Source organism: Zalophus californianus, chromosome 8, assembly GCF_009762305.2.
Source record: "Zalophus californianus isolate mZalCal1 chromosome 8, mZalCal1.pri.v2, whole genome shotgun sequence".
Taxonomy (NCBI): Eukaryota; Metazoa; Chordata; class Mammalia; order Carnivora; family Otariidae; genus Zalophus; species Zalophus californianus.
The window spans coordinates 15,922,647-16,066,825 of NC_045602.1; the positions used below are offsets into that span (position 1 = coordinate 15,922,647).

A 144,179-nucleotide genomic window follows, 5' to 3' on the forward strand; every position below is an offset into this window, starting at 1 on the left:
GTGCCTGTGCACAATGCAAGTACTGAGCTGAGCTGCTGCTGCGTCTGGAAGGGAGAGGCTTTCCACACCCGCTCATGTACAAGGACTGAACTCACAGTCCATGTGTCAAAGCAATGACCACTGAGTCGCTGAGTGGGAGGACACAGGGCTGGTGAGAAGCAGCCTGGTGACTTCCAAGTTTCTCCTTCTTCCTCCTTCCCAGAGCAGTCTGCTGCAGAGGAAGGGACTCAAGGTTCAATCCCTTCTGAACTGTCTGAATTTCCAACTGTGCTCCTGGACAGTTTGTGATTAGCAGGGAGAGGGGTCTCAGACAGAGCTTGAACCCTTTCCTTATCTATCCCAGCCAGCCAGATGGGCCAGGCCACTGGCTCCAAAGGATAGGCATGTATCTGATTAAAGTGGGAAGTGGTCCGGGAAGGAACCACAGTGTATCAATCAACCACATCCAGAGCACATCTGCCAGAGGCCACAGTGGATTCTTGCCATTAGGTGTCCTCTCCAGTTCTGAAGAGTTAAGTTCCCAGTGTCGGTTCCACCCCTCACAGGGATTCAAGGGGAGCAATGGTGAGTGGGGACAGCTGCAAGCATTGATAGAAAGCCATCTTCCAGAACAACGGGCTCCATCCTCCCCAAAAGGTGCCCTGCACACCTCGGAGACACAGTGAGGCTCCACTAAGGGCAGCAGACTAGGAGGTCTGTTAAGTGGAAGTAAAAACTAAATCAAAACGACCCAAATTACGATCTTCAGTGCTTCAGCTAGCTTCTGCCATTTGAAAACCTTCTTCTAGAGTCCGAAAAAGGGCAGGAGTGGGGAGTTGGGGAACCTGGCAGAGGCAGATGCACTGGGGGCTCTGCACCTGGGGAGGGGCCCTGGCCAGGTGCCCCCAGCCCCCACTGCCACCTGTCCAGAGCACACCTTCCAGCAGAGCACCCCGATCCCTGCCACAGTCTCCAGAAGAAGGCTGGCACCTGCCTCACATTGCAGAGGCCCGGATTTCCTGAGAAGCAGTTGTCGGAGCTGTTTGTAGAAATAACTGCAGGTTTCTGTCCTCGCAAAGGGCATCCAGCAAAGGCTGAGCGCTTTACTAAAACGAACGGATCCAACGCCTATTGTTCACTTGGGGGCACCGTGCTAAAGGCTGGGAGGAAATGGATGTGCTGCTCAAAAGCCACGGTATAAAAGCTGCCCTGCGCAGTGAGTCTCACGCCGGGAGCAGAAGTCATGGCAGCATTCCTCCCACCTGCCTGGCGGCTGTGCACAAAGAGCAGCGTCCTGAAAACCCGGGTGATGGAAAAGAGGGAGCTAAGGGGCCCCTAGTGCCTCGGCAACCCCAGAGTTCATAGTGTCATTTGAAAGGCCCAGGGACCCCCGCCCCCACCCAGTGCCTAACACCCCTCAGCTCCGAGGAAGCACTTTCGGAAGCACTCCAGGAGCCCTCCTCCAGCACTCTTTACACACACATATATCACAAAACCCCTAGGTGAACTCGGAGGTCAGCGTTACACACCCACGTTCCAGATGGGGAGACTGAGGCGAGGGCTCGCGCTCCCAGGCATCTTCTCTGTCACGCCGACCACGTGCGCAGGCACGCACACGCATGCGCACATGCTCACGCACGCAGCGCAGGCGCGGCTCTGCGCAAGGGACAGACCCTGGCGGTTACCGGCAGCCTCGACTTCCAGGAGAAGCACCACTCTCTCCTTTTCTCTTGGGGGGCCCGGGGGGGAGGGGGGTGTGAGGTTAAGGGCAGAATTTGCGGTCTAAATATTATAAACAACGGGTCACCACACTCAGATCGTCTTGTTCCAGTGTGACCGCAATCCCGTGACCCCTCGTTACTCCCCAAACCAGTCCTGTCATATAATATGCGAACTATGCATAAACAATCTGGGCTATGGTGGATTTCCTAAAACTAGGAGAATTGCAGCCATAACACTCACGTTTTGTTTCTGGAAATTAAAGCCTGGGAACAGGGAAAATAAAGTCCATCGATTTAGTATTTCTGCACATATTTCAATTCCCAAGGCTTGTGGGGAAACAGAAACGTGATCTTGTTCCCGATGGTGTTGCCCCCAAGAGCAGAGGGCCTGATGCTCCTCGGCTTCCCACTTCATACCAGGAAGCCAGGCTCTCCAAATATGGTTCCTGCTAAAACCTGAGTGACCTAATACCTCAGGGAACAACAAGAACACACCCAAGCAAGAGGGACTTGCTAATTGGGGCATCCCCTGCCCAATGGCTTCCAGATCCCAAAAGGGTGGCCAAAGCTTCAGCAAAGACCCAGTCTCTCAGGTGGCCAGGTCTACATACCTCAACAATGCTGCATGGGGACTGGTTTGTGTGTCTTCCTGTCCCCCAACTGCGACCTTCTGCAGGCTGGGGGCATGGAGCCCTAACACCCAGCGAGCTGGAGACTCAACCAGTGTTTGCTGAATGGTGACTGAGGGAAGTCACGGGGGCCAAGAAGTGATCTCCAGTGCAGAGGCTCTGGGCTGAGGGAAATCGGGGAAAGTTTCACCAACTGGCTAGGAGTGGAGCTGGACATGATAGCAGGATTTCAGCAAGGGCAGGAGAGCACAACGTGGAGGGATCCCATGGCAAAGCTAAGCGGGCAGGGGCTGGAGTGTGCAGAGGGAAGAGCAGGGGATCAATATGATGAGCACATTGGAGATAAGAAGGGAATCCAGAGGTGGGTGCAGCAGTTAGGATAAATAGACCCATGATGATGTTGCCCATGCTGAAAGGGCTCCAGAAGGGCCTGGAGGGGCAGGCCCACACTCGAGGGCTTCCTCATCAGCATGGCCTCTCTGCCTCTTCCGCCAGAACAAACCCCTCTATCCTTCAAGGCCCTGCTTAAACCCCACCTCCTCCAGGAAGCTTTCCCTGAATTCTCCCAGAGTGCACTCTGTTCTACCCAGCCCAGCCACCTGTTGAGGGCCATGACAAGGTGGGGCAAGCATCACATGGGTTCACAGCATCACCACAGTGGGCCACTTCTTACGCCATGAGCTTCCCCCACAGTGTGGCTTACGCCAGGGCAGGCGCACCAGCACTGCAGAAAGAGACTGCCAATCCTGAGGGGGAATGGCATGAGAGGGGACCATTCAGCCAGCCCGGCCCCTACCCATTTCTCTACCTACTGGGGACTCTGCTCACCTTCCCAGTCCTTGGCCCAGGGACCAGAGTTTCTAGTTCCTTCTTCACGGCTCCTGGAAAAAGAGGCTCCTGCACCCAGTTCAGAAGGCAGCCCCACCTACCTCCTCCTCCCTTCACTCCCTGCCCCTTGCCAGTCCTCTCCAGCTGAAGACCATAGGTCACCCCTCATTAAAGCCAGGCCTGCTGGTGCTATCATCGTGCCCAATTAGTCCCATGCCCAGGAGGCCAGCTAGGCCTGGCTGCCCACACCATCCATCCCCAGGAGCAACCTGTCTGGTCAGAGCAGCCAAAATAGCCCTGGCCCTGTGAGCAAACCCACTTTTACAAGAACAGAGCAGAGCTGTGGGAAGTGGGGAGAAGAGGTATTGAGGGCTGGGCAGAGCTCAGGTCTTGGTCCTTCCCACTGCAGAAGGAGGTAGGAAGACTGGCTCTTGCCTCTATGGCTGGGCTTAGGGGTGGATCTGCACAGAGAGCCTCCACCTACGAAGAAGCCAAAATAGTCCTGGGCCTCCAAGACAGCAGCACATACACAGGCCCCAGGGTTCTGCCCTCGTCATGAGGAAAACATAATGATATGTTTAATAGATCACTTAGAGGCAAACACTTACACGACAAAAGTATTCTTCACTCAACAAGTGTCCTCCACAGTAATTAGTAAACTCTCAAACACGTAATTGCCTGTGGGAGAGCTAAAAGAGGCTTCTCCCTAGAATCACATTATATAGGTATTAGTCACTCACCCTTTAGTATGAATCAGCTTAATCAGATTGCTTTCCTGCTGCCTTCTGGTAGAATTCAACTTCCTAAAAGAATGGGTTCTGTAGGGGACTGACACAGGGTGGGTCATTTTGGAGCAAGGGGCATAATATGAAGCTGGGAAGAATGGGGAAGAGAAAGAGGACTTACTCAGTCAGAAGGCCAAATAAAGAGACAAAGGAGAGGAGCCTGTGATCACATCAGAGGCCCAGAAGGGAAGAACTGAGGGTCCAAAACAGCCTCTCAGGCTTGGGCACCAAAGAGGTGTGCTAGGACTGCCCTAACGAAGTACCACGGACTGGCGGCTTGAAGAACAGAAGTTTATTGTCTCACAGACCTGGAGGCCAGAAGGCCGAGATCAAGGTGTCGGCAGGGCTGCTTCCTTCTGGGGACCGCGGGGGCCCATCTGTCCCAGGCGCCTCCCCGAGCTTCTGCCGGTGTGTTGGCAACTTGGGGCGCCATTGAGAAAATGGCGGTGTAGAAGCATCACCCTGACCTCTGCCTTCACCTTGACGTAGGATTCTCTCTGTACGCTTGTCCGCATCCGAAATGTCCCTCTTTTTGTGAGGACCCATCATATTGGATTAGGGCCCACCCTAGTCCGGTATGACCTCGTCTTAATCGATTACACCTGCAATAGCCGTATTTCCAAATAAGGTCCCTTTTGAGGTACTGGGAGTTAGGACTTCGACACATGAATGGGGGCGGGGGGGGGGTAGGGGCGACAGATTCAACCCATAACAGGCACCTTTTCTGGGAAAGAACGGGGACAGAAGAGAGCTGAGTGACCCTGAGCAAGGCATTCCCCAGGCTGACCCTCATTTATTCATCTGTGGCCCGTGGAACGTGGGTGACGGTCTCTTTCCACCTGATCCCTGCACGCAGAGAGGGCCCGTGAGGACAGGCCTGCCTTCTGCGGGCGCCCCCGGGGCAGGGCAGTGTCTCCGCAGGGCCTCCCCTCACTAAATCCTACAGGACCTTCCATCCCTGCTCAAATAAGGACATGAGCCAAGTCACCAACACGCCCAAGCTCTAGGGACAGGGAGCTGGGACGCTGCAGGGTGCAAGAGTTCCCTGCCGCCCACGGGTAAGCCTCCGACACCAGGGGGTTGAGACCTGCACAGAGAGCGAGCAGTCTGCTGAACGAGACTAATAAATTCCTGATGCTGCCTACAAACAACTTGTGCTTTCAGGAAGCAACAGTGCTGTCAAAGTGTGATCACGGAAGATCAAAGTCGGGCCCACTGCCTTGAGCTCAGCGCCAGGGGAGGGACACAACTCCCCAGCGCCTACCCGGGGGCCAGCACAGAGTAAGCCCTCAAGGAGCCCTAGACTGAGGGAAGGCAGGCCCACTTGTGGGGCGAGGGCGACACCCAGTGGCCAAATAGGATATGGCATGCTCAGGCCCCGGGGAGGGGGGAGGCCGGAGGAAAAAATGCCTGATGGCCTCAGGCCATGTGTACCTAAGTGGCTGTGTCAGATTTAAGTCCCATACCCTCTGGGCTCCAAGTTGAGACTCCAGGTCCTAGGAGGGACAGCAAAGATTCCTCTACCTTCACAGGACCTTATAATCGCTTGCACAGCTATTTTTAAAAGAACAAAACCATGCACAAAAGTGGGGCAGCTGAGCCCGGACACTCAGACCAGTCACGCTGATGGTGGACAGTGGGGAACACACACGGCAGGACTCCTGGCATCTCCCAGCAGGCCCAGCGTCAGGTGGCTGCTGGAACTCAGTCGCGACCTGGGTTCTAGGCCAGGTTCTGCACCAGGACCTGTACAAACCCCTGCCCCTACCTCAATTGAGGCACCCCATCCTTGGAGAGGGGGAGACTACGGAGTTATAGTAAACCACTTCTGGGGGCATTTGCAGCTCAGATACTGTCTGAGTCATTGTGAGCAGCCTGCCTTCAAGACCCCGAAGCTTCGTGTCAGAGCTGACAGAAGCAGATGCAACTAAATGTAATATTATTTAATTTTGACCCAATATATTCAAATGTTATCATTTTGACACATAGTCAAATAAAAATTACTCATGAGATTGTTTTACATTCTTTTATTGGTACTAAGTCTTCAAAATCTGATGTATGTGTGAATATATATAAAACACAACATAGCTCGATGTAAACACTAAAGTTTCCACAAAAATACTGGATCTGTATTTAGATTTCATAAACCTTGCAGCTGGAAAAGTAGATTCACACACTTTAAATGTGAATTTGTTGTTCCAAACATCCTTTAAATTTTTTCAACAACCGAACTGTTGTTTTTTAAAGTTAATTCAAATAAAATTCAAAATTCCATCCCTGGGACGCCTGGGTGGCTCAGTCAGTTAAGCATCTGCCTTTGGCTCAGGTCATGATCTCGGGGTCCTGGGATAGAGCCTCAAAGCTCTCTGCTCAGCGGGGAATCTGTTTCTCCCTCTCCTTCTGTCCCCCGCCCCCCTCCTCCCACCTCTCTCAAATAAATAAATAAAATCTTTTTTAAAAAATTCAATCCGTCAGCAGCAGTATTAGACACCAACTGCCCCGGAATCGGGAACTCCCACCTGGGGCAGAGCCTCTGAAGGGCTCCCAGACCTGTTCCAGGATTCACTGCAGCGATTTCTTCCCCAGACTTCCATGAAGCCCATGGCCCCTGACCCACATAGTCCTGAAGAGGATGAATGGAAGGAAGTCCCTAGGTCTTAGGTCCCTATGTAAAAATGGCCTGACCGCCCTGTCTCTGTCTTCGGCTCCCATAGGCACCCCCTGTGCAAAGCCAAACGCGGGGAGCCAGGGGTTGCCCCGCAGAGCAGCCTCACCCCCAGGTCTGTCCTGCACCTCAGAGGGTCATGAGATGTGGGGTCGCAAGCAGAGTGGTAGTCAACACGCGGCCCATACCTGCCCTCAGACCACACAGCTGACCATCCCCCCACCCCTGCAGGTGGCCCAGCCTCTCACCTGGATGGCCTGGCCGGCCCCACCCAAGTCACCATGCTCCCAGGACAAGTGTTCCCCCCTCCCCTGCTCCCCTGCCCCAGGCTTACCTTGCCACTCCTGTTCTCACCAGGGTTCTGGATGGGGGGCACCCAAGACAGCCTCTTACTGCCCCCAGGCCCATCAAGGATCGGATGGAAGTGCCCACGTGGAGTTCCCACAAGGGTAGCAGGGAGGGGACCCTCTCCCAGGGTCTTCCTAGGTTTCCTGGAGAGCACCTGCGCAGCCGGGATCTTCCGTTTGCATCTACCCCGAGCTTTCTGAAAAGCAAAACCTTCCACCTGGAGAGACTCCCGTTTAGGCAAGAAGGCTGAGCGCTGGGAGCGCCACGTGCGGGCCTCTTCGGCCAGTCCTCTCCTCTGAGCTCTGCTCGAGCTGGGGGTAGGGAGAGCTGCCTCGTCTGGTGTGCACCTCACACAGCCTGCAGGACCCCAAGTGTGGCCCCGAGCCCAGTATTCCCCAGGGGCGTTCCGGTCGGACACGCTCTTCAGGCTGTATACTGCTCTACTTCACTGACTTAGTAAAATGTCCAGTAGTCGCCTCGAGTTTGAAAGGAGGACCCCAGCTCTATAGGAAGAACCCATACGGGCCTCTTGATGGGAGTATCCAGTGCCCATTTCCTGCCTTGCCTTCAGCTTTTAGCTCTGAAATGCAATGACACAGTCAACACCACTCCTGTTCGCCAGGCTCTGGAGGCTGCTCACAAGCCACGGTAGATGGGGTACGAGACCCCCACAGGGAGGAAGGCGGTGCCCGGGAGCAGTGCAGCCAAGCTGGGCCACAGCTCCAAGGCCACTCAGGCCAGGGTGTTCCCACGGCGCCCCACTCCAGGAATGAGCCGAGAGTAACCTGGGTGAGCTTCCACTGACACTCGCAGAGCAAGGGAGGGAACGGTTCTTGAAAAGGCTCTGTAGGTGGCTCTTGAGAGCTCTGAGTGCAGGGAACGCAGGGACCTAGCCTCTCCCAAGCCCCATTTCTCTACTACCAGCTACCCTGAGGGGCTTTAGGAAAAAGCAAAAGTATGTTGAGCACAAAGATGCTCACTGGAAATTGACTCTTTCTTCCCTGACCCCACGGTTCTGCAAGACAAGCAGAAGTTGTGGTGGCGCTGGACGAAGAGGGGCTTCAGCACACAGCTGGCGTGGGGTGCAGCTGGGGCCAAAGCCCCCTCCGCCCTGCCCCATGCTGGCATTTCAGAGCCCAGGGCTGGGGGTGGCCCTCTCCCAGCTGTGACTTGAGAGGCCCTGCCACCTCACCACCTCCAGCTCTCCTACAGATTCCCCACAAGATAAATCCTTTTGCTTAAGACCAAACCCTATCACTTAAGGGCCTTCTCACGAGCATTCATGGGAGAAGAAAAAAGACCAAAGATCATGATGACAAATGAATGCTTAGCACTTACGCCTCGGGGGCCAGGGATAGATAATGAACAAGGAGAATCTAACCCCAACCGGAGTCCAATGTACCCATTCTGCACATTCCACAGAACTACCTGGCACCTGCCACCTGAGAATCTGTGCATGGCCATCCCAGTGACTGGCTTGTTCTGCTATCGGGAGCTCTACGTGGGACTCCGGGGCCTGAGCCCTGGGCCAGGACCCCCTGGTGAAGTCCTTCTGAGAAATAAGTCCACCCATCAGCTGTTGACAGTACAACTCTTTTCCCCAGGGGCGCTATGAAGTGAGTCCTGAAAGCAATTGAGCTGGTGGGCCAAGGAGGGCAAGGAGAAGGTGTGGCAGGGTCTGGGGCCATCAGTCAAAAATGGATGTGCTGGCATGTCAGACACAAGGCAGGGCCAGAATCTGAAGCTTGCCTCCGAGCAGCGAGGTGCAGGCTTGAGCCATCTCTATCTGGGTGCTCTTGTGGAGGGAATGTCCTGTGTATCTAACACAAGCCTAGGACAGGGTTCATGAGAAGTGGCCTGTGTTTTGGTGCGTGGCATGCCATTCTAACCCCTAGAACTAGATGAAGTGGCTTCCAGATCCTGGGCCCCCTCAGGCAAGCAGGCAACTCTTGGAGGTCCTGGGCCCAATGAGCGTAAGTTGCCCAATCTGTCTCTTGCTGTGAGGACTGCTGGGCTTCACCTTCTGGTGAGGAAGCTGAACCCCGCTGTGGGAAGGGTCCCAGGATCTTTTCCTCCAGAGGATGCAGGCCAAATGTGAGGTGACTCTGAAGAGAGTGTATACACTGGAGATCAGAGAAGGCTTCTCCGTGAAGTGTGTCGATCCCTCTTCAGACCTCATCAGCAAGTAGATATACCTCTGGCTCCCCACTCATGTGGACTCCTGCTTGGAGTTTCAGGAGGCCTCCTGGGCCCCTGACACCCTTACGTCCTATTAGACCTGTCATCTCCGTGCTGCCTCGTTCCGTCTTCCAGCTCTGTCTTCAGGCCCACAGCCGGCCCTCCTTCAAAGCTGCCGCATCTGCTTGCACCCCGAATGAGGAAGGCCTTGAGCGTCTGCCTTGGTGGCATCCAGTTCCAGACCCACTGATCTCTCTACCCCACTGGGGGAGATGAACTAGACTGTCACAGCTCCAACTCACTTCATATCACTTCTGTACCTTCTTCGTGAAACTTGCCCCCATCACTTCCTGGATGAAGTCTTCCAGGCTTCAGAGCCCATTTCAAATTCTGCCACTTCTACAAAATGTTTCTCTTCCTTCTCTCACCCCCAGCTCCTTTTCCTTTCGACTCTCGTAATCACAGTCACAACCATATTCAACCTTGGTTGGTTATTTGTCCTTAATGGTTTGTCCTTATTTTCCCTTCCTTATGGATTTCCTTGGAGGTAGGGCCATGATCTTTGCCTCTGGTCACATTCAGCCTTGGCATTCAACTCCTAAAATGTATGTGAAAATGAGTCAAGCGCCATATTTGTCACCACCTACTTGAGGGCCTTAGGATACAACCTAAATCAGTATGCCTGAGGTCACCTGGGATGGACCTCAGGTAGGGAGCCAAGCCTATCATAGAGCAGCACAGAGGCTCAGTCCAGATCCAGTCCACAAAGCCCCAGATAAAGTGGGGGACAGGCCTTGGTCAGAGTGTTTGGGGAGCTGGAGTGGCTGTGGGAACCGTGATGGTATTCTAGTGTGCTTCCCCAACAGGAGTTTGGCCATCTCCACCATGGTGGCCACTGACACCTCCACTGGCATGAGCAAGGCCACACTGAAGGACCGCACCTGCAAACCAAGAGAGTCTAGCAGAAACCAAGCATTCTTCCAGTTTAATATCACTGCTGTGGTACCTCTGTGAGGCTAAGGCAAGGGGCACCGGCTCTTGCCAGTTCTTAAAACAGCTTCGATGGCATTCTTTCTCAGTCTCATGTTCTCAACATACTCTAAAATCTTGGGTTATTTACTTTGAAGGTGACTGTTGTAAATGAAAATGAAGTCGTCTATGAGAAGGAAGCCCTTGCTATGAAGGGATGGCCCATAATCACGAGAGACCCTGACTGACTAGAGGTAACTCTCTGAAAGAAGGTTAGTTGTGTCCCTGAGCTTAGCCCTACTGCCCCCCCCAATCTAAAGGGAATCTCACCTGATTAGGGAAGGGAACCCTGAAGAAGAGTCTGTGGAAGAAACTCAACATGTTAGAATCCTTTAGATTCCATGGTTGATTTTCTTTTTCTTTTGGAGCTATTGTTCTATCTTATTTCCTCCTCAGATACTTGTTCGTATTGGAGGTATAAACTGGAATAATATCGAGTGACCCTCTCCTTTAGAAGATTAAGTGATGTTGCTAAAAACAAATTATCACATGACTAGATCATGATCCATCAAGAATATAGCCCACAAACCAATGGAAAAGACCAGAAGAATAAATCTCTGCAGTAGACTGTCTGTGCTGGGCTCAAACCCCAACTCTGCCAGCTTTGTCATTCATAAGTTGAGACCTTGAAGTCTCTAACCCTATCTGGTCCTCAGGTCGCTTGTCCATGAAGCAGAGTTACCTTGAGTCCTCTTTTGTTCTGTGATTCCACAAACCAAAGAACCTGCTCTTGATTCCAATCTTATCCTAGACTAATGCTATTCTGCTGCTACTCAGTTAAAGAAACACTAACCCGAGTGGGCAGGCATGAGGACAGGCCAAGGAAGAAAGCTGTTCTGCCACCAGGAGATGGCTCAGTGGTGTTGCAGTCCCAGATCAGAGGTCAATAAGCAGCTAGAGGAGTTAGGGAGAACTTTCCTTGAGCATTTCCACCCGGTTGCCCTAGGCTTCATTCAGCAGAGCCCAGGAGAAGCCAACCAGCACCAGAGATGCAGACAAGAGTAGCCAAAGGTAAGGTATTCTGAAGGCAAGAAGGCAGAAAAAGAAAGTTCTCCATGAATATACCAAATGCTTCCCTTCCTACGAGGAGTACTTTGCCAAGTTCCATGTTTGGGAGACGACACCGTGAGTCAGCCATTGGAACAGGTATTCTTTGAGGAGGAGCTGATGAGCTTTGTGGACGCCATGGCAGAATTACTCCTGGTCAAGGGTTGAGTGTCAGCATCACCAGAATTTGACAGCAACCCCCAGTGGAACATCATTGTAAAGGGCAAGCACACTCAGCTAAAAGCTGAAGGGGCAGAACCAGAAACCCAATCCTACTGGATATAAAAGCCCAAGATTCTGTAAGGACATCTCATGTGTCAGAGCAAGACCCCTCAAGTGGGGATCCAAACTCCCAGGGGATCTCAGTGTCGCCTGAGCCTGCCAAAAGACTAATCCGTTCCTTCTGTACAGTTTCTCAATCAGGATCTTCTCCTGACTTCCGAGCAGTTGACTCCAGCCCTGTGCAGGCCTCCTCGAGTGTAAGAAGGGGCCAGGATAGACTGAAGGCAGATGCTGATGGATGCAAGGCGTCCTCAGAGTACCTCCCACCTTGTTTGTTTCCAAATTCTTCCTGGCAGCTGCAGAGTAACCGGTTGGAGGTAGACTTTGACCCTGTCTCCCAGAGTGAGAGAGTCCTGTACCCCTCATTAGTCAGGAGGCTGGTGGTGAAAGTGTGGCATCTGGACCCAAAGAGGGGCACTCTGGGAAAACCACAAAGGTCCAAGCTAGAATCTGGACTCCCAGTTATATGGACAGTTTGGTAACACTGAAGAAACGTCCCTGGGGAGTCCCAGGCCCTGAGTACTTTCTAGGTTTTTTGGAAGAGACTGGTTCACACGTACTGCTTAGTGATTTGGCATCAACATCCAGAGGTCAAGTTCAATAGGAGGTAGGTAACTGGTAACTGGGATTAAGCGTGGTGGGAGGCAGCTTGGCATAATTTGGACCTCTAGGAGATCGCTGGCTTAGCCAGTTACTACGTGTGTGAACTGGACCAGTTATTTCCCCTTTTTTTAACCTCATCACCTCCTTTTGCAAAATGGGGACTTGAACCTCATTAAGGTTACAGAAGACTTTAGAACTGTTGGTAAAGCCTCCAATACGTGGACTTCTCGTTCGGGAGTCTCCACTGCTCCCTACTTCTGTTCTCCCATGTGTCTACACTGCCTGGCCCGAGTCTGGCTACACCTGAATCTTGTGGGGCATTGTCCCAGCCAGTGCTCTCCTGAGGGGAGAAGAAGAGGTGAAAGCAAAGCCCTCCTCTGTTGTACAGTGGTGACACTGGGAAGCTCTGCCCCCAGCTCTGCCCACGAACATCTCCACCTCTCCCCTCCGGCCTCCCAGATGAGTCCAGCCTTCTGAGAGCTGCCTCGAGTCCTGACCAAACTCTGTCCTACCCTTTCTGCAGAGCTTTCTGAATAGCACACTGAATCTGGGCAAACCCATTTTGTTCTGTCAGCTTGAAGGGGCCTTGCATGCAGATCTGGGTGAGTTCTAAAGGCTCTTTGGCCAAAACCACCTGGCTCTCACCCATCAAGCTTGTCTAGCGTCTGGCTATGCTAATTTGCAGGCTTTTTATGGGATGTTTAACAAGTCTGGTTATCCTTCTAGAAGAAGGAAGTCCTGGAAGGGAGTCCATAGGAGCCTGCAATCTCAGCCTTCCTGCCTCATTGACACCCCCACCCCACATCCACCTTGAACTTGGGCCAGGGAAATGGACTTGACCATCCAGCCTGGCTTCAGTGACTATGGGGGCCATGTGCCTGCTAGCCAGATGGTCAGGCTCTGAGATGGGGACTTTGGACAGCATGTCATTTGAGACCCCTGCCAACCCCGAGACCCTGCCTTTTTCCTCTTCGCTGAGGAGCACCCAAAGGTCCTGGCCGTGGTCCTGGCTGGCTCTCTGCCAGCTCGTCACAGCAGTGGCCACGCACTACAGCCATCCACCATAGGCTGTAAATCATTGCACGAACGACAACCGATTCCAAGTATGCTAAGACATTTAACCAAGCACACGGGCCCCCACTGCCCCGAGGGTGAAGTGCTATCTCCAGGATCTTGCCCCCCTCCAGAAACAAAGGAGCGATCCCTAGCAGAGGCCCTCCAAGCTTGCTGCCTTAGCATTTGTTTTATAAAAATGAGATGAAGGACCAGAGCCAAATCATCTGCTTTCCTCCGAGCAAGGAAGAAACATGGGGACAAGGTGAGGTACCCACCACAGCCTAGAGTTCATTAGTGGGAGAGGGATCCACCCAGGAAACAGCGCTCCCCCTGCCTGCCCCCACTTTCTCGTGAGTCTGCCCACCTGTGAGGCACTACCTGTGAGCCCAGGGGTCCCACTGCTCACCTTGAGGGTTTGCCAGGGCTGCCCGCATGACCACCACCACCACGCCAGCCCCCCAGGGTCACTATTTAACTCAGTTCTGGGAGGTCACAGCCTGCGGTCTGGCTCTGCAGAGTACCCTCGGCACAGCCCTTGCTTCCTGCACACATGATCTGACGCCTGACATGCGGGCCTGTTGTTGCTGGGGCCCTTCCTGGCCAGGCCCCGAAGCCGTCTCTGAGGAGAGTGGTAAGAACGTCTCCCTGGGGCCCAGTTCTGGAGCTTGTCTCGCTTCCAGAGGATGCTGTCATGGACTGAGCCCTCAACTGGGCCCCCACTCTGCTTCCTGGCCCACGTAACTGTCTCAGGAGGGCAATGTTTCTCACTATAAAAATGGGTGGTCCATCTTGTTAACCCAGCTGAACGTCATGGGTTGGTTAGTGGTAAGGGCCAAGGTCTTGGCCTGGGCAGTAAAGAGCCCTGGCCACAGAAGTCCGGCGGCGGGGAGGGGGAGCTGTGACCCCTGCTGGGCCAGAAGGGCTTTAAGATGCCTTCTTCTTCCCATTGAGGACCTTAGGCCCCCAGGTCATTATCAAGAGCATTGAAAAGGAAGAACACAGTTTAAGTGCAAGCATTGGTTTACATAAACGAGATTCTTAAAGGGGCCCTAAGAAGACAGGATTTGCATGTAATCACTAACTCTGGAAGTGCTTTAAAAACGGAAAGGCCCTCAGTAGTGGGTCTAAACAGACTGGCAGAAGAACTCAGAGAAGGGGGAGTAGCTCTGAGGAGCGTGAGAAAGGCTTCAGCCAGGAAGTAGCAATCCAGAGCTTTCTTGAAAGGGGAAGGGGTCTCTACCCCCAAGGAGCTCAAGGCCTAGCCCGCCCTGCCGGTGGTGTGGATCCTGGCCATGACCCAAGGCAGCTGCAGCCACACTGTCGGGAGGGAGAGGAGAGGAGTGGCTTGCTCCCTGGCTCCTGAAACCTCCTCCCATGGGGGTGGGCGGGGCCCTACTAGCAGGGTCTTCCTTCTACCCTTCCACCTCCTGACCTCACGCAGTGCCCCCCCACCCCCAGCACCTCGCAGCCACTTCCCTGGGCAGTGGGGTTGCAGAACCCAGATGCATAGCTGCGTCACCTCTTCTCTTCCCTCACTCTCCCGGGGGGGAGCCCATTTGCAGCGTCTGCTTCACTGGTCCCCTCCCCACTATGCATCTCACCTGAGACCACAGTACGGCAGGGCCAGGCCGTGCGGGCAGGTGACGCGTCCTGGTTCTAAGGCTCTGTTGTTGGAAGAGCATTCGTGCTCTCGCTAAGCTAAATTCTCCAACTTAGTCCTTCTTCCAAAGAAGCCCAACATCCCCTTTAAATGTGCCCGTCTGGTTCAAACCCCAGTGCTGTTTACTGGGCCCCTCAAGACACCGGGGATGCTGGGCTGGGCAGATTGGCAGGTGGGCAACCCACTCCCACACCTTCCCCCTCCCCAAGCCCGCTCAGGCAGCTTGTTCGAGGACCCCATGAAACTTGTATCCTTTTTTTTTTTAAGATTTTATTTATTTATTTGACAGAGAAAGACACAGCGAGAGAGGGAACACAAGCAGGGGGAGTGGCAGAGGGAGAAGCAGGCTTCCCGCGGAGCAGGGAGCCAGATGTGGGGCTCGATCCCAGGACCCTGGGACCATGACCTGAGCCAAAGGCTGACGCTTAACGACTGAGCCACCCAGGCGCCCCGCTTGTATCCTTTTTTTAAAATTAATTAATTTATTTTTATTTAAATTCCATTTAATTAACGTATAGTGTATTATCAGTTTCAGAGGTAGAGTTCAGTGATTCATCCATTGCCTATAACACTCAGCGCTCATTCCATCACGTGCCCTGCTTCATGCCCATCACCCAGTGGCTCCATCCCCCTCACCCACTTCCCCCTCCAGCAACCTCTGTTTGTGAAACTTGTATTCTTAAAGTTTTGCCTTGAGCTGAATCTGAGTAAGTTTTGACCCTTGCACCCAAATTTGTCCCAAGGTGGAAACAGCAGGTGTTGGTTTGCCCAATGACTGAGTCGCTTCTCTTCCTGTTTGTCAACCTCTTAGTCTGGGCTAAGGTAGAACAGGCAGACAGCACTCTCCTGTGGGGGACCAGCATGCCCAGCAAAATGCAGTGGGATGGGAGCGGCATGCGGCCTGGGGCTGGGGACTCTGGGCCGCCTGCCCCGGCTCCGGCACCAGTCAGCTGAGCAAAGAAGGCCTGACCCAGGCCCTGTGGGAGCCAGGGGGGCTCCCGTCAAGATGGCCAGTCCCCTAGGAGGCAAAAAGAGGGAGGAGCTAGTGTTGCCCCAGACTGAGGGGGCTCCAAGGATGCTGGACTTCCAGGCTCAAAACCAAGGAAGTCCTGGGCAAACCAAGACAAGCTGGTCACCCCAGAGGCAGCTTAGGGACAAGGAAAAGAAGAATCTGGAACTTTCTCCGAACTTTGTCTCCAGCCTAATTAAAGGCTAATTGAAAACTAAGTTAAGTCAGGACTCTTCCCTTCTGGTAAAATAGAAATTCTGTCAATGTGGAAGGGATATCATGAGACCTACGTGAGAACACATGGAAGATGACGGGCATTTGTCTTACTGGAAGTTTCCCTAACTAGTCCTTGACCCTCATCCCAGTAGACCTCCTCCTCTTGTACCTCTAGTTTCATGTGAATTTATGGATCCCCTTCCCGCGCTCACAGGTAAAATTATCCCCCGCATTTACACAGGTGGAAACACCACTGGGTCTACGTTCCCCCTTGTCCTCTACCCTCCCAAAGGTCTTTATGCCAGCTTCCTTTCCTGCAGCCCCACAAACTGCCTGTGCCTTGGGGTGCCCTCTCTACCCAGGGGTGCGACCTGGGTGCCTGGGCACCTAACGCTTCTCTGCGTCAGGTTCCCGGACCCTCGCACAGTTCAGCACAGGGCTGGGGCTGTGGGGTTCCCATTCTGGAGGATGGTCCCAGGCAAAGAATGGGGTCTGGAGGCAGCTCAAGATTTGGCATCAAGATGAGAGAAAACAAGTGTAAACCAAGGTGCTTCACTAACTAGAAGCCACTGTTATTCTTAAACTGAGGGTTCAGAAGGACTCACGTCCTGTTGTTAACCATCTGCACAAACTTTGCATGTGTTTGTCTATCTATAAAATAAAGGGGTACTGGGAGGGGGCAGGGGAAGGAAAAGGCAACATGCAGAGGATTTTTAGGACATATGTCCTCAGGCATTGGTCCAAATGCCCAGAATGTGCACTATGAAGGGTGAACCCTAAGGTAAGCTATGAACTTTGGGTGACGAGGATGTATGTGTCCATTGGGTTCATCCTTGGTTAAAGAAAAAAAGAAAAGGCACCATCTGGGGAGTGATGTCAGTCATGAGGGAAGCTACGCATACATGGGGGGTAGAAGGTCTATGTTCATCTCTGTACCTTCCTCTGAATTTCGTCGTAAACCTAGAACTCTACAAAATAAAGTCTTTTAAATAAGCAAAAGATACATAAAAATCAAGGAGATGATTTCTCAAGTTCCCTCCAGCACAAGTGTCATATGACTCTGACTAAAATTATATGCCCATTAAGCAATTCAAAAGGAATTATGTCTAGAAATGTGAGCGCTAGCAGACCAAGGAGGAAGAGCACTTGAGGCGAGGGCAGGCTGCTCCCCAGCCCGGGGCGGCTGGCTGCGGTGTAAGTGATGGGGCTGGAGCATGGCAGTGTTTTAGGAGAGCCCGTGAGCAGGAAGCCTGAGGAGGCTATACATTAGTCATGTCTGAAAACCCTTCTCACGGATACTGTAAGCCAGCAGGGCTAGCGACAGCTACTCGCCCAGACGAAGGACATATTGATCCAGAAAAAAGGAACAGTGAGCCAGCATTGCTTGATTTGCTCAACAGCAGTGACTTTTTCCAGGGAGGAAATCCCACATAAAACTATTGCAGACAGAATCCTGGATCAAGGCAGGCCCCGGTGTGATAACTCAGTATTAACCATCATGCCAAATTCCATGGTACCGATGTGATCTCCAGTTTGAGAGAGGAAACATACCGCCCACCCTCCCAGAGAAACTCAAGTCCTTGAGAGGTCAGGAGAGCCAAGGGAAGTCTCCGGGCATCTGTCCTTCCCTCCTCTCCCCTCTTCCACTGCACGAATAGAACGGATGGGGCAGAGACAGTGATCAGACACCCATGGCCGTCAGGCACCTGGGCTTACACCTGGGCCAAGCGCCAGAGAGACACATACAAATGTGGTTCCGGTCCTCAGGGTCCCCAGTTCGGGGTGGGGGGTGACAAACGCCCAGGAAATGGAAGAGCATAATCAGATGCTGAGCCGAATGATATAGACAAGTGGTTCTCAAGCCTCAGTGTGCACCAGCATCTTCTGGGGGGCCGGTGAAACACACTCTGAGAACACACTCTGAGATACAGACCCGGTTGATGCCAACACTCCTGGTCTGCGGACCACCTTCAGTGGCAAAGGTGCTCTGTCTAGATCGTAATGACACCCTGGAGAATAAGGTTTATAACAGGACTCTGGGCTGGTATCAGCAGGGAAGGGTTCATGGTAGTTGTTGAAGCTTTGAGAATGGGCAGGACTTGAGTAAATGAGGGAAAGAGGGTGTTGTGGGAGAGAACACTGGAAGCAGAGAAAGGAGGGTGGGGGGGGAGGTTAACAAGGGTAGAGAAGACACTGGCCATTGTCACACCCTGGCAATCAGTGACAGATGCGGGCATGGGCTCCCCGCCGCAGGCGCCTCACTCCATTCGCCCGCTTCCTCTCCACCCCATTCAAAAGGCCGCTCCAGTTCCAATAAGTCTACCAGCAGCCGGTCTTCATAATGCAAATGATGATTGTTTCTCGAGCCCCACTGGCAGCTCCCAATCCTGCCGCTCAGCCAACTTGGATGGTGTCTCACCTGGCTTGTTGTAATGGCTTGTTGCCTGGCAGCCTCAAAGGACTCCCACTTGTCTTCTTGGTCTCAAGCCAGAAGAGCCTCTGTCCTCCAAGAGTTGAGTGTCTTGAAGGCACACAGGGTGGTTGTGAACTTCTCAGCGGACAGCCAGGACAAACCAGCATGTTTTGTAGGGTCCTTGGTCATGAGCCCCTCTCCTGATTGAGTAAGGAGAAAGGGAAATAAGGCCCCTTCCTTCACTCCCCTTCCTTGGAAATCTTTAGTTGATAGGCTCGTTCTCACCAGATGTTTGCTCCTCCTTGCACAGAGTGGCATTTGTGGGTGCAAGCACACCAAGGCATACGTGTAAGATGCCTGTCATTTGGAAACTGAACTAATATTTATGAGATGCTGGCTCAGTTTCCCAGGGCCACCATAACAAAGCACCACAAACTGGGGAGCGATAACAACAGAAATGCATTCGCTCCCAGTTCTGGAGACTCGAAGTCTGACCTCGAGGTGACAATGGAGCCATGCTCCCTCTGGAGACTCTACAAGAGGGTCTTTCCTTGCCCTTCTCCAGCTTCTGGTGGCCCCAGGTGGCCCTTGGCTTATGGCTGCTTCCATATCCACATGGCCTTCTCCCCTGTGTCTGAGTCCAAATTCCCTTCTTAGAAGGACATCAGTCATACTTGATTAAGGGCCCATCCCACCCCAATATGACCTCACCTTTATTAGTTAACATCACAAAAGCCCCCTTCCCCAACAGCGGCCCATTCGGAGGTACTGATGTTTAAGACTTCCAACATATCTTTTTGGGGGACACAATTCAACCCGTAACAGGTACCTGTTATAAAGCCCTATTAAAACATAAAGTCCTTGCTGAATCAACCTTGTCTTTTAGAGGACTTTCTTCCTCCAAACTAAAACAGTGAGCTATTTAAAATAACAACTACACCTTTTGGCTCCCTGAGCAGCGCCACAGCAGTCGGCAAGAACAAGCACCTTACGAAAGGCAGCAAAAAGGGAGCCAAGAAGAAAGTGGTCGATCCATTTTCTAAGAAAGATTGGTATGATGTGAAAGCACCAGCTATGTTCAATATAAGAAATATTGGAAAAACATTAGTCACAAGAACTCAAGGAACCAAAATCGCATCTGATGGCCTCAAGGGTTGGGTTTTTGAAGTGAGCCTTGCTGATTTGCAGAATGATGAAGTTGCATTTAGAAAATTCAAGCTAATTACTGAGGATGTTCAGGGCAAAAACTGCCTGACTAATTTCCATGGCATGGATCTTACCCATGACAAAATGTGCTCCATGGTCAAAAAATGGCAGACCATGACCGAAGCTCATGTTGATGTCAAGACTACCGATGGTTATTTGCTTCGTCTATTTTGTGTTGGTTTTACTAAAAAACGCAATAATCAGATTCGGAAGACCTCTTATGCTCAGCACCAACAGGTCCATCAAATTCAGAAAAAGATGATGGAAATCATGACCTGAGAGGTGCAAATAAATGACTTGAAAGAAGTGGTCAATAAATTGATTCCAGACAGCATCGGAAAAGATATAGAAAAGGCTTATCAGTCTATTTATCCACTTCATGATGTCTTCGTTAGAAAAGTAAAAATGCTGAAGAAGCCCAAGTTTGAATTGGGAAAGCTCATGGAGCTTCATGGTGAAGGTAGTAGTTCTGGAAAAGCTACTGGGGATGAGACCGGTGCTAAAGTTGAATGAGCTGGATATGAGCCACCAGTCCAAGAATCTGTTCAAAAGTCAGACATTTAATGGTGACAAATAAAAAAATCATATTTGTGATGTTTAAAAAAAAAAATAACAACTACAAATCAGGCCCCTTTTCAAGATCAACTGAGAAATAAGGGATCAAACACTTGTCCGCCCCATACCTAATAACCAGCAATGAATCTGAAGATCTACAGTTAATGAGCAGATTTGATTACTTAATCCACTCAACATACCTGAGGCCCCTCTGTGTCCCAGGCTCCGTGCGAGGTGCTGATGATGGCGCATGAGCAAAGCAGACAAAAATCCCTACCCTGGAGTAGCCCAGCTTCCGGTAGGAGAAGACAGGGAGACAACAGGAATAAACACATGGTATGGGTAGACAGAGAAAAAGTGAGGTGAGGAGCACGATGGGGATTTGCGTGTCTCAACTGGGCGGTCAGAAGAGGGCCCCACCAGTTGGGTGACAGAGGATCAAAGGCCTGGAGGAGGAGAGGAGAGGGCCGGTGGTGGCATGAGAGGCAGGGGGGCCACAACCAGCACAAAGGCCTTTGGGGAAACTCTGCTGCTTACTCTGACAGACAAGCCACTCGGGTGAGAGCCAAGGCAGACCAGTTGGGAGACCTGCAAAAAGAAAAGGCGGGGGTGGGGAGGGCGCGTGTGGGCCTGGGGTGGTAGCAGGGGAGGCGGCGAGTGTCGCTGGGCTCCGGGTCTGTGCTGCCACTGCTGCTGGACATCGGGGGCAGGGGTCTGGCCCCGGCAGCAGTGGGGAGCGGAGTTGCCACGGTGCAACCTGAGCTTGTCCCAGACGGGGCTCTTGAGAGGTCGCACCACGGCAACTCCAATCTTAGAGCACTCTAAAAAAGTGCACATAGGTTCCGGTAGATGTGGTGCCAAGAGGATAGACTCAGAGGTATTCTTGGTACAAACTGGCCAGAATTGCCTAGAGGGCACAGATCCACAGAGGTGGTGAAAAGAACTCAAACTAATGTTTTAAAGATGTGAGTGGTGGGAACAGGAAAGCGAGCAGTTTGATGCTGTTTCCAGTTGTTCTCGTTAAAGCGGTCACCTCTGGAGGGGAGTGGGGAGGTGGGGGGCCTTAGTCTCCATTTAGCCCTCCTGTACGGTTTTAATTTGTATTACTATATTCATTATTAATTTTATAACAGAAAATTGGCAAGCATTCTTAATGTGGTTTTGTTTTTTTTTAAATCATGGCTCCAAGCAGAATGAGGCCAATATCTATGTTCTTACATAGAAGAATGTCCAAGATCATCGAGAATTTATGATTGATGTGTATGCCATGATGAATGGTATGTATGCCATTAATCTGTGCATGTCCATGCATACGTGTGTCTGTGTATTGGTCCATCAAGAAAGGTCTGGAAGGGTAGATACAACTTCACAGTGGTTCTTTTTGCAGCGTGAGAACGGGAAAGGGCCTGGGGGTGGAGAGACCTTTGTTTTCCACATTCTCTGTGCTCTTGCCTACTTTTCAAAGGAGTACTTACATGTGCTGTGATTTACGGTTAAGGCCTTCCCTATACTCTGCTTCAGTCAGAGCTCAATTAAACTTCTCATAATCCAAATAAGAATGATTGAAATTTCAAATAAATAGGCAGTAGAAACTTCTAGTCCCTCTTTTCTCTTAGTTGTGTGAGAAATAAGAGACTATATAATGGCAAGCTAAGAAAACAGAATGAACATATGACAGATGTCTACTTGACTCATGAATGAGAGAACAAACAGATGATAAAAGAGCATTTGAGGAACTGAGTATTTACAGTCAATGACGAATTGGGGAATTAAGTCACTAGGTTAACCTAGAACCAAAAATAGTTAATGTCCTCCAGGGTGATAAAACCATGATATCATGATTTTTAGGTCATCATTTCTACCAGAAAGAAATCAGTTGCATCTTCTCTGGACAAAAGTCTGTAAATTACATGTAATTTCAGAGAATTAAACAGTCCCTGGGTGGGTCTGTTAGGCTGTGCTCAGGATAAATATTGAAAGGATATGCAATCTTCTTTTTGCCTTGTTTATAGATGTTGGATACTTTTTCTTAAAATAAGAAACAAATTTACATATTGGCAGCTGAGTCTTTCCATTTTCCAAATGGAGTTTGCTCTTAATATTAATCTGCTTTTCACCATCTTCTGTGTCTGTTTTCAATCAGGAAGGAAAATTACCAACAAGTAAGTCTAGAATTGCAATAATGTTCCATGCTAAAAACTAATTTTAATACTGTTTTGCTACTCACCTTGATGGATGCTAAAAATAACTTACAAGCAATTGAAATTTTGTATCAGGATCAAAGAAAAAAAGAGTTCTCATATCTGCTTTGAGTTGATGCCAACAACAAAAATCAATTGATACTAACTGCAGTTTCGAATGTTTTCATGGATTTTGGAACATGACTTTGGGCAAGTTACTGAATTTCTTAGCCTCAGCTTCATCCTCCATGAAAAATAAGACTTTTTCCCTGCATTATTGCACGTGAGATGAGATGCTGACAGACACAAGCCTGGGAGCGCCCTGCCGAGTTCTTCCCTCACTGCGTTAATGTACACTCACAGCTCATAATTTCTGCTTTGGGGGCTTCCCTTGTGGGTTTTTCTCATTTGTCTTTTGCTACTTGGATGTGTCCTTTTATCTCCTTGTGATTTTAAGAGATATAAACTACGTTTTTAAACCTTACCAATTGCTTCTCAAAAAAAAAAAGTGTATTTCTCACCTCCTTTCCTTTTTTGGAAAGAATGGAAGTGTTTTTTTTTTTTAAGTCCCCTACCATTAGATGTGAAATTTAACAAATCTCTCTCTGACCAAATGCCATGTAAATTGGAATCACTTTCCCAGATTTTGTCCCATTTCTGAGAAATATAGAAAACACCAAAACATGAATTTATCTAGAAGCTGTCACAATAACACACCTAGCTCATGTAGTGATCGTTCAGTTCACTATTCACTAGGATCTTGAGAAGTTGAACCATGTGTTTGTCAATAATTTTTGTAAATAGCAATCTGTTCACTCAAATACAGTAATTAAATACGCTAGAAGAGTGAAATTTCGGTGCCTCAGCTTCAGGCAGATGCATACCCTCCCATTTCCCCAGCACCCGTTGGCGTTGTGCTACTTAGCTGGATGAGACGATCCTTCGGGACTCTCCATCTGTTCTGTCTGTAAGCTCTTCGGTATCGTGAAGGACTCTATTAATATGTAGCCCTTAATTTGCCCCAAAGTGTTTTTCTCTTTTAACTTCAGTAAGTGCAGTTGGCAAGAGGACAATGAGACCCAAAAACCTTGAAAAATTGGTTTTAAAAGCAGTACAGAAATGGAATATACTTAAAAACCACTGAATTGTACACTTTAAGTGTGAACTGTATGCTGTGCAAATTATATCTCAATAAAGCGTTTTAAAAATAGTACGGAAAGAAAAAAATGAGTGCAGTGAGCATTCATGCCATCATACCGGATGTAACTGTTGTAAATATGTTATTCCAAACTGCTATTACTTATATACACTGTCTTCATTACTCAATGTACTTTTCTAGCTGTGAAAAGTATTTGGGTATCTTGGGCTAAAATGGAATTCATAATTTTTTTCAATTAAAATTAATGGATTTTGAGGCACCTGGGTGGCTCAGTCAGTTAAACGTCTGCCTTTGGCTCAGGTCATAATCCCAGGGTCCTGGGATGGAGCCCCGCATGGCCTGCTTCTCCCTCTGCCTGCCACTCCCCCTGCTTGTGCACTCTCCCTCTCTCTCTTCCTTTCTCTCTGTCAAATAAATATAATCTTTTTTAAAATTTAAATTAAATTAAATTAATGGCTTTTTTTTTTTTCCACGTAATAGCTTTTCACTTAGAAACATTTTCAGGGACAAATTAAGGTTGTCAGGCAAGAAAGAGGTTTAGAAACTCTGAGTTAAAGTTTTAAGGGGGATTAGGCTTGGCAGAGAGGATACTAAAATCCACGTAAATGCCAAATTGATTTGCCCTGAAGGTAGGTTGGCATCTACCATGCCCACTGAGAAAGACTTCAGACCTGCAAAATGGGTGGGCGGGGGGGGAGGGGAGACTATGTGGTGAGTGAGGGGAAGTTAAAGAAGCCAGTGAAAGACAGAAAAACCAGAGAAGATCCAAGAGATGACAAATAGGTAATGACTAAAAGCTGACTGGAAAACCGAGTTTGCCGTTCCACCAGCAGACTGTACTTGGCTATCAGAAAGTCCGTTGGCTTCATTCAGTTCTAGGTTTCAGAAAAAAACATAAATAGCTCCAGGCTTTTAATTAGTGTAAAAGCAATTCTCTAAGCTCAAAAGTAACTTCCATCCACTTACTCTATCTTACCTTACTTTGTAACAAACCACAATTTTCTGCCTTGTTTTCGCAGAGAGAAAAGCTGAAGATGACCCAGTTTGGGTACGTTTTCAGTAGAAATACTAAAATAGGAGAAATCTAAGCAATAGCACACATAAAAGAATACCTTGAAGGCACATAACAAAGGTATTATTTAGTAAATCAGAAATTTAGAATCTGTGTAATGCCTAAAGTTTTGACCAGTTATTTCCAGTAATAAGAAAGGGGAAAAATAAGTATCTGGGTTCTAACCACCAAGTGCTGATTCTGACCTTCAGTGATTTTATTTTTTTCCAATAAAGGATGAAGAATCATTGAATCCAAGAAACCAAATAAATTCTTTTACAGAGTTGGCCTTTTTCTGTTTTGTTTTTTGCTTTTTTCATATTCCATCTGACCCCAGTCAAGAGTAAGGAAAAGAGAAGAGAAGCCAAGAGAAGGGGCACGTGGGTGGCTCAGTCCAGATGTCAAGTTTTTTAAATAAAAAGTTGGGAATGAAAATAACAAAAAATATAGTTTTACGGAAGAAAATGCCACACATTTCTTTAAATATTTTACTGCAATAACATACAACTATGCATTGCTATTATTTATTTACACTTTATGAAAAGCACACTTATTCAACATAGTTACTCAATCTGAAATTAACTATTTTAAATAGATTATCTAACTTTCAGTGCTAATGCATGAATCTCTTTATCTTAAATATAAATCAAAATAGCTCAATACCTACTTTACATTATAAGGAATGAGATGCCAGGCATTATAAGGATTATGAGTCAATATTTTAATTAGGTTAAAACTTGCAATAATTTTTTTTCAATAATTTCTTCTTTGTTTTTCTTCTTTGTCTAGAATAGTCTGTTTTAAGCTCAAAGTAGCATCTTTAAATCCAGGATTTAAGTCTAATACCTTCTTGAAATCTTCCAAAGCATCATCAAAGTATCCTGTACCAGAACCCAAAAAATGAAAAAGAATAATAAAACTGAATATTTCTATACATTATTCATAACAAAGTTCAGATACACATGCTTTTATATTTATGAGCTTTCAACCACACCTAGTAAAGGATTTTTTCCTCTTAATAACGACATATGGATGTGTATATCAAAGTAACTTTCCATGCCCGTGTAGAATAATTAAAATTAAAATTTTAAATTAGCTTTAAATGAACACTTAAAATTAGCTCTGGGTTTATTTCTTGAGATTTAACAGGGAAATAGCATAAATCATCATAAAATCTCAACAAAATCCTATCACCTATTTTACATGATTACAGTAAAATTAAGAAACAGGAAATTAGTATTCTTTTTAACACTTTAAAAAAGAAACAATACCTACAGTCCCTTTAATCCAAAGATCTAAAACCCCTTCACTTCATATTGTCTTGTGTGCCTTTAAAAATTTTAACTCAGAAAAGTTTCACAGGTGGTCATCCGCACTGTCCTCAAAGTAATGGGGTCACCCTCATCCGGCGCCAGGTCCAATCCCCACCCCAGTGCTCCACTGTGGTCTGTAAAGCCTACCAGAAGCCTAAAATAAATGCTTCCTTTGTTCTGGGCTCTACACCCAAATTTTACATGACTTTAAGACTTGATGATTACTACATTAGTTTCACATTTGAGAGCTCTGAATTCATAAAATATAGTCCAGGGCAAAAGGGAAAAAAAATTCTTACCCAGCCTATACAATATCAACCCTCTGTTGTAATAGGGAACTTCAAAAGTGGGTTGGACTTGTATGGCCGATGTGTAGTCATCCATGGCTTCATAAAAATCAACCCTGCAGTACTTGATTTGCCCCCGGTTATTAAATGCAGTAGCCAAATCCTCAGGGCTGTATTTGCTTTAAACAAAAAGTTCACATAAAAACGTGTGTTAGCAAATTCCTCTCGTTTCCACCTTCATTCTCTTTTGGCTTTTGTCAACCTTCGTGGCCTATAACATGCAGTATCTACGCTGAAAAACCAAGCTGAAGAAACGAAGTGTAAAGAAATAAGGCAATGGAATGAATTTTTGTTTAATCCCATGATCTACTTTGTAGCATGGCAGTGCTACCCGTCAGTCCGAAAACCACATTAATTCTATAATGTGCTCAGAGCCCTTGTGCATTGTCAACTTGTTTTGCAGAATTCAATATTCAAAAGACTGTTCATTTTCTAAGCACGCACCAGCAGGGCAAAGATCAGATTCACGCTGAGCAAGGAGGAAAAGCCAGCCCCGAGCTCCAGTTTGCAATGGACATACCACAAAGTGAATCATCAATGTTATTCTCAAAGTTCTAAGTGATCCCGCCAAAAATGAGAGTTTAAATCACTTTTCACCAATAAAGAAATACAAGTTGACCATAAGTGAAGGTTCAACTTGCTGTCGCCCAAGGAAGGGATAGAGCTGCCTTCCCTCCCGTCTCAGCTGGGATCGCCCCCAAGGCTACACTGGCCTCCTACGAGGAGGACATCGGGGCTCAGGTTCATTCTGGGGGTCCTGTGTGCCCAATGGGCTCTGCTTCTGAAGGCTCCAGAGGCTGCCCCGGGAGCTCTGGGTGGGGAGGGTCTCCAGTAAGGGCAGCTCTGACCAGCCACCAGCTCAGCAGGTCAACCCTCCCCTGCCAGGCGATTCGTTTGCACTGAGAATACGAACGGATTCTGCTCTGTGTCAGACACAATTCTATTTTCCTTTCTTTTTTTCCAAAGGGATTCTCACATTTGAACCAAAGAGAAAAGGCACAGGCTACCACTCATCTGTCATTTCTTCATTATGCCCCCTAGTGCAAAGTACAGTCCTCAGAAAAGATCGAGGCTGCAGTCCATGCTAGTAAAAAGAGACTTCTGTTAGTATCTAGACCCTTGAGATCTGACAGGCACGGCAACCACTGCTACCACAAGAGGTACTCACAGGGGTCTCCTTCAAGTCTAAGTTCCCTAACGATGGACAGGACTACTGCAACACGAGAAAACTTGTTTCTGGGAGCTATGACAGAGACTGGGTGCAAGCATGCTTCTGGACGTCACTAGCACTATCGTTGTAACCCCCGTAAAGGGTTTTAAGAAAACTGCAGCCTCAGGACTCCACAAAGGTTTCAGACATTCAATTTTTAAGCTTCGAAACTTTGTTATGAGTTTCTTATATTCAGAGGATCATAGAAAGTTCGGTTTAGAATTAGATCTCATTACAACAAATTCTAAAAGCCTACTTTTCATGTGGAAACTGCTTCATATTTTAAAAGATGTGGGTTAATCATTGAAGCCGAAATGTTTTTGACAATATTAAGATTTTTGTAATGATAGTATTTATCATACTAGTATTTAACTTCCTAATACAAATGTGGATTTTTTTCCATTTGCAAACTTTAGCAAAAAAAAAAAAAACTTGGAAGGTTTATGACTAAGGCTGCACTTTGGGATATGAAAAGAAAATGTTATAAACCATTCAGTGGCAGGCATGCAAAAATTGTAAATGCTTCTTCAAAATGGTTCAGTGACCCATTATTTTAAAAAATAAATTTAAGCTAAAAGATATTTTTAAGGAAAAAATCTGAAATGACAGAATCCATTTTAAATTCATGAGTTCCTAGAAGAATTTCAGAACTATAAGGAAATCATTCAGGCATGCTGAGCAACCTTCTAGCAAACCATGGCGGTTTTCTTCCCTGCGTTGGGAAGAGGCAGATATTATATCTACTATAAACACATATTGGTGCTCTTAGGCTGAAGGTGCAAAGGAAACTAGATGGTGTCAGTCTATCTGTTGCTGATGAATACTTTTTGAAACCTATTAGCTAGAAATGATAGAAAACTACATTTTCTATGTTTACTAATCTTTTTTTGGGGGGTGGGGGCTGTGGTGGGGAGGCTCAGGGGATGGTCTTATTGCCTGTTCAGAAATTTCTATTAACTGTTACCTTGGTGTATTATCAAAACATGAAAGCAATTTTATTTTTCTGGTTTAATTCCACATGAGTTTAACAAACAGGAGAAGTACTGCAAGCCTCATACAAAAGACAAGCTGACATCCTGTCAAGAGAAACCAAATCCTTGAAGGGAGAGAAGAGTGATGGTGCAGATGATTCAAAACCCTCGAAAAGCTGTTCATTCCACTCCTCTCTGTTCTTTCTCATCCCAGTCCACATCACTGCATCAAGAAGAACAAAGGCAAAATTTGGAGGACCAACAAATGCTACACATCCAGGCATAAATCCAAGGCACTTTGAGCAAGCAGGTATTAGGTGAAGTCGCTAATATCACAAAAAGAAAGACAGTAGTATATGCTAACAAAAGTACACAGCACCACCTAACATCTGCTCGCCGTAATACTGGATCTGAATTGATCAAACCTCGGGATTTAACTACCAACTCACAAGCAGTGTAGGAGATAGGAGACCGTATTAGATGACATCAGGGGGATGAATTCAGCAAATCCAAAATATGGGGAACTCTCAAGACACACGACTGGCTTCCTCAACAAACTTCAAGGGGAAAAAAGGGGGAGCCTTACAGATTGAGAGACCTGGTGTGCATCCTGACCTAAACAAACTGCTAAAAAAAAAAAAAAAATCAGGCAAACAAAAACGTTATTAATCAGTCAGGAACCAACACTGCATATTTCATATTAAGGAATCACGTAATAATAATGATACTGTGGTTGTTTCCGTAAGAATCCTTAATATTTAGAAATGCATTTTGAAATATCCATGGATGAATGCATGGGTGAAATGGTAAGATTTAGACCGAGTGATATCCTCCCCCCACTACACACACACACACACACACACACACACACACACGTGAAAAACGAAACACCCTTGCGGTGAGGTGGTGGCTGGAGTCGCGGTCCCATGTACTAGCGAGTCACCTCGCCGTCTCCAGGTCTCAGACAGCCGCCTGTTAAAATGACAGGTGGAAAAGCCCTATCCGCTCTAAGTCGTGGGTCAGAGTGAGTAACGTAGTAAGACCACCGGGGGGGAGGCAGCCGGCGCCCCTCGCCGCCCTTCTGGAAAGACAAACAGTCGCCCGCTGCATCCTCGGGGCCAGAACGCTCAGGGGGCTGACCCAGAGACCTGAGGACCCCTGCCTCCCACCTCCCGGAGGCGCCGCTGCTCCGCTTCTCGCGATAGTTACCTCCCGGGCGCCGCTCCCCCGGAACCTGCACAGGCGTACTGGCGAATGTAAGCGGAATACAGCGCTTCGGCTTCCGCGTAGTCGCCCTTCTTGAAGTGAGCTTGGGCGAGTGCGAACGTTGCGTGGCTTTGTTGCCCTTGCTGCCCATCCATGGCGGTCGGAGGCCTAGCGTTCCGTATAGAAAGGGGGTTGACTTCTGGGCGTTTAGAGGCGGCACCACAGAGCCACTTCCGCACTCCCGGAATTTAATTTGACCGCAAAACCTCGGCGCTTAGCAAAAGGGGAAGTTTGTGCCTTCGGAGGACCCATCATCTCGCGAGATCCATCACACGGTGCTGGCAGGGAACTCAGGCGGCTCGGGAAAGGCTGACCGACTCCTCTGAAGTGCGGTCTGTTGTTACTGCTGGTTCTGCCTGCTTCCTTTTCCCGAACAGTAGACTGATGGGCCCACACTGGTTTCCAAGTCCGTTGACTGATGTTGCGAAGAGCTTGTCCTTTGTTACAGCGAGGTGTGGGGGTAGGGAGCTTCACCATGCCGGAAGCAAAAGGAAGCTCGGCCTGTCTCACGAATGGCTCAGGGGCCCGCAGACTTATCGTAGCGCCCCTCGGGGTTACAGCGTCCGCTCTTTGCAAAACACCTGGTAGAGGGTGGCTGCCGTTAGTCTGAGACACTGTGGAAATCCCTCGAGCTTACGAATTCAGATTACCATTTATTAGCTCCAAGAGCCTAGATTGCACACTTCTCGAACCTCTGGAATGGTGTAAGGATCCATTAAATAATATTTTGTGCTGACAGTCTGTTATGTTAGTTTACATTCCCTGGCTGTCAATGCCAAAGCGGAAACCCAGATAGTAATTTATTAAGTACAGTATGTTTAAGTAAGAATTACGTAAAAAACAATCCAGAGAAGGAGGTTAAGGAAACAATTCTATTTATAATAGCATCAAAAAGGAATAAAATATTTCGGAATTAACCAAGAAGTGGAAGACTTGTACAATGTAAACTACAAAACAGTGCTGGAAAAAAATTACACATAAATAAATGGAAGACCTCCTTTGTTCAAGTTAAAGGGACCATTAAGTTAAAGGGAATCCATTTCTAAATCCCAATGATGTTTTTACAGAAATAAAAAAATCCATCTTAAAGTTAATATGGAATTTCAAGGGATCCCAAACAGCCAAAAACAATTTTGAAAATAACAAATACTCCCTGATTTTGAAATTTAACTACAAAGCTACAGCAATCAAAACACTATGGTATTAGCATAAAGAGAGTATTTTCAATAAATGTTGCTGGAAAAACTAGATATTCGCGTTCAAAAGAATTAAATTAGATGGATTATATAAAAAAATTAACTCAAAATAGATCAAAAACCTAAATGTAAGAGCTGAAATACAAAATTCTTAGAAGAAAACATAAGGCAACAGTTTTGTGACACTGTATTTGGCAGCTTCTTGGATATGACCCCAAAGACAAAACATAAACAAATTGGGCTTCATGAAAATTTAAAACTTTTGTAAAAGACTATAAACAATACAAAGACAGCCCAGAGAATGGGAGAAAATATCCAAAAATCATGTGTCTGATAAGGGAAATGTGGGAGATGCTGGGCTGGTGTGTCCTCCACTGGTAAGACACACAAAGGATTCTGACATGGTGTCTGTGTCACACTTGAGAAGCGCTGGTCTACAGGACACTGGAGGGCCTAACCTGTGATTTTGGTGCTGGGGCTAGGCTCAGATGCTGTCCCTCCCTCTCACATCAATCTTCACAGAGTCCACTTGCAGGTGGTGCTTTGCCTGGGGAGTGGCATCAACAACCCTCCCCTTTGCCAGCTCATCCAGAAATACAGCTGCAACAAGATGGTCAGCTGAAAGTGTTATGTTCGCCTGCAACCTCCTTCTGTCAACTCCTGCAAAAAGTGTGGCCACACCAACCACCCACGCCCTGAGAAGAAAGTCAAATAAGGTCCCTACTTGGGCTCCTCCTTCCCCTACAGGGCCACCGCTTGCCTGAGCCCCATGGCCCCAAGGCCTCCGTAAAGTTTCACTCTTGTTGACTAGAGCAGTGGGAAAAAAATACACATACACACAAACACATACATATACTTTTTCCTCTAGAATATATAGAGAACTTTTAAAACTCAACTTTTTCATAGTAGGTCTACCATTTTGCATTTGCACCAGCAGTGTATAAGGGTTTCAGTTGTTCCATGTCCTTTTCAATATTTGGCAATATTAATTTTAGCTATTAGAGGATGTGTGAGTGGTATCCCATTTTTCTCTATAGATTTTACGAACTAGAAATTTAAGCTATGCCAAATAAGTGAGTAAATATTAACTCTAAGCCTCTTCATGTCTACTGTTTCTTTTAATTTTAGAGAAATTTCTTAAGAATAGCTCTTGTCATGAAGAAAACTTACAGTACAGCAATTTCTTCAGTTTGACCTGTTTTTTCTTCTCCTAAAATATGAATTAATGCCTTTAATTTTAAAGAGGTTATTAAGACCATTTTCACTTCTCATCTCTCATAAATACTCTTTATGTATTTTTGTAGTTTTCTACTGTGGATATGTTACTTTTCTAAAAATATGTTTATTTTCAAAAAATACGCATTGATTTCTTAAAAAAATAATTTGAGAATAATCATAAGATTAGACAGTAGGGGGCAACATAATATTGCCATTTTCATTTTAGAAATTCAGCAGCAATATCTTAGAGCTGTAACATCAAATAAGTACTTCCCATGTTCTCTTAAAAGTCTGGTAAAATAACTTTCCCCCCATTTCTAAATGAGAACTCTGTATGATTTCTAGAGTAATTCACTGCAACCTCCAGTCATCTGACATTTGCCTCGTACCTTTCTAAAAAGTTGTTTTTTCTGTTTGGTAGCAAAAAATGACATTAGAAATCTACTGGACCTACTGTCCCTTTCTCCCCCAACCACTCTGAAGCCCAACACTCTCCTAACCAACCCCCACCAAAATATTTAAATCAAAACAAAACAAATACCATGTTATCCTTAAGTTATAGATAAAGGAAACGGGATAAATACAAGTCATTTTTACTTCAAAGCTTATTGTTTTCTTTTTTTTAACTTAATGCCACATAAAGCCTAAAATCTCGGCTCTTGGAATACAAAAAGATCATTTCAAAGTGTATTTTAGCAAAAAAAAAAAAAATGTAATAAAATCGGCATTTGTGCATAATAGCAGGTCAACAATGTTGATAAGCACATTGCTTATCACTATAAACTTTATCTGTTGTTCCCATCATCTCAATTATTTGACCTATCAAAGTATTTTCGAGCTCTGAAAGGTAATATAATTCTACTCTGAAACTTCACATAATTCAGGCCAAGTTTTGTGATAAAGAGCAACTCAGCATTACTTAAATGGAGTCAGTACATGCTTCTTACAGGAAGAGAAACAATATAACTGCTTCATTATACTGTCTTCAATATGTGCCTCATTCTGTCCAACTTCTCCCCAAGTATTTGTTACATATAGACCATTTTGCTTCTCTTTGCTCCTTTCATCCAACAGGAGAGAGTTTGTTGGTGTTGTTATCCTGAAATTTCCTTCATGCTGATTAAACCGAATTAGGTCAACTCATACTATAGGTCTTTCCCTAGTACTATCTTTTTTTTTAAAGATTCCATCTATTCATTCGAGAGACAGACAAACAGCATGAGCGGGGGAGAGAGGCAGAGGGAGAAGCAGACTCCTGATGAGCAGGGAGCAGGATGTGGGGCTCGATCCCAGGACCCTGGGATCACGACCCGAACCGAAGGCAGACGCTTAACCATCTAAGCCACCCAGGTGCCCCTCCCTAGTACTATTTTTAAGCAAGATAGAGGTCCCCAAGACATTCTGGCAGATCACTAAAACTTTCAGAGATGTAAGTCCCAAATAGGCATAAACTTTCACAATAGTAGAAAAGATATGCCTGTATATATGTGTGTATACCTGTATGTATACACACATCTACATGGAATTGAAGCTACTGGGAGTGTAATCAACAAGTACAGTAAGGTCTAGAGGATTGACAATCTGAGTTCTCAGCTGATTCCTGGGATGGGAAAAGAGAAGACGTATTAGGAATTAGACCATGGACTAAGAATCACAACTCTGAACATGCAGTCCTGCAGGAATCCTTCACCCTACATCCCTAAAAATTTCTCTTCCATTGATGAAGCAGTGAGTAGTTTTATCCTGAAAAAAGAAAGTCTTATAGAAAGATGTAAGTAAGGGGCCCAGTGGGTTGAGCAATGACTCTTGGTTTCCACTCAGGTCACGATATCAGGGTTGTGAGATCGAGCCCCACGTAGGGCTCCGAGAAACTGTGTTAAACTTAAATAAGTAGGTAATTTATGGGGCGCCTGGGTGAGTCAGTCGTTAAGCGTCTGCCTTAGGCTCAGGTCATGATCCCAGGGTCCTGGGACCAAGCCCCACATCGGGCTCCCTGCTCTGCAGGGAGCCTGCTTCTCCCTCTCCCACTCCCCCTGCTTGTGTTCCCTCTCTCGCTGTGTCTCTCTCTGTCAAATAAATAAATAAAATCTTTAAAAAAAAATAAGTAGGTAATTTATGAGGTGTGTTAGACAAAGTTAGTAGAGTAATATGTATGACCATACCTCATATTAAAGAGGCACTAAAAATACAAAAGGCAACCAATGTACTATTCATGATGCACTAAATATGCATGAGACCTATAGTGTTCAATATGTGGGAGATCTTGATACAATTAGTCATTGGTGACACTTACTCTGGCTGGTCCTCTGCCCAAGAGATACAATCCAATCAAATCCATGACTGCTCAGCAGACTAATTGGCAACCTATGGCTGCGACCTGGTATACGTGCCCCATAGCCTCTTATAGAGCAAGTGTCCATCACTAGCTTCAGGCACATTCCATATGACTGGGTCACCTGGCTCAAACCTCAGCTCTGGTCCTCTGTAACCACACTATCAGGGGGAAGGTGACTGGGCAGAATGGGAATCAGGACACAAGAACAGAACAGAACTCACAATTCAGGTAATGTAATCTTTCTACCCCACTGACACCCTACCCTAACAACAGTGTTAATCTGCCCAATCACTTTCTCCTTGTTCCTGTGTATTTCAAATTGATTCAATAAACCCTGTGAATTAAAGCATCCTCATTGGTCTGTACCACTTTCTGTTCCATGACTTCTGGAATGACTTGCTTGGTAGTATATTTGGAGGCTAACACTGCATCATGGTAACTTCCCACAAGGCCCTTGAACACAGACAGAGACTTCCAAGACTCTTATTTTAGGACTCTTCCAAGGTCCTCTTATTTTATTTAGGCATATGAGCCCACTACTATAAGCTCATCTAGGCTCTAAACCTCTTCTCAGAGCTCACTATTCTCAATCTGCAACAGGCTTAATTTGTCTCTAAAGCACTCAAAACATAGCACTTTGAGAGGCTGACTAACCTACGTATCGCAGCTGCAATAGCAATGTGGTATATTTCTCTTTATTTACTGCCTCTACTAAACATCAGCCATTCTTGAGCAAATAATGGTGATGACACAATGCTAGAGTCTAGCCTGTAGCTGCAAAATGAAAGGGCACAGTTTATGAGAAATAAATGAAGAACACTATTAGCTACATAAAACAGGTAAGAAATTACCCATTGCTGGTTACAATTTTTTCTTTTTTAATTAATGATGATAAGTCAAAACAGACACATTATCGAGAAAGAATCATTCCCCACACCCTGGAGTTGTTTAAATGAAGAGCCCTGCTTAGAAACAATGTTTCAACTAAAACTGTACCTACAAAATGGATGTTGTTGTATAGATTTTATCATTATAAATACAGCCGAGTTTTCTGCACAATATAAAGAGTAATGCTAAAGGCCATCTCTCAGATGAGACTAAAAGGGTAGATAAAAAAGGAAAAGCTATATAAAAAATAAGGCTATTAGAAACCATTCAAATTATAAAAAAATATCTTAAAGTGCCTTCTCACTTCTGAAAATAAAATACAGAAGACATTTGATACTTATTTAATGAAATACAGCTAACAATAGAGCTCATTTTAATATTATAATTGTTTAATCTTCTTCTAACACAGGTTATGTCAATTCCCTAAATTGAACTTTGCCCCACTCCCGTGCTTCCCCCACCCACCCCTGCCAAGGTTTTTGATGAATTAGTAACCTTGAAACTGTGAGAAAAATTTCTTATTTGGAATATTTTCATAGTACCATGTAATCATAACAGAAAGACAGGAAATAAGGTTGATTTCCATATGTTTTATATGAAAATCAATATTATTTCATAGTAGTATATTTACACAAAATTATATATATTATGTATATGTAACATCTGTATTATATATATACAGATATGTATTATGTATACATATAATTTTGTGTAACAATACAACTATGAAACAACGCTGATTTTCACATAAAATATGAAATCTTCCAGTCTTATTATATATACGGTCATAGCTATGTGTATTTGCTACATATATTTTACAGTTTACGCAATTTGCCATTTCTTTACCCCACTGAACTATGGCATAGGGGACAGAAGTTGTAGTTACTTATTTCCTGCGCCAGGACACAGTGCTTGCACACGCTGCACATCCAAAATTGATATTCAGTGATCAGGCTTCCCGTGGCGACACACGTTGGCAGTTTTCCTTCCCCTCTGTAAAAACAAGAAGAAAAACGGTGAATTACAGTTTAAAATTTCTAATTACTTAAACCATTTATTATGCTTAAAAAATTAAGGGATGAAAAACATCCCCAGGCAAGTTTCAATTAAAAACTTCTCTTACAATGAGAAAATAAAGCACTAATAACACTTACAAGACTAAATATAAAATAGGGTATAATCTCAAGGTGAATCACTTCAAAATTTCATGCTTAAATTACTATATCACGCTATTACGCTTACAGAAATCCCAGCTTCTAATAAATATTAATTACAGTCAGCTTACCCTTCAAGAAGGCTGTCCAATTCAGATTTTCTGTTATCTTTTGGAGTATGTTTCGTGAAGATTTCTAAAGCAAGATCTTCATATTGCTGTTGTTGCTCTGAACTGAGGGTCTCTAAAGATTCAAGTTTAATAAAAGCTTTTGAACAAGTACCAAAAGCTCTGCTGGCACATGCGCAGAGGGCTACCAGAGAGTAGATCTCAACGGCAGGGATAATGTCTTCATAGTCTCTCAGGTGAAGAGCTAGGAAAAGGAGGACCATTTAGATTTTGGAAGTAATCATAATATCACGATCATGCCTGGCAAAGAATCTCTGTTAAGCTGCTTTAGTTTAACCTACATGAACTTTTTATAAACTTCAAAAAAAACAACAATGGCGGGCGATCGAAGCGCTGGTAGAAGGAAGTAAGTTATATGACCTCACAGTTCTGTAACGCTAGCCAACAGCTCAGGTGCCACAAAAACCACCACCACCAAATGATGAGCATGCTGGGCCAGTTAGAAGTACACACACAGACAAAAAAATAAAAATTGTTGTCGAAACACCTTTTTTTCATATCAATATATTAGAAATTTCTGCGGCCTTCCAGAAAAGTAAACTAATATTATACTGTTAGTCATAATTTTCAAGATAACATCATGTTTCCTTTTGGTAAAAAAAGCAAAGCAGCATGAAATCGTTTTTTTCTTTGCGTTTCTTTGAACAGATTGTTTTTTTTTGTTTGTCTTACCGAAACGACAGAACTTTGAGAAAAAAGAAGTCACAATGAGCCTCTAAGTTGTCAGTTCAGAAAATTTATTTTGACAGCTACCATATCTTATTTTCACCTTTTCTATACTAGAGATACGATCTTTCTTTAAAATGTACTGCGGAGGGGCGCCTGGGTGGCTCAGTTGGTTAAGCGACTGCTTTCGGCTCAGGTCATGATCCTGGAGTCCCCGGATCGAGTCCCACATCGGGCTCCCTGCTCAACGGGAAGCCTGCTTCTGCCCTCTGACCCTCTTCCCTCTCGTGCTCTCTATCTCTCATTCTCTCTCTCTCAAATAAATAAATAAAATCTTAAAAAAAAAAAGTTTTAAAATGTACTGCGGAATTAATAGACTGTATATGGATTTCTTCACCCAGCAGGTGAAAACTCTCAAGTTAAAGTTCTAATTTGCCTTATAAGTCTAGAAATTGGGTATAAGTTATATAAAATCCAACCATTTTAAACATAATTGCATCATTTATACCACATAGTAATCAGTTAAATTAAATGAAGGTCAGTTATAAACATACAAAAACAAAAATGGTTCTTGTGTATAACTAATAACCAATTAGAAAAAAACTTTACAGTCCCCTTGCTAATACAAATGATAACACAGATCTATGTTCGTCAACGTGGAAACATGACTGCAATATACACCACAGGGTATAAAGCAAGCTCCTGAACAACATGTATGATATTATTTTAAGGAAAACTATCTACAATTTTATAGGCATGGAGAAATGTCTAAAAGGAAGTTCACCTAAACGTTAGCAATCATTACTTCTGAGTTATAAGATTATTTTACAAGTTATTAGATTATTTTACCTTTTCCTTTGTTTTTTTCGGCTTTGACTTAAATTGTTATATGTCATTTTTTTTACATCAGTGTCATTTTAATAAAAAACAAAAGCTATGGAAAGCTATTAATATGGAAGTATCTTACAACCTATCAATGTTTTTCAAAAAGGACATAAAAGTATGGCCTGTTATACTCCTGATATAAAAAAAAACAAATTTATATATATATATATTCAAAAGCATATGGACTGGGCTATTAGGTGTTTAACTTTGAATGAATAAAATAGTGAATGCTATAGATGGTCTTTTTTGCTTACCTCAAACTTCTGATTTTAATGTGAACCATACGTATTAGTTTCTATGTATTAAAAAAATTAAAAGTGCTTCAAAAAGGGGAATGCACAAAGCAAATTACAGATAGCAAATCTCAAACATGAAAATAAACCCATAGATAAAAGTGTTATTGAAATTAATATATGGGCAAACTGAGGGAGCTGGCCCTTCATATTCAACTGACCGTTTTTAGACATATTCTATACATTAGGTCATATGCCCACCTGTCTTCAGTGCAGTGTCAACATATCCCTCATAGAGCTGCCTCTGTGCAAGTATAAAGAAGTGGTAAGCCTCAGCCCCTCTCCAAGCATTATCTGTGAAGCGACTAGTTGTAGACAGAACTTCCTCTTCCAGCAAACCAGCCAAAGCAGAAGTGGCCTATGAGTCAAGCAGACCCGCGTTTTCTGTCAGCACAACCATGACAGTCATTCCAATAAAGATAGTTTCTGAATGGTTATACATTAAAATATCCAAGTAAGCAAATTTTATCATGACAAAACTCATTACAGATTTAATTTCTCCATTAGAATTTGTATTTTTTAGGCCAGTATAATAAAAAATTTCTTTCAGTTTTACTGAGGTATAACTGACAAATAAAATTACTAAAGTGTACCTAGTGGTGATCTGACACACAATACACCGTGACCCATGGTGTGGTCAAATAAACTTTAAGTTAATAAGAAATTAATTTACACATAAAATAATATATTCTAGGAAAGTTTCTAAAATGCACTGGTTAGAAAGCAAAGGCTACAGATTAGTCTTGCAGAAAAAATTTTCAATATTCATAAGTAGAAATTTCTAAATTTGAGTATTAATTCCAAGTCAGTCCTTCTTCTCCTCTCATTTATGGCCTGTCCATAAAGAGAAGTTTGATAGTTTTGTTTTGTTTTTTTTCTTAAACACATGAGTTGATTTCATGTTCTGTAATGTTCTACCTTACCTCTGAGCTCTTTCCTTTAACTTTTCCTCTTTGAGCATTTTTCATTTGTTCATGGTATTGCTCTATGAGTAAAGCTGATAGGACATACAACTTCTTGACACGTAAAGGTTTGGTTCTTTTCTTTGCCTCTTCATCTGCAATCTTTAAACATTTAAAGAATATGGGAAGACATTCCTTAATCAAATTATGTTTGTACAATTATTTCTGAAATTTGATCTTTAATAAAAAGAGAAAACCAGTAGGCTGGAACATAAATACCACCCATTTATAATAAATATTTTAAAACCCATTTTCTTACATGTATCATATGACCTCACTGATATGAGGAATTCTTAATCTCAGGAAACAAACCGAGGGTTGCTCGAGTGGTCTGCGGGAGGGACGGGGTGGCTGGGTGATGGACACTGGGGAGGGTATATGCTATGGTGAGCGCTGTGAAATGTGTAAGACTGTTGAATCACAGACCTGTACCTCTGAAGCAAATAATACAATATATGTTAAAAAAAAAAAAAAAAAGAAGAAGATAGCAGGAAGGGAAGAATGAAGGGGGGAAAATCAGAGGGGGAGATGAACCATGAGAGACGATGGACTCTGAGAAACAAACTGAGGGTTCTAGAGGGGAGGGGGTGGGGGGATGGGTTAGCCTGGTGATGGGTATTAAAGAGGGCACGTACTGCATGGAGCACTGGGTGTTATGCACAAACAATGAATCATGGAACACTACATCAAGAACTAATGATGCAATGTATGGTGATTAACATAACAATTAAAAAATTTTCTTTTCTTTAGCTTATAAGGACTCCATTCTTTCCTTAGCATTTAGCCATGGAGTTACAACTCCTAACAATCTCCGAAAATAACAAATGCTCGTAAGTCACAATGAAGAAAGTTTTCATGGAAGGGGTAGCATTTTCCATAAGGAGATTTTTAAAATGATGTTTCAAATATACTGAAATAACAGGACTTTAACATGGTACAGCCTTCAGAAATAAAGATTTATTTAGAAGACTGCGGGGAGTTTTCCCTTTTCCATTAAGTCAAATGGGAAAAAATAGAATAGGATGTAAATTTTGCATACATTAATACCATATATTAGTCATCTTCCCTCCAAATGCATATTATGAAAAAATGTAATGTCTTTAAAATGTGTACATTTAAAAGAACTCAAAATTCTATTATCAATAGGATTGAATTTGTAAGGGAATTTGTACTTTATGGTCCCTGAAAATTCTATGATTCTTTGTTAACTTCAGTATTAATATTCAGTTGTTTAGGTATCAATAAGGTGCTAACACTAATAAATAGCCTTTTTGGTAAAAGGTACTAAGATAACACGTAGTTATAGTAGTAATAAAACCAGAGGGATTTTGCTATAATAAGTATTTGCTTTCAAAGAAAATGGAAAATGTGTTCTTTAATATAAAGAAAACATTGGTACCTAGAACATATCAAATACTCACCAAGATTATTACATTACCTTAAACATCAGTTTAGCAGCTTCATAAAAGTAATTTGCTTTCCGATAGAGTTCTATGGCATCAAGAGTTTTATTCTTTTCCAATAAATGAGATGCATACCTCGCTAACAGGGATCCGATTTCTTTCATACTATGATTTTTAGCCAGTTCAACAGCTTTGTTCCACTAGGGGGAAAAATATACCATTCAGTTACCCAAGCATTTATAGTCACAGATGTCATAAATTTCATATAATAAAGCTTTAAGTTTATAGTAATAAATAATGATACATCAAAATTAAAAAACCGCTCTATGTTTTTTAAAATAAATTTAACTAAAATCAGAGCAATTTTAAGTTCTATAAGTTAAACATGTGTCAAAATGATAAATGATGTAAGACTGATTTGCTTAGGAAATACATTGGAAAAGGAAAACTTCAAAGTTTATAATCACAATATTATAATTCAATTTTGCACCAGCAAGGAGTGGGAAAAAGCTACATTTGCTTATAGTAAAACAAAATATGCAATTTCAGTTAAGAAAATGTCCGATCAGATTTAACATTTACAAAAGTTATTTTTAAAAAGCAAGTGGGGCTTTATAAAATACTTCAATACTTAAAGGAATACACTGATATTCAGCAATTTCTACGATTCCGTACTTTAATTTTAGTTAAATTCCAGCTCTTAAAAATATCAAATATATGTTTTCTATAAAGAGACAGGAAAATAGATTTGCCAAAATAAATATTGATAAGGTAACTCAATTCCTTCCTCTTGCAATGACCATTAACTAGTCCTTCTTTGGAAACAAAACCCTAATAAAATACAGAAGATTATGAAATTACTTCCAGACAAAAACTTGCCAGACTAAAAGCACAGGGTTTGTCCCCATATTGAGTTAGTTATGAGCGGATCACCCTCAATGGTAGTACTTTAAGAGGTAAGTGCAAACCCCAACATTTTCTAGGTCCTCAGCAAAGTAAGAGAGTTATCTAGCTCCTTTCACGAAATTTGCCTCAACCCTACACTGGCGACAGCCTAGAAGGATGACGAGCGACTTTAGTTTTCAGTTCCTTACTTGGTTGAGATGTACACAGGTATCTACTGCTGCCTTTGGCTGATTACATTTCAAAAATGCAGTCACTGCTTGTTCACACATTCCAACCCTCACAAACATCTGTGCTATTTCCTGTAAAGACAGAACATTACTCTCAGATTTCACAGACCAAGGAAATCACTTATATTTTCATTTACAAAACTCCATAGGGACATATGAGTATTAAATTTACTAGTGGTTACAGTCATTTTTCGTTGAAACATACACAGGGACAGTGGCTACAAACCAGAAAGGATGCTATGGCATCATTTTCTATAAAACCAGAGTTTCGCTGGCTCACGCCGCAGATTTGACTTTTAACCAGGTCCTGAACATACTGCACTCTTTTCTCCTCCCAGTACAGTAGCAACTTTCCAGAAATGTCAAGTTCTGAAACGAACTCCATAGCAGTGTGTGAAAAAACCATTTAGGGCAACCGTTGGTATAATCAACGGTCATCGTTAGAGGCTTCAGCGGAATCTCACATTCACGGAGCTCTCACATACCTCTCTAAAGAAATGCCCCAGACAAGCCAGACGTTTGTTAGTGCGGGAAGCTAGATCCAAAACAGAGCTCCCTTGCAGGGTGGTGGTGAGGAGGGAGATCACAACAAAACCCAACCATACCCATCGGGCTTACTCTCCCTTTTCAGAAAATCAATTTTCTTTTTCTTTCTGAGTATCTACTTGGCCAGAGTTTTTCTCTCCCCACCCTCATTTCTAAAGTATTTGGGGAAAATCATAAAAGTACATTTTGGACCCAACTATCTTTTTAAAAGTAATATTTGTATTTCTCTGGTTAGAAAATAGTAACACATTCTCATGGTGGGAAAAAAAAGTTTTCTAGCACAAAAATATAAAGTTACTCATAATCTCACTACCCATAGGAAATCTATCTCAATGATGTGATGTAATTTCCAACATCTTTGCCCTATGAATCTATATGTATATGTGAGTTGCTGTATGTATTGTGATATTATATATAGTTCTGCACCCTGAAATTCCCACCTAAATAGTATGTACATTTTACCATATTATTAAAAACTCCTCCAAAAACTTGATTTAAAGTTTGCAATACTAAAAAAAATAAAATTTTCCCATATTTTACCATATTATTAAAAAGCTCCTCCAAACACTTGATTTAAAATCTTCACTACTAAAACTTTTTAATCATTTTAATTATGTAATTATTATTATAGCTATAATTACTTAGTATTTACTCAGTAATAATACTTTTCTGGATATTCTATAGCAACATTCTTTTCTGTATCATCAGACACACCTAATAGATGACATTAATGTAGGATACACTGTCCTAATACCCAGGGTTATAAGTAATTTCAGTTTCTCTCCTGCTCAAAGAAAGCACAGGACTGAAAATAAAGCTACGTGAAAATATCATTATTACAGGGATAACTGCTCTGATTCAATAGAGAAAACCGAATTCTCAAAATTCTACTATTCATTCATCTATTAATTGACAAAATTTTTATGGTAGAACTCACAACTGATATATGTCCAGACCATGCAGTTGAGAGATGCTAACTCTACAGGTATTTTACAACCGTTACTTACATTTTAGATAAAACAAATAAAATATAAATTCATTAACATCATTCAACAATTAATACACTTAAAAAGAACATTCAAAACAAAGTTCCAGAAAACTCGTTTTGTTTCTCTTTTTTTAACATTAAATACTTTATTGTTAATACAACCTAATAAAAGTCAAGCTATCTTTTTTACCTTTTGTTATAGCAAATTTCAAATACATACATACACACTAATCCCCAGACCAAGCTCGGATCATTTTGAAGCAAATCTCTGATAAGATATCATTTTAGCTGGAAATACTTCATGTGTTCAGCTAACTTTAAAAGCAATTTTATAAAACTGATAAGACTACAGTAGATTGTGAACATGTTAAAAGTAGTGGCAATATGACTAATTTTCCTTCCATTTTCAAGCATTCTGTAATATTGACATATTGTTTTAACAATTAAAAGTATCATTTGACATCTAAGAAACTATAAGATTATAGATTCATTTTAAATTTTCTTTGTGGCAGAGAAATATTTCCTGACCGTAACATGAAAACCTTATAAAATAACCTAACAACTCTAAAACCTAAAATTTGTAATACCCACTGGAAGCAACTTGTGGTTTTCTGGAAGTGAATTGGCAAGATTCTCCAATCCCTCATAATCTTCCAACATATAATAACATTCAGCTAGACGTTCCTGGTTCCGGCCTTGTACATAATATTGTACGGCATTCAACCTATAGAATATAAAAAGAAGCAAAAACTTTTAAAACTAATGTGAACCTCCTGGTAAATAAGCACTTTCACCAAAAATGTTCCTTCATTAGAATTACTAGTATTACTCTAGTTACCACCTTCAGTTACAGTATGTCTTTGAAGCATATAAATTGGAGGAAAAAAAAATCTAAAGACTGCGAAGCATATTTTAGTTGCAACATTCTTTGGATATTCTTAAGAAATATTGGTGTAATCTGATACACAGTTGTACTTCCAAACACTGACATAAATAAATAAGCATACTGATCAAAATGAAAACTTCAGTCGTTGAGCGTCTGCCTTCGGCTCAGGTCATGATCCCAGGGTCCTGGGATCGAGCCCCACATCGGGCTCCCTGCTCTGTCGGAAGCCTGCTTCTCCCTCTCCCACTCCCCCTGCTTGTGTTCCCTCTCTCGCTGTATCTCTGCCTGTCAAATAAATAAATAAAATCTAAAAAAAAACAAAAAAACAAAAAAAAAAATGAAAACTTCAGAATAAAAGTCAATGATTTCTGAAAATAATCTACAATAAAACAAGCAAATATAAATTTTTTTTTTTACCTTTTTCAGAAGTAAATCATATAATATCTTTGAAATGCACACTGTGGTCTTAAATAGTAGAAAGCTGTCTGAAGCTAGGCACACATTTTGTGAGTATGAAAACTCCAAAGTTTTACAACACTTATCTAAGGATCTCTTGCTCCCCATTGTGAATCTAAAGCTGTTTGATTTTTAGGATCCAGGAGGATGGTCTTCAATTTCCCCAGCATTGTATCATAGGGAGTTACTCAGGCAGCTACCACATTAAGTGCCGCATGAATGGAGAAGGTGGTCCACGTAGGTTACCTACCATTTTTGTCGATCAGCAAAGTAGTCTCCGATGGCATTGTGGGCTTGTTCTAGGAGACTGTCATCTGCATCACCAGATCCAGTTTTCAGGAGCTGGAGTACTCTAAACCAATCTCCCAATTTCAGCCGAAGGCCAATAGCAAGATCTCTACAAACGATAGCATCTATTCATTCATGTGACAAATAATTTAACAACTGCCTACCACGTGGTAGGTTCAATTCCAGGGAACTAGAATACACAGCAGGGAACTGAAAGACAATGTACCTCTCCAAACATTTTAGAAACTTAACCAGGAAAGAGGCAATGGGGAAAACCTGAAATAGGGAAAAGGAAATAATTTCCTGCCTTTTAATTTCCTAGAATTCCAATTTTCCTAGCAAAATAATGATTTAAATAATAATCACTTCTTTTCATCAATTTTGTAGACATGATCAGGCTTATTTAAAAACCACACATATAAACACATTTGGTTTATCTTTCTTTTCAGGGCTTAGGCTGTATTAGGGATCTCCTGGAAGTACAAGTAATATTAATAAAAATGAGACATAATGTTTACAGCTGAAATGAGGTTCATACATTATATTATATAAATCTAAAATGAACAGAGGAATAAAAATCAATCCCTATATACCGTTCATTTGTATTTCATGCTCCTTGACAACAAAAAGTTAAATAAAGGCCTAAACAAAAAAAGGAAACCCAAATATTGAGCTGTGTAATAAAGGATAAAAGCCCCCAGTCTCTGTAGTCTTATGGTTTTTCCCTACCAAATGAAAGCAATTCACGGCCAGCCATTAATATATGTAACAACAGCAAAGAAAACTGCCTCCAAATTACAAAACATACATTAACAAGGGACTTGTGGAATATCCAGCTGGTAATCCAAACTGAAATTATTTTCTAAAGAAATGGCATGAGACACTTAGTACTGTACAAAAAGATCATGAATGCCGAAGTACTCCAGGGTGCCTGTACCTTCTGTCCATATCAAGATATGTTCTTTCGGCCTCTTCAAACCTGCCGAAGTACGCAGCAACTTCGGCCTGCTTCATGGACTCACTCTGCAGGTGGCCCAGTCGCTTCACAAACTTAATGCCTTGGTAATCTTTGCAGCGTACAAATGCTTGCTCTGCAGTGTGCAAATCCAGGTTCTGAAGAGCTGCTTCAGCCAGTAGGCGCCTGTATTACAAAAGAAACAGAAAAGCTTATTGCAATTACTGATAAACAAGTCTGAACCAGAATTCAATTACTATACCTATTGTTTCTAGTCAAACTGGTGGGAAGCGATAAACACATTTATACATGTTTCACTTAATATTATGCTCATTTTGAGTACTTCCACATTTGAAATGAATTTCTGTATTTTAAAAAGAAGAGCAAGAATGGGCACCTACCCTCCCATGAAGGCTACCACGAGAGTGGGGGACAATAGAGCTGAAACTTTAAAAAGCATACACCAATCATTTGAGGAAGACTTTTTATTTTTAAATACCAAAGTCGGGGGTGTGGATTGTCCTCTATGAATTGAGATGCATCTTCAATGCCAACCTTCTCAATCAGTGCTCGACTATCTCGCAAGGACCGAATCTCAAAGTTAATTATATAATCCTTGTTTGGATGTTCAGGATTCTAAAAGTAAACATGAAAAGAAAGTCAAATGGCTGCCTTTAGAGTACGTGTTTCTTTTTTACAGTAAAACAGACGCGTGCACACACACACACAACTGTCTCACCTTGTGAACAAAATGGGAAGAAAAGCTATTCCAATGTGTGGGTCTTTCAAGGCCTCTGGAAAACACCCACAACCCACCAGTTAAGTTCCTCCTGAGGCTATGAGGCTGCCCATGGGGAAAAGGCAGTGGTGGAAGAAGGGGTCTCTTACAATTATGCAGCCTATTTTCCCTCAGCTTAAATGTCATGTTCCCAGGAGCTACTATTCTCTTCTTGCCCAAAGGGCTGTGGATTCCACCAGAGCAGAAAACACGTGTGCAGGGGCCTCTACCCCCTCACTCCTTAATCTATTCTTTCCTTGCCAGGGGCAATGAAACTGTTGTTCCTGGTACTGCTGGGCAGCAGACAAGCAAATAAAAGGAAAAGGGCCAGTTTTCATCACCTCTTTCCCTTTCTTAATTTTGCAAGCTGGCCCCTCCAAAAAAAAAAAAAAATTTTTTTTTGAAGGCCAGCCTTGCAGGAAAGAGCTAGCTAATGGGCAAAGAAAAGTTATAATGGACTCGCCAATATCCTACATATTCCAAGCAAAGAAAAAGTGAAGCACACGAGAAAATTAGAGAAAACAGCAATGGCTCCCACAACTGAGCTGCGCGTGTCCCTCCTCACCCTGCAACTAAACCACTGCATTCAGAAGCTAAAAAGTTCTCCAGGAAATCCCCGGCACAAGGTAGAAAGTAGTATGGAAAGAGCATGAGGTTTGGATTCAAGCAGACCTAAGCTTCAGTCCTATTCCATTGCTCCCTGGCTGTGTGACAACTCTTTCTAAAACCTGCTATACACCCCCTCCCAGGCCCACCCAGGAAGCCAAGGTCATCTTCCCCAGATAGAAACCCAATCATGTCACTCTCCTGCTTTACGCCCCAGTGACTCCAGGACGTAGTCCAAACTCCACAGAAGGCACACAAGGCCTCTTATAACCTGGGCCGACCTACCCCATGACCATTCGCCTTCTCCATTTCTGCCAGTGCTACCAATTACATACACACAGCAGTTTCGAAGCCAGACGGCTTAGAGTCAAATCATGTCTCTGCCTACTGCTAACTGGGTGTCACTGGCAAACTAGTTTATCTCTCCAAGCCTCACATTTTTCATCTGAAGAAATGAAGATAATAATCAAACTTACTTCCTCGAGTTGTGAGAATTAAATGAGATCAAACAGTTAGCACAATACCTGGTTGTGCTACTCACATTACTCACAGTCTCAGAACTGACCCAATGCTCTTTCGCTGCAGACCTTTGAAGAGATACATCTGCCAAGTGAACTACAGCACCCCCATGCCTTGTCTGGTTGCTGAATTTCTTGTCTATCTCCCCAACTCCTCTACTTGAGGCCAGGAACTGTGTCTTACTGACTGCCAGTAAACATTTCCTGAGTCAATGAACAGATGAACATTTTACTCACTAAGAGCCTTCTTCATCTAAAAATGAGGTCTGTGTAGTACCTACCAGGCATGGTTGTAATGACAAATGAACAATGACATACGATGACAAATGACAAATGAACACCTTCTATGAAAGGTACTATGTAAAGGTAAATGTAAATTTAGTAAATTCCTTCCTTTTCCTTTTGCATTCTTTCTGCTCTAGTCCTCCAAGAAATTTCTCAAGGAAAAAAAAATAGGTTCATAATAAAAGGGCTACAATTTATACATCAAACCAAAACATGAAAACATGCTACAAACTGCAACTTCAGAAATGTAAAAATCTACTATTCTAATTCCATAAAACTGGATGAAGTACACAGAAAAAGTAAATGCTTTGTATAAAATGAAGGTAAAACTCTTTTCAATATATTCTTAGAGAAAGAAATTCTCAAAAGATGGTCAATGAGGGCCAAAGTAGAGGTTCAAAAAGATATCCGGCATCAGAAATGGATTATTTTATAAAGTCTGAAAAAAAATAGGATAGTGCACCTGAAAAAAAAAGTTACTCAAGTATCCTAGAACTACAAAACACTAAATTGTCAAATATTTCTTCAGTTCCTCTGTTGATAATATAAAAAAATGACAACAACAAACAACTAGCTACCATTTTTTGAGCTCTTGATCTTAGCACTGTGCTGAGTGCTTTTTACGCATTACCTTATACAACAACAATCCTGGAAGATAGGTACTGTTATTATCCCCATTTTATAGAGGCAAAGAATTGAGGCTCGTGAACAAGAAAGGAAAATGAAGCTCAAAAAGGTGAAGGAACCTGTCTAAAAGTGGTGTAAGTGACAGAGCAGGGTCTATCCATATTCCTAACAGGGATACTGCACTGCCTGGTGAAAAAATAAATCCCAGCCAAGCCAGCAACAGAAATACAATTGCTTTTTAAGAATTACCTTCAGTATCTCATCCAAAAGAACAGATTTAATTTCTAAATCCTCAAAGTTACAAATATATCCAGAAGTCTGAATGGGCTCCTTTAAAGATAAAAACAAATGATATGTTAAACTGTACAAAATTTTCCTTCCTTTAATATATGATCTTATATTTTATTATCAACATTTTCAAACCAAGAGAAAAGTAGAAAGAATCTCATTAACACCCATATGTCCATCATCTACATAATTATTAACATTTTGCTAAATATGCTTCAGTCAACTTTTTGGCTGAAATATTTTAAAGTAAATCAAGTAAATTTACAGATATCATGAAATTTCACCCCTAAATATTTCAGTACATATCTCTAAAAGATAAAGATGTTCTTAAAAAAAAAAAAGATGCTCTTTACATGGCCACATTACTATTATTATGCCTTACATAATCAATATTAATTCCTAATAGCATCTAATATCAGTCCAATTTTCTCAATCCGAAAGTGTCTGATACCACTAGATAATTCTTATTCATACAATGCAATATTAAATTTAATTCTTAATAAAACTGACAAACACTATATTTGTATGTAAGTACATACATCAAAGAAATCTTGTACCATACTGAAAAGTCCATCCTATGTAACATTAGCCAGAGAGCATTCCTGATAGATTTTCTATATAAGAAGACTTAATTTGGCAATATGTAAATATACAAGTCTGTTACAGGTCTGTCTCTCATCCTGATATTATGCAGGCTTATAGAAATACAGTGTAGTAAATGCATATTACAATGTAAAATAGCTGCCCTAAATCCCTAGTAGAAAGTTAGGTATAAATATTAGGTAAACAAAAAGAAATAAACTCTCAATATACTTACTACCTCCAAGAACACTGTGGAAAGGATAAGTTAATGTCTGGTAATGGAAATAATACCAGAATGTAATTTTTTTTAGATATGTGTGTATATGTATATCATGAAACAAAGTAAGCAAAATCCAAAGGAAATAACATATTGAATTTTTAACTCTGAAACTTAGTTCTTCATGATAGAAACTACAAAAATTACAGTAGGAAGATACTAAAAAGATGGAAATTACAGGTAAAAATTGAATCAAATTTAGTTTTAGTATGTCAAAGTTTAAGAATAAAGCTCTTGGGGGAGCCTAGGTGGCTCAGTCCTTAAGCATCTGCCTTCGGCTCAGGTCATGATCCCAGCGTCCTGGGATCGAGCCCGGCATCGGGCTCCCTGCCCCGCGGGAAGCCTGCTTCCCCCTCCCCCACTCCCCGATTGTGTTCCCTCTCTCACCATGTCTCTCTCTGTCAAATAAATAAATAAAATCTTTAAAAAAAAAAGAATAAAACTCTTGTATACACATTATATGTGTTTATTGAGTCTTAAAGTGATGATTTTCTTTTAAAAAGTAAAAATTGTTGATTATATGAGAAAATTTTTACAAAATCCCTTTATTTCTTAAAAAAAATATACTATGCAAAGGCAAATAATATGCCTTTATGAGCAATGAACACACAGAGAGAATCAGAACAAAATTTAATTCAAAACGAAATAATATATGGATATATTTCTTTAAATTATAGAGGCATTTTGTACACCTGAATTATTTTGATACTACATGTATCCAAATATACCTGTACAAAAATGTTTGCCATTAGAAAATTGTTTTATATTTGGCTAGATAAAAACAAAGCAAGGTAGCCAAAAAATAAAGTCATAAAAGATGATGCGTGGATAAAAGTTATACCAAAAATAAAGAGAAAGTAAGAAAATACAGGGAGGAGGAGAGACCAAAAAATTTAGAGTTTCCAAAATAACCTATTGGCACGTAAGTAAATATGCAAATATTTGTGTAATTCAGATTTTAAAAAGTCAACTTCTGCTTGATCTCAACTAATTCTCTTTATTTTCCAAAATTCACTAGATATCCATCCACATTTCAACTGAATATGAAGTTTTAGACCAGTGGATGACAAAAGCAGGACACAGTATGCAAGAAATTTATTTTTATCAAGAAAGTATTTAAAACTTCACCAATCTATATTAAGTACTCTTATTCAGTACAGAAGTCAGAAGGTCTCATAACATGTGCAATATAGCATAGGTACTCTGAAGTACTTATCCCCTCAATTCTAGCACACTGTGACATACTGAAGTTTGTACATACCTAGCTAAGTGGACTTAGGGATTATAGTTTCTAATTTTTAGCTAACCCTCATAAATTTGACTGTAGTTTCAAAATCCTCCTGCAAAGAATTTGTGAATTACTGGAATACCAATAATGCAAGCACAAGCAAACAAGACAAGGTAGAACAGTCACTTCCCTTACTCCTCGCACAGATTCCGAGGTTAGCCACATTACAAAGTGAAAACAATGACAGTCTAATCGGGTCTGACAAAAAGTTAGTTAAAAAATGGAAATTATCAAGAAGACTATTTGAAACATGGGACCTATACTAAGTTAATAATTCCACACTCTATAAAGTATGCATTATGTTTGAGACACTAGCTAATGGTAGCATGAACCATAACACCATGACATTTTTAAAATAAAGTTTACTTCTTGTTATTTTTTTCTCATTCTTTTTAAAATTTCTATTTCAGGGACATGGTTCATAACGTATTAATATGGTAGGTCATGTATATAATTTCTAATAAATAATTATGCACATATGAAGGTATAGATACAAAAGTTTGGAAACCCCTTGTTTGGTAAAAAAGCGTATAAAAATGAGAGGGTGAGTGACAAAAATATGACATATGAAAGGAATATGAATATGAAATAGCATCAATGAGAGGGAAGATTCAAGAAAAAGACTAGAAAAGTGGAATCAGTACCTTGAGAGGCTCACTGGAGATAAAAATGATCAAGCAGGGAATATCAACATTAAATACTCATTTCCAAATTCTCAAAGAAAGTGTGCTTTATCAGTGAATTACAACTTCACATACAAATGGCACCCTTTTTTCACATATAATCTAAAGAAAACTTTACAACTTAAAGAAAGGTATGAATCTAGAATTCATAACAACACTCAAATGGATAAAAGTGTATTCAGTATTAACTGTCAAATGACAGCCTATCTCCTGAATAATAAAAGAATATGATGCCCTAAAGCAGCCCCAGCAAATTTGGTTTTGAAGTGTGTATTCCTTACATGATCAGTCAATAAGCAGCTACAGGAATGAACAGCAGAGTAACTAACCAAGCAGGGATCACAGCCAGCCAGCGTCCTCATGAATGAAAAGAACAGCAGGGTTTATAAAGAAATCCAGTCAGTGGTAAGGTTGAAAGAAATTCATCTAGCGCTAAATCCAACAGAAATTGAACTACTCGCTAAGCCAGAAAACAAACTCAAAAGAAATTAAAAAAAAAAAAAAAAGGCTGTTCTGTTAAAACTACTTAAGAAGCACTTTGCACCAGGCCAAGATGTCTTTTCCCCTGGTGCTAGACTGAACGTGTGCTACACACACATTATGACCAGCCAGGCACAACACTCTCACTCATCCAGGCATATGATTTCTGACTTAGAGCACACAGGGCCAACGACAGAAAAGGACCCCAACATTCAAAAAGTATTCCTCTCCCATCCTCACAGTTATCCTGTGGCTACCTGTCAAATTTTCACACTTGTTTTGTGCCAAGCATCAAATTTCTCTTGGACCCTTGATAGAAGCCCCTGCTTACAGGTTAAATGCAACAGCCCTAATTGCCTTTCCTCTAAAACTAACTCAGGAACTAAAAATTACTAAGATCCTTAAGACTCCTGAAAGCTTTAACAAAGCCTTTGAGAGCAATTTATATCAGGTCATTTCCCAACCCAAAGATCCTGAGTAGAGCCAAAATGGGGAAATGTGAAAATAATTTAGGATATTAAAGGGACAAATAGTTTACCACTAAATAAATTACTCTAGAAGATCTTTGGCACCCCAGGGGCCCAAGCATACAATTTCTTTCCAAAAAGGAAACTGTAAATCCACACATCAATTAATGACATACAGCAATTATCAACTTATCTATTATTCACATTTGTTGGGTACAGCAAGCATACAAAAAATTCCAAACTGAAAATCCATTAAGTATTCAAAAATTGTATAAAAGATTTATTTCAATGATGCTTTGATTAGGCTACCACTCAAATTATTTTGAATTTCCTAAACACAAATGCTAACAGTTGATGCAGAGCAGACCAAGTGACAGGAAAATTCCAAGCTTAAAAATTAGCTGATGTGAGATGCAAGAAGAAAATCAAAATACAACTTTAAAATTAGTGAGCAAGGGGCTTCCTGATACTCCAGAGAGGGTAGATTAATCAGTCCACACTTGCATATTCATAAAATTATCAGAGTGAGAAAGACCAGGATTCGTGACTGACAGAGTTGGTATGAATATAAATAAGACCAAGGAAGCACAGATTAAGGTGGACAGAGAGGCAAAAGAGAATAAAAGCACAAAGCAATTTCAAAATCACATTTCTTTGGTTAGGTTGTTTTAAGCAATTTTGGTAAATGTTACTACTGATTTTCTTTTTTTCTTAACTTTGACAAGGGAAAAATAAAGACTATATATCAGAGACCATGGCTCCATCTTTTAAAAAGAACAGATAAATGCTTAGGAAGTGCCTTTCAGAGAAAGCAGAGAATATTTAAAGAATCGGTATTAAGACATTTAAGACAAATATGTTACAATTCCACAGAGATGTTTCTATTTATTTTCAGAAATTCATGCAACCAACAACCAACAATCCTCTTAAGGAAACAAAAGGGAAATAGCCAGGTTTCGATATGTCTCATTATTTATGTACTGCTAATGCTCCTTTCTTGTGTTTACCTCAGGATCCAAGTTTCTGAAAACATACATTCTTGTCTTCTCCATCATTGCAAACAAATCTGGATTATCTTTGGCCCATTTCATATCCCAGACATCTTTCCGCTCCAATTTTAACAACTCGCCAATGACTTGCTGTCCTGTGCTGTCTGTTACCCGAGCATCCAAGTCAAAGAAAGTTAGAACTCCTGAGATGTCTATGATAGCCAGACGACTACAAATAATGACATTGGAGAAGGGAAACAAAATTGTAAAATGATGATCAGCAATCACAAATATAATTACCTCTTACTGTTCTTCTGCAAAAATCAGTTCATCCAAATCTGGGAAGAAGGCAGAAATGGCTTTAAAGAAACAACTGGTTTTAAACAAATTTTTACAAATTTGATAGAGAAGACATGGACTACTCTCCATTTTGCTTCCTTGTGAGGAAAAAGTATCCAAAGGAATTAAAGCAACTGACATGCAAACAATTTAAAGTGTTACATTAGAATTTCTATATTTTGCCCATTTAGAGAAAAACATCTAAACACAGTATAAATACAACTATCTACATATAAATATAGTATAGTAAAATCACACTGAACTATAAGTTTAAAACAAATACCCATTTGTATTTATACAAATGTATTTATTGTATTTATTACATAAATCCAACAATCCCAACTGATAACTTCTAAACCCAACAACTACATGAGGAGAATTTTCAGACTTACCTAGAGTTGCAATTCAAGGATAACTGGCAGGCTCGACAATTAAGGGAATATTTTTGAATTAAACCAACATTAGGAAGACTATACCTCTGAATGGTGCCAGATTCACGACCCTATGGAAATTACTTTTGATTATTAAAGCATATCTACATAATAAAATTAAATACAAATACAGGTCTGTCTATATGCTCATACATTTGTTTCCAAAACCAAAGTGATGGTGTCATAACTAACTGCCAATTCTGATACTGAATCACATTACTGATTACATATGTATCTCCTAATTTAATTAAAACCCTTTTAAAAGTGGCTGAGGGTGATCTAATTTTTTTCATGTAGCATTCAAGAAAGAAGTCAGAAACCTAGCTGTTCCATAATACATAAATGCTTACATCACAAGGAAAAAAATAACAAGGGTTATTTACAGTTGTTGTCTAGGTTAATATGCAGGGTACATGAAAAGCTAAAATATAAAGCACTTATTGAATTAAATTTCATATATATGAAGAATTTAAGATCACCATATGAAACAGTTGTTACTGAAAGTCTATATATTTCATCTATAGCTACCTATCTGATACTAGTTAGTGGGGAAAGGGAGATGATCAGAAAGCAGTGATACAATGAGTATTAGTTTAAATCGGTCTAAAAATGAAACAGTACAGGGGCGCCTGGGTGGCTCAGTCAGTTAAATGTCTGCCTTCGGCTCAGGTCATGATCTCAGGGTCCTGGGATCGAGCCCATTGGGTTCCCAGCTCAGTGGGGAGCCTGCTTCTCCCTCTCTCTCTGTCCCCCGGCTCATGCTATCACAAATAAATAAATAAATAGATAGATAGATAGATAAATAAATAAAATCTTTTTAAAAAAATTTTTAAATAAAAATAAAACAATATAAATTACTATGCAACTCTATGCAAGCCTTAATGCTGACAGATCAACAGCTGGTATAACAATCAGGACAGAACTGTGGTTTCCAAACCCTCTGTGCCTCTGGTCATGGCAACGGGACAAAGCAGAAGGCTCCACTCAGCCAATCTTTCCTTCCCTTTTTAATCAGAGCGGCATTGTTTTTGCAGCATGATTCTCAAGAGGGGCCTACCAGAAAGACTGTAAGGGTGAGGGAGAGAATATTTTTTAATGTATAGAAGGGAAGTATGGGTTTCAGAAGATTTACCATATTGGAGTATGAAATAAGATTTTGTTTTTGAAGAAAGGGGTCCTGTGGCTTCAAAGGTTTGAAAAAGTAGTCATTCTAAAACCTTCTACATTTCTCTGTCAAATAAATAAATAAAATCTTTAAAAAAAAATAAAGGGGGGGGCGCCTGGGTGGCTCAATCGTTAAGCATCTGCCTTCGGCTCAGGTCATGATCCCAGGGTCCTGGGATCGAGCCCCACATCAGGCTCCCTGCTCAGCAGGAAGCCTGCTTCTCCCTCTCCCACTCCCCCTGCTTGTGTTCCCTCTCTCACTGTCTCTCTGTCAAATAAATAAATAAAATCTTTAAAAATTAAAAAATAAATAAGTAAATAAAACCTTTTACATTTCAACGGCAAAAAGAAGTTTTAAATGCAGAAGGTACTTTCTCCATTAAAACTTCTGGCTGGTAGATAAAGGACTAGTATCCAAAATCTATAAAGAACTTATCAAACTCAACACCCAAAGAACAAATAATCCACTCAAGAAATGGGCAGAAGACATGAACAGACATTTCTCCAAAGAAGACATACAAATGGCCAACAGACACATGAAAAAGTGCTCAACATCACTCAGCATCAGGGAAATACAAATCAAAACTTCAATGAGATACCACCTCACATCAGTCAGAATGGCAAAATTAACAAGTCTGGAAACAACAGATGTTGGCGAGGATGCAAAGAAAGGGGAACCCTCTTACACTCTTGGTGGGAATGCAAACTGGTGCAGCCACTCTAGAAAACAGTATGGAGGTTCCTCAAAAAGTTGAAAATAGAGCTACCCTATGACCCAGAAATTGCACTACTGGGCATTTACCCCAAAGATAAAAATGTAGTTATCTGAAGGGGCACCTGAACCCCAATGTTGATAGCAGCAATGTCCACAATAGCCAAACTATGGAAAAAGCCTAGATGTCCATCAACAGATGAATGGATAAAGAAGATGTGTGTGTATATATATATATTATACACACACACACACACACACACACACAATGGAATATTATGCAGCCATCAAAAAAACAAAAACGAAATCTTGCCATTTACAATGACATGGATGCAACTAGAAGGTATTGTGCTAAGCGAAATAAGTCAATCAGAGAAAGACAATTATCATATGATCTCACTGATATGAGAAATTTGAGAAACAAGACAGAGGATCATAGGAGAAGGGAGGGGGAAAATGAAACAAGATGAAACCAGAGAGGGAGACAAACCATAAGAGACTCTTAATCTCAGGAAACAAACTGAGGGTTGCTGGAGTGGAGGGGGGTGGGAGGGATGGGGTGGCTGAGTGACAGACATTGGGGAGGGTATGTGCTATGGTGAGCACTGTGAATTGTGTAAGACTGATGAATCACAGACCTGTACCTCTGAAACAAATAGTACATTATATGTTAATAAGAAAATAAAAACACAAAACTTCTGGTTGTTATTAAATGGAGTACGTTTCTTCAGGTAGACTCTGTCATTTAGGAATTATGTCAATTTTTGTGATTGATATGAGTTGCATGTTATTTTTTTCTGCAAATATCAGAAACACAACACAACAACAACAACAATAAAAAACCCTGCCATACAGCAAAGAACCTAAAAAGAAAACAAGAGGCTCTATAAGACAAACTGCTATAAAAATCCTAATGAGGAAAAACAAATATGACATTCTTAAGATTTTGTCCCCTATAAAATTTCTAATGGCTAAAGAACATAACTAGAACTGTAAATACACACTATTAAGGCTCTGATTACATAATTCAAATTCAATGACTCCACCAGCATTACTATATTAAACATTTAGTTCTAAAATTAATATTTTCATATGTCAGAGCTCAAGAAAAGACACTGTAACATTGATTTTATTTGAAAATTTTGCCCTAGACTTCTTCACTTTACTGGTTAGCAAACACACCACCTCTTCATTTTGTCTTACGAAAGTAGCTGAGCCAAAACCCTTCTCCAACACAAAATAGCAGGCCACATAGAGGAGGAAGCTTTCAAAGACCTGCTACCACCACCCAATCCACCCTGCACGTGCGAACCCTTGTGTGGCTCCTTCAACCCAGTGTCAAACTCTCCCCAGCGGGCCACTATTCTACCCATTTTATAAACAGGTATTTTTGCAAATGCTTAACAATTTGTGAGGCAACCTTTAAAACTTTCTTATTTCTTATGTTGGACTTTAGTAAGTTAGGTGCCCACAAGATGATATTCAAATCCAAAACATATTACTTGACTCTATTTTTATAATTTAAACAATTATTATTTATAAAATCAGTTTGTTTCGAACTTACCACAATCAGTGTCTTATCAGATGCAGTTATGGCACAAATCGGATCCCGGGTGCCCTAAAATAAATCATTATTCTTTAACAAATATTTATTGAATGACTAATCTGGTATAAGGTAGTATGCAATTCACCAAGAAGAATATTCCAATATATTTATTAACTTAACATTTACTTAATGAGCACCTACTATGTGCTAGACACTGAACAAAGCACTGGAGACATGCAGATAAAATCTTTCCCCTCAGGGATTCCTCAAAAGCCTACTGAGGAAGACAGGGAGCCCAACACCTGAAGACAGTACAGTATGATACAAGTAGAGGTGCGCTCAGGAGTTGTGAGAGCAACAGGAAGGAACATCTCACCCATACAGAAGAAGGCAGGGAGGCAGAAACCTGAGCTCAGTCATAAAAGAAGAGACAGCGGAAGGACAGACAGCCCTTTGCCAGAATGAGCAAGGGGAAGTCGCTCGGCACTGCAACAGCCTGGATGGATCTCAACAGCTTATAAGCTTATTGCAAAAAAGCCAATTTCAAAAGGTTACACGTTACAGGATTCCTTTCTTTTAAAAAATTCACAGAGTGACAAAACTAGAGATGGAAACAGATTCGTGGTTGCCAGGTGGCAAGGATGGGGTGGAGAGCAAGTGCAAAAATGGAGAATTGGCATGAGGCACATCCCTTCCTGATGGAAAGATGACATAAAACTATGTGCATACGTGTACTTGGAAGAACTAGTGAAAACTGAGTAAGGAATCGGGTGGGAGTCCAGTTAACAGTGTCATTACCAATATCAATTTCCTGTTTTTGATATTATCCTACAGTTATAGATGTCACCGCTGAGGGAAGTGGAGTAAAGAGGTTCTATGTGCTATCTGTGCAACTTCCCGTGAGCCCGTAATTATTTCAAAAAAGAAAAAAAAAAGCAGGCCAAGAAAAAACGTTTTCAGAATATACATTTTTTAAAGAATTACTAGAATAAGATGCTAAAAACAAATTCTCAGATCTCAAGATAAAGTTAGAGTATTTCAAAATTTACAGATATCAACATTTGCTGGCAATAATAAGATCACCTACTTGAATGGCTTTACTATAATCAAGCACCCCATCCACTGATCCAGAAGGAGTATCATCAACATGATAAATTCTGGGGGAAAAAAAGTGAGAATTTCAAAGATGGTCTAAGTACAGGTTATAACATTTCATAATCTCTAAAACAATTAAAAGTTTGGATGATGCCAATTAACACTATTATGTAACATAAATGTCCTGATTATTTTAAAGAGTTCTTGACACAGCTCGATCCCATAAAGGTAGAAACTACCTACCGGGTGTTTACTAGTAATGCAAGTGATATGTTCCTAACAGTTATGCCAAAAACGTATTTGAACATTGAATCACATATTTCCAATAAATTTCATTAAGCCCCAACAGATATTTTACCTTATTCTGCAAATGAACATCACTCAGAATAAACTTCAATACCCTGTTTCTGTTATTTCTCCATAATTTCCCTTCTATCAATGTGCTTAATAAAGGTAAAGCTTAAATGTATTTGGGAAGCTCTAATTAACGGAATTTTTGTTCTGAAATAAAGAATAATTCTTGGGACGCCTGGGTGGCTCATTCAGTTGAGAGTCTGCCTTCGGCTCGGGTCATGATCCCAGGGTCCTAGGCTCGAGTCCCGCATCAGGCTCCTTGCTCTGCGGGGAGCCTGCTTCTCCCTCTGCCTGTTTCTCCCCCTGCTTGGGCTCTCTCTGACAAATGAATAAATAAAAAAAATCTTAAAAAAAAAAATCATTCTTATGTTCCCTGTGTTGTGAAGATGCACTATTTTTGGATTTCCCCCATCTGATACCTTCAATATAATACTATTCATACCATAGCATCTCTACTACTTTACTTGTCTCTCCTACCAGTTGAGGAGTTTCCTGGAGGCAAAGACCGTGTCTCCAGTGCCTAGCACAGTGCCACACGCTGTCAGGTGCTCTGTGTCTGCTGGAAAAATACTAAAATGAGTGAAGGTGAATAGGGAGGATACATCATAGAGTAGCTATGAGGCCCTCACAAACTACTTAATCTCTCTGAGCCCCAATTTCTCCATGTGGAGAATAAGGGCAACCTTTTTCAGGGTTTTTTAAGAGGCATAAATAAAATGATGTTTGTAAAGCACATATGCCTGATCATCAAGAAGTCATAGATAGAATACAGTCACAAGAAAATCAAGCCATTTTCTGTCTTTAAGAGATCATGAAATTTTATCATTGTTAAATTGAAATCATAATTGTACTTTCATCAATACAATGAGATCAAGTGTTAAACAGAAATGTATTAAATGCAGAAAGAAAATGTATTAAAAAAAGAAAATAATAAATTTAGAGGTACCAGGTTTCTGCATTTTAATACATTTCTATTAAGTATATCCAGCTACTATTATTATTCTACTTAGTTATCACAAAATAAAAGTCAAAGGTCAGAATAGGCGGTCTCTCAAGATCATGTGACCATCTTCCCTCTCTTAAAACAAGGAGGGTGCTACAAGAAAGGCCAATCTGAGTAAGCATTTCAGAGACAGATCAACCTGGCTCTATGTCCCATTTCAACTTATCAGCTGGTGACCTTTGGCAAATAAATTAAGCTCCTGTGTCTTAGTTCCCTCTCTGAAACAGGATTAATAAGAGTACTGACTAGGCTTACTGTAGTATCTAGCACATTAGAAGTACTCAATCAATGATGGCTGTTCTCACCATCATCCACCATATTTTACAGATGAGGAAACTGAGGCCCAGAGAGAAACTGCCCAATCATTAAAACCAGTAAGTGTGTCCCAGACAGAAACAGAGGGAGATGCTGCCATCTTAAGCCAGAATATCTTTAGCTGGCTCTCAGAGGACACTTACTCTATGGAGAGGCTAGACTTTTCAGTTCCAACTTTGTCCTAAGATCTCCCTGCAGACTGTGGTTCCCTTGCTTATTATTGCTACCACTGTCACATGCTGTCCTGAGAGAGGCCAAAGATTCTTCCTATTTAGACTTTCAGAACTACTGAGAAAACAAGATACAGTATTTTTCAACTGTTTGGGGGTTTTTGTTTTGTTTTGTTTTGTTTTGTGAGGGAGAAGTCGGGGAGAGGCAGAGGGAGGGAGGGAGAGAGAGAGAGAGAATTTAAGTAGGCTCCATGCCCAACACAGAGCCCGATGCAGGGCTCAATCTCACAACCCTGAGATCATGACCTAAGCCATAATCAAGAGTCAGACGCATAACCAACTGAGCCACCCAGGTGCCCCTCAACTGGTTTGTTTTGTTTTGGTTTGGTTCGGGGTTTTTTTGTTTGTTTGTTTGTTTGTTTCCATATGAATTCCGCATATTTAAAATATTTTTACTGGGGATATTTCTCCTATCTTAGTACATGAGTGAGTCTTAAAGGGAAAGGAAGATTGCATTAAGATCTCAAGCACGTGTGAGGGAAGATGATCTGACATGACCCCTGTTGCCCACTCCCACCAACACAGACCTATGCCCTGATTAAGAATTATTAGCTTAGAACACTCAACAAAATGCCTTATTTAAAGGCTTAGGGTAACAACAAAAGGGCAAAAAGAGTATCCCCAACATAGACAATATAACTGACAAAACACAGTAAATGCATCTGCGCCTTGAAACTTACCTCAGGGAATCCCCCCATCCTAGCTCTTAGCTTCTCTATGTGGTAGAGCCCCCTCTATCACTTAACCCCCGATTCCCTCGAATCCACAGCAAGAGAAAGAAGCCAAGTGACCAGTTCGCCCCACCTGAAGACCTCCTCTCTATCTGTCTAAGAACCTGTCTAAGAATCTCTCCTATGGAGATTGATACTAGAATCACCCGCACCCTTCTGGAAACACCTATACCACTAACGCATAAGAATGAAGCTTTGGTTAGGCATTGATTGAATAATCATATCTATGCTTTATCCTAATATGGTAAGTGTAGATGAGTGAGAATAGCTATTTCCTTATAAAAACACAGATTTCCACTCTTTATCTCCAAGGGCTTTCTTTAATTACACCATGCTACCTCTCATTTATTTTGATAAATTTAAACAAATAATTTGAAAGGTTTTGAAATTAATGGAAAAATATTATTTCTAGTAACCAAAACAATTTACAGTTCTCAAGCATGACAATTTATAATTAACTATGTCTGATTTAAATGCGATATGGTTGAGCTACTAAAAACCATGCATCAAAAGATATACCTTTCTCTCCCTTCTTTTCGAGACCGCGTGATCTGATTAATTTCCAATGCTGTGAGCTTCTTTGCCACACGATACTGCCAGGTATAAAATGCTTCTTTTGAAGCCGCTATCACATGTGTTTTGGTCATTGCAACGAATAACGGTACTATTAAAAAGAGCATTAAGACAATTAGGTTACAGTTACACAGAAACGCAGAATGTTTGTGCTGCAAAGGAATTTAGTGAGCACTGCATTCAACTCCTCATTTCAGACAATATACCTCATACACAGTCTCTAAAATCAAAAAAGAATCAAAAGCTTGTAGAACTATACAAAAATGTTACATCAAAATGGATCAAAGACCTAAATGTAAGAGTTAAAACTGTAGAAATCCTAGAAGAAAAAAAAAACTTACGAATAAATCTTTGTGACCGTGGATTAGGCAAGAGTTTCTTAGATATGACACGAAAAGCACAAGCAACAAAACAAAATGGAGATGATTAACTGGACTTCATCAAATTAAAAACATTTGTGCTTCAAAAGACTTTTTTTTTTTAAGATTTTACTTATTTATTTGAGAGAGAGGAAGATAGAGAGAGCATGAGTAGTGGGAAAGGAAGAAGCAGGCTCCCCGCAGAGCCAGAAGCCCAACATGGGGCTCGATCCCAAGACCCTGAGATCATGACCTGAGGCAGAAGGCAGACGCTTAACCAACTGAGCCACCCAGGTGCCCCAACATTTGTGCTTCAAAGGACACTATCAAAAAAGTGAAAGGACAGCCCACAGAAGAAAATATTCGTAAATCATATATGTGATAAGGAATTGTTTCTAGGATATGTAAAGAGCTCTTACAATTCAATAATAAAAAGATAAATAGCCCAATTAAAAAATGGGCAAAAGATCTGAACAGACATTTCTCCAATGAAGACACACAAACAGCCAGTAAACAAAGGGAAAGATGTTCAACACTATTAGCCATCAAGCAAATGCAAATCAAAACCACAATGAGATACTACTTCCCTCCCATTTTAATGGCTAAAATCAAAAGGCTAGACAATAATGAGTATTGCCAAGGATGTACAGAAATGGTGGGAAAATAAAGTGGTGTGTCCACTTTGAAAATAGTTTGGCAGTTTCTCCAAATGTTAAATACAGAGTTACCACAGGCCCCAACAACTCCACTCCTAGGTATATGCCCAAGAGAAATGAAAACACATGTCCACACAAAAACTCACACACAAATGTTCAGAACAGCATTGTTCATAATAGCCAAAAAGTAGAAATAGCCCAAATGTCCATTAACTGATGAATACATAAATCAACTCCCACTCCTTCCACCTGTCCCCACTATTATTACTGCTTGGTTTGGGCCTTTATCCTTCCCTCCAATCTCACATCTTATATTTCTTCATTAATTTAGAAAAGAAAATTCTCCAAAGTTCCTTCCTAATTTCAGAAAATATTCTCCTAAACATATAACTTTTTTTCATCTTTTTCTTTTTTTTAAGATTTTATTTATTTAAGAAAGAGAGAGAGCACAAGCAGGGGGCGTAGCAGGCAGAGGGACTGGGAGAAGCGGGCTCCCTGCTAAGCAGAGAGCCCTACCCAGGGCTTGATCCCAGGACCCTGGGATCATGACCTGAGCTGAAGGTGGATATTTAACCAACTGAGCCACCCAGGTGCCGCTTTTTGTTCTGTTTCTTAAAGAACATTTAATTAGCTCCTATTCTGTACCCTTTGATGACACAGTCTTATCAAATCTATCTTAAAAATTTTTAAATGGAGGAATAAAGAAGTAAAATAACTTGCCCACGGTCGCAAAACAAACTAAACACCATAAAAGTAAGTACACATATTCACCCACAATATGTAAAAACAACAACAAAAAATCCTTCATAAAAGATCATTTTAGTACCTGTTTTCTAAACTCATGAATAATTAGAATAATGTAAAACTTATGTTTTATTAAATATTAAGCAAAGTATTCATATGGCCAGAATAAAGGAATGGTGTTAATAGCAGCTACCATTTATGGAGTTCTTGCCACAGTCCAAGAAGATATTTAAGGCAGTAAGAGACTTAGAAAGTAGACAAAGAATTAGAAACCAGACTAATGGTAAAACCCAACTTTGGGTTTCAAATTCAAGAATTTTTATTTGCTAAGTAATTCAGTATAGTTGAATCATACTAAAAAAAAAACTTTTTCATTACAATTGTCAAGATTTTTCTATTCAAAACACGTACTATTGTTGAACTCTAGAGGGAGCCAGAAGCCTTTCCTGTAGGGAACAAGTGGTTGAAAGGCAGTCCTGGAGAAGGGTAGCAAAGTCCTAGGGAGTGCTGAGTGGGACGAATGAGCACACCGGGCCCAGGCTTTGCTCAGCTTTCTCTGACCCCGGCTCTTCACTAAATCCTAAGACCTTTGCTAAATGTTTAGTAAATTCTACCACAGACACATTATCTAATGCCAACTATTATGCCCTTAGTGTGATTTGAAGGAAGCTCACAAATTTTTAAACTACTTTCTAACAATACAATTTTTCCTGAGCATATAAAAGCATTCCTCTATCCATTGTTTACCTACAACTAAATTATATTCATGTTCCTTTTTTTTTTTTAAGATTTTTTATTTATTTGAGAGAGAGAGTGACAGAGATAGCAAAAGATAGCACAAGTGGGAAGGAGGGAGAAGCAGGCTCCCGCGGAGCAGGGAGCCTGAAGTGGGACTCGATCCCAGGACCCTGGGACCATGACATGAGTCCAAGGCAGACGTTTAAATGACTGAGCCACCCAGGCGCCCCTGTTCCTTTCTAATACATCCTAAATAATCACAATAACTAATCGTTAGCCTGATTAATTCAAAAGTAAAATCTTAGTGGTTCATGGAAAGAGTCAGACTTTGGGATTCAAGGGACAGGTACTTGCTTAACTCTGTGGCCTTAGAAAAATCACTTATTCTCTCTGAACCTCAGTTTACTCACTGCAACTGAAGATGATAATACCAACCTTATACAGCTGCTTAAAGATTAAAAGAGATAGTAAACATAAAGCATAGTACAGTGCCTGGAACAGAATAAAGGCTTAATAATCACTTCAAAGCCAACATTTATTGAATTTTAAATGTATATATATACCAGGTACATATTGTAATATACTAATTATAATTACAGTTATATACAATATATAATTGTATAATATATAATGAACATACTCCATAGTATCTATTCTCACTCACACAACTACTCCTTGAGGTAGGCATTATTATCCCCATGTAGCAGATGAAGACACAGAAAGATGGAGGAGTTAAATAACTTGCTGAACACACAGCTGGGAAGTGGGAGAAGGTGGGACACAAGCCCAGTTAAACTGGCTCCAGAAGCTGTGTCCTTAACCACTATGGCATCGTGCTTCTCATTAAGGGTTATTAAGTATTAGATGTGGTTACTGTTATTGTCTTTACTTTTATTACCTACATAGGTTTTTATAATAAAATCACATACAAACCCACCGGTCAATACAAAAAACAAATACAAATGTGTCTGAAACATACATTCTTTTGAATCAATAGAGTAGTAATTTCAGCAAATTCATATGGGTAGATAATTCTATCTACAAAAATTATGCTAGATCTTCATTAAAAGATCCAACCCATCCAGGTGGATTCATTCTTAGTTTCCTAGAACTAAAATAAACCTCCAGGAAAAAGTTAAGAATCCAAATTTTAACAGAACATTTTAGAAAAAGAACACAACCAGGGTAAAAGGACTCCACGTCCTTCTCAACTATTCATTATCTACAAAAAAATTTCAAATATCTAGAATGATTATTGGAAAAAAAATTTTAAGAAAAAGACAGTCTCTTCAACAAATGGTGTTGGGAAAATTGGACAGCCACATGCAGAAGAATGAAACTGGACCACTCTTTTACACCATACACAAAAATAAACTCAAAATGGATGGAATCCATCAAAATCCTAGAGGAGAACACAGGCACCTCTTTGACATCAGCCACAGCAATTTCTTGCTGAACATGTCTCCAAAGGCAAGAGAAACAAAAGCAAAAATGAACTATTGGGACCTCATCAAAATAAAAAGCTTTTGCACAGCAAAGGAAACAGTCAACAAAACCAAAAGACAACCTACAGTATGGGAGAAGATATTTACAAATGACATCTCAGTTAAAGGGCTAGTATCCAAGATCCATAAAGAACTTACCAAACTCAACACCCAAAAAAAACAAATAATCCACTCAAAAAATGGGCAGAAGACATGAACAGACATTTCCCCAAAGAAGACATACAGATGGCCAACAGACACATGAAAAAATGCTCAACATCGCTCATCATCAGGGAAATCCAAATTAAAACCATAATGAGATACCACCTCACACAGGTCAGAATGGCTAAAATTAACAAGTCAGGAAACAACAGATGTTGGCGGGGATGCGGAGAAAGGGGAACCCTCCTACACTGTTGGTGGGAATGCAAACTGGTGCAGCCACTCTGCACCACTATTTTTAACTCAAAAAGTTAAAAATAGAGCTACCATATGACCCAGCAATTGCATTACTAAGTATTTATCCAAAGGATGCAAACACAGTGATTTGAAGGGGCAGCCCAGATGTCCATCGACAGATGAATGGATAAAGAAGATGGAACATTACTCAGCCATCAAAAAGAATGAAATCTTGCCATTTGCAATGACAACGGAAGGAACTAGAAGGTATTACACTAAGCAAAATAAGTCGGTCAGAGAAAAACAAATACCATATGATTTCACTCATATGTGGAATTTAAGAAACAAAACAAATGAACATAGGGAAAGGGAAGGAAAAATAAAATAAGATGAAAATTGAGAGGGAGGCAAAACATAAGAGACGCTGACCTCTAGGAAACAAACTGCAGATTGCTGGAGGGGAGGTGGGTGGGGGGAAGGGATAATTGGGTGATGGGCATTAAGGAGGGCACTTGATATAATGAGCACTGGGTATTATATGCAACTGATGAATCACTAGATTCTACCTCTGAAACTAATAAAAAAAAATTATGCTTCCATTAACTGAACTTTGTAACACTAAGAAGTAGTAGTTACTAGGCAAGCAAGGATGTAAAATAACTTAAAACAATCTAAGAATTCACATATAAGTAAAACCTGCTTTTAATATTTTAATGCTGAGGCCTGAAATAAATGTCTACATCTATAATGTTCCCCTACTTTCCTATTCATTTCTCAGCCCCTTAAAGAGCTGGTAAACTGAAACTGCACTGACATGTTTTCATCAAATTGCCTTTTCCTAGATTATATGGAGGACGCAGTGCATGTGTCAGAGACCATCATTGGAAAGCCACCGACATGCTCTCACCAAAATGGCTAAAGTACAGGCACCTGGTACTTTCAGGCACTTTCCATGCCTTCAATCCTCTGCAAATGCCGTTTTCTCTCCTTAAAAAGTCACCTAAAGAAATACTTATCCTTCAAAATTCAGGTCAAATGAAACTGTCTCTAAGGAGGAAAGATGTCCCTGCTGTCCTTACTCACCAACATCCACTTATCCTCGCACACAGATGGGGAGCAGTAAGCCAGTGTTCAACTGAGTAACTATATTTCATTATTTGTTTAAATATCCTACAGGAAGTTTCAAAGTCAATTTCTTATAACTCCAGATACCCAGTACAGGACCTGAAACTCAGTGAAGGTTTGCTAAATAAATGAATTATCATTTTCTATTTTCATGATAGAAAATAAATATTTTCCATATGTTCAATAAACATTTGTTATGGGGCAGGCATAGAGTTAGGTAGAGGAGATACAGAAATGAATAAGACAAAGACCTTTAAGAAGCTCAAAATCTTGTGGGGAAGACTAACAAGAAAATCGATAATCATAGTGCAGAGTAAAAAGCAGTACTGTGAACAGAAGTGCACCAAAGGTATTTTAAGGACGCAAAGGAAGAGCACCAAAAACGGGCACCTAACTCCTTCATGTAAGGAACAAGAGTCCCACAGACTAAACTTCTATAATAATGTACAAAGTTCTTTTAAAAAGTTTCTATAGAGTTTGTCAGGAGGAAGAGTAGGTAGCACAACAAAAATTACACTCTCCAGAACAACATCAGTTACATACTTTTTTCATTTTAGCCTCTGGCCCTCATGAAAACTTGGCATACAAACTGAAAAAAGGAATTTTACAGGATATGTATGAAACAAAAATGTTGAGTCCTTGGCTGGGTTTACTGCAGACCAATGAAAGAACTGTTTGTTAAAATTTCAGCCAGCGAGACTGCCAAAAAAAAAAGTTTCGAGACTCAAAAATACAAATAATCATGCCCTCAAGTATTGGCCATTTTATGAAGGTGAAGGACTAACATCTGGCTTTATGGAAAAAAAAAAAAAGACTACCTGTGATTAAAATTACTTTGAGGCTAACCCTATCATCATTATTCTATGTTAAAACTTTTGATATCAAAAAAAAGCATATAATCTAAAGACTGACAGAATTCACACCTTAAAAACTATTGTTTCTAACAGAAGACATTCATGTAACAAGAATCTGTAATAATTTTAAGTGAAGCCTTTTAATAAGGAACATTAACATATACATGTGTGCACATATATAAACATATACCTAAGTGACAATGAACATAAGACCTGAAGTTGAAAAGTTTCACTATATAAAAGTGAGTTACCAAGACCCTGAACAGAGAGCATAAGATCCTTGAAGCCAGTATTTCTCACATTTGCTTGTATCACCCAAAGAGTTTAGCAAAATATACTTAGAAGACAGACACTAACATCTGATTAAGATTGAACATGAAATCTAAAAAAAAAATGACGAGCTCTCAGATTCAGAAAATAATTCAATGGGTTTTCAATGTTTGAAATCTAATAACTTTTCTAACACCACATCCAATAAACTACCACACTTAAAAAAATGTTACTTTTGGAAGTTGCAGTGAAATGGCAACAAAATATTTGGTAATGATTTTTAACAAAAAAACTTAGAGTAAGATGTGCAATTTTTTAATGGTGACTTTCAGAGCCGTTGGCTAGAAGGAATGGTAAATCTAAAGTAACAAATGTCTTCTGAAAACAAAAAGGAATTTTTGAAAGCTGTCCCTATTAATAGACTGATTTCATTAGAAAAATCTGGAAAGAGCAAATGCACTTTTACAAGCAGCTAAAGTGTTTTTATGGGAGAGAGGTATTTACAAGCAGTTTATTAATAATAAAAGTGGTTTAACAGCAAAATTCTTTCTACAATCCTCAGTTTGTTACATGCTAATCATTATGTTGCATACCAATTCCTATACAATTATATTTCCCATTGAAAGCAAATGATGGCATATAGCATTCATGAGACTACTGTGGCTTTTACATACAGTAACCTATAATTTATTGTATTAAACAGGATACTTCTTTTTTTATTTTTTTATTGTTATGTTAATCACCATACATTACATCATTAGTTTTTGATGTAGTGTTCCATGATTCATTGTTTGTGCATAACACCCAGTGTGCTCCATGCAGAATGTGCCCTCTTTAATACCCATCACCAGGCTAACCCATCCCCCCACCCTCCTCCCCTCTAGAACCCTCAGTTTGTAAACAGGATACTTCTGACAGTGAAGTGGAGCATTATTAGTAATTTTACCATGACAATAGGCATAAACTGGTGCTAGACTTGGCAAACCAGAAGAACGGTCATCCTTATCTTGGAGAAGACCATTTTAATTAATAATACCATTGTCAGGTTTTTAAATTAGTGTTACAAATAAAGATTGATTAAAAAAGGAATAGACAACATTTCCTTACCAATATCAATATACTTGGGATCCAAAGGTGTGCCAATAGAATTACAAAGAACAAGCACAAACTGTGAACAAAAAACAAAGAGTATCAGAGCTCCCGCTTCTTTAAAATAAAGGAAACAATCCTTAAGATATCATGCTTAGTATCACGACCGGGAAATAACTGATAAAATTGTTAAGTGCAAAGAATATAATCTACAGCATTAAACATAAAGAAACATGTATTAAAATTAAACCAAGGCTGATTTCTCAATATAATGGAACACTGTGGTTTTTAAAAGGCCACCTAAGAAACGCAAGCACACTGGCTACTTTTCATTATTTACACTTCTAAAACTCCTGATCAGCTGTAACCTCAAAACTCATTTTCATCCTATGATCAGCTATTTAAAAACTAATTTAATTTGTTACCGTTGCACCAAATGTTCCCATCTCGTTCTCCTCCTTTGAAGCAATATAAAAAGGACATGAGAAATTCAGAAAAAATCAGTTAACTCAGAAAAAAATATAATCCAATCTAGTGAAAAATGACTTACAATGCCCACTGGTTAGTTAGCACAAACACAATTACCAATAATTAATATTAAGGAAAATAATCAAGTATAATGCACACTTTACACCATATCATTCTAAAGTGATAATTTTACTCTCAGTTACCTTTTCTATTATCTTGTGCTAAGAATACTATTTTACGTAGATGTTCTCCTGAAAAGATTAATGATTTCAAATAAACCAATTCTCTATGTACTATTTACATATAGTCTTTTTCTTTTTTCAGCTGCTCAAGTAAAACTTCTTTAATTTCATAAATAGAAACTAAAGGGATCTTTACGCACTGTCGGTGGGAATGCAAACTGGTGCAGCCACACTGCTGGAAAACAGTATGGAGGGTCCTCAAAAACTTAAAAATAGAGCCAGCCCATGATCCGGGAATCGCACTACTGAGTATTTACCCAAAAAATACAAAAACACGAATTCAAAGAGATAAATGCACCCTTATGTTTACTGCAGCATTATTTACAATAGCTAAACTACAGAAGCAGCCCAAGTCTCCATCAATAGATGAATGGATAAAGAAGATGTGGTGTATAGATACATGCAATGGAATATTATTCAGCCATAAAAAAGAATGAAATCCTGCCATTTGCAATAACATGGATGGAGCTACTGAGTATAATGCTAAGTGACATAAGTAAGAGAAAGACAAATACCATATGATCTCACTCATATGTGGAACTTAAGAAACAAAACAAATGAGCAAAGAAAAAAGAGAGAGAGAGAGAGAGACAAACCAAGAAACAGACTCTTAACTACACAGAACAAATTGATGGCCACCAGAGGGGTGGGGGGGGGGGTGAAATAGGTAAAGGAGATTAAGAGTACACTTATCATAATGAGCACTGAGTCATGTACAGAATTGAATTACTATACTGTACACCTGAAACTAATATAACACTGTATGTTAATAATACTGGAATTAAAGTTAAAAATTTAGGGGCACCTGGGTAGCTCAGTCAGGTGAGCATCTGACTCTTGATTTCAGCTCAGGTCATGATCTCAGGGTCCTGAGGTCAAGCCCTGCATCCAGCTCCATGCTGAGAGCAGAGTCGGCTTGAGATTCTCTCCTTCTCCTTCTCCCTCTGCCCTTCCCCCCCTTCCCTCGACCCTGTTCACATGCAGGCACACAGGTTTCTCTCTCTCTCTCTCTAAAAATAAATAAATAGGGGCGCCTGGGTGGCTCAGTCAGTTAAGCAGCTGCCTTCAGCTCAGGTCATGATTCTAGGGTCCTGGGATCGAGCCCCACATCGGGATCCTTGCTCTGTGGGGAGCCGCCTTCTCCCTCTCCCTCGGCCTGCCTGCTGCTCCCCCCTGCTTGTGCTCTCTCTCTCTCACTAGCTCTCTCTCTCTGTGTCAAATAAATAAATAAAAGCTTTAAAGAAATAAAATAAAAATGAATAAATAAAATTTTTAAAAAATAAATAAAATTAAAAATTTAAGGAAAAAATGTTTAAAAAAAATTTTAAGAAACTAAATGACAAATTGTACCAAAATATAATTTACTCTTCTACTACTTAAAATAAGCTGATTTACTGCCACAAAGTACTACAAATAATGTGTATTTTTTAATCCACATATAATCTACATGCTCAAGGTTAAAGAATGAAGTAGATCCATAAGACTTATTAAAAATAGAAGTTCCCCACTAACTTCCCATTTTCTGCTCCCTGAAGTAACAACTTTCAGCTCCTTTAACTCATCCTTTTGATATTTACCTCCACAAACCTAAGTAATGTGTTTATGATGCTACTTCTTGTTTTGTTCTGTTTAGATCTGGGACATTCTCTACTGACTTCCCACTATCACAGATAGGTATGTAACTCTCTTTCAGCCCCCCTCCCAGCACCCAACTCAGGGCACACCCCTATGCCTCCAGCTTTCCACCTACCATTTTTTAGATCAGAATTTTAGGGGTTAATATGGTCATTAAGCTCCAAATAAAAGGCTCTTTTTAATTAAAAAAATCCATTTAAAAAACATCATTTTGGGGCGCCTGGGTGGCTCAGTTGGTTGAGCGACTGCCTTCGGCTCAGGTCATGATCCTGGAGTCCCGGGATCGAGTCCCGCATCGGGTTCCCTGCTCTGCAGGGAGTCTGCTTCTCCCTCTGACCCTCTTCCCTCTCATGCTCTCTATCTCTCATTCTCTCTCTCTCAAACAAATAAATAAAATCTTTAAAAAACAAACAAAAATCCTCTTTAAAAAAAATAAAAAAATAAAAAAATAAAAAACATCATTTTGACTATGTAAGTGTTACTCACAGCTGAGTTTTAAGTATGTCAAGATTTATTCTCCTTTCAAGTGCATTTTGCTTTCCCTGTGGTTGGTAATTGTCTTTTTCTCTTTGCTAGTTTCTCTGTATTGATTACTAACTTAAGTATTTCCAAATTGTTTTTCCATTCGTTTCTTTCTCCTACCAGGTACCATTAAGTCCTGTGTCTCTTCAGGATTCTGGGATGAAAACTGGTTTCTTCTTTGCTTTCTCCATTGATCACTTAGGATTCAGCTTTCTTAGGTCTGCTAAGGTAATTATCACTAATCCACCTACTCTTTAACCTCCAAAACTGTTGCCATTTCCTCTCCCTTTCTGGTCCCTATGGACTTAGGACTTTTTAAAAAATACCTTTATTGTTGTTTTGTGAGTTTCAGGAGAGAACAGGGCCAAAGGTGGCTGTTCAAATGGCCACCTTAATACACAATGGAATATTATGCAGCCATCAAAAGGAATGAGATCTTGCCATTTGCAACGACGTGGATGGAACTGGAGGGTGTTATGCTGAGTGAAATAAGTCAATCAGAGAAAGACATGTATCATATGACCTCACTGATATGAGGAATTCTTAATCTCAGGAAACAAACTGAGGGTTGCTGGAGTGGTGGGGGGTGGGAGGGATGGGGTGGCTGGGTGATAGACATCGGGGAGGGTATGTGCTATGGCGAGCGCTGTGAACTGTGCAAGACTGTTGAGTCGCAGATCTGTACTTCTGCAACAAATAATGCAACATATGTTAAGAAAAAAGAAAAAGAAGAAGATAGCAGGAGGGGAAGAATGAGGGGGAGTAAGTCAGAGGGGAAGACGAACCATGAGAGACGATGGACTCTGAAAAACAAACTGAGGGTTCTAGAGGGGAGGAGGGTGGGGGGATGGGTTAGCCTGGTGATGGGTATTCAAGGGGGCACATTCTGCATGGAGCACTGGGTGTTATGCACAAACAATGAATCATGGAACACTACATCAAAAACTAATGATGTAATATATGGTCATTAACATAACAATAAAAATAAAAATATATATATTTAGCAAAAAAAAAAAATGGCCACCTTAAACTAAAAACTCTATACTTTTTAATGGGATAAAAAAACGTATAACTCAGCCAAAGACAATGGTAATCCTTTTTAAAAAAATTTATAAGCTTCTGCAAATATTTAAATTATTAGCATACTTTTTAAAAAGGAATTATTTACATTATTTATTTTATCCTATGAGACATTGATTTTTAAAGCAATGTAATTCCAAATAAAAGTATACTTCTCAATGTCAAAGCTACCCAAAGTGTTATAATGGTCATCATTACATAATTTCTTGAGCGTTTATACTAACATCTGGATATTCATTTTTCCTTGTGGAATTTTAACTTGGAAAAGGATTATGGCATTTTAAATATATTTCAGACACAAAAAGCTTCTGTACTGAACTGGTCAATATGAAATGCTAATGGATTAGCTGATTGGAGAAAAAAAAATAGGGGACAGAGAACCAATGGAGTCACATAATTTTCCAAAACAGAGGTCTAGACAGACATGGCCAGTAGACCCAATACTTCGCTGTACCTACCAGTACAGAGGTTATGCTTAAGAAGGTAGAGGTTAACTGATCTTAGCTTTAACATATAAAGGAACACCCACCTGAGGATGATTTTCATCAGCTTTTGTAGCCAAAATGCAGAAATCCCCACAGGTAGTAATAGAAATGAGACTCTTCACATATTTAACGTATTTCTCATTGTTTTTCGTATCCCAAAAGATAACACAATACTCTGGACGATCAGGTCTGGTATAAGCATAAACGACAGTATTTGAGCAGTAACCCCACTAGGAAGAAAGGAAGGAGCAAAGAACAGGAGGGAAGGAGAGGGAGAGAAAGAGAAAAAGAACATTTAACATTGGGAAATAAAGAAAAATCTTATTATATACTGCAGATATGTGGTTTTTTTGGTGCTGACCAAATATCTTCTTCAGGAATAGAAGACAGAAGGACTGAACATTCAGCTTAATATCTTTTCTCACTAAAATAACAACAAAATCTAAAAGTAATACAGTTATCAAACAAAGAATGTACTACAAAAATAAATTTAACTTTCCTTATTTTCATTGTTAAGATTTAAGCTTCAGTGGTGAAAATTTCAGATTTTTCAATAGTCATCACCAGCTGCACGGGGGGACAATAGGAAGAGTGATCCCCGTCAAAAGTTTATATCAAAAACTAATGATGTAATGTACGGTGATTAACATAATAATAAGAAATAAATAAATAAATAAATAAAAGTTTATATTCTGGGTCCCCAAGCCAAAATTCAAAAACAGATGCTTTGCCTTTTTTCCCCATCCACATTTTCTACATTTGTTTTTACCAAAGTAACATGTGCACATAGTTTAGAGTAAAATAATTCTATGTGGCTTCTTTAAAACAAAAATAAAATGCAGATCCCACTGACTAATTTCCTCCCGGGGCAGCCATTTACATACAACTCTGAGCTTTGACTGTTTTGTTATTTACTTCCGTATCACTTACGTATGAGATAGTGGAACTTAAAGAACTTAATGGAACCTCTTTCTCTTGAGCTAACTCCCCCAATATATTCATGTGTAATTTTTAATAAATCAGTATTCGGAGTTGATATTATTATGACTGTTTACTACCCAAAACTAAGGCATATTTACTTTTTATACTATGATTACTTTTTAAAATAATTTTAGATTTATAGGGGCGCCTGGGTGGCTCAGTCATTAAGCGTCTGCCTTCGGCTCAGGTCATGGTCCCGGGGTCCTGGGATGGAGGCCCGCATCGGGCTCTCTGCTCAGTGGGAAGCCTGCTTCTCCCTCTCCCGCTCCCCCTGCTTGTGTTCCTGCTCTCGCTATCTCTCTCTGTCAAATAAATAAATAAAACCTTAAAATAAAATAAAATAATTTTAGATTTATACAAAAGTTACAAGGATATGGCGCCTGCGTGGCTCAGTCGGTTAAGTATCCATCCCTCGATTTCAGCTCAGGTCATGATCTCAGGGTTGTGAGATCGAGACCTGTGTCAGGCTCTGCACTGAGTGTGGAGTCTGCTTAAGATTGTCTCTCTCCCTCTCCCTAGCTGCCCTCTCCCGCCACTCACACATGCTCTATAAAAAAAACTCTTTTTAAAGTTACAAGGATAATACAGAGTTCCCTATACTCCTCTCCCTATTGTTAACATCTTACACTACTGTGGTACATTTGTCACCACTAAGAAACCAGCACTGATCCAGTCCTACTAACTAAATTTCACAGTTTATTTGGATTTCATTAGTTTTTCTTTAATGTCCTTTTTCTGTCCCAGAATCCTATTTGGCATGCATTATACTTAGTAGTCATATCTCCTTAGAATCCCCTGGGCTGTGATGATTTCTCAGTCTCGCCTTGTTTTTAATGACCTAGACAGCTTTAATGAGTACTGGCCAGGTATTTTGCAGAACATCCTTCAATTTGGGTTTGTCTGATGTTTTTCTCCCACTCAGATTGGGATTCTCGGTTTTTAGTGAGACCATGACAGAAGTGAAGAGCTCTCCTCATGTGCCACATCAGGGGGTACATGGTACCTGTGTGACGCTGCTGACACTAGCCTTGACCGCCTAGACAAGGTGGTGTCTGCTAGGTCTCTCCACGGTAAGGGGACTTTCTTTTTTCCCCTTTCCATACCCTGCTCTTCAGAAGTGAGTCACTGAATGCAACTCACGTTCAAGTTAGGGAAGCCGGGGACCAGAGGGGGTCATATCTAAGTAATTCGAATACTTCTGTAAGGAAGATTTGTTTCTTCTCCTCCATTTATTTATTTAAATAATTTATTTTAGGTCAGCTTTTGCTTGTGGACATTTATTTTATATTGGTTACAATGCAAAGTTACATCATTTATTTTGTTGCTCAAATTGTTCCAGTTTTGGCCATTGGGAGCTCTTCCAGGCTGGCTCCTTTGTCTCTTTGGTATGTCCTATCCTTTTGTATTTTGAGCACTTCCTTACTTTCTGGCACTGTCAGAGACTCCTGTATTTTTCCCACTTAGTCCTAGAATCAGACAGTTCTCCAAGGTGCTTTGCCTTTTAAAAATGAAATAAGTTTTTCATAGCAAATATTCTTAGTAGTTTACCAGATTGGGTAATCTCATACTTCCGAACTTGTTTGGGGTCAAATGTTAAATTTAAGATAAAATATTGATTAGTATTGGGGCACCTGGGTGGCTCAGTCGGTTAAGCATCAGCCTCAGGTCATGATCCCAGAGTCCTGGGATCGAGCCCCGCATCAGGCTCCCTGCTCAGCGGGGAGCCTGCTTCTCCCTCTCCCACTCCCGTTTGTGCTCTCTCTAAGAAATAAATAAATAAAATCTTCTAAAAATATATTGATTAGTATTATCCTGCTTATTCTCATTTTCCCCTTCTGATCCATTCTCTCTCTGACTTTTTGTACCCTGCTCTTCCCTGGAGACTGACTTCTATGAACTCCAACACATAGGCCTTCTGGTTTCCAGTTGGGTCTGGCCAATAGAAGGCACCAACGGGTAGAGAGATGGGCTGACGTATTTCTTCCCCCAAACCGTTTCTACACAGCCAGCCGGCAGAGGCTGTGCTCCCACAGGATAATCCCTCTTGCATAGCCACAGCTCTAGTGGGTTCCAGGAACAATACTTTCCTACCTTGCCCACTATTGCTAAGCCTGGATGCCTGCGTTGTCATCCCTTACAGGACCCATTAGCCATGCCCGTACCTCTGTAATAAACCCTCCATCAGTCTCTCTTCAGTTATTCTTTTGAGTGTGTCGTCTGTTTCCTGCTGAGACCCTGACTGTTAGGGGTATTTTATTAGTTATATATAGTATTCTAGAAAAGTTTTCAGGTTCTAAAGTCTTCACACTAAAAACATCTCCTTTCATCTGGTTTCTAAAATAAAGTGGCTGCGAACACATGCAAGAAACGTACATTATATTTTGAGCTGTAACAAAACTGTTCAGTAAAAACAGCTTTTTTTTTTTTAACAACTGCTCACAATACTCACCTTATAATCAGGTCGAATGTTTGCAAAATATATAAAAGAATCAACAGCTAGTGCAATTTTCAGTCCTCCTCCTTCCCAAGATAGTGCAGACATCTGCTTTCCAGGAACCTTCAAAGTACCCAAATGCTGAAAAAATAATTATATTTAACCTAAAATATCACAATTAAATAAAATATAAATTACCACCAATCACATCATAGGGATCAAAGGTGTTATAAAAATTATTTTGTGAAAGGTTACTACTCACTTCAAAATCCTTTTCCTTGAATTTTTGTAATGAAAAACATACTTATGATAGGAGAAATTTACAAACAAAAGCAAAAGAATTCAGTATCAAATTTCATCAAATCCAAGATGCCAGAGATCTAAATATGCATATTTATGTATAACTCAGGAAAGAATAAAACACTGCTAATTAAAATAGGATAACTTTGACTATAAGATGCATTCCAATTTTGGAGTTGTAAAAAATTCTGCTTCTTGGGGGCACCTGGCTGGCTCAGTGGGTGGTTGTGGGTTCGAGCCCCATGTCAGGTGTAGACATTACTTAAAAATAAAATCTTAAAAAAAAAATTGTGCCTCTTGGGATGAACGCATTATTGCAGTAGTAAATGCAATCTTTACGTCTGGTCTCTCTTTCATTCTCCACAGCCAACCAGTCACCAAGTCCTATTGCTCCCGCTCTCATCTATCCTGCACTGCCCCTCCCTCCTTTGCTGAATGAACTATGGTAATGGTCTAACTGCAGTCTTTACCTTTTATCTCTTTTCTCCTTCCCAGCCTCTACCCCCCAAATTCAATATTCGTTCTACTGTCAAAATTACCTTTCTGGAACACAAACCCAGTCATTATCTTATCCTGCTTTAAAAAAATGTTTAATGATTTTTTTTAAAAATCAATAGCTTCCCACCATCACATTCTTTAGCAGAGTATACAATGCCTCTTCCCATTTGGCTCAAAACTATACTCTTTGGCTCAGTACCTCACTATTTAGCCACAATTCCTGTGTTCTCCCTCATGAGACGGCTACTGTGCCTCCAAACCTTTGACCTGGATAATAGACTTTCTGCCTGAAATCTTCCTTTCCTCTCCCCTTGCCTCCCCAGCCTTACTCTCCCTTGTCCTCCTGGAGCATGGGCTCCATCCTCCAAGATGCAACTTTAATATTGTTTCCTGCCTTTTCCTTCCTTCTACAGGTCCAGAGAATTCAGAAGGTGAGCTACCAGAGAGCACTAACTTCATCATATTCACATTTATGCCCTATCCCTTAATGGATTGCTTAATAAACAGGTACTCAATAAATATCTATTAAGTAAATAAATGTATCATGCATTCAAATTAATGTCTTCATATATGAAGACAATGCTAGATATTTTTAATTACAACGATATCAAACCAACTTACAGTTTTAACTGTAACATAGCCCATTTTATGGCTAAATTAACAAGTGAATAATACAAAGACATTTTAATGTGGCCATAAAAAGAAAATACTGTAAATCTATGTTTTGACAGACCCAAGAATTTTAATAAATAGTACTGCTATCCCTTTGTTCTTAAGCAGATATGCTCGAAAGTCAGTTTTAATGTATTAAACTCCATTTTGCCAGAGAAACTGATGGGGGTAAAAATGTTTTAACCTAGGAGGGTCCACTCTGTCTGTCCTGCTGCCTGCATGAAACCAGAGGGAGCAGGCAGGTTCTCACAGCATCACTCCTAGGAGTGACAAGCCTCACTGGGAAGAGAATAAGGCCATCTCCCAACTCTGCAGGCCAGCCAGGTGATGGCAGCAACACTGAGAGAAAACCAACTTGTAGTAAGCACTCACCTAGCCCTGGAGTAGGCATTTTCTCATTGTTACCTCCTGTAATTTTTATAACAGTGCCATGAGGTATTACCTTTATTTCAGAACATAAGTAAACTGAGTCTCAGAGGTGAAAGAAGTTCTCCAAGTGAGACAACACTGTGGAAATGGGATTCACAGCCAAAGCCAGGCCAACCTGACGACAAATCACATGTTCTATCATCTCCTTCCCTGGCTAAGACCACAGTATAATAACCAGAAGACTCAGACCTTCAGAATCAAAAGCAAATTCTTCCCTGAGGTTTCCTTACGGTTAAATCTTTAGATAATCTCCTTCCAAGTTACCTTCCCTATCTTAATAACATAGATCCAAAGTAAGTCCTCTATATATTCACTCATTCAAAAAAATACCAAATGACTAATATACCCTGAGGAACTATGCTAGATACTTTTAATTACAACCATGCCAAACCAACCTACAGTTGTCAATTTAACACATAACACACTGTTTTGCAAGATAAATAGGCCTTAGAATCCATGTTTTTCCACTTAGAAAAGGTTGAACTACCAAAAATAAGCAGATAAAATAATGATAAATAAGCCAATGGTTGACAAAAATAACCAACAAAGAACATGAATTAAGAACGAATTCAGATTTTTTAAAGATATTTTTTAATTAATTTATCTATCTATCTATCTGTCTATTTATTTACTTGACAGAGAGAGCAGGAGAGCACAAACAGGGAGAGCTGCAGAGGGAGAGGGAGAAGCAGACTCCCTGCTGAGCAGGGAGCCATCTCAGGACTCGATCCCAGGACCATGAGATCATGACCTGAGGCGAAGGCAGATGCTTAACTGAGTCACCCAGGTGCCCCATGAATTCAGATTTTTAATAGTTTGGAACCTTGAGAACCATACTTCAGTTTTCCCTTAGCTTTTAACATCTACCAAAAATATTATTAGCTGGCAATGTACCATCTATTCTCTACATCACATTCTACTGGGTATTTTGAGACACTGATTCAAAAGCCTGAGCTGATACCATTTCTTACCCTCAGAGAAATTATTAAAATGTATTTTAAAATATTAAAACAACTGGGGAAGGCTTTTATGTAGCAAAAACACATATTATTGAAGTCTATGGTGAATTTATAAAAACCAATAAGGGACTAAATAGAGTCTACAGACAGAAAATAAAACAGGTAAAAAATTATTAAGCTTAGTTACTAAGTTCTCACTTTCCAAATTCTTTAAAATTCACAATACATTAACTCTATTTGATATTTTCCACTACATCTTCAATAAAATTCTCCTTAAAAATTAAATTCATTAGGGGCACCTGGGTGGCTCAGTTGGTTAAGTGTCTAACTGGTAATTTCAGTAGGTTAAGCAACTGACTTGGCTTTGGCTCAGGTCATGGTCGCAGGGTCCTGAGATAGAGCCCTGCTTTGGGCTCTGCAGTCAGCGGGGAGTCGGCTTGTCCCTCTCCCTCCCCTTTTGCCCCTCCCTTTCTGCCACGCACACTCTTTCTCTCTCTCAAATAAATAAATCAAATCTAAAAAAAAATTTAATTAATAATACTACTGAGAAGGATAACACATGCATTTATGAAAACAATGCTTATATTTTAATGTAGCATCACCTAAGATTAGTTATTAAGATAGATTTTCTTAAAATAGTTGGTTATTCCTCAACAAATTAGAACTGTTAGAAGTCTGAAGGAGGGAGGAGCACCTGGGTGGCTCAGTTGGTTAAGTGTCTAACTGGTAATTTCAACTCAGATCATGATCTCAAGGGTCCTGTGATCAAGCCCTGCATCAGGACCCACACTCAAGGGAGTCTGTTTGGAATTCTCTCCCTCTCCCTCTGCCCCTCCACCAACTTGCACTCTCTCTCTCAAATAAATAAATAAATAAAATCTTAAAAAAAAAAAAAAGTCTGAAGGAGGAAGAAACAGATATGTGTGCTTAACATCTATGTACATTTAATATATCACATTAAAAATTGAAAATATTAATCTGAAACAACTAAATTATACTAAAAACAACTCAAAAACCAGCTAGGAAAAAAGATGCACTATCAGATCACAGAGAAAATATTCTAAATACTACTGCATAGTGATTTCTTAGGTGAAACAGCTCATTTTCTAAAGGTACAGAGGATAAACTAAATTCCATGATAAAATACAACTATCAAGACTTAGAAGTGAGGACATTAATCAAAGACAAGATGCCTGTTATTCCATCATTTTTACTCAAAGTGTCCCTTTTCCAAAAGGTGACAAGTTTATACCGCCTCCTCCTTTTTCCCCTACCTTACTCACTACATAGGAAAGAAAAAAGACATTTACCTCACCAAATGGAGTGTAAAACTGCACGGTGTTTACATCTTTATCCTGAGTGACAACCTTCTGGGAGCCTGCCACAGCTAACACGCTGCCGATGTGGTTCCATTGGATACTCACCACATACATGCCAGTGTCAATTAAAACAGGATCTAGTCAAAAAGAAAAAAATTAGGTAATTGTGGTAAAATAGCCTACAGAACTGTATAATCTTCAGAATAATTTTAAAATATTTTGTAAGTTCTCCACATTAAAAAAAAGAAAAATTACATACTCTGGTCATTCTCATGTCTCATGATTTGGCACCTCCCGTTGTCAAAACAAATTGCGAGGCAGGGGCAGTCTGGCTCCACATAGCCTTCCGTGCCATGGTACCAATGAATCCCAGCAATACTGATTGCTCCGGTAACATTCACCAAGCAATTCAGTTTCATTTTCATCTAAACAAATCAGTTAGGTTAATATTTCATCTTTTAAAACAGATCAGTATAGAGTATTGTAGAAAGAACACTGAAAACGGGATTTAAAAATCTGATTTCAAATGCCAGCCCCATGGCTTACTGGTTTACCAACCCTGAGACAAACAACTTCAACTGAGTTTCAGTTTTTCCCTTTTGCAAAATGAGGATTAAAAAAAACTCACAGAGAGTTTATGAGACTAAGTGACAAGAGGTATATGAAAGTACCTCAAAAATAGCAAAGTGTCATGGAAAAGCTGGCTATTATCATTTCCGCCAATAAACAGATTTATGTAATGTCCTCAGCCTCACGACAAACAAAACTGCCCCATAGGTAAGATCAGAGATTGAACACAGCTAAATCTCACAAAGCCAGAGTTTTTCTTGAGATCGTGCTAGCTGAGCCTTTTCTATTTTGCCTTCTTCCCAGGACCTGATTTTTGTCTTTTACTGTTTAAGTCTTCCATTCTTTTTACAAACAACCTTGAGTAGCTTGCTACAAGAATATCAATGGAAAAAAAATATGTATCGTTGGTATCTCATGTAAACTTAGGCTTCTGCTATTAGAAGACACAAAGATTAAACTCTACCTCATCCAACTCATTATCCCTCAGCTTCAATACACTGAAATCTTGTCCTTCCCAGTTACCAAGAATTCTGAACTAAAAGCGTTAATTTACCTTGAAGCAACCCAGTTTTTTTTAATTAAAAAATCTAAATGATTGGAAAAAAACTGAAATGAAGACTTTCTTAATGACACAAACCATCATAATAAATGTGTATACATACGAATGATACATAAAATCATATAAAATTGTGTAACCAAAACTAATGAATATATGAAAATATATACACTTACTATAAAATTCCCCTGATTATCATAAATGTGTATTTCTCCATTTGCCATTCCAAAAAGTAGGATTTTACTATCTGCAGACCATGCTACATGGCATAACTGTATACCCTTCAAGTCTTTTCCCCAAATGCGATTCCCTAAAATAAAACATAAAACATAATTATTTTATTAAAGTTTCAAGGTCATAATTCTCCAACAACCGCCCTAAAATTCTGTTTCCCTAAAGAGCTCTCACATTCTTCACAGCACGATGTATTTGCTCAATTTATGCAGTCAATAAAATTTACTGAGCACCTCTTATGTGCCAAATATCCTACTAAACATTTGAAATAGTAGCTGTTTCCAACTTTCTCCCTTCTCTTCACAACTCTAATCTAGGACCTTACTCCCAATTAGCAGATGAACTCATCCTCAACCATGGAAAGAAAATAAAAGCTTCCAAAAAAGAAATCCCTCATTTCCACTTTCAAACATTCAGCACAAAACTGAATCCACGATAACCCTTTCTGCTTTGCCCCCTAAAACAAAGGAAGAGGTATATCCCCAACCAGACACCCACCTAGGGTGAATCCCTCCACCTACTTTCTGGTCTAAGCCCCTCCTAGCTTTGCAAAGATCTCCCTCTACTGATTATTCACATTTCTCTTTCTCTTTAAACTCTTCTCTCCAGGCCCTTTCTTACAAGTATTTAAATATACTCAGATCTATCCTTCAAAACTACCACCTCAAATAAAAACAAATAAAACAAAACAAAGAACATCTCCCTCGACCCCAAGTTCCCTTCTAGCCACTACCCTATTTCCACCTTTCCTCTCCCAGCCAAGCTTCTCCAAAGAGTTCACACCTGCAGTCACCACTTCCTCACCTCCCACTCAACCCTCAGCCCAACTCAATCCGGCTTCCACCCCACACGTCCACTGAGATGACCTTCAGGAGGTCCCTAAAGCCCGTTGCTAGGTCCACTGCAGGCTTTTCTTTAACCACTCCTTCCTTCTTTCTTGCTTTCTATGCATTTGTGTACTCCTTTATCTCCAACACTTATGTTGCAGGTTCTTATCCCACAGTGGTCCATAGGTTTTTCATCTATTCCAATGGTTGAAATTACCATCTACCTGCTGGTGATTCCCAAAAGTATGACTCTAGCCCAGATATTTTGAAGCCACAGATGCATGCATGTAATTATGGTCTGACATATTTGATTTGGCTGTCCTACGGCATGACAAAATCAACGTGTCCGAAAACGAAATCTTCCCTCACAATCAGTCTTTCTCCCACATTCCCTATTTTTTTAAAAGATTTTGTTTATTTGACACAGAGAGAGAGAGAGTGCACAAGCAGGAGGAATGGGAGAAGGAGAAGCAGGCTCCCCACTGAGCAGGGAGCCTGATGTAAGGCTCAATCCTAGGACCCTGAGCCGAAGGCATCGCTTAACTGACTGAGCCACCCAGGCGCCCCTCCCACATCCCTTATTTTTATGGCATGGCCATCCATCCAGTTGTCAAAGCTAAAAACCGGCTATTATTCTAGACACTTCCACCCCCTCATCCCCAAACTGATCAATAACGAGGCCCCATCTATTCTAGCTCCTAAGTATCTCCAGCATATGTCCACTTACTTCCAGCCTCTTTGTCACTACCCTGGTTCAGCCACCATCCACCATCACCTCTCACCTGACTTACCATAGTAATTCCCTAACTGGTACACCTGCCCCCTATCCTTCTTTCCTCCCTCCAGTCTTCATGTTGCAGTCACAGAGATGCTTCCAAAGAACAAATTCGATCACACTGCTCCCATTCTTAAAAGCTTTCATTGGCTCCCTAGCGCCCTTAAAGTTAAATCCCAACTCCTTGTATAACTTACAAACTGCATAATCTGGCTTCTGCTAATGTCTCTAATTTCATCACATACAACTCTTCTCCTTTTAGTATTATACTATATTGACTCTCAAAATTTTTTCAATACCCTAACCATGGCTAAGTTCAACCCCTGAGGACCTCCTCAAATGCTATTTCTTAGCCTAGGACACTTTACAAACCAACCTTCCTGGTGCCTAAAGCCTCAGCACATATCACTTCCTCCAGGTTGCCTTCCCTGATCCCTCCAAGCCTGGATTAGATACTTCTACTATACGTTGCTATATTTTCCCTGTCTCAACACTTACCACAAGGCATTGTAATTGCCTGGTGACTTATCCATCTCTCCTGTTCTAGATCTGAAATATTTTTTGTTGTACCTAGTGCCTAGAACTATAGCTGTGACTTTGTAAGCTCTCAGAAACAGTTGTGGAATAAACGAAGTTACACGAGAAAAAAACAAATGGAAAAATGAAAATCATTTTGAAATAAATTATTTCTCTACAGAGTTTCACATTAAAATGAAGGCACAGACTCTCAGAAGCCCCAGTATTATCTATGAACTAAAATATGAAAAACATAGGTTTTAAAGCTATAAAACACAACAACATGCTCAGCTCTATTTAAAAATGACCAGATGATCATCTGATATAAAAATATCAAATCATTATGTTGTACATCTAAAACTAATGTTATGGGTGCCTGGGTGGCTAAGTGGCTGCCTTCAGCTCAGGTCATGATCTCGGGGTCCTGGGATCGAGCCCCATATCAGGCTCCCTGCTCAGCTGGGAGTCTGCTTCTCCCTCTGTCCGTCCCCACTGTTTGTGCTTTCACACTCTCTCTCTCTCTCTCTCAAATAAATAAAATCTTTAAAAAATAATAATAAAAAAATAAAAAATAAAACTAATGTTATATGTCAATAATATTCAATGGTTCAATTTTTTAAAAATAACCAGAGATTGTTATATCCCTACATACTTATTGAAACTAAGATCTACGTATTTATAATAGCCTAACAAGTGTAAAAATGAATTATAACTAGGCAGACATATTTAAAATAGTCCTGAAAAATTAATTCCCTCTTTTTTCAGTGCCACTGTAGGAAATTTTTTAAAAATAGATTTTTTACTTGAGTATACGTAAAAATAAATGTTTCTTAGGGGCACCTAGCTGGCTCAGTTGATAGAGCATGCAACTCTTGATCATGGGGTCGTAAGGTCAAGCCCTATGTTAGGTGGAGGGTTTACTTAAAAAAATAAATAAAATCTTAAAAAAAAAAATAAATGTTTCTTGAACATCATCAAATTGTATATCAACTGTTTTCTCTTTTTATGTTTATTTTTCTGTCAGAAAGCTAACATATAATTAATTAAACCTCTAAAGACAAAAATGCCAACCAAATATTGATCTTAGTTCTGTGTGCAACAAAGCATTACCATCCACTGAACCAACTATCACAGCCCCGTCTTCGTATACAATGCAGATCTTCTGTCCATCAGCATTCCAGCTCATACTTCGAACCACTGATTTATTTCTGTTATTGATCATCTCTTCGTACCAAGAGCCTATTTGCACAAATTTAAAAAAAAATTACAAGTCAAAACTTCCACATAAGAGTTGAAAACATTCCATAAAGCACACTGTGAGATAAGTAACTGCAAAATTTTCTGCAATCTGAGACATTAAACTATAAAACCTTCAAATCCAACAAAAACAAAATAAAAAATTAGCTGAGGCCTTGACCAACAACTGCTTCAAAGATTATCACAGAAAACACAATAAATGCCCCTCTTTTCTCTCTTTCTTCCTTTCTATCCATTAAAAAATAAAACTTTATTTGCTTTATAGCAAAACAGGCCAAAACAACTGATTTTTCTCAAAGTCTAAAACTTCAGATAATAACCAAGGAAAAAACAAAATAACCACAATGATTTTATATATATATGCATAAACTCTCCAATGACTAATTATAAGCATGTTAAATACAAGTACATTAGGTAAAAACTCTAAGCCTGCTTGAAAAAAATTTTCAACAGTTCAAATCACTTTAGTGATTTCACATCACTAATGCTGAATGACAAAACCATTCTTGTACACAGGGCTGGAGTGAGAGGTCTCAAAGTGTAACCAAATGTGAGGCAAATCACAAGGCTATTTTGTTTTGTTTTTATTTTTTACTATATTTTGGTATCAGGAATTCTGGCCTACAGCCAAGCAAATTATCACATAATTTGAAATAACTAGTCGAAGAGGGCATTATCAGAGTCAGGACTAAGGCCCAGAGAACACCCACCTTGGAAAAAGACAGTTTACCCTAATCTCCTGCACTCTCATATTCTAGTCCCTGCACAGATATACACACACATACATAAACTTTGAAAAACATAAATTCATGTACAGCATATTTTTAATTAAGAATTTTTAAATGGTATACCCTGAATGTTTTCAAAACAACACACATGAATTAAGTAAGGTAGCCTTCTCATTTAATGATGGCTACAGGCCCCAGGAGATCATGTATTATGTGTTATTTTCTGGTAATAGTGATGCACCTAAATTAATCCTTCTCTTGCTCTCTCTTGTAGCCAAAAGGTGCAAATCATGAGCCAGTTGTCAGAGCTGAGATAAAATCTGTATCCATGAAAGAAAAGGAAGCTAAATGACTCAATAAAGGGAATGAATTATTGCCCCTGACTTCTTAATAAATGTTTTTACCCACTGGATTAACTCTAGCCACTGATCACACAGAAAATAATTCTTATTGGAAACCTGGGCGGTGGGGGGAAACTATCTCAAGTAGAAACTATCCTGCTAAGGGCCTATGTTCATTTTGGAGATAACCAACAGTCACCTAGTTCACTCTCCTCATGCAAGGTCACAGTTCAAAAAAAAAAAAAAAAAAAGTTAAAAGGAAAAGTAGGCAGCAATAAATCCAGAAATATTACCCCCGTGCAGTCAGGATGAACTCCTGCTGCTGGTTAAAAGGAGTCTATTTCAAATATGTTGTTTCCCCATTCAAATACCGTAACCCAGACTCCAATCTGTGAAAGGTTCCATAAGCTCTCCTAGCATACCTTTATATAACATCCAAACAATGATAAGCCCATTTTGATCACTGGTAGTCAACTTCTGATACTGTTCGTTCCATGTTACAACTTGAACAGAACCTAAAAAAATTATAAAACAATTTAGAAACTTAAAAAAGGCGACAATTTCAAATTTGTATTTTTATAATAAACACCAACAGCATGTTCAAATCAATATGGTTCCTGGGCAACTAGCCATTCTTTACTAAATGACTCAAACATATTCATAGGATGTAGTCGCTATTGTCACTCATTTCCTACAACATGTGATATTTTCATGTTTGCTCCTATTTCAGGCCAGCAAAGGCACCTATTATGGTCAGATGCAAGAGCTGCCATATATCTGATGACAGAAACAAATGTAAGTAAGATTTACCCAGCTGGCCTGACTCCCAAGGATAACAATGCCCAAAGGACATCATACTAAGTACTTGGATTTTTTTTTTAGGGGGATGGGGGGTTGTTTGTGGTTGATATATGCCCTAATTTCTCTTTTCCCCCCCTCTTGTTTTCCATTCTATTAGTAACACACTCCTTTTTTTTATGTTCAGTTAGCCACTGTACAGTACGTCATTAGTTTTTGATGTAGTGTTCAGTGATTCATTAGTTGTGTATAACACCCAGTGCTCATCACAACACGTGCCCTCCTTAGTACCCATCACCCTGTTACCCCATCCCCCCACCCCCTTGAAACACACTCTTGAGCATATCTTAAACCTCTGGTTTATATGAACAACTGAGGTTTTTTTAGTTGGTTTTTTTTTTTTAATCCCTAAATACTTTAGTGTACATTTCCTCAGAAGACATTCTCTTTCATAATCATATTACAAATTAGTGAATTTAACACTGATACAATATTATCTAACCCCAGTCCACATTCAAATGTTATCAATTGTCCAAATAATGTCCCTTATAGGTACTTCTTTTTCTCATTCCAAAATCCAATCTAGGATCATAGACTGCATTCAGTTGTCATGTCTCTTTAGTCTACTTTGATGCGGAACCACAGGGCAGATTCTAAAAAAGGATTATATCCAATCTGTAGACAAATAACAGTATTTTTTAATATATAAGACCGGCTTTGTTTTAGATTTACTGAAGATATTGTTTAATCATGTAAAAGTTGTTGAAAGACTCTAGGATCAATTAATTAATTATGGTTCAATAGAAATGATTACTTTAAATATTAACATTATTAAAAATGATAACATTTCTGCATTAAGTAGATGGTTTCTAAATGCCTAAAGACTATTCAAATATGATTTTAAAAATTACATGACTCACCACTATGACCTTCAAGAGTCTGATTCATAGAAAGGTTGCTAGGGGCTGCAAGACCCCTCAATTTTACATCGTCTAGGGAAAAAAATATTACGGCAAATACATTAAACTAACAGATTATAAGACTTTGACATTTCTTGCTTATTTTAAAAGGAGTTGTTATTCCTGGATGATATTAGAAAGATTTTTTAAGTATGCCTCACTCTGATCTACTTTTCTCAGGGTGGAAACATAGGACAATAATATGTACCCCCTTGTAAAGATATTATTCTGACAAAATAAAGCAAAATGTATTAAAAAAATTGTTTACCCAGGATATTAAATATATTAGTAATTATTATTGCTACTTATTCCTTCCCAAAAGATCATAAATAGAAACACTTATGACATGTAGACTGAAAACTCTAAAGCATAAGAGGGATCAGAAAGCAAAGACTTTGGAAATCGGTTTTTACTAGATTTTGCGGAATCTTTTATTCATTCATTCATTCACTAAATGTCTACATTGTGCCATGCACTGTGGAAGCTTCTGAATATAAAATGATAAATGAAATAGTTAAAGCCTCTACCTTAGAGAGCTTGTAGTCTATCGAGGGGACAGATACTATTAAACATACACTCACCCACCCCCATAAATATACATGTATATATGTAAAATTACAAATTGAGGAAGTAAAGGCATCATAAGATAGTGACAGAGGGAGATTAATTTAGTTTGGGGGGGGAGGGGGAACCAGGGAAGGCTTTCTGAAGAAATTATATTGAAGCTGAGACTGAGGAATAAACTGGAGATGCCAAGAGAGGTGGGGAAAAGAGGAGGGGAAAGAGAAGTCCAGACTCAGAAATAGCAAGTGCAAAGGCCCCGCGGTTGAAGTGGAATTTAGTTCAGCCCTTTATCTTACAGAAGACTAAACTAAAACCGAAAGATGTTCACCAACTTGCTGAAAGTCAGTATGGCAGAGCTGAGATTCCAACTCCAATCTCCTCATCTAGATCTCCAAAACAGATTGGGGATCGTCTAGCTCTCCATTCTAGAGCAACACTATGGATGTTAAAGGAAATGTGAAACTGTTTGCTATGATTCCAGAGAACTAAAAAAAGAGAAAGCAACCTGTAATCACATGAAACTTATTGACAAAAATGTTTTAAAAAGTCTCATTTTCTGTTCTTGGAAACTAGATGAATAATTATTAACATATCTGAGAAGCAGAAAGGATGATACAGGCCTGCAAATAATCTGACAAAATGTGAGGTTTTGTGACCTAACTGAAATGTGGATTCACATCATTTTTATTAGACTCCAAATAACAGAGCACAATAAACAGAAAAGGACAAGGCAATATAGTTCTCATTCTTCATTGTTTTTCCTTTTCCATCAAGAACTTCAGCAATAGCCATCCGATTTTTTTTTAAGATTTTATTTATTTATTTGAGAGAGAGAATACGAGAGGGAAGAGGGTCAGAGGGAGAAGCAGACTCCCTGCTGAGCAGGGAGCCCGGATGTGGGACTCCGATCCCGAGACTCCAGGATCATGACCTGAGCCGAAGGCAGAAGGCAGTCGCTTAACCAACTGAGCCACCCAGGCGCCCAATAGCCATCCGATTTTTACATTCGATATTCTCTGAACTTTACTGCAAAAATACTCTACAAAAAACACCACTAAATGTTTGGGAGTTTTGTGTTTACTTTTGGTTTTTAAAAGAAGTAGAATTGCATACTGACAAATACCATGAGCAAATCTCAGTGAACAAATGATACTAGACAATTTTCCATCAAGTTCAAACATTTGGTCTTGCATTCATTTACCTGTCTGCGTCTCTAATTTCAAAACTTTCAGTAATCCATCTTCACCACCACATGCTATGAATCCTTGGTCCTTGTTCCAAGACACACATTTCAGCTTCACGTTATTGGGAATGGCAATCTGAAAAGAACCACAGCCGCTTTCACAGCTTTTCACGAAGGAGTTGGCTAGTGACTTACAGATGAAGGTTGAAGAAAATCCCCCCCACACACACCCCAAGAAGAAAAACGGTCCTTCTTGCAGAGTGTGAGCTGTGATGAAAATGGGCATGGCAGGATCTCCTGAACTGCCCTACCATTTGCGAAAGAGAGAAAAAAGTGCACACAAGAGAAAGGCACTGACCGCGGAGGGACCCAGTGGGAGAGTCACCTGATGAATGTTTTACAGAACGGAAGAGGGAAACGGAAGTATAAATGCAGACCATCAGTCCGTATTCCCTTTCCACACACAACACTTGGGCTACCCTTTTGTTATTACTTTTCTCTTGCCCGGCAGCCCAGGACAGTCCAAAGAACGTACGGCACCTGGATCAACATAGGTGGAGGAAAAAAGAGAGAGAGGCACACAATGATCTGTCTTGCTGGCTCCCCAAAGAAGACCCAGCCAGGGGCAGGGATGGGAGAGTTGTGCAAGAGGGCTGCTGGCTCCGCCGAGATTTATCTGGGATTCGGGACCGTCCGAGGCTGGCCGATGCAGGAAGGTGGGAGGCGGGAAGGCGAAGCTGGGGATCAGGACGCCAGATTTCGCCGGCAGGATGCGGGAATGGCCCGCGGGACGCGAGAACGAAGGGGAGGCGGGGGCGACCGCGGGAAAACTCACTTTCTTGCTCAGGTAAAAGAACATTCTGGGAACTCCGAGAGGACGAGCCCAGCCGTCCAGGCCCGCCAAAGGAAACCTGTTCTAATTCACCAGTCTCGAGTACCAGCAGCTCTCGGGAGCGCCCGTCGCCCTAGCAACCACCGCCGCGGGGTCGCATCCGGGGCGCCGAGGGACACTTCCGGCTTCGTCCTCGCTCGGCCGGGCGTCGTGCGCCTGCGCAGATGTCGGGGGTCTAGGACTAGCTGCCGACGCGGGGCAGAGCTCGTGGTTGGGCCTAATCGCTTTGTTTCTGGGCCTTTTTGGCCTGCGCCTGGGGTCAGGAGGGTGACCTCAGCGCCGCACCTCGTCGCCTTAGCTGTCCTCCTTTCGATTGGCTCGGAGGACAGGTCACACCTCGGATGGTCGCGGTGGAACTTGCCTGAGGTGTGTCAAGTCAGGAGCAAAGGCGCTCATTCAGATGAGGTCACAATGGTTGGGTTATTTTATAAGCCCCAAAGTCCCAGCATTGTGGAAAGGAAAGTCATTTACTGTATTTGGTGGGCTGGCGCCGTCCGCCAAGTGAGAGCGCGATCCTTCCCTTACGCCTTTGGGGATTGGAGAACACTCTGGCACAATTTTGGGGTAGGAGATGGTGTTTATTCTGTTTTAGAACTTTTTAACAGCTTATTTAAGCTGTTACTGCAGCCCAGTGGTTCATGTAAAAGGAATGTGTATGAGCTTTGGGCCTTTGCGGCACAGAATTGCCACTGGGGCATAGCCTTCCAGTTTTGAATCATTAAGTTTGGTGTTTGGTATTTTCTCGCCTGAGGTCGACTGTTTTCTATCTCCTTTTTCTACCTTATTTCTTTCTTCAGTTCTCCCTTGTCCTTTTTGAATGCTTGGAGAGTTACAAAGGACCGCAATATGGGCACAGGGCAGAAACTCCCATGAAATTATTTTAGTCTAGCTCGTCTTTTATATCTGATTTTCCCTTTTACTATATTCTTCGGCTATTGGTGTTGAGTTGTATAATCTAGCTCGTACTTTATGCAGCAGCAGGAGCCAATTCCCCCACCTAGTCTTCCCGCATTTCAGGCAAATAATGTTCAGATCCTTTGAATTGGGTCTCTTACCTCACCCAGCACACTCAAGAATTGACAAGGGTCCCAGTGCCTTTCCCATCAAATCTAAACCCCAGCTAAAATTAGTTTTTCCTTCAATAGGGAAATGTCTTTACAACGGTGCCCCCATTCTAAGCAAGCCTTTCTGCCTCCGAGGCCATTTTATATGTTCCTACCCTCTCCGCCAATTGTGCCTAGCCAAATGTACAAATCAGGTCTCCCTGAGAAATTACTTCCAAACTTAACCCCCATCCCATTCAGATAACATGTTGGTTTTCAAACGTGTATCTTTTTTCAACGTCAGACTGTAAGTTCTGAAGATACGTTGGCACCTGTGCACAAGGAGCTCCCTATACTGGGCTCATGAAACAAAGCAGAATTACCTAAGCCAGGGGATTCCAATCAATCGGTGACGTAGAAGAGATGATTAGTTGAAACTAGTTACAGATGGTCACACTCTTGAACGATCATCTCTTTACCTTCCCCTAGTGCTTGCACATGAGCTGGCATTTATTCCTTCTATAGCACCATGTGTCCATGACATATTAATAGATATTACCCAAAACAAAAAAAATAGATATTACCGATTCTGTGTTGAAATAAGTTTGGAAAATAATACTGCTGTAAGTCATCTTTCAAAAATGTTAAGAAATGACAATGTATGTTTATTTAATATATACTGCCTTGATGTATTTATTTTTCATTTCTTTAAAGTTTCCTTTTTAGATTTTTGACTGATTTTAGGTTTACATCTGTAAGTTATATTTACATTTCAGGTGCTTATATTAATGTACTTCATTATTTTATCCAAATTTAGATAATTTTGTTTTATTGCCTCTCCTATAACATCCTTGATAAAAGCCTATTTAACCTGAACTTACATTTTTAACCTTAAAAGTATGCGATTAAATTATGGGAAGAGTTACAACATTGTGTCCTTTAACAAGAAATCATCATATATTCAAAATAATTGTTAATTCAGTCTAACGAAATATGTTAATAGTTGAAATTAAAAAAAGTCATGACAATATATAAAGATAGTAACTTTTTATTATACTAAAGACAATACAAAAAAAAGAGCAGTCACAATTTAAAGGACTGTTTTCTTCTAAAAACTGTAAGCTTTCAAGCTGAAAAAAAAATACATATACCAAATATGTAAGTGAAAAAAAGTTAGGCTTAAACTTTAAAACTTTAAAAAGACATTAGGTTTGTTGTCACTTGTTAGAGCAATATTTATAAATATATAATTTTATTGATTGGATCCTAAAGTGAAATGGTAAAGATAATGTAGGATTTTTTTTAATCCTTGGTAAAAAGTTATAACACTCTTAATTCAAAACTAAAGTCTTTAGTTACAGGTTTCTTAGTATTTCATGTAGTGTTCACTTGATCTAGATATGCATGTTACAATCCCCTGATCACAGCTTCAGTAATACTCCAGCAAAAACTGAGCAAAAAACAAAGCCTTAAAGAAACAGTTCTAAATTATATTCACCTCAATTTAATTATATGAATTTTTTTATGTGTAAATACTTTGTATAATTTACACTCTCAATAAGACTGGTTTACACTATAAATACTATCAGAAAATAGATCAAAAGTTCCCATTGTAAGAATGGTTATCTTACTAATATAAACGTTTAACGTTTAAAAATTAAATGGCTCAATTAGTAAATAAAGTAAATAACTAAACTTTTCATCCTATTTCCTACGAATCATTTCACAGTCGTAGCTTAGAGACGCTAAAGTTTGCTCTTAAAGATGTGAACGTAACTATTTCCTTAAAAAAAACAATACTGATTCTCCAGAAGATCCTCATACTACTTATCCAGTAATATTCAAGCATTTGCAATGGCAAATTATTAGCAGGAACATTGAAGTATGCAAAAATATTAAATACACCACGCCCTCCGTATTTCCAGGTGAAAAATCTGAGTAATTCAACGATGTATTTGTCCATATTCATCTGCTTGCAACTTCCCCAAAATGTCATCAAGTGGCTAGTTGTTAAGGCCAACGCCTTTTATTTTTAGACATCACAAAACACAAACACACTTTCAAACACTTCAATACAAGATAAAAGAAAATAATTACATTCTATTGTCAATAAAGAAAAAGTGAAATTATTTCTCATCAAAACTCTAAAACTCAGAAATTCTATTCTTTAGAGAGCATGTTATAAAGCAGTGGTCTTCAGAGATGATGATACAGAGCAGTTGTCTTCAAACATTTTTGTTCCTATCCCCTAAAATAATTGTGACAAATAAGTGATGTCTGTGTATATTTAAATTATATGAAAATTTTCATAAGTTTTAGTTACAAAATATGCAATTTCTGCCATAACGTAAGTATTGGTTTTTTATAAATAAAATCTAGAGGCGCCTGGGTGGCTCAGTCAGTTAAGCGTCTGACTCTGTTTCTGCGTGGGTCATGATCTCATGAGTCCTGAGATCCAGGCCTGTGTTGGGCTCTGCACTCAGCGGGGAGTCTGCTCCCCCTCTCCATTTCCCTCTGCCCTTCCCCACCACTCCTGCTGTCCCTGTCTCTCTCTGAAATAAATAAATCTTTAAAAAATTTTTTTAATTAAAAAATAAAATCTAAATTAGTCTTTCAAATATATCCTATATATTAATGCCATACTGAATGGATACCTATGTGTCTTTTAAAATCAAATATTTAAAATAAAGGAATTTGTATTTCCTTGTATTTGTATTTCCTTTCTGCTTTCTCCACAGAATTTTGTTCTACTTTGAATCTTGAAAATCTTTTCTTGACCACCAAGACTTCTTTGAGGTAAATTTATAGAAACAACAAGCACATATACATTTATATTGAAACTACCTTTAAATTAATTTTCTTTGACCATAAAGCCCACAGTTTTTCTAATCATCTGGAATGAGTTATCATTACAACTATTATGAGCACATAATTGATCAAACAACAAATAAATTATAAATGTTGACATAAAATTATTAAAAATAAAAGGCAGTATTTAATTGGATAAGTGTCTCGTAATAAATTGAGGGAGTTTATGAAGCCTTGATTAGAAAACTGTTGAACTGTCCTTTTGTTTGGCTCTCTGGAGATTTTACTTTTCCAAGAAATTCACCTTAGAAGATTCAGGTTAGATAAGAGGTATGCCTTCCTTGTGTAAAGTTAGGAGAATGGCAAAATGAAGTGAGAGATGGGAACAGAGAATGCCAGCTGACCCCCTGTAACATTTTTGGTAGGTCAATTTAAGGATTTGAAAATGGATTTTTGTAGAACTTTCTGTGCCCCCCCAATATCCCTATCACAGTTTGAATACCACTCCTCTAAGTTACCTAGAGACAGTGTTGTTAACCTGATCTAAGAAAAAGTACTTTTCCTGAATTACTCCTTTAGTTACAGAACTGATTTTGAAAGTTTCTTAGGTGGTACCATGTTACATTGTGAAATCTGCTTTTGACCAGTTGTCTAGAGCTATCACCTCACTCATCAGCTAACTCCTTCCGTACATCTACAGATTCTGAACTAAGAAAGCCCATATTAAGAATCATACATAATAACTCCATCTGTTAATAACACAGTTAGCATATACTGCTATGGAAAAGCACTAGAGAAAGAAATAGGCAGCTTTTAGCATGTAAATGTTAAATGGGCAAAACAGTCCATTAAAACATTTTAAAAGAACTCTAAAAAAAATAAACACTGTATTACTATTGCTCATCTTAAAACATAATGAATAGGGCCCTTATCCTGTGGAATGTCCTAAACTCTTTGGCTCAATTGTACTACCTAGGGTGGCTTAAAGCAGAAAACCTTCCAGAAAGGATATGTTTGGCACTCAGTCTCTGCAGATATGAGTTGACCCTATCCTGGAATGCCAGTGTGGCTTCACATCCACAAGCATCTTCTGTGGAGATGAGTCTTCGTGCTTCTTCAATGGCTGACGACGACAGTACACAAAATGTTACAGCTAATTAGAAACTATAGCAAATCAGGAAATCTGTAATTCAGTCCTTCCATTTTTAAGACTTACCTAAATGCATTTTCCAGGAGGTAAAAGGATATAAGAGCACACAGAAAGAGGAGAAAACACTTTGAAATATTAACGTCACAGAAGAAATTGAATTTTGGGAAACATTTACAATCATCAGACCTGAGTGCTGATTATCAGAGAGTTCATTGTATTCTCTATACTTTGTAAATATTGGAAACTTTCTATGATATAAGGTAAATTTTTAAAAAGTTGATGTAGGGGGAAGCCAAGAATGCAGAGCTAAGATAATTGATCTTATTATGATACTGTGTCCTCATTAAGAAATGAAAATAAGGAAAAGAATTCTCTCTTTGGCCAAAATATTTCAAGAATTAAAATTAGATAATTCCTGATTTCTTATACAGACTATTATTCTATTGAATGGTCTGAATTGAGAGTTCTAGTTCTTACCCATAGATTCTTTGGAAGTAAAAATTTAGGTTTGTATCAGCATTTAAGCAAAGAACCTGGGAGAATGATAATGCTAACTCCTAGTTCTTTCTGAAATCCAGTGAAACAGCTATTCCTACTCACTATCATAGACCCTAAAGTTGCCTAATGGAAATAAGAGTAACTTCCCAGATCTGAAGACTGATGGATAATCTTCCATTGAGCAGTACCATCACCTGAGGACAGAGAATGGTCTTTTGCCTCCTATGTTTTCTCCCACATTCTACAAAGATAGGATATAGAGCTAACATGACCATAAATGTAATCTACCCACCTGTCCAAATCCTCTTGACTTTTAGGGACTTTTATGGACAGCCAGCCTAAATCAGTCAGTCAGTAAGCCAGAAAGTATCTCCTGAAATTAAGTACATGCCCATCATCCCTATACAGAGCATACAGTTGGCACTCGAGATGCTTTTCCAGTGTATCTTGCCTGATGAACCATAAGTTCTGTGAGGGCAAGGGCTCAGTAGGGTAGTCTAATTAAAACACTCCCAGAAAATTTAAAAACTGGGATGTAGCACAATTGAAAGATGAGAGATGGACCCATTCACAATAGCATCAAAAAGAATAAAATATTTAGGATTACATTAACAAAAGAAGTGCAAGACTTGTACACTACAAACTACAAAACATTGGTATGTCTCCAGTTCCTTCCTCAAGACCTGACAGAGTACTAGATACATCAGAGTAGCTCCATGAATACTTGCTGAGCAAAGAAGTGAATGGCTAGGCAAATGAGGTCAGGACCTAACCCATCATAAATGAGGCTGGAATCCCCGTCTTCCAGAAGAAGAAAAAATGCCCAAGACTGATTTTTTTTGAGGATTAAACCCCTAGATAGGGTAACAGTACCCTGACATATTCAAATTCTACAAGCTGTTCCCTATTATCCTCACCCTCCCCAAGAAGCGGATCCATACTTTACTTCAGCTGAAGAAGTATCCACTGAGTGTCAGGTGCTATGGAAGATGCTAGGAATACAGACAACATCTACTACCCTCAGGGGTTGGAGTTTACTGTCTACAGAGGATAAATACACAAGTCTCAAACTCTGACTTTTCTCCCCAAATCTGCTTCACTCTCAGTCTTCCTCACCTCAACGAAGATTTCAGACTTCAGGCTCAAGTCTGAAATAGGAAAGTCATCCTCATTCCTTCTCCCCTGTTTCCCAAATCCCATTTATCACCAAATCCTGGTCATTCTGCCTCAGAAAGGTATCTGGAATCAGCTTGCTTCTGTCACCACTGCCACCTTCGTCACCCAACCCGGGACCGCTGCAACAACATCGGGCTGGTCCCAGCCCTCTGCTCTTCGTCCCCTCCGATCCACAGCAGCTAGGGTGACTTGGGAAAATATAAACAGGATCATGCCGCTCCACTCCTTAAAACTCTCCAGTGACTTCCCAAATATAAACTCCTTCCCCTCACCCCAGAAGATCAGCATGACTCGGCCCCTGCCTCCGTCTTCCAAAGTGACACCACACTTCCCCGGCTGGTGGTGCTTCCCTCGCGCTGGCTGCCTCTCCCCGCCTCTCCCCCTAAAGCCACCACGCAGGCCTTGGCATCACTCTCCCTCCTTCCGCCAGCACCCCAATCCCAACCTAACTACTGCTGATCCTCGGGTCTCAGATGTCATTTCCTCAGAGAGAGACTCCCAACCTGAAGTAGGTCCCCCAACCCCCCCTGGTCTCAGGACCCTGTTCTTTTCTCATGGCTCTTCTTTATAAATTGCTATTTCCTTGTCTCTTCCCCTTAGACTGTTACCAAAGACCATACGCGTTCTGTTCACGATTATATACCTAGTGCCTAGAACACAGCCAGTGCTCTGTTGACCGAATGGACGATGGAATGGTTGAAGGAGCACACAAGTAACCCCAACACAAGGTGTCCTGGGCTGAAAGAGGACCGAGTTCAATGGAAGGAAAAGGGAAAAACTCTGGTAGAGAGGGTAAAATTGAACTAGGCCTGGGAATTAGAGAAACAAACATACCAACACTATTGTGTAGTATTTGATTCACACAAAGCAATTTAGAGAACACTTAGGCAAGTGATGAAGCATAATGGAAATAAACACTAATAAAGCTACCGCACAACTCAAGAATTAAAATGTCATGAATACTGTTGCAGAGACATCATTTCAGTAAAAAATATAAACACGAGGCAATATTTGCCACACATAAAACAACAAAGACTTTATATCCGGAAATGCGAAGAGTTCCATTGTATCCGTAAGAAGAATACAAATAACCCAAGCGAAAAGTAAGGGCATACACAGCATTTCCCAATAAAAACCTCAAATGACCAATAAATACAGGAAGTAGCCAGGAAATAAAAAAAATAAAGACCAGAGGAAGACGCTTTTTTGCCTCTGCTAGATTGGCACAAATTTAATCCAACAAAACCAAATGTTGGCAAGGGTGTGGTTCTTGGATTTTGACAAGCGGAAGCGGTGGTGGAAGGGGGTCCCAGCCAAGGGTGGAAACAGGCAGGGCATGTTCCTGGGGTAGCCAGGTGTCCACGTGGTGGAGCAGAGGATGCGGAAGCAGTGAATCCGGGGGCAAAGGGAGTGACCAGGTGAAGAAGAGAGGTGACCAGGGGCAGGGACAGAAGGGAAGGGGTACAGAGCTTCAGTCTGGGATGATAAAGTTCTGCAGACGGGGAGTGGGACAGCTACGCATCCATAGGAATGCACCTAACACCGCTGAACTAGACGCTTAAAGATGGTCGAAGTGCAAAATCGGATGTTATGTGTATCTTACCGTCACTACAAGAACCACCAAAAATCCAACTTAGGAAGAGTCTGTAATGAGAAAGAAAATCTAAGAGAGAGGAAGGAATCCTGGGGGAAGAATGGCTGCGGGGAGACTTGCTTCATCGTGAAGACAGCTGGGAACCTCCAGAGGCCTCGGACCAGGAGGACCCCTCGGAACCGTGCTTCGGATTGAAAGAGGAAAACTTGCTCCTAGAAGATGACCCTTCCAAACAAAACGGGCTCGAAGGGACAGTCTACCTGAACACGTCTTCTTGTCTTCATTCAGGGTGTAGCCCGCGTAACAATCGCAGTGATAGGCCGTGGCCCCGTCGTCCACACAAAGGTGCTGGCAACCATGCGAGCCCAGAGCACACTTGCTGCGAACTGCCCAGGCGTGGGGCAGGAAAGAAAATAGTCCCAGGTTACAGTGGTGAAGGAAACACAGATTTATGGGAGAGAAAAGGTTTGGTCTCAACAGGTGCTGAGAATGAACCCTTCCGCCGTCAGCGACACAGTTCCCACCTTTCAGGAGAAAGCCCGTTTTCCTTTCCTACATCTCATATCCCTCCAGCCCCACCTTTTACTGCCTCCCCCCTTTTCCTTCTCATTTCTCGCAGATATCTGGGGGCGCCTCCTCTTTTCTTCCTGCCTGCAGGACTGGGGCTGCACTGAGTCTTGATTATATGCCAGAACTTACCTTCGGCCTCTCCGGATGCCTGTAAGTGCCTCCAACGTCTCCAGCTACACGTGGATCATCTTCACCATCGCCAAAAATAGTGAATTAGTGACCCACTTGCACATGGAGCTAAATCTGATGCTGCGCATAAAGCTGATGCTGTGTTGACCAAGGGGCTGCCCTTGATAGCGTGCAAAGTGGGACAGAAAACACCAGCCTACACACACATACGCACAGAGATGGTGGTAATAGTGATGATGGTGAGGAGAGGTGTAGGTTTGGATAGTGGAGCATTTTTTATCTGTCACAGTAAATATATTAGAGGAGGAAGACAGTTGGCCCAAATTTGAGTGGAGAGCAAAGTGCTATGCTCATCTCATCCCATATCTAGACTGGCCCAGGATAAATAAAAACAGCAGATCTCCTTTAATAAACCCAGAAAGTCTTCCCGGGAGACACAGTTTCTTCCTCCACCATCGCAGGGACCAACCGTGTCTGTCCCCCTCTAACTCTTCAGTGTCCCTCCACACTCAGGAAACTTCCATGGCTCACTATTGCCTATAAAAGAGCTTTGAGTGAAATGCAAGTCTCTACATAATTTATCCATAGAGTGTCTTTCTAACTTTAACACTGATATTCCCCTTCATTACTTCAGATTTTTCCAGCAAAATGCTGAATAATAGGGGGCACCTGGGTAGCTCAGTCAGTTGAGCATCTGTTGGTTTTGGCTCAGGTCATAATCTCAGGGTCATGGGATCCAGCTCCGTGTTGGGCTCTGCACTCAGCGTGGAGTCTGCTTGAGATTTTGTCCCTTTCCCTCTCCCTACCCCAGCCTAGCAGCTGCTCTACAGATAACAGCTGGTCATGCCTCCACCCCCAGCCCCTGATCTGGGGGCTCCACATTTAATCTACAAGCCTTGCTACTGCCCAGCAGGGGAAAAAGCAGGCTGTTAGAGGGAATGTGACCCATGTTATGTACCTCAGCTTCAGAACAGTATCCATTATTACTTTAAAATACATAAATACTGCTCCGCATTGGGCTCCATACATATATTTTTTTCTAACCCTCTAACTTTCCGCCATCTGGTCTTGCTCTTCTGCCTTTGCTCTCCTGTGCTGTACAGCCATGCATAGCAACCATGAAACATGATGGCTTGACATGTGACAGCATGTGTAACCACCAGAGCAAGTGCCCGGGTTCAAATCCTTGCTCTGCGACTCACCAGCTGTGTGACCGTGGGCAAGTTACTTAAGCTGTCTGGGCCTCAGCTTCCTCTTAAAGCTGCTGTGAGCAACAATAAACGTGTGACTGTGTCTGAAATGCCTAGAACCACGTACGGCACACAGTCGGCACTGAAGAACGTTGTCTATCGTGACCTGGGAGTATGGCCTGGAATAGTCTGCCTTAACCAAACATTTTCTTCGACGTTTTTTTTTAATAAAATGTTCCACTTTATTCCACAATATCTATTAGTTTAAATGTAAATTTGTTTTAGTTTCCTTTTTCAAGGTCTTCAATGTCCCTGGCTGCTTGAGGTACCAAGTGGGATACCTATAACCAGTTTGAGAAGTACAGCCCTGAGGCCTCTCCACCCCAACTGACTTAGTCCTACCCCCAGAACAAACCAACACAAGCCGCTCCCCTTGGCCATCTGGCTCTGCTGTCCTCCATCTAAATCTCCACCATCCTCGAGGCCCACCTGCTGCCCTACACGCTCTGTGCCCTTCCCCAGACAGCCCGCCTCCCCAGCTTCCATAGCCCTCCATTACCGTCTGTCCCTCTCCCTGGCTAGTGTCTGCCTTCTCAGGGTGTTGGTTCTCTTTGGGCCCAGCCTGCAAATTGCTCAGAGGCAGAAAATGTGCTGCTTTGCTTCCCCAGAGGGCTTTGCACAGTCCTGGGAACAAAATAGGTGCTCAGTCCTCTTTAATTGATTTCTTTTTTTTTTTTTTTTTAAAGGGAATTGGTCATGTGCCATTTCCCTTAGTCTCTCTTGAAAAGGTCACATAATATCTCTCCTCAAGGGACAGGAGCATATACATAAGAATCTAAAAAAAAAAAAAAGTTTGAATAGGCCAAAATTAAACATCGCCTTGAAAGGCAGTAATTTCTCTCAGGAGTGTTTTTATATTATAAATGCCATCCTGTTCTGCCAGTGAGTTTAAATCAAATTAATGAGGATTCGCCAAGTCATAAGGCTCAGATTCACAGAAGATTGAACATCTAAAAAGCGTCAGGGAACAACTTACTTCAAATTTACTGGAAGATCTGTGTGGGTCTAATTCAGTCATTGACAAAGTCTCCTTTACTAAAATGATCCAGCTTTAAGATTAACGCTACAGAAAAGTTCCAGGGCAAGTTTTAATTGGAAAAAGATCAGTTCAGCCTATCATACCAAATAGTTACTGTCCAACTGATTTCCTCTAAAGTTCCCGTTTGCTTTACAAGTCCCCAGTGTACAGAGCTCTAAAATTTTCCTGGATAAGGATCTTACATTTAATTAGCTTTTCTCACATCCCTCACTCCCTACCCATTTCTGAAATGAGCTATATTCGCAAAATCAAGTGAGCTCACCGCTGTCTGAGCAATGTGTGCCTTGGTCTATAAGCAGCATAGAAGGTCTCGAGCCTGATTCGTTAAAGTATCTTTAAGAATCTCTCGCTGTGTGAATTGCAAGTTGGTTTCACTGCCAAAGAAAGAGCCAGCTAGGAAAGAATTTTTTGAGTGGACCTTACCTGAACACGTTTTATTATCTGCATTCAGAGTATAACCCTCGTAGCATTCACAGTGATGGGACCCATCTCTGTCATTCACACAAGTGTGCTGACAGCCATGTGTACCAAAGGCACACTGGTCTTGAGCTGCCAAAAAAAAAAGTCCAGGAGAAAAGAAATTAGAAGTGGAGAAGGCTTTTATTACCCATATATAGAAATCTTCTTACCTGTGGCTAGAAATATATAAGAGGCAAACCTCTTGGAAACCTTCCACAGCCATCCGTACTGTAAGCTCGTACTAGAAGTTAGCGGAATTTAGCAAAATCCTACACACAGCCCTTATTCTTTTTTCCCCAACTGCTTTTTCAAAATCATCCAAACTGAGTTTTTTATAATCTAAGTATCTCAGAAATACTAAATAAATCAACAAACAAATAAATACTAAAGCATTCCTTTCAGGTTTATCGTATTTACGCTGAATCAGAGGGATACCAACAATTATGTGGCTAATTACACTAGATTCAGAAAGACATCAAATTTGAGTTTGAAGAAACTGTGATTCAGCCCTCCCCTGTTCTAAGTGAGGAAGCTGAATCCATAGGAGACCAGCTGACTCAGAGCAGCATCAGAACTCAAGACCCAAACTGTCACTCAATGCACTTCTCTCTACACGGACATGGTAATTTTTTTTTTTTTTTTGGTCCTTAAACTTTTCATTTTGAAATCATTGTAGGCATATGGAAGAGTTCCAAAAATAGTACAAAAAGTCCTGTACTTCACCCCATTTCCCCATTATAACCATAGCACAATTATCAAAACCGGGAAATTAACACTGACACAATGCTATTAACTAATCCACAGATCTTAGTAACATTTTGTCATTTGTTCTACCACTAATGTCCTTTTTCTGGTCCAGGATCCAATCCAGGATCCACATTGCACTTCATTGTCACATGTCCTTAGTCCCCTTCTCTCTGGGACATTTCCTCCATCTTTGTCTTCCATGACCTTGACAGCTTTGAAAAGCCCTGGAAAATTACTTTGTAGAATGCCTCTCAGGTTGGGTTTGTTTGAAGTTTCCTCATGATGCTGAATTTTTAACAAAGACAACAGAGGTGCTCCTGTGCCCTCAGGACATCGCATCAGGACGCACATGATGTCCCTGCGGGTCATTACTGGTGGAGTTCCCTCTGATCACTTGGTTGAAGTGCTGTCTGCCAGGTCTCTCCACTATGAAGGAACTATTTATCCCGTTGTAGGTAATAAGTATGTCGTGGAGCGTTCTCTGATTTTAACTTACTAAACTGTCTTTAGCATTTGGAAAGCACTACCAGGGCTAGCTACTGAGAAGGAAATGAACAACACACTCACACGTGGGGGCCGTGAGACATACACACCTGCTGCAACTTTTGACTTTTCTAATATGACTCAGAAATGGGAAAGGCCCAAGAGAGAAAAACCAACCAAGTGCCTTGTCAGCGTGACCTACCCTCCAACACTGGCTAGGAAGGTATGCAGACGGGGAGGTAGCTTAAGGAGAGCCTCCTCCCCCACTTACCTGAACATGTCTTCTTGTCTTCGTTCAGGGTATAACCTTCATAGCACTCACAATGGTAAGAACCAGTTCTGTCATTCACACAGATGTGTTCACATCCATGAGTGTTCAGAGCACACTTATCGATAGCTATCAAAAGACCATCAGGACAAATATAAACAAGGAAAATGTGGTAAATTAATTATGAGCCACAACACACACACACACACACACTGAAAGAGGGACTGTTTGGCATATGAGAAAGACCATGGGACAGGAGGTTGGGAACCGATTTCTATGCTGGCTCTTTCACTAACAGACCCCCTGACATGGATAAGTCTTCTTCCTTGCCTGGGTCTCAAGTTCATCATCTACAAAATGAGCAAGTTGAATTAAATGATCTCTAAGTTTCCTTCCTCTCAAAAACTTTTTCCGAGGATTAAAATAAAAATGGACCTAGTTCCCATCTTTATTGATGGCAGGTGAGTATCCATATACCAGATGCATGAGAACCTCTCTAAACTTTCTTCTGTGTCTAAATTCAATGAGCGGCTCTGGTCACAGAGACAAAGGGGCAGCTTGTATTTAATTAAGTAAACTCCAGGAAAAGCTCCAAAATCCTCAAAAGGGCCAAGAGTTCTGGCCCCCTTCCTGACTAATCTATTTTCCTACTAACTTTTTTCTTGAAAACTAATTATAAGTACTATAAAGAAGCTGATTTATGTATTACCTCACTTTTCTCCAACAATTTTAGAGGAAAACCATTGACAAGCATCTGTGAACCACCCAAAAGGCAGTCAGGAGAAAAGCGTAAGGCCAGTCCCGAACCTGGAGAGTAGGTCCCCAGCTAAGTCCCAGTCAGGCACCCTCCCTGAAGCAGGCCCCACCTGAACATGTCTTCATATCAGCGTTCAAGGAGTATCCTTGGCTACACTCACAGTGGTGTTTGCCTTCCCCATCACTGATACACACGTGCTGGCACTGGTGTGTGCCAAGGGCACACGGGTCCGCATCTGCACACCAGAAGTGTAAAATCGTCAGTATCGACACATAAGAGACATTCCAGATACTTCCTTCCCTGTCAAAAAGACACCGCCCTCTGGTTCCTTTTCAATGAGAGTTCGCTTTTAAAAACTGTTTTCTGCCTCTACCTTATTGGAAATACCACTCTTACACGAATAATGTTACTAATTTAAAATTACAAATTTCATTTCAGCTTTCTCAAAGAGAAAGGAAATTTTGAATTTGGAGCTCAAGCCAAACCCTTACGTGGGTCAGACAACTGGATACTTTATTCAGTGTATCCACCTAGCCCAGGAGAAGGACCTTTTACTTCCCAACTGAAAGAAACGGGGAGAACTACAATGTACTTCTGGAAGGTCTATGAGCTAGTTGTCCTCTTGCAGCCAGAATCTGCTTTCCAAGAGCTCTACAGTCTGTGTCAAAACAGAATTCACACACAGGCATGTCTCTTGGCCTGGAACTCACTCACTCTTGGGCGGCAATACATATTTGAACATGCAAATGGTGGAGGGCAAGGCAGGTAACTGCCTTCCGAATGAGCAGCATGGGTGCGTGAGCCTAAACGTAGGCTAATGCAACTTCAGGGCCTCTGGTATCCGCAAGGAGAATGGACTCAGAGGATGGACGCAAGCAGGTAAAACGAAAAGGAAGAACAGAATAAACAAGGTCACGTCAGCCAAGCCGCATCCCCCTCTTTTCACTCCTGGAGGTGTTTGTATCTCGTTGGATTTTTTTCCTAGTGACACGTTTTGAAAGAAGAATCAATGAATTTAGTTATTTCTGAGAAAACCAAGGAGGCCTGTTGGAGGAGGCTGGCACCCCTGGGCAGGTAACCCAGCCTCAACTGCTTTGGCAACAGGTCAAGGCTAATATTTTCCCAAGAAGGGCCTTTTCATGGAACGATCTTTCCAACCCATTGACTACAACAAGCTGCCCCTCAGCCTTTTCTCCACAGAGAGGACATTTTTCCCCCAGAACAAGCAGGTCTTTTGTACCAGAAGGAAAAGATTGCCACTCACCACTTGCTACTTTATGGCCTTCAAGCCCAACCCCAGGTGCTAGCTTTGAGACCAACTCTGCCACAGACCAACGTCTTTATGGAAAAGCTCTCACCCACAAGCACAGGGGGTTTTCCTGGGAGAAAGAAAGCCATGTTCTTTTGAGAAACCAATGAATGCCAAGTAGATGCCACCAAAGCCAAGGACAGCTTGTGAAGGCCCAGTGTCCTGGGACAGGAAGAACAAGAGGCCACCAGCCAGGTCTGGCTGAGTTGAGGCCAAACTTTGCTCCAGACCAAGACTTCTTCTCCCATTTCCTGACAAACTGGGGTGACTGCCGAGTTCCACATTAATTTCAATGTAAAGTCGCCTTGAAATTCGCAATTGTAATTACTGATTCACTTGTTTCTCATCACCACCTCCAGACTATTGCTTGATAGTAGGGAGGGAATACCTTTATCTTTGTATCATCAGTGATCAATTAATGCATATCGAATAAAGAGGTGGGGAATAGGTTACACAGCAAAAAGTATCCACATTTTAAAATTCACCTGAACTAGAAATTTGCCCACACCTGTTTGGATAATTCCACAGAGGGCTTTGAAAGATTATATCTCTAAATGATAAAAAATAAATAAATAAATAAAGCATGAATATGGGTAGATGGAAAGACAGAACATACATAGATGGATACAAAGAAAAAAAGAAACTTGGGCACCTGGGTGGCTCAGTCAGTTAAGTGTCTGCCTTTGGCTCAGGTCACGCTCCCAGGGTCCTGGGATCAAGTCCTGCATTCAGGCTCCCTGCCCAGCAGGGAGTCTGCTTCTCCCTCTGCCCCTACACCACCCCCACCCCGGCTTGTGCTCGCTCGTGCACTCTCTCTTTCTCAAACAAATAAAATCTTTAAAAAAAATAAAGGGGGGGGCGCCTGGGCGGCTCAGTCATTAAGCATCTGCCTTCGGCTCAGGTCATGATCCCAGGGTCCTGGGATCGAGCCCCGCATCGGGCTCCCTGCTCGGCGGGAAGCCTGCTTCTCCCTTTCCCACTCCCCCTGCTTGTGTTCCCTCTCTTGCTGTCTCTCTCTCTGTCAAATAAGTAAAAATATTTTTAAAAAAAAGAAACTTAAAAAAGTATGAGTCTTACATATTCATAATTCTGGTCAGTGACTAAGAATAAAGCCCCGCCTTAAATGGATTCATATTCATGGATTTGACTGATTCATGCTAAAAATTCCAATTAAATTAGCATGCTCATATTCTAACTCTATCCTAAATGATGAAAGACAAAAGGACAGTAACAATCTTTTTTTTTAATCTGCTTCTTGCTATCTTACAAGTGAACTGAAATCCCAATCCCTCCCCCCATTCTTAATCCTGTCCCTCCACAAAGAATAATCAGAGGAAGAGCAGAATCTGAAAACTAGAGGATCTAGAGAATAAGCAAAACCCTGACTGACAGTTACACTGGAAAGCCCCCAGATCCTTCCATGGGCAGACAGATGCTGCTCCCCATCTTCTCCAGGAAAACAAACAGAGTTCTGTTAAAGCCAGAGATGGTAAAGCTAAAGAAAATATCTGGGAAAAATGGAGTTGTGGGCAGATGGGAGAAAAGAGGTGTCTTGAGTTGTTTGTTTGTTTTTTTTCTGACCCCCTCAGGGAACAGCAGGATCATTTATCCTGGGTATTTCCAGACCTTCACATTTCTAATGCAAACATGAAGATTTTTATGAGCAAACCAAGTTATATATAAAGCAACTCTATATTCCTAAACCAACAAAGTGTGTTTAAGTTGGTAAAAAACTCAAGAAAAGCACTGCTTATATTTCAGTTTTCCATAAAGTTGCTACAAAAAAAAAAAAAAAAGAATAACTCTCTTTCTTTGGATATACAATATCCGAATATTCTAGTTGAGAGCAAAGACTTACCGCAAAAGGTCTCCTGGAATCTAGAGGAAAGTTTCTCAATGACCCCGTAGGTCTCCACGTAGAAAACGTGCTCATCTAGGGGCTCACTGGCAATCATCTTGAGGGACTCCATGTCCGCCCGGTCCACACCCACGGCATAGAGCTCAATACCAGATGCCCGGGCCCGAGCCGCCACATCATTCACCTGGTCCTGGGGCCTCCCATCTGTCACGACGATGGCCACCTTGGGGATGTTGGAAGTGGGCCCCCGAGCACCTGCCTCCACTGTGAAGGCCTCATCCATCGCTGCCTGGATAGCCAGGCCTGACATGGTGCCTGTTGACAAGGGGGTGATCCGGGCCACGGCCCGTTTCAAGGACTGCTTATCTGAGTGGGTCTGGAGGTGGAACTCAATCTTCACAGTGCTGGCATAGTTCACCACTGCCACCCGTGTGTCCGCCGCCCCAATGTCCAGAGTGTCAATTATCTGGGAGACAAAGGTTTTCACCTTGGTGAACTCCAGGGGCCGCACACTGCGAGAACTATCGATGATAAACACCAAATCCAAGGGCCTGCTCTTGCAAACACCTGCAAAGTAGGGTGTGGGGAATGGGCATGGCTGAGCAAGGATGGGAGCCCAATCAGAAATGGGGCAATCCTCACACCCAGAGAGCCCTGGGGCTGGAGGCCCCACTGTCTGCTATCTTCCCCCAAGACCATCCTCCCTTTAGATGGTGAAAGCACTAAAGTCCTTCCAAATTCCCTAGTGAGAATTCACATAGAGGGGCGAAGTTTCTCCAAATATCTCACCTACAGGCTGGCTGAATCCCAAACTTTCACCTAGAACCTCATCCCTCTGCTTCAGGTATTGCTCCCAAGGTTCCTCTTGACTCCCAGGAATGAATGGTTTCCAGACCTTTCTTGGGGACCTCAGCCATGGGACAATGGAACAGTGGCGATGGGACAGTGGCCCTGAACAGTGTGAAAGGTAAACTCGAGACAGCCTCGGTGCCCTGCCCAGGCTTCAGACACCTCAGGCAATGGCAGAGTTCAAGGCAAGCACACTAGTGCTTTTCTGGAAGCTTCCTTCTTCTACTCCCCCACCAACAGGGTAAAAACTGCGCCCAGAGTAGCCCTAAGTGCTCCTTCCTTCTCATCATTCAGCAGGTTTAGTGAACTTTGGGGCCCCGAGAGCCTGAGATACTTAAAAGTGAGAAGAGGAATGACAATCTGATCTACATCTGTTGTGCTTCCAATTCTGTCCGTGTGTCTGGTTTTCAGGAGGCGAGACGTCCACTGATGTCTACCCTCCACCTCCACCAAACTCTTGCAGTCACCCCTTTCATTTTTTTCATTCACCAAATACTTTTGTGGGGACGTACCATGTATTTAGCCCCAGGGCTACAAAAGCAAAGAAGTTTGTATCTTTCCTACTCAAAAGTACCAAACACCGGGGCCCCTGGGTGGCACAGTAGGTTGGTTAAGACTCTGACTCTTGGTTTCAGCTCAGGTCACAATCTCAGGGGTGAGATCAAGTCCCATGTTGGCTCCATGCTCACCACAGAGTCTGCTTGAGATTCTCTCTCCCTCTCCCTCTGTCCTTCCCTCTCTCTCTCTCTCTCAAATAAATAATCTTTTTTTTTAATTTGACCATATATGTGAAGATTTATTTCTGGGCTCTCTATTCTATTCCATTGATCATCAAATAAATAAATTAATCTTAAAAAAAAAAGTACCAAGCACTTAGTAATAATACCACACATCTTTGGGGTTCCTGGGTGGCTCAGTCGGTTAAGGGTTTGCCTTCATGATCCCGGGGTCCTGGGATGGAGCCCTGCCTCAGGCTCCTGCTTTGGGGGGCGGGCCTACTTTCCCCTCTCCCTCTGCCCCTCCCCCTGGCTCATGCTCTCTTGGTTTTATCCTGCTTCCTGGAGGTATTCAATTAGGAAAATAAATCATACCTTACTTTCAATAACGTTTTAGAGATCATAGGGCACAAAACAAACAACCCCATGAAGTCAGAGGTGCAGAGTTTTTATACCCATTTTACAGGTGAGAAGCCTGAGGTTCCGGAAGGTGTGTGAGCCAGAAAACAGCAGGTCATGGATGGGACTCCAATTTTCCTGACTCCCAGCCTAAAGGGGATTTTCACTGAATGGCTGCCTCTCTCTGAGGTAATATTTTCTCATGGACCTAGTAAACATCCTGCTTGTTGACTTTGAGCCACCGCCCTGATATATGTCATGTATTTAGTTAAGTCAAAAGGAATTTTTTTTTTTTAAACAACTCCCTCGGGGCATCTGGGTGGCTCAGTCATTGAGCATCTGCCTTCAGCTCGGGTCGTGATCCCGGGGTCCTGGGATCGAGCCCCGCATCGGGCTCCCTGCTCGGCGGGAAGCCTGCTTCTCCCTCTCCCACTCCCCCTGCTTGTGTTCGCTCTCTCGCTGTGTCTCTCTCTGTCAAATAAATAAATAAAATCTTTTAAAATAAATAAATAAATAAAACAACTCCTGAATTTCATTTCATCCCTTTATTACCATGCATCAGGATCAAGGAAGAAGAATCCTATTGAAAATCCTTCCTGGACATAGATGTAGGCACTTTTACATAATTGGAATAAAAGGAAAAACACATGGTGATATGAAACCCATATTTGACACTGATTTCACTAACACCCAAATCTTGTCCTAATGTCAAGGTTACGTTCTTATGGTAAATGTCCATGATTCCTTCCTTCTCGCACAGAATCCTTTATGGGAGATTACAGCGGGTGCGGTGGGCAGAATAAAGCTCCCTCGCCCCCAAAAACGTCTATGTCCTAATCGCTGGAACCTGTAAGTATGTTACTTTATATGGCAAAAAAAAGACTTTGCAGATGGATTAAGTTAATGATCTTGAGATGGGGAGTTTATCCTGGATTATTGGGGTGGGTCCAGTGTAATTACAGAGGCCCCTAAAAGTGGAAAAGAGAGAGGCAGGAGAGGAGATCACAGTGATGAGATGTGAGAAGGACCCAACCTGCCTTTGGTGGCTTTGAAAATAGGGAAAAGGCCCTGAGTCAAGGAGTGAAGGTAACCTCTACGTGCTGAACCGGGCAAGGAAACAGTCTCCCCTAGATCTTTCCCAAAGGAACACAGCCCTGCTGACACAATTTTAGCCCTTTGAAACTAGTGTTGGACTTCTGGTCTACAGAACTCTTAGATAATAAGTGTGGGGCGCCTGGGTGGCTCAGTCGTTAAGCATCTGCCTTCGGCTCAGGTCATGATCCCAGAGTCCTGGGATCGAGCCCCACATCGGGCTCCCTGCTCCGCGGGAAGCCTGCTTCTCCCTTTCCTACTCTCCCTGCTTGTGTTCCCTCTCTTGCTGTCTCTCTCTCTCTCTTAAAAAATAAATAAAATCTTTAAAAGAAAAGAAAAAGATAATAAGCGTGTACTGTTTGTAAGTCACTGAGTTTGTGCTAATTTGTTACAGCAGCAATAGAAAACTAATACAGAGGCTCAACTCGGATGGCAGGAAATTCTGTGAGCGTCTGGTTACCCCCTGCTTTGGACCCCCTCTGCAACATCACTGTTTTTGAATCTCACTCCCCTTTTCTAGATAGCAGCACTTTGAGTCTCAGAAACCAAGAAAGTGAGAATCTGAATTTCCTAAAAGTGTTCCATACTTACAATTTTGCTGATTTTTGATAGTCCTGCTAGAAATAAAAGCCCATAGCAAAGCGTAGCAATTTCTGGTTGCAAAAAGGAGAGAATTTGGGAAAGGGTGAAATGTGTTGTTTATTAAAGGATTATCATTCAAGATCAATTTAGATTCCAAGTAATGCAGGGCCAGTGCTGCTTTGGGGGAACATGAACATCCCATGCGGAATCCCTCCTCCCTGTCCAGTCCCATCCCCAAGGACCAGAGGCAAGGTTACTTTTTAGAAGAAAGGCTTCCCTACACCCCCCCCCCTCCTCCCAGCCTGAAGCAAAGCAGGCTACCAGCTGAATTTAACCCTTGTGAACCCTGGTACTCCCCGGCTCAAAGACAATGCTGTCACCATTTCAAATCCAGCCCATCCGGGCTGATGCAGGAAAGAATCCTTTGTGCTCTTTCTCAACATTATCCAGAAAGGTGCAAAAGGGGATAGACAAAACAACCTGAGGCATGAATGAGACTGGAGACCCAGAAAATGGTTTGGTGCAGCCTCTCTTCAGCAAGACTGAAACTTTACATTTTATGTAAGCCCATTTTAAGAGCTTGGTAGATTGTAGCAGTGGAAAGATCCTTGTGTGACATTTTGGAGCCCTGAGTTCTATTCTGAGCTCTGACACTGATTTGCTGAGTCATTTGATAAGCCTCAGTTTATATGCTTTTAGGGGTTGTGTCAGGTGATCTTCAAGCTCTGCTACTCTAGGAACCTCTGCGAGAGGAACGAACTACAGACCAAAAAGGGCAATGGAAAATTGTTCACCAAAGACCCAGTGTCTTGGGTGTTTGAGGATCTAAGAGAGTACAGGTTGGGATTGGGACCCAGTCGGTTCAAGCAGAACACCTGGTCAGGGGCAGAGGAGGAGGTGGAGACCAGGACGGTTACAAGAGAGGTCTGGGGCCATCCAGGGGGCCCCTCAGGTGTCCTTCTTGGCCTCCCACCCCCACTCCCTCGTGTGAATTCCAGTCCCAATTCTGATCCAGATCCTAGATTGGACTGAGACAGCTCGAAGGCTGTGGCCAGGGGAGGGAAGGTCACACTGATCTGGGGCTATAGAGGAAGTGATTTCCAGACAACTAAAGGCAGAATCTCAGGAAGGGTTTTTTCAGCTGCACCGAGAGGTAGAGCCGGCACAGAGCGCCGGGAGGTGGCCGGTGTTCCCACGCTGCCCCGTCCTCCAGGCCCAAATTGCAGAGGGAAGTAGCTGGAGTTTGAGCTGCAGGCGACCCAAATTCTAGTCCTGACTATGAGAGACTTTAGGCATCTCCCTTCCCTTGTCTGGACCCGTTTCCCCACAAGATTCATCGGGGAGGGGACTCTTTCTCCTGCATCGCAGTCTGGCTCGGGTTGGGATAGACGGAACACTTGGCGGCTGCATGGGGCTTCTCCTGTTCGATGCTCCGCTTCCCCACCACCCATCCCTCCTTCCCGGCCCTCCCCACCTCCCTCCTGCCGGCTGTCCCTCCCTGGTGCCCGCTCGCGTCCCTCCCAGGCGGGGGTCCCACTCCCGGCCCCGTACCTGCGCCGCGGGCCCCGCCGCGCTGGCCGGCCCCGGAATAGGGCGCGCCGGTGGGGGCGGCCGCAGCAGGGCGGCGCCCGGGGCTGCCCCCTGGGCCCCGCGCCCCCAGCCTCCGCAAGCCCGGGCGGGCCAAGGGGCCGGGGGCGGCGGGGGTCGGCGGCAGCAGCAGCAGCAGCGGCCACAGCAGCAGGAGCAGTCCCGAGAGGTGGCGCGGCATGGCGGGTTCCGCACTCCTGCAGGTGCTGTCCTCGAAGGTTGCCTCGCTCCAGCAGCCCAGCGCCTGAGCCCCGCACCAAGGGGGCCAATTTAAAGGTCCCGCCGCCCCGCACTCCGCCCACCCCGCGGCCCCGCCCCGCGGCCCCGCCCACCGCCGGAGCACGGGAGGAGGCGCCGGGCTCGGCGCCCGGGGCCCGCCGGAGCCTGTCCGAGCATTCCGGCGGCAGAAACGGAATGTCTGGGGCGAGCCGGCGGCGGCGCGGTGCCCGGAGCCCGGCCCGCGGAGGCCCCCGCCGGGCCTCGTCTGGGTGGGCTCGGCTGGGCGCCCCCTGGCCGCGCTGCGTCTCTCCCGAGACTTGTGCCCTGGCCTGCGAACCCACCCGGCCGCAGCCCGCCGGCCCTGCGCTCTCCTCCTGCCCTGGCAGGCCTGACCCCCGGCCCCAGGCGAGGGGACCCCTGGCTCTGCCTTCTCGCTCCCGCCAGCGGTGCCTGCGGCGAGGTTTCATCCCGCTACTCGCACTGCATTCCTTTCCCCAGCCAAGTAACCAAGTTTTGCTGTGGGCTCTCAGTAAAAGAAAAAAAATAAAGCCTCACAGATGCTGGCAGCATGAATAGAAATGCTTTCATCCCAGCTTCAAACATCTGTAAACATTTGAACTTATATTACAGGAATAGAAAGTCAAACATACATTCCCCAGAGAGCGCCCCCGGCCAGCTGGAAGGACAGCCTGTACCAACAGAGGCTTCGAAGGCGCTCCCTAAATCCCGTTTCCTCTCCGGAAGAGTGACGGTTGGCAGCACGGGGCTGGGGGCCACCCAGGGGACCCTCCAAGAACTGTCTACCGGGAGAAAGCATAATGGTCTACCTGTCTAAGGCAACATGGTGAATTTAGGAAAAAGAGACTGCAGCAGACTGAGGAAAGCAGGAAGGCTTCTAAAAACAGGTGAGGTTTGAGCTGGATCCTAAAACGTGACAATGAACGTGAGTTCCAACAGATCCAGTCTGGTCTTCCTGCTTCCGGACTATTAGTCCTCTAAAATCCACACTCCACGCAGTAACCTTAAAATCACTTCTCTTCTTAAACCTTGCAACTTCGCTTCCAGGAAAATCCAAATTCCTTTCCACGGCCAACAAGGCTCATTGAGATTCAATCCCACCTCCTCTGCAGCACTGACCACCAACATCCAGAACTGTATTCCTGCTCTCCATGCTTCAGTCATGCTAGCCTTCCCCGTGTCCTGGAGGACACCAAACTTGTTCCCACCTTGGTCATCAGTGTAATGTCTTCCTCAGAGCAGCCTTCCCTGAGGCCAGATCTTAGTTTTTCAAACTTATTTTTACCACAATCCATTATAACAACTACATTTTAGATTATGAGCCAGCAGCTACATAGATAACACATATGTCCACAGAAATGATAGTTGCACGAAACAATACTAACACTTAACCACATTTGATGCTATTCTAGCCACCTCCATTCAGTTCTTTTTCATTTTTTTTAAATGTGATCATGAGTACATGAGTTTTTAGCTCACTAATGTTTCCCAGTTAGCAGTTTAAAAATTTCTGTTTTGAATAGATTCTTTCCTACTGTCTCCGCCTTTCTGCTCTATTATAGCATCCTGTGTGTTTCATTTGGGGGACTTACTCAATTTTTAATTATTCAGTTTATATTCAATTTATTTATTTTTATATCCCACCAGACTGTAGGCTCCAGAAGGGCAGAGCTGATGCCTGGCATTGTTCGGTGCTGACTTCCTGTAAATTCCTCCTTACCGCATGCAGGTCTGCAATGGGACTGAAAATTTAGGAAATGGAAGATCATAGAACAGGGCTGAAATTTAACTCTGCATTGGCAGGATAGTAAACAGGCACGATAGACTGTAAGAAAAGAAATAACCTGGAATTACTTTATCCAAGAGCCCAAGGATGCTGAGGAAATGGTTTTGCTCAGTTTCACTTCATTGCTGGACAACAGATGGCTCTGTGCTGGGCACCGGCTCCACAGATAGCCCTTTCCTCTGGCCTCCTCTAGTGGGGAGTTGGTCTGCCTCCACCACCAGACTCCTTCTCTGAAGAAATTCAGGGGTACAAGCAACATAAAGTGTAATAGTCTGTTTCAGCACATTTGCATGTAGGCATATGTGAAGATTAAAACTATTTGGTTAGGCTAGGGAAGAAATTATAGGTAGTTTTCCCTAAAAATTCATTATAATACTACCACTTTGTTTTTACAATCCTAAAAAAAAAAAAATAGAAACTATTTTTTTACTGGTCAGCTGTGGCTAGGCTGGGCTATGGTAATAATGACCCTAAAATCTCAGGGGCTCCTAACAAGAGAAATGTACTTGTTGCTCTGTTATGTGTCCTTCCTAGGTTGGCTGCAGTTCTTCCCCACGTCATCTTCATTCTGGAACCCAGACAAGGGGTAGACCCAATGTGAGACATGCTGGTCTTGTGGCAAAGGAAGGAAATGAGAGATGGAACAACCAGATGACAGATCTTAACATGTCTGCAAGAAGTGGCTCACATCAATCCCACTCACATGTGATTGGCCAAAGCAAGTCATGTGGGCAAGAAAGGTCTGTGGGTGGGGAATGGAAGGCTTTTACAGCAAATCGTTGCAAACCATAATACAATCTAGCACAATTTATTTATACACCTTTTATAATGGGATGGAGGGGGGGTGCCCTCTGAGGTCTCCTCTCTAGATTTGGTAAGAATCTTTGGCCTCTGAATCCTGATCGGCTTCTCGTCAGAGGCCCCTCCCTTTGGGCCATCCAATCCTGACTTTTTTTTTTTTTTAAGATTTTATTTTTAAAGAATCTCTACCCTCAAGGTGGGGCTCAAACCCACAGCCCCGAGATCAAGAGCCATATGCTCCCCGGATTGAGCCAGCCAGACGCTCCTAATCCTGACCACTAACAGCTTTCCAGGGGGCCCGGGTGGGCGAGCCTCCGTGGATTGACTTCTTTGTTCCTGCTGTTTGGCGTCCTGTGATAGGGTAGCGGCACTAACTCTCAGCTCACCCCCTGGGAAATGTCTCTGGAAGCCTCTTCAGACCCGTCGTCACCCCCGGGAGCCACGCCCCCACTTACCTTCCAGGTTCTGCGCGCTGCCCAGCTCCAAAAGCCTCCTGGGACACATGCAAGGCCATGGTGTCGGTTGGGTTCCAAGAGCTATTTTCTCACATCCTGGACTTACTGATTCGTGACCAAAACACTTAGTTGTGCTAATTTCCAGAAACTCCCAGATTCAGTTCTCTCCGACTCTGCGTGCCAGAAACCTAAGGGAAGGCGGCCTATTGTGCACGCCTGCATGCAGAGGTTCTGCCACTTGACTGAGTAAGAATCCCTCAGGAGGCTTATTAAAAGGCAGCTTCCTGATACTCGGGCATTAAAAGGCAAGTATCCAGATACTTATGCAGACGGTTTGGGACTGGGCCTAGGAATCTGCATTCAACAATCTCTCTAGGCAACTGACACCTGAGGGAGTTTGCAATGTCCCAGTTCTGATGGTCTCCACGACAGGCCTGGGCGGGATCCAGTGCAAGGCCCCTGCAAGGAAGTGGCCACCTGCACAGAAGGCCTTTGAGGGACTGACTGTATGGTCAGAAGACATCTTGGGCCAGGGAGTAACTACTCTCTCTCCTGCGTCACACTTCTCAAGAGCAGTCACAAAAACTCAGATCACCAAATCCAAAGGAGAGGGTTCAGACAGCTCCACTGTTGGCCGGTGTCCCAGTTTTAGCACCTTCCAGCAGGGCTGCTGTATAATCCTGATTCTACATGAATTGTCTATTTCCTTTTCCACTTCTTTTCCTGCTTCCCAGTCTAGAAATCCACAAGATTTTTTCTGGGTCAGCTTTTAAAAAATTGTAATAGATTCCTTTTTTCTTAATGGTAAAAGTAATGCAACTTACTGTGGAGAGTTTCGCAAATGTAGTAAAGCAAAAGTAAGAAAATAAAGACCGTCTGTAACACTAACGTCCAAAGATATGTGGGATTATCTCTTTCTCTGCTTGTATATTCATATATTTTTATTAAAAATGAAATCACACTGTATATTGTGATCTTATTATTTGCTTTTTGTACTTGATGTATAGTGAACATTTTTTGTTATATTCTTCTAATACATCATTTTTAATGGCTATATTGTATTCCATCATAGATTCCATTTATTTATGCAATTCTCCATTGTGGGACATTTAGTTTCTACTTGTTTTTAATGATAAATAGCGCTTCAATGAATCTCCTTTTGTGAATCATTGTGAACTATTATTCCTTCTTGCTGTAAGTGGAATGTCTCAATGACTAGGCCTTCTTGGGCCTCTGTGTACCATCCTATTAGGAATTCCATTGAGTGTGGGTTCAGCTGCCGCCTCTCTAGTGGTAATTCCCAAAACCATGTCTCTTGTCCCAGTCCTGCTCCCGGGCAACAGACTTAGATTAATACTCTGCCTGTTGTACCCTCTAAAGATCACAGAAGCACCTCCGGCTCAACCACATCCAAGAATGAACTCAACATCTTCCTCTTTTTTTTTTTTTCTTTAAGATTTCATTTTTAAATAATCTCTACACCCAATGTGGGGCTCAAACTCAAAGCCCTGAGATCAAGAGTCACATGCTCTGCTGACTGAGCCAGCCAGGCGCCCCTCCACATCTTCCTCTTTAATGACCTCCCTCGTATGCCCCACTCCTGCCTGTGGAACCAGCGTTCTCCCAGCCCCACGGGGGGAATCTTCATGTCCTCTTTCCTCCCGTGATCCACTTGTATTAAAGTTATCCAGTCTTCTGCCCGCATCTCCACCAGTTCAAATCCCGTCCAATGCTCAAAGCCTAGCTCAAATCACTTCGTTACAGGAAGCTTACCCTTATCTTTCCAGATCTATCCAATCCCCGAAGGAGAGGGAGGGGAAGACAGAAGAAAAACGTGAAGAAATAATGGCTGAAAAGCATGTGAAACTTCATGAAACCGATAAACCCAATGAACCTCAAGCACAAGAAACACACACACACAAAACCTTACTTTTTTGTATATATTATACCTCAAAAAAAAAATCAAAGAACATATTTTTTAAAAATGCTTAAAACCAGTGACAGAGCTTTTCATCACCAAAAGTTAAAAAAATAAATGAACAGAGTTAAGGATGATGAAAAATTTCTCAGTAGAAACAATGTGTACAAGACAGTGGAGCAACATCTTCAAAGTACTGAATAAAAAACAAACAGGGGCGCCTGGGTGGCTCAGTTGGTTAAGCGACTGCCTTCAGCTCAGGTCATGATCCTTGAGTCCCGGGATCGAGTCCCACATCGGGCTCCCTGCTCAGCGGGGAGTCTGCTTCTCCCTCTGACCCTGCCCCCCCTCACGCTCTCTCTCTTTCTCTAATAAATAAAATCTTTAAAAACAAACAAACCTGACTCCCTAGAATTCTATATCCAGGAATAGAACTGTTTGAAAACAAAGGTAAAATAAAGACATTGTCAGACATATGAAGGCCAAAGGAATTCATCAGCAGTAGAACCACACTGCAAAAAAAAAAAAAAGTTTTCTTCTGGCAGAAGAAAAATGATAGCAGGTGGACATGTGGATCTACAAAAAGAATGAAAAACACCAGAAATGGTAACTAAATGGGTATATATGTAATTTAAAAAATGATCTTCCTCTTTAAAAGATAATTAACTGTTTAGCCAAAAATAAGAGTCACAGAAAGTCAACACAAGAAGGAACCTAGTCAGCCACTCATTTGGAAATGAATTATTTACTGTCATTCAACGGGTGGGAGGGCGAGGGAATATAAATCAGGTTTCCTGATGCCTTGTCCAGATTTTCAGCTACTTCACTGAATGATGACAGGTACAAAACTCCTTTCTAACAGACCAGAAACAGTTACTCTTTTTCTGGTTTCCAGGTCAAATACTCTTCTCCCTTTTCAGTCCTTCCTGTCACCATTCCTTGCTCACACACTCCATTCCTGATAATATTTACACGGTGCTTAATAGTTGCCAACTCTTCCATGTCTGTTACCTCACTTGATCCTAAAAACAACTCCCAGAAGTAGGTAGGTCAGGAGTTTGCATCTTCTTGATTTTTATGGGATGCAGAAACTGAATCTCAGAACGGAGTTAAACTCCCCAGCACGAGGGATTAATAGCGTGGTGAAGTTAGAACAACCACCTTCTGACTCCAGATTGCGTGCTCATTCTGCCAGCCCCATACTGCCTCTCTCATGTGCCTGAATTCCATGTTGTCTGGCACACATCTTCTAAATTATTTTCTCATACCCAAAATCACAACTTTTTTAGGAACACAAAGCAACCTCAGAAAAGCAAAAGTACTACTTTGCTTCGGCTTATTTATAACATGCTCCTTCTCTGAAAGTAAAAGGAGTCCTGAAAATGGAACATTGGTCATTTGCTGTAAGGGACATCGAAACAATTAGAAAAAACTAAGTTCACAATGACTATGAACAAATTAGTCACAGGCTAGAAAACAGGGATTAGACCATCACCAAACAGAAGAAAATGTACAATTTATCAATGGAAAGGCTCTTGGTTTTGTATTTCAAGTACCTCTTTTTTTTTTTAGGATTTTATTTATTTATTTGACAGAGCGACAGCTAGAGCAGGAACACAAGCCCGGGGAGTGGGAGAGGGAGAAGCAGGCTTCCCGCTGAGAAGGGAGCCCCCACGCGGGGACGCAGGGCTCAATCCAGGATCATGACCTGAGAGGAAGGCAGATGCCCAAAAACTGAGCCTCAGGTGCCCCGCAAATACCTTTAAATGTAGGTGTGGTACACCCAATGTTTAGATCACATCCAATTCATATTGAAAACAGTCTATTAGCAGTGTACAGTTTGTGGAGACAAAGTCTTTCATTCAGTAAACAATTACCACCCTCCCTTTCTCTCCCAACTTTGTGTGAGCCACTGTGCCAAGTGTTGCAGATCGGAAAAAGAGTAAGGCCTCATCTCTAAGTTGTTCACTAACAGAGACACAGACACAATAAAACATGAGCTTAATGGAGGGATATTCCCAGGTGCTAGAGGAAGAGGAAAAGAAGCAGGCTGATTCAACAAATCATTTTTCAAAGTGAATGCCTTGGTAGTCCATTTGCCAAATAATCAAAAGAGAAAACAGCCAATTTACAGAGTTTACCTAATTTGCTAAAACCTTCTAAGTAATATTTTAAGATCTCTCAATATATATAGATGTGTTCTCTGAGGACTTGCTGCTGTCAGTCTGCTGTTGTGCTAAGCACCGTACACATTGCCTTCTCTTGGTAAGTTACATGGCACTCACTAAAGCTCACAGAGGCCTTCTCTTGGTAAGTTACATGGCACTCACTAAAGCTCACAGAGGTTAAGTAACTTGGCCAGACTCACACAGTAAATCAGTGGCAGAACTGAAGTTTAAAACCAACTTGTCTGAATCCAGTATCTGATTTCTCAACAACTCTATACAACCTGCTTTATAATATCTACTGATTTTTTTATGTGCTAGACACTGTTCTAGATTCTGCACATGAATTATATCATTTATTATTTACAACTCTGTGAGTTAGCAGAGTCTTTTTCTAGATGAGAAAACAGATTCAGAGAAGTTATACCGCAAGTCCTTTTGGGACTCATCTGTTCGCGGAGCCCTCCAGTAGGTTCCCCTTCTACTAAGACAGTCATTGTAATGACCTACGGTGGCCAACCCAATACCTCCCCAAGCTCATGGCCCACTGCCCTTGGCTCTCCTCCCTTTCCACTCTCACTCAAGCTGACTATTCTTTGAATTCGCCTAGTGCACTCGTACATATCCCTCTGCCGAAGATCTTCCTCCTTCAGGGTTCACTCACGTCACCTTATTCCAAGTGCGGCCTTTTCCTTGACATCCTTTAAAATTGTACCCACCCTATTCCCCTTTCTTGTCTCCTCTCCATAGCTCTGTCACTAACTCACTATATCGTTTTAAATCATCTGTCTCTCCCCACTAAGAGGAGACCAGGAAGTTTTGTTTTTTGTTTTTTAATGCTTTGCCCATCACTGTGTCTCTTGCACTTGGAACAAAGTACAGGCTCAAAATGTATCAGTTGAGTTAAACTTTTGCTCAGGGTTAGAGTGTGAATCTGAACCCAGCAGATAATCCCTAACACCATCCTCTTTCCATTACATCAAATGTGCTAATAATGCCAGAGAAAAATGCATGCTCCAGTGAGCTGAATTTTGGAAACAAGGGCCTCACAGGGCTCGTTTTGTTTCATAGGCCCCAGAGACACCTGGAACTTTATGGAGCTTTTACAGCTAGCCACATTCATATAAGTAAATGTTGAGAATGTGAAGAAGGCCAAAACTGGAGCACAGAGTGGACAAAGTAGATGGAGGTGAAAAAGGTACAAAAGGAAACCGAACAGATGACAAAGAGAGGCAAAACTCAGTGAAAAGTTGTGAAAGCCAAGAGGTTGGGTAGTCGACAATGTTGGATGATAAAAACCAAAACTGAGGTTAGAAAGTGTAACGGGGGGCACCTGGGTGGCTTACTTGAGCGTTCGGCTCTTGATTTCAGCTCAGGTTATGATCTCAGGGTCCTGGGATCGAGCCCCACATTGGACTCTGCATATGTCGGGGAGTCTGCTTGGGATTATCCCTCTCCCTCTGCCTCTCCCCAAGCTTGCACTTTTGTCTCCTGATGGATAAATCTTTTTTTAAAAAAAGCAAATAGAACAGGACTTTGTGATTTAGGAAGTCATCAGGATCTCATGAGACTTTATTATAGGAATTTCAGAAGCAGTGCCAAACTCAAGTCAGAATGATGAGATTTATGAGCTCCTTACTTAAGCTGGAGTTGCTTCCTATTTTAAAAAACAAGGCCAAACACCTAAACATTTATCTTTCAGTGTTATCGCTACCTGAATTTTAGAATCATATATACTACTCTACTAACGTTTTTCTCCAAAACTAGCAGAGGGAATTTACCTTTTTAAGGCAAACAATTTTGGCATGTTCAGGATATTTAACTGTTATATGACAACAAATTTCCCTTTACTGGAAAAATGACCCCTTAATCTAAGTTTTTCCCCTGCCTTAGGGAAAATGATTGGGTTTAACACATTGTGACTGTTCTTCATAAAGTACAAGGTCTGTGGACTTTTTCAGAAGATAAACCTACTTCAAATGAAGTCGTGATTAAAGGTCATGATGGCCCACCGTTTCCACTCCAGGAGGAACAATGCTTAGTTGGGCCCACTGAGCTTGGCTATGGATTGCAGGCAAATGCCACTCCCACCCCCAGCCCTAAAAGGAGCCCCACCAAGTCAGGGTCCTGATGTGTTCACATTTTGATGTAATCCCACCATTAATAAAGAGCTAACAAGAGTTTGGTTAATATCTAAACACTGCTTAGCATGATCTTCAACAGAGAACACAATTAAACCAAAAGTAATAACTAAGGAAACTTGATGGATCTGCAAGATTTCTTTTTCAGTTTTTATAAAGAAACAAAGTGAGACCTAGCCCAGAAAAGTTATGATTTTGAAATGTTCTAAAATCGTTAAGATCAGTAAAATATATTACCGGAAACTGGGTATACTCCCAGACACAGCTGTATGTCCTTTCCAAATATAAAGTTTACTCTTTATTTCGGTGGTGGCAGGTGTTTATAAAAGTGAGATCGCAGCCAAACAATTCCATTAACCCTTTAAGAAATGTGTAAAATACGTTCACGTGTCTATATATATGGTCGATGTGAGGCCACTGCTGCTACATTCCTAGCAAGATGCAAGGTGGAGTATCTTTAGAAGTTTTAGTTGTGCACATAAGCCACAGTTGGCTTGCTTTCTCTTTGCTTCCACTCTGAAGGTCAACTGATACATTTTTTAATTATTCTTGAATTACTGAATTCTTTTTAGGATTCTTTATTCATTTGACAGAGAGAAAGAGAGCACGCGCAGGGGGAGCAACAGGCAGAGGGAGAGGGAGAAGCACGCTCCCTGCTGAGCAGGGAGCCCCATGCAGGGCTTGATCCCACGACTCCGGGATCATGACCTGAGCTGAAGGCAGGCACTTAAATGGCTGAGCCACCCAGGCGCAACCTATTGAATTATTCTGGATGAACTCTTACCTAAATACTAAATGATCTCTACATAAAAAGACAGCTTGCTACCCTCATCGTATAATTTTTCTAACAAACCATCAATAATTTCTGGCCTGTGATTCAAGTAATATCTTCACCATAACTTTAAACAAGATTTGAGTTACTGGACTAAAGAAATGCTAATTAAGCCTCATTGTATCCTCGAAGTACCAAAAGACCCTGACGGTCTGAGTTTACTGTAATGGAAAATGTTAAATTCTATCTACCAAAAAAGGGTAATGGACTTTTTAAAAAATGACAACAGTAAATATTTAAGAGATTTATTAAAGCATCTTATCACAAAGATGGAAACACATACAAATTAGAAACATGCAACCATCATCTTCCACAGTCAAGTTAAAAGGTTATGTATTTTTCCTGTTTCCATAGCTGAAAACTTCAGATCTTATATCCAACTCACTCACCCCGAATATTTAAGTCATTCTTCCTGAAAGTATCCAGGGCAGCAAATAACCAAAATGCAAACTATTATATAAAGAAAGTGCAAAGTTAAAAAAGAAAATGTGTAGAGAATACCCCCATCCCACCCCCCAATAAAGGCAAACAATGGCACTTTGCTCTCGCTTAACCTAGATTGTCTCCAAAAACTATTAAAATGTATAGACTTAACGACAAAAAAAAAAAAAGACTTTGAATAGATGTCCAAAAAGCTTGTTAGTGTTTGAAAATAAATGCTTCAACAAAGGAAAATGAATTTTATATCAAACAAGTCTGAAGAGCCCTGTACTGCAGCATCTTGTACAATAAACGAGACAAAAAGCTGGTATAGGGTTTATTGACAAAGGCAGGATCTCCTCAGGCAGGTACGTAAGGAGGCGGTGGCTCCTTCTCGGGCAGCTTCACGGCCATTTCATAGGTTGGCAAAACATACTGAAGAGAGAAAAAAATTATATTGACTTAAAGCATCTTTACAATCCTACCTGGAATAATTCAGCTTTCAGATTTTAGCTGAGGAATTTGTGAGCTGAAAAGTTCCTGAGCGTAGATAGGACTGGTAACTGGAGATGAGCTGTCTGATCCAAGACTGCTAAAGACAGAGGGATGGAGGGGAGAGGGGCAGAATTTTGCTTCTGAACAGACCCTGAGGCTACCAAGGACACCTTGACAGGAAAGGAAGTAGGTGGCACGGCTCTCTCCTCCCCCACCACAGCATGACTGACAAAGTACCAATGCCTCAGGGGCTGCAAATCCAGGTTAAGGGCATCACGAACTACACTAAAGGAAATCCCCCCCAGTAAGATGCTGGATCCTGGATTTCATCAAAATCAAAGGATCAGGCCCTTCTATCATTTCTTCTAGGGTAAAGGGCACATCTCTGTAGGAGTGACATTCCAACCCAAGTGTCTCCAAGTGTGACAGGCTGGCCCTATACAGGCCACATACATTCTACATGTTGAAAACCGGGAAAAGCTAATACAGCAACAACTAAAGGGCCCTTGAAGTAGGCCTCCCCACAGACTCACAGAACCCACTGCATTCATCTCCCCAGAGAAAAACCAGCTTCCCCTTTGGATCATGTGGATGTTTTTTGAAAGCAACACAAGCTGCACGTGACGGTACCCCATCCTTAGAAGTTCCAGAAGCCATGAGCCTGATATGGTTCACACGGCTGCTTCCTGTCTGATCTCCCCTGCAAATGCAACCATCCTAGAGACTCCCTAGGAGTGAAGCTGAACGAGCAGTACAAGAGGCCTCTCACCCACACACCCAGGTTTCCAAAGGGAAATGCTGAATCTTGCGGATGTAAGCTATCCATGCCCGAAACCATACATATGGCATTGACGAGGAAGTCAAGACCTAGGCTCTTGAGAATAATCAATACTGGCTACTGAAGATTTACTATATTAAAAAGGTCATTCACCTGCGGAGGTGCTTCAAAGGCAGGGTACACAGCAATCTCTGGCATGTTTCTGTTGTTAATATACTTATAGCAGTTCCAAACACAGTTGATTAGATACGCCTGAAAGAAGCAAACAAAATTTCCATATGCTAGAAACTCAACAGACTACCTGCTCTAAAATTAAGGTGGCTTATGCTTTTCCCCACATATGTTCCATGGAGAAGGGAACACACATCCATTTGAACTTAGCACAGGCCAGGTCCTTTCCCTACCTGCTCACACTTAAATATCTTAAGTCTTATTGATAGCATTTTACAGAGAAACCAGAACTAGGGTTTTAATTCAGGTCTGATAACCACTGTGCTGCAAAAGAAATTCTGTCTCTGAACCTTTGGAATTTTAATACATTTTCAATCAAACCATTGATCTGTTGATCCAAAAACATGATGTTCCTTACACTTAGGAAGGATCCTGGAATTCCAACCACTCTCCGGAAACAAGAGGGAGGACATCCCCCAGAAGTTACCTTCACTACTATGTCAGAATAAACACTGTCCCCTAACAGTGAACTATAAGGAGAAAAGGCAACAAAAAGGTTTTAGACCAACTGTGTCACAGTCTAACTGGCTGCCCAAACATTTAGTCAGCAACTCACCTTAAAAATGATGAATAAGGCGAAGAACACAAGAACAATGAAGAGTAGACAGCTGGAGTCCAATGCCAGGAGGTCATCTTTGTAGGGAAAATCAGGCTATTAAAAAAGGAAGGGGGGGGGAAGAGAGGTGAGCAGGCAGAGTAGAGAGGATTTTTAGGGCAGTGGAACTATTCTGTTTGATGCCACAGTGACTACTTTACACACTTGTCCAAACCTACAGAATGTACACCACAAGTGCACCCTCAAGTAAACTATGAACTCTGGGTGATAATGATGTGTCCACGCAGGCCCATCACTTGTAACAAATGGACCACTATGGTTTGGGATGTGGACAGTGGGGGAGGTCAGGGGGGTACTTTCCAATTCAGTTTTGCTGTTAACCTAAAACTGCTCTAAACCATGAAGTTTATTAATTAAACACACACACTCATCATTCAGCTATGGCACCTGCACTTCATCATAGTCTAGAGAGCATCTTAAAAGTACAAAGAAAAGGCACCGAAGTCAGAACTGATTTCCAATAAAAACTTATAAACAGAACTCATGGTACCTTTAAGCCTCATCATCATTAATGCATGCTACTGAACACTTAAAACACATTTGAATACTCTTGTCCAAAGAGAAGAGCTCATCCTCTACTTTTCATTATTCTACACCTTTCTGGCCTTTGGAAAACCGCTATTTCCTGTATACAACTGTAGATTTGTCCCTGAGTCACCAAGTCAGGAGGTGCTAAGACTTATCTAAGTTCCACTGGTCATTTAGTCCTATCTCGGGAAATTCATTTTTCTAAAAGCCAATCAACAATCTCAATGCTCATCAGAAAGGGGAAAAAGAAGGCACGCCCCTGGTTATAAAAAAGGCAAACCTCTGTGATTCACTGCAGACATACTACATTCTACTGCAAAGGGTCAACTTTATTTACTCAAATATTTATTTAGCATTTATCGTGTACAAGGCAATGAGCTGGGTTCCAGAAGGGCATTACAAAAGAATAATTAAGGATTTACAAGCTGGCCAACAGAGAAGGTACTTGCCAGTCTGAGAGACCAAATGAATATAACAGAGGGGAGAAACCACTGAGGTCTGTAAAAGGAATAGCAAAAAAATTCTTTCTAATGTTCTCCTTTAAAGCTCATCTCATTTTTGAAAACATGTTTTTCATGGAAATGTCAACACAAAAGCCCAAATAATTTTTATAAAAAAGCAGCATGCAAAAATCTGAAAGGACCAAAAAAGAAAAAGAAGAAAGTACCCACACATCAACTCCAAACCCTAGCTAAGTGTCTCCTTGGGACAAAACTGTTCTTTAAGCCTTCATTTATAAATAGAAAGACAAAAACTGAATGGGACCGGTGCATGGGGGGAATGCTATAGCTTTTATTCAGGAGGTTTGCAATTTTTCAGCCAGACATGACAAGAGAGATCTAGAATGAGGAAATTTCTGACTACAGCCAACCCGGACACTAGGCCCTGCCCCCAGCTGCTTCTCTCCCACTCACCACTGTTGCTTTGTTTCCCTCCCTTAATCTACGTGCCAGCCACCACGATCACCTTATAGTCCTCTCACTACACACAGAATGTTCCTTCCCACCTCGAGGGGTCTCTGTGACCTCTGCTTCTGTATCTTCCGTCTTAATTCCTACTCAGACTCTTGAGTACAATTCAAGTCTTGCTTCCCAGCCCACGTCTAACAATTCTGTGACATCCACTCGCGCAGCCTACACCTTTCCTTCACAGCTGTTTACCACAGTTTTAATGCAGTAATTGTCAATTTTCCAATTCCTTCACTAGCAATCAAGTTCTACTGATGTATCTCCCAAGAATGCAGCAGAGTGCCTTGCACATAAGCAACCACCAAATGTTTTCTGAACGAATGATAAATTTGTGATATGCAAGATGGACTAGGCAGGAAATCTGGAAGTGGGGAGAAAATTCCTAAAAGACAGCATTTTTGAAATGAACTTTTATTTTTCTGGACTCCATGCCTCATTCTAGACCTTACTTCAGCCCAGAAGGTCCCCTGCCGCTTCATCATGTAGCACTAATCTACTAAGCTCCACACTTAATGGTGCATTGGACAGTTCCAGTTCGTTATCACAGATAACCTCTTAACTCCCCCAATCCATGGGCTGCTCCTCAGAGACAGGAAAGCTATGTTTGTACCTACACTATTCACCAACGATTTGCCTCAAATAGAGTGAAGGATACAGTAAGCATTTAAGTATTAGCTATGGATGCCTACAAAGAAAAAAGGGGTTAGAGCAACAAGAGCATCCAGCGTCTGTATGGAAGCAAGCTGTTGGGAGCGAAAGCGCACACCCCAGTGAGAGCGGCCCGCCCAGCTCCTTCTCTGAGAGCTCCTTCCTGGGAGCCCCGCCCAGCATCTCAGCATCCAGCTGCCAGAGGGGTGAACAGAGTCTCTGAGCATCCGTGCTTTACTGCACTTTATTTTGTGCATCCATTAGCAAGGTGTGCCCTCGGGTATCAGAAAAGACTAAGAAGATTTGTGGGATCTGGGAATAAACATTTACAACATTTCAGCTTAAATAAGATTTCACAGGAATGCTCTACTTCTGAAGAGAGGAAGAAACTTCTAGAGCCAAATTATTATACTGCTAATATACTCAAAACAAAAGTTGAACTACTCCTTACATTCTATGATATCCATCTTTAGAGACTTTTAACACTGGAATATTCAAATACTAGTTAGAGGATATTCTACCTGTATCTTACTGGTTTCAACATGGTAATTAAGAGAGGTAATAATTATTTTAAAACACTTTAAAAAAGTAGGTAGATTAAAATAACATAAAAATAGTACCTAAAGCTAACTCAAAATTTCTATTTAAATATTTCACTTAAAATAAAGAAAAAAAGTTTAATTAGCATACACACTTACTAATTGATCCAGATACTCTTTGATTCTTGGCAAGTAAGTGAGAGAACTGATAGCAACCAGGCAACTGAGAACGAAGTCAAAAAGCCGGTAACAGAAGAATGGAATCAGCCAACCAACTTGATACTGAAGACAAAAAATAACAACCACAACATCACAACATAAATATGAAATTATTAAGTACCACTCAGTAAAGGTCAAACTCTAAAAGTCGAAAATATGAATACTTACAGAAATTGCTCCATATACCAGCATTGAACTGATTATAAACATAAGAACAGAGACGGCAAAAAGAACACAGGCATTATCTAAGAAAACAAAAACAAAAATCTAATTAAGCTACTTACATAACAAACATAACAAAAAGAACAAAACTCTTCATGACAAAATGATGTTTTAGAGCTAGCTTAAAAAATGAGTATTTTCAAGATTGGCTATGAAAAAAATCTAAGACCAAGCGTGTTAAAAAAAAAAAAGTCTCAGCATTAAGTAAGGACGTTTGACGAATTCATGCCTTTGTTTTTGTTTATTAAATTGGCTACAATTCACTGACTCTTTTATCATCAACCAGTCACTCAGCTAAAGAGACAGATCTCTGCCCAGAGTCTAAGAGTCTGAAGGTGTGCAAACAGAGAATTATAATCCAATGTGGCAAAGTGCTACAACAGAAGCAGAAACAATTAGCTTTCCCGGGGGAATCAGGAAAAAAATACGAAATGACATAAGTTGGGTCTTGTGAGCAAAGCAGGGTTCCACAGGAGGGAAAAGTTGATACTTGATTGAAAGACACAAATATATTCAATACAGAGCATTACAGCTGCCCCCTGTGACCTCAGATAAAATACAATCAGAAATTCAAGGTTCTCCATTAACCTCCACTCCCTCATCCCAACATGTGACCTCGCTGCTCCCCATCCCCTATCTTCATGATTTCTCCGATACTTTTACAAGCCTTTTCTTTGTTCCCCACCTCCTTCTCAGGTTGTCCCCTTCCTCTACATTATCCAAGTTCATTGTCTCACAAAACACCAGAGTAATCTCAACAATATTAAGTCACACTCGACTTGAGTTTCTTAGCACAAATTTAAAGTTAATTCTTTGACTCTGGATAGAGATTAAGAACCAGAAGGGCGCTAATAATGACGGATGTTTGAATAATTGCCAAACATTCCCACTATTAGATAAATGTCATGTACTATCTTGTCATTTGGCAGTACAAATATCATCATCTGGCACTGTATTAGGTAAGAAGCCCTCTTTAAATTTTTCTAGAGGACAGAGAATATCCTCTAGATGCCCTATAGCAAAATAGGGGAGAAATGGGATGACGGGTGAAAAATACACATATAATACCGAGAACAAGAGATGCTCCGGTATTTGTGAGTCAATAAAGCAAACAAAATATGAGGGCTAAATACCCAGATGTGAACCTCCGGTTTCCAGCCACCACCACATTTAAGAACCTTCTCCAGGGGGCCCCAAGTGTTCACCCATTACCACCATGAATATAAAGTTAAATTCATATTTGAAAAACAGCTTGTATATGTTGCAGAAGCATTTCATATATATTGAATGTCGTATTCTGTTTAGCTGATTAAAAATAACCATGAACCTTATTATTTAAAATCAGCCAGCAGGCCAGGGCACCTGGGTGGCTCAGATGGTTAAGTAAGTGTCTGCCTTCGGCTCAGGTCATAATCTCAGGGTCCTGGGATGGAGCCCCGCATTGGGCTCCCTGCTAAGCGGAGAGTCTCCTTCTCCCTCCCTCTCCTTCTGCCCCTCCCCCAGCTAGTGTGTGCTCTCTCTCTCCCTCTCTCAAATAATCTTGGGGCGCCTGGGTGGCTCAGTCGTTAAGCGTCTGCCTTCAGCTCAGGTCATGATCCCAGTGTCCTGGATGGAGCCCCGCGAGCCCTGCATCAAGCTCTCTGCTCAGCAGGAAGCCTGCTTCTCCCTCTCCCACTCCCCCCGCTTGTGTTTCCTCTCTCGCTTTCTGTCAAATAAATAAATAATCTTTAAAAAAATAAAGGCTATAAAAAAATAAATAAATAAAAATAAAATCCGCCAGCAGGCCAATGATCAGAACTTAATTTGCCATTTTAACACTGGGTCATGGGAAAATCAACTTTCCACCTGCAAAGAGACACACAAACTACCATATGACCAAGTACTATGCATTTTTATATTCTGTCAAGAATAGGGGCTTTGGCAGAATTATAATCAACACGAGTATGATAACGAATATATCTGACTCTCTCTACGGTAGGCACAGCGCTCACAGACCATTCAGGAAACCCGTGACTCCATCCCTGCAGATCTAGCCAAGGCAGCCAGTTGTACAGACATACAAGAATGTCAATAACCATAAATCTTTTCCTACACCTTGATTTTAAGAGAAACACATGCTGACACTGCATGCTGAAAAAATGCTGACATCAGGTTTTGCATAATTTTACAGCCTAAAGTACCAAAAATAGCCATTAAAAACTAACATTTTATTCATTATTGTATTTTGGTTTTTAAACAGAAATAGACTAACTCGGGAAGAAAAAACAAACACCAGGAGGGATGTTTCTAGTATGTTCTTAGTATCTCTTTTATTGCATTTAACAACAGAATTAAAGGATTATATATATCTGATCAGTAGACTCATTTAAAAAGCACTTGAACACAGTTTAAACTGTTAAGTGTTTTCATACTATAATGTCAACAGATGGCCACAAAACTCTACTTGAATCCTAGAAACAGCAGTTAGCCCTATGGACAGTGAGTGAATTATGTGAATTAACAACCAAATTTGTTTTAAAAACCACTTGATAAATTTATCAGAGAAGATCATAAATGTAATGAAGCTCAAGAATTTATAATAAAAGCTAATAAACCTAAAAATAACTTAGATCCTGTAACATCATAAATACACACGAGTACTCAGAACATTTTTCTGAAGTGAAATTTTAAACATGCAAAAAACTTTGCACTGAAAAGTTTGAGTCATAATTTTCTGTTCAAATATTAAATTTCTAACATTTATAAAATAAAATCTCTTTTATTTTTTATTTATTATTTATTTGAGAGAGATCATGAGCGGGGGGGGGGGGAGGGTAGAAGGAGTAGCCGACTCCCCGTGGAACAGGGAGCCAGATGCAGGACTTGATCCCAGGACCCTGGGATCACGACCAGAGATGAAGGGAGACACTTAATGGACTGAGCCACAAATCTTAACTAGAATCTTTCTGCACCTGTATTTCAGAGAAAGCTAGATAATGAAAATGCTATCAGAGAATAAACAGGTTTAAAAAAGCAATTTCCATGAATGTCTTCTATTTTTAACTCCAACATCGTCTTCCTTCCTTCCTTCATCTAAATGATTGAAATATATTTAGAACTGTGACCCTCAGCAAAAAGTATCAGCAAATATTCCAAAAATTCGTATTTCCTATTTTCCTGTAAGCCTATTTGCTCCCATCCTCAACTACATTTGCCAGCTGACCTTAAAGGTTTTGTAATTTCTTCTTCTCTCCACAGCACTGACAAGAATCAAGGTATACAATGTACATTTCTCAAAAAATCTTCTGGTAGTCCGTAACATTTTCTGGCCAGAAGTGCTCAATTATAATTCTCACTGAGTATCTTTGAAAAACCCACAAAAACACTTTTACGCCTCAGCAAGTAGAGTAACTTAAATACAATTTAGTCAATCCTCTAAATAATCTGTTTTGTGGGGGTGTGGGTGTGGGTGTGTGTGTGTGTGTGTATGTGAGAGATGAGCAGGAGGTATTTCCAACTAAAAACATACCAGCCATTCTTTCCGATGAATAGTAATTGCCAATGACTTCATACTGAATGTTGACAGCTGGCATGGAGTTTGGATGAGTTACTTCCACAGTCAGCAAAACTGCCATCAATAGGTTTACCACCTGTGAAAGATAAGATGTTATCCATTATATTATCAATCAGGAAAGTCTTCACCACAATCTTCAGAGGTCTTCCCATGTTTAATCTGTTTTACTTGCAGTAACAAAGACAGAAAACAGTAGCAGACTACCTATAGATAAAATATGCAATACCACTCTAAAAATAAGTATTTCTTAAAGTATAAACCTAAATGTGACTGAACCTATGTTAATAAATGGCCAATTAAAAGGAATCATTACAAATTGTTTGTGTTCAGTCATGTATTTATTCATACACCAATCTCAGAATTCCTGGGCTTGAAGAAACTACAGTTCATCCAATATACTTATCCATCAGGTATATATAATACCCATCAGTTAAGTAAATAGTGATCCATCAGATAAGCCTGACACTCCTCTACAATATGTCCTATCTAACTAATCTCATATAGTTAAAAAAGAAAACTATTTCATTTCCTCTTAGGCCTGACTCAAATGCTTAAAACACCTTCCAAGATTTTAACTAGCTCACTTTGACTTTCACCTACTGTCCTTAATTCTACCTTTTGAAATAATGTGCTCCCCTTTTTGAGTAAGTGCTCCTCTAACACCTAAGGGGAGCTGACACAGGCTGCCAAATAATCTTTTCTAGAATAAACATTCAGGTACTTCAATCATTTCTCTAATGGTTTAACACTGTCCAGCTACCTCACTACCTCCTTTCTGCTCTCCTCTATACACACACTCCAGTTTGTTGGACATACCATGAAAATGAGGTAAGATCAGCCTGGTCAGAGCACACAGGGATCTCAGTTCCTACAGTCTAAGTTAACAAATTTCAACTAGCACAGCCTGAAATCGTACTGGCTTCATAAATTTTTTGAATGTCGTGTGAGAGTAACTCCCACCCTTAATTCTTTTTCACACTTGTTCCTGCTAAGCTACCACCCGAACCTGTACAGTTAGATTCAGAGGCCCAAGCATAAGCCCTTATACATTTGCAATGGAATTTCATCGTATATATTCTTGCCTGTCAAGATGTTCTGGATCTAGATTCGGACACCCTACAGATTTCCTATCTCTTTCAGCTTTCAGGATTTGAAAATACTGTCAGCATGTAATCAGTATCTCCATCTCAGTCACTAGTAAAAGAGAACTGGGCCAAGCACAGGAGGTGTCCAGAGGTTGTCCTCTTCCCGTTAACCAGCAATCTTTGAATAAAATTCTTTACCACTTTCAGAGAAACATCTTGAGTCTTTGTCAAACTTCTTGCCGAAATTCCATCATCATATCTGGTGAATTTTCCTAATTTACCAAGGTTGTAACTCTATTTAAAGAAGAAATTATTTATGCCTCTAGTGGTTAGTGAATCCCTGCAGTATCCCAGGAGGTACCCCTTCCCTGAGGTGCTCAAAAATAGCCCCGGTAATGACTCAATACAGAAAACCACCTAGGACTGGAGTCAGGCTCCCCATCTAAAAGTTCACAGAACCTGTCCTCTTCCTTTTGTGAAAACCTGAATACTTGGTATTTTTAAGAAACATTAGAGCCTTATCATCAACAGCACTTTAAACAAACTGTTAGGTAGCTCGCTCCTGTTTGTCCTGAAAAATGAAAAAAATTTTCATTTTTTGAATGAAAAATAACAGTTTCTCAGTTGAAGGCACTTCACATTCTCTAAGACAAGCAACCCAAGGTTTATCATTCAATAAGATTAGGAGATCTAAACAACATCACAGTATCAAATTCAGAATCAACTGACATTTACTGAGGATATACTATATACCAGGCATATTCACATATATTACTTCACTCATTCCTCACAACAACCTGGTGAAGAAAATATTACTAAAGCCAATTTGCAGACAAGAAAACTAAGTTTCAGCAAGTCAAATAACTTGTGATAAGTTCACCGATATGGTAGAGGAGAAAGCTAAGATACAAACCTGTTTTTTTAGGACAACCTGCTTCGGAGCACCACATGATTACTTATACCCACTCCTAAGCAACTCCTGTTTTGAGGTCTCTCCAGAAGAAACTATTATCTAAGGTTATAAGATGTTTATACTTTACTGTCCAAGCAAATATGTTCAGTAACATGCAATGCTCAAAAGCAAGGTACTTCATCCTCCAACTCCTGAAAGGTCTCACAAAGGACAATCATATTTGCAAGGGCGGCTCCCTGGTTGAAGCCTGATTTTTTCCATTTTCACTGCAATGGGTTTTGGCTATCGTGTGTGTATGAGTAGTTCATCCAACTAGGTGAATTAATTACTGAGCGATTAGATGTATCTACCGAAAACTTATAGATTCTGTGTACGAAAATCAGTCTGAAATCAATTCAGCAAATTATTCTTTGCTAACCACAATATAGTCATAGTTAAAAAAGCTCTGCACAGTACAGAAAAAAACATTCTCATATCAAGAAAAACACACAAACTAGGGCGCCTGGGTGGCTCAGTTGGTTAAGCGACTGCCTTCGGCTCAGGTCATAATCCTGGAGTCCCGGGATCGAGTCCCACATCGGGCTCCCTGCTCGGCGGGGAGTCTGCTTCTCCCTCTGACCCTCTTCCCTCTCATGCTCTCTATCTCTCATTCTCTCTCTCTAATAAATAAATAAAATCTTTAAAAAAAAAAAAAAAAAAAAAAAGAAAAACACACAAACTCAATGACTAAATGAAGGAAATGACACAACCAAAAATATTTAGGAGTTTAATTTTCCCTTCCTAAATATTTTTATTGCACGTAGGACTTATAACATCTATTTTCTCTTACATGGATAAGCCACACACTCATCCACTATTATCTTCCTGTAGTATTAGTGACAATTCAAATTTCATTTCACTGTCACAACCCTGAGTATTAAACAGAAATCGTAGCTCTAATCAAAAGGACCAAAAAAATGAAAAAATTGCAGTGTTACTTCTTTAAAGCTCACACAATTCGAATCTTCACTGAGTTAATTATATTCCATTAGATCACTGTATTTCATTAGAACTTCAACATATTTTAAAGTATTAACCTGGAAAATCCATCCTTGTGATCTTAAACTGAGCACCCCATCCTGTGCTCCTATTTAGGTCCTGTGCTATTTACTTTTGATTACAGTCGATATTTCTACTAAGTTCCACAGAGCATTTAAAAAAATCAATTTTACAGCCTTACAATATAAAATTTCGGATATAAAATTTCTCTGAAAAGAGCAATTATATACAATTTCAGAATCTTTATTCCCAATTGATTTTTTTCCTTTTATTTATTCAGGAAATAAAACAAAAATGTAATTACAATAATGATTAACTTCTAAACCTCACAATATGGAGGTACAGAATACAGTAAATATGTCAATGGCATGGACTATGGACATACCATTCAATGTGGAAGGAGTCCTGTAAATTTATTGGGCCAAATATGGTTTGCATTATTTCTGCAAGCCTTTTGTAAACCTTGTATAAGTAAACAATTACAAAAACCAGACGTGTAGATTTTACTTGTTACAAAGGAACAGTTATCAGACCCATGAAGTACTCAGCCTCCAGAAAGGAATTCCTCTTTGCTTTCTCATCTCACTGCCACACCCATCCCAGAACATTCTCTGGGAGCTGGTTTTTGTTTTAAATCATTATTCTTTAGGTTCCCACGGTATATTCTGCCACAACCCAGTATCTGCTGAGACTATAATTAAAACAATGTACGTGCTTCGGGGCATCCTGATAAGGGTCTCACAGGCAGACAGGCTCCACTGGGAGCGACTCAGTGAAGCGCACTCAGCAGGTAAAGATCAAAATAGCCAATCTCTAAAAACTGTTAAATGTTTCACATACATATAAACTTCCTGTTGTTTACTGGTACGTGCAGTTACAAATGAGTTATTCCTATTACTTTGGGGAGGAGACAATTAATTTTACAAATGTCTAATGAATACTTCAAATGTTAATTAACAAGCTAGCTACTACACACATTTTATAGAGTAAGACCTATCATCTTTTTCCCTCAAGGAGAACATCTTGTGGGGGAGAAAAATAAAAAGATAATCATTAGTAATCGTGTAATAAGTACTATTTAATAAGCACATACAAGTGGTATGTAGAAACTTTTCCAGGTACACAGTGAGGAAACCAGATATCTCTGGCTGGGAAACAAGAAAAGCTTCACCAAGAAAACATCTGAGCTAACCATTAAAAAATTAAACGGAATTGGCAAAATGTTGTTAGCAGTCACAGTTGGGTGATGAGTAAATGGGAGATGTTAATACTATCTCGCTATTCTTTGTATTTGACATTTTCTTTAATAAAGTTTTTAAAAAGTGACTTGGGGGGAGAAGAGATAGCACATGCAAAAGTACTGAGGCACACAAAAAAAAGTGTTTGAGGAAGAATATTAACTTTGAAATATAAACAAGCTTTACTCTTATTTAAAGAAACCAGGAATGAGGGCTGGAAAGGAATAGAGCTTGAGGAAAGCTGTCTTCACTTCTCTCCCAGCTATAAACTCCAGATTGTTTATGTCTGAGACATTCATGAAAAATTAGCCATATATTGTCTTTCCAAGACCTAAAATTATTACAAACGCTCAAAATGTATTCTTGTAACAACATCAACCATGAATAAGGACAGTCCTATAGCCCACTTGTACGCCTATTTTCAATTATTCAATGAACATTTGAACTTATACTATGTAACAAACTTGTCTGAAATCATCTGGCTAAATAACAGAACAATTTTAGGAATGCCAGAATTTAAACTAGAGCTCATTCTGAAATTCTGTATCATTTAACCAGGGATTATGCTTCTTTCCAAACTAAAACGCCAAAAGCTAACACTTCAGGGCTGGTACTTCTCTGGTGCATAAAACTGGCTCCAGCTTCCCTATGTCCTACTGCACTACTTAATACCAAAGAATACTTTAAGAACACAGTGTTAGTATTGCCTAAACACTAGACCAGTTGCCAGAAAGCAATGACACTGTATCAGATTGACTGACTGATACAGTGTCTTGGCCCAGGAGGGAAGGCTGCCCCCATCATCCCAGGTTTCAAACAGCACAGAGGCAATCTAAAGAGGATCCTAAATATCCTCCCACCTAAAATTGAGGAAGAGAGGAAGAGGGAAGTGGCATTCTACCCCTCTCAATCCCTTATTACTTCTTATAAAAGAAGTTTCCAGCAACAAAATACACTGTTTGGACAAGTCTTCTTTGTTTGGAGGTATTATACTACACTTTCGTGTAGGTGGTCTTGTTCTCTAAAAGGTTACATGCCTTCCCAATTGGCAGAAATTGTGGGTTTTTTTATATTGCTGTGGTACTAAAACTACACTTTTGAAAGTCACCAACAAAACCAATGGCCTTTTTCCAGTCCTTCATCCAATTAGAATCTGATTGTTACTGATCACCTTCTCCTCTTGTCACTGTACCGTTTCATTTTCGTATATGCGCTCTAAAAATCTCTAATACCAGGGCGCCTGGGTGGCTCAGTTGGTTAAGCGACTGCCTTCGGCTCAGGTCGTGATCCTGGAGTCCCGGGATCGAGTCCCATATCGGGCTCCCTGCTCGGCGGGGAGTCTGCTTCTCCCTCTGACCCTCTTCCCTCTTGTGCTCTGTCTCTCATTCTCTCTCTCTCAAATAAATAAATAAAATCTTAAAAAAAAAGTCTTTAAAAAAATAAAATAAAATAAAAATCTCTAATACCATATCTTAAGGGCAGATACCACTTTCAAGACAAGAAACATCTGAGAGCCATTGTGTGGCAGGTAACAGAAATACAAAAGATAACAACAAATGGTCCCTGTAATTTATTCTTTTTATATGTCCACTAAGCCTTTTACATTGCAAATGATCAGTAAATCCCTCATATAAGACAGATTAATTGATTTTAGCAGCTTATAGTGTTCTGCTAACCCAAAAGTCCATGCAACGGAAGAACAGCTATGGCCTCCTTCTAAAATTGTGAAAACTGAAGCAGGGAATAAGGGAGAGATGTAAAATGTTTTCACATCAAATGCCTCCAGTGGAGAATAAATGTCCTTACTAAAGTTTTTCTCCCTGCGTTTTGGGTTTTGCTGTATATAAGTCGTATTTTTCCCTGCTATTCCTTTCATTTTTATGAGCAGAGCCCACAGCATCAAAAAAAAAAAAAAAATCTGCCTAGAAAAGACTGGAAAGAAATACAGCCAATTATATTCAGATGGTTGAAATTGGGATGGTGGTTATTTCCTTCTTGAGAAGGAGTTAGAAATCCTTTGTTCTGTGAATGGAGAGAAGGATCCGAGAAGAAACGGGAAGATTAGGTTTGCAGGCAAGAGTCCTGGCTGATGGACACAATTTCTCAGGTCAGTAGGAGGGGAGGTCATCTTCTCGAGATGAGGGAGGCAGGGTCGAGTAAAAGGCTTGAGGACCATAAAGATTTGAATGATTCATTTAGGGGAATGGAAGGCAAAACTAAGGACAAACAAAAGAAACTGAAGACCCAGATCCTTAGCAAAATGGAGAAGAGATAAAAGGAAGTTAGAAATACAATGTTATTGCCATTAACTGACTAATGTCTAATGTTACAAATCAGCTAAAATATAAAACAAAAGAGAATTTTTGAGGGGAAATCTGATATAATTATACCAATTATATCAATAAGATACCAATTAAAATCTGTATATAATTATACAGAAAATACTAAAATAAGCTTAGAAACAAGCAAATAAGCCTACACATTCAAGTTTTGTTGTTTTTAACGTACACCAATAAAGCAAAACAGGGCGGTCAGAAATAATCCCGGGTCAGAAGTGGTCCCCTGGGGGTCGGCCATGAAACAGTATCTGCCTAACTAAGATTATTCTCATCTGGTGTTTGTTCAAATGGTAATGATTTCAAGGCACTGGGTAAGGAAGTAATGGTAACAGAGAAAGGCAAAAAGAACGTGATAAAGCTTTTCCTTTTTTGTTTTTTGTAGTTCACGCAAGTTAACAGAAACCATACAGTATCACTAATGCCACAACCCTCCAAACCAAAACAACCCCACAAAAACAACAAATTACAAAGTCACTAGTGAAAGCAGCCAATCAAGTCAACAATATAAGTTTGTCAAAGCTTCAGTGAAGTCATTATTATAGCCTAAAGCTATCCCAACTGTCATAATTTAGCTTCAATGTGTAGGGATACTGGAGATGGTGGTAAGAAATCACAAAAGTATTACTGGTGAACCACCAATCAATAACACTGTCAACTTGGTTATGACATACAATTACACAGATCTTGGAACCCAAGAAATGCCAGTATATGTGGCCAGAATTGAGAAAGCTCTCAATAAAAGTCTCTTAAAAAATGGAATAAAAAGCGTCTAATGGGCAGGGGGTAGTTGCACCAGGAAAAGGCAGATCGAGTGTAAATCCTGGCAAAAAGCTATGGCCTCCGAGAGACTCTCCAGATTTACAACAGAGGCCTTTCAGCCTACATCACAAACACACTGTAACAAATAAAGTCCAGGAACCACAGGCAACTGCGTTACAGCTGGATCTTTCGATTTCCTTTCAGGTAACACAAAATCGAAACTCGGCTGCATTTCTCAAGGTCCACTCCTAATTGTTTTGTAGGGAAAAAAACTCCGGGGAACATAGGTGGAAGAGTGTTCTTTCTGATCACGGAAGTACAAAAAGGACCGAAATCAGGTAGTTTACAGAACTCCTCACCAAATTCCAGTATCCTCATCCCTCCCACCTACTCCTTTTCTCCATGCCCCCCTCGCCCGCCCACAACGTCCCCGCTTCTCCCCACCCCGATTTTCTCCTCTAATTGGAGCCGAGGAACAATCTCCCCATTCCTACCCACCCCCACTCCGATTCCTGGCCACAGTCCCCTCCCTCAAAGTTACAGCACCCTAAAAAGAGGCTCCCTTATGCCTTCTCGCCCCACCCAACACCCCATTTTCACTCCCACCCCCTCCCCGTGAACACTCCCTTCATTTCAGACCGGGCTCCCCCACTTCCCGCTCATGCGCATTCCCCTGGGCCCCAACCCTCCAGCCCCGCCCGCCCTTACCATGTACCAGGTCCCCAAGATGATCGTCCCGGTGCGGACATGGCAACAGCCGCAGCACCGGGTGCTGTAGAACCGGTCGCTGCGGCTCCGTTTGAAAGTCATGGACACCATCGGGAATCTCACAACCTTCGTTCTAGGATGTGCCCCTGACAAACGCTTTCCGCCCAGAGGTCGAAACCAGATTGCTCTGCCACAGTCTCCAAAACCAAACGACGCGTCTTCTGGCCCGCCCCCGGCCCGGGCCCCAGCCAGCCCCTCCGCACCTGCGCACTGAGTGCCGAGAGCCGCTCTCGCGCGACCTCGGTTTACCCCCTCTTCCCCACCTTCCCCTCCCACAGGCCAATGGAAGAGCGGAAAGCGGGGCGGACTCGGCCCCTGATTGGAAAAACTTGGAGATTGACAAGACGTCATGCCCAATCAGAAGTGCGAGTCCCTTTAGCGCTAAAGGATCCCCGCCTCTCACGCGAGGGCAAGGGCTGGCTCGAAGGCCTAGAAAGGTTCGGGGTAACCTGGTAGTTTACCATCCCTGGGACTAGAGCGGCAAGAAAAGAGGCATTTAATGCGTAGAGGCAGAGACGAGATAGATTGGTGGCAGAAAACGGGCACGAAGGACTTTTATTGAGTGATGTCTCTGCCACGTACTGCTTCGGAGGCGTCACGGGACTGCGACTGCTCACGTGACCTTTGCGCGCAGCTCGATTATTTGGCTGGCCGGGGGCGGTGCCGGGGGGAAGGGGCGGGGCTAGTCCGCGTCCGGGGGCCTTCATCACTTCGGGAGTCGAAACTGGGGGCTTGTCGGAGGAGATAGGCTTAGGTTTCCTCACTCCCTCGCTCTACGGGCTTTTTGGTGGGAGCAAAGAAATAACACCTAACTCAGGCAACGAAGAGGCAAGAGGATTGAGGAAAACAGAAGCAAGATAAAGTGGAAGAACTGCCTGGTTGCTGGGTTTATACAGATACGAGTGAGCTTTACTGGGAAAAATTGTGAAGCTCATTAAAATGGACCAAAAGACTACTGGGTGCCTTCAGTGAAAAACCAGCCATAGTCTAACACACCTTCCTGGGTATCCTGATTCTATATGGGCTGTCCACCTTTCTTTGTAGAACTCTGTACAGCTCTGTTGTAGGTAACTAATAGCAAGAGGAAATACTCCTGTCCATTGAACTTGACATTGAATCTTACCGCTCTTCAGAAAAAGGCATTTTGCGTCTATTTGCAAATTCGTCTTCCATTCACAATTTAACAATATGAGTACTTTGAACCCTCCTTTTAAACTGGTTCTGATGTTACTTGTTTCCTCATTGAGTAAATAAAATATCTGACACGTGTTCATTTTGTATTTGTACGAGACTTAAGGCTTTTACCTTTTTAAAAAAATACATGGTTTGGGTTCCTGGGTGGCTCAGATGGTTGGGCGTCTGCTTTCAGCTTAGGTCATGAGCCCGGGGTTCTGGAATCGAGTCCCGCATCGGGCTCCCTGCTCCTTGGGGAGCTTGCTTCTCCCTCTGTCTCTCTCTCTCTGTCTCACATGAATAAATAAATAAAATCTTTAAAAAAAATACATGGTTTAACTCTTTGGCAAGTACATTTCCTTTTAGGGAATAGAAAGGCCTTCCTCCCTGTCAAGTATATTCTTAGATGGAGACCCCAGTGGATTCAGAGTAAAGCTTAGTGCACTAACACGGCTTCAGTTAACACGGCTTGAAGTTACATGTTGATTTGTTGATTATTTCG

At 41.4% G+C, this 144,179-nt stretch overlaps 4 protein-coding genes and 1 pseudogene across 5 annotated transcripts; 1 reads left to right on the plus strand and 4 right to left on the minus strand.

Annotated features, from left to right (window-relative positions):
• The first annotated feature begins 19,444 nt into the window (after positions 1–19,444).
• On the plus strand, positions 19,445–20,174 carry LOC113938371 (annotated as a pseudogene).
• A 4,941-nt stretch (positions 20,175–25,115) lies between these two features.
• On the minus strand, positions 25,116–29,935 carry TTC32 (tetratricopeptide repeat domain 32). Its single transcript, XM_027622131.1, has 3 exons — positions 29,650–29,935; positions 26,212–26,378; positions 25,116–25,480 (listed from the first exon to the last, which is right to left on the minus strand). The coding sequence occupies exons 1-3, from the start codon at positions 29,799–29,801 to the stop codon at positions 25,353–25,355; spliced, it is 447 nt and encodes a 148-aa protein (XP_027477932.1). The 5' UTR covers positions 29,802–29,935; the 3' UTR covers positions 25,116–25,352.
• Positions 29,936–35,018: 5,083 nt separating this feature from the next.
• WDR35 (WD repeat domain 35) lies at positions 35,019–92,416 on the minus strand. Of its 2 annotated transcripts, XM_027622129.1 has the most exons (28): positions 92,393–92,416; positions 91,576–91,693; positions 89,772–89,843; positions 88,476–88,568; positions 86,838–86,966; positions 83,552–83,685; positions 82,509–82,674; positions 82,241–82,386; positions 78,088–78,213; positions 74,702–74,887; positions 70,651–70,683; positions 70,244–70,304; positions 62,454–62,598; positions 59,294–59,363; positions 58,225–58,278; positions 54,746–54,855; positions 54,033–54,243; positions 49,210–49,290; positions 46,646–46,782; positions 46,129–46,332; positions 45,154–45,300; positions 44,153–44,285; positions 41,989–42,099; positions 40,930–41,094; positions 39,453–39,593; positions 38,731–38,887; positions 36,629–36,869; positions 35,019–36,336 (listed from the first exon to the last, which is right to left on the minus strand). In XM_027622129.1, the coding sequence occupies exons 1-28, from the start codon at positions 92,414–92,416 to the stop codon at positions 36,186–36,188; spliced, it is 3,546 nt and encodes a 1,181-aa protein (XP_027477930.1). In that variant the 3' UTR covers positions 35,019–36,185. The 2 variants fall into 2 exon arrangements, with proteins under 2 accessions (XP_027477930.1, XP_027477931.1); XM_027622130.1 differs by lacking the exon at positions 70,651–70,683 and having other exon boundaries at positions 36,186–36,336.
• A 1,937-nt stretch (positions 92,417–94,353) lies between these two features.
• Positions 94,354–115,498, minus strand: MATN3 (matrilin 3). The gene is made up of 9 exons (XM_027623820.1): positions 115,145–115,498; positions 114,777–115,056; positions 109,588–110,154; positions 106,530–106,655; positions 105,667–105,792; positions 104,130–104,255; positions 100,979–101,104; positions 97,313–97,423; positions 94,354–95,491 (listed from the first exon to the last, which is right to left on the minus strand). The coding sequence occupies exons 1-9, from the start codon at positions 115,496–115,498 to the stop codon at positions 95,436–95,438; spliced, it is 1,872 nt and encodes a 623-aa protein (XP_027479621.1). The 3' UTR covers positions 94,354–95,435.
• Positions 115,499–125,376: 9,878 nt separating this feature from the next.
• On the minus strand, positions 125,377–143,007 carry LAPTM4A (lysosomal protein transmembrane 4 alpha). Its single transcript, XM_027623538.2, has 7 exons — positions 142,445–143,007; positions 134,320–134,440; positions 130,758–130,834; positions 130,530–130,652; positions 127,628–127,723; positions 126,994–127,092; positions 125,377–126,002 (listed from the first exon to the last, which is right to left on the minus strand). The coding sequence occupies exons 1-7, from the start codon at positions 142,853–142,855 to the stop codon at positions 125,928–125,930; spliced, it is 1,002 nt and encodes a 333-aa protein (XP_027479339.1). The 5' UTR covers positions 142,856–143,007; the 3' UTR covers positions 125,377–125,927.
• Positions 143,008–144,179: the final 1,172 nt, after the last annotated feature.

Coding starts and splice junctions, on each gene's coding strand:
- TTC32 (XM_027622131.1), bottom strand. CDS start 29,801: ATGGATGGGCAGCAAGGGCAACAAAGCCACGCAACGTTCGCACTCGCC. Junction 26,379..29,649: donor GGGGGAGCGGCGCCCGGGAG/GTAACTATCGCG, acceptor TTTTGTTTAAAG/CAAATACAGCCCTGAGGATT. Junction 25,481..26,211: donor GTTGATATTGTATAGGCTGG/GTAAGAATTTTT, acceptor GTTCTGGTACAG/GATACTTTGATGATGCTTTG.
- WDR35 (XM_027622129.1), bottom strand. CDS start 92,416: ATGTTCTTTTACCTGAGCAAGAAA. Junction 83,686..86,837: donor GATAGTTGGTTCAGTGGATG/GTAATGCTTTGT, acceptor GTTTTATTTTAG/GGAATCGCATTTGGGGAAAA. Junction 45,301..46,128: donor TATCTTGATATGGACAGAAG/GTACAGGCACCC, acceptor TATCGTTTGTAG/AGATCTTGCTATTGGCCTTC.
- MATN3 (XM_027623820.1), bottom strand. CDS start 115,498: ATGAAACCTCGCCGCAGGCACCGCTGGCGGGAGCGAGAAGGCAGAGCC. Junction 105,793..106,529: donor TGATATGAAGACATGTTCAG/GTGGGGCCTGCT, acceptor GTCTTTTGATAG/CTATCGATAAGTGTGCTCTG. Junction 97,424..100,978: donor AGACAAGAAGACGTGTTCAG/GTAGACTGTCCC, acceptor TGTCGTCGTCAG/CCATTGAAGAAGCACGAAGA.
- LAPTM4A (XM_027623538.2), bottom strand. CDS start 142,855: ATGACGTCTTGTCAATCTCCAAGTTTTTCCAATCAGGGGCCGAGTCCG. Junction 130,653..130,757: donor TGGTATATGGAGCAATTTCT/GTAAGTATTCAT, acceptor TTTTGTCTTCAG/TATCAAGTTGGTTGGCTGAT. Junction 126,003..126,993: donor CCTTTGAAGCACCTCCGCAG/GTGAATGACCTT, acceptor TTCTCTCTTCAG/TATGTTTTGCCAACCTATGA.